Here is a 128,107-nt window from a genome sequence, read left to right on the forward strand (position 1 = left end):
AGCGCGGAGGCCTCCTTTGGGGCGACGGGGAGCTTCTCCCCGCTGCCCCAGGCGTCGCTACCGACGCTTCAGCAGCCGCGGAGGCCGTCCTGCGCTTCAGCAGGAAGCGCGGAGGCCTCCTTTGGGGCGACGGGGAGCTTCTCCCCGCTGCCCCAGGCGTCGCTACCGACGCCTCAGCAGCCGCGGAGGCCGTCCTGCGCTTCAGCAGGAAGCGCGGAGGCCTCCTTTGGGGCGACGGGGAGCTTCTCCCCGCTGCCCCAGGCGTCGCTACCGACGCCTCAGCAGCCGCGGAGGCCGTCCTGCGCTTCAGCAGGAAGCGCGGAGGCCTCCTTTGGGGCGACGGGGAGCTTCTCCCCGCTGCCCCAGGCGTCGCTGCCGCCGCCTCAGCAGCCATAGGGGCCGCTGTGCGCTTGGGCGGCAAGCGCGGAAATCTCCTGTGTGGCGCGGGGGACGCTCTCCCCGCCGCTGCCGCCGCCTCAGCAGCCATGGATCCCGGGCTGGGTGAGTATACCCCAAACTCTGTTTTTTCACATTAAAAGTTGGGGGGTCGTCTTATACGCCGAGTCGCCTTATACGCCGCGATATACGGTATATTAATAGTGAAAGACAATTAAGAAGAAGTATATTAATAGTGAAATAATTATTAAGCTCTAACTGTATGTAGGTTTTATTTTGTTTTTTTATCTTATATTTTGGAAATGTACATCCAGTTTTTTCCCCTAAGCTATAGCTTGTTTAGCTTATGCGTAAATCCGGCAGTGCATTAGGATGTAGATGGGCAGCAGAGGCCAGAAAGGGCTTTGAGGAAAAACACAAGGAGTTTCTGTAGGAATTTAGGGAGGAGTATCATGTGATCAAAGCCCTAAGAGAAGTGAGAAGTTAGAGCTGTAGATTGCTGGAGAGATGGGGACGTACTAAGCGACAGATGGACCAGAGACTACTGCAGTAGTCTAGATGAAACACGACCAGGGACATGGACCAGAGTTCTTGCCAAGGGAAGAGGGGCAAAAAAATGCTACAAAGGGGATAAGTGTTACAATGGACTGAATATGGGAATGAAGAAGTGAGGGGCATCAGTGTTAAAGCCAAAGCAAGAGAGAAAGCTACAGCTGGGTCTGGGCTATTTGTCTTCCATTCCTACCTGCTCCCAGTGTGGAGTGAGCTTTCAGTCCGGGCTTTTATATACAGAATGTATCATTATTTGCTCTCAAGAGAAAGCGGCTTTTGATCTGAGGAAAGTGATTCATCCTTGTTAGTTTTGAAGAGGGATGTGTCAATGCTTGCCTTTTGTTGACCTTTTAATTTTCTATGTGATTTCCCCCCTTTTTTTATAACCCAGACATTCCACCCAGTAGATTTTCTTTAATCATTCCTCTTTTCTGTGTACAAGAGCTGGATTCTTATTCACATACAAAAACAAAGCATCTCCCATAAGGGTTGCCTCTATTCAAGATGATCCACACTGACGATGAGAGTCAGAAAAATTCTTTCCAGGAGGGGCTTTTTCCCCACAGTTATTGTAAGAGAGAGAGAGGGAGGGAGGGAGGGAGGGAGGGAGGGAGGGGGAGTCCATGGGTCAGGTAATGTAATAAAGCAAAAGGATAGAAAACTGTTGCCAAAAAAAAAGTGTAGCCACACAATCTGTTCAGGGGGAGGGGATTAACTGCAGTGTCAGATATTCAAAGTGTTCAATTTAAAAACTCCCAAAACCTAGTGTTGACATCCAGATGTTGGAAACTGCCACATCTTAGTTAACAAAAATATTCTCTGTCCCCTCAGATCTCCCTTCCTTATTTTGATTACAAGTCAAGTTAGAAAGAAATTCTTTCCCACTACTGTCCACTGATCACATTACGAAAATATTTTCAAAGCTAAACTCCTTTCCTATAAGGAAAGAAATGGAAAGCACACCCAGAAGTATTTATAGTACTGTCACTATTTATTACTGGAAGCTTATATCTGCCTGTTTATGGAATGGCAGCAGAACCATACCATGAAATCTTGTAATACGGTTCCTTCAAGCACTCGGGCACTACAAGGCAGCCTCTCTATCACCGTACAGTGCCAGCAGCGGGGACTTTCCAGAAGCTTCTGTCTGGCATTTAGAATATCCCTTGGGCCATCTCACTGGGCTCAACCTGCCTGTGCTTCCTAAGTGTCCAGATTTTGAGAAGCATTTTGTTGGCTTTTTGGATGTTGTGCTGGCACATTGGCTGTGCCGTATCTCCACTGTTGGAGGCAGTATGCTGGGAATCACAGGTGAACTTTGAGGGTTCCCATGGGATCTGATTGACCACTGTGAGGACAGGATGCCATGCTAGATGCCAGCCCTTGGCTGGATCTGGCGGCACTATATGGTTGGAGATTGAAGGCAGTTGCTTGAAAAGCACAGGCAATGGCCAATAAATGACATTTTTTCCTCACCCCCTACCAAACTCACAGAGTTCTCCTTTGTGGATCTATAGCAGTGGAAAGTTGCATGCTAATTAGCTTGAGGGTGAGTGGAACAGAGCAGCAGTGAAGAGGCAGGAAGGAATTTTCTGTTTTGGAAATCCGGCTCCTTAATATCCTTCCAGTTTTCTGTTTCCCACAAATTTTTATTTTTATTATTATTATTATTATTATTATTATTATTATTATTATTATTATCATCATCATCATCATCATCACCCATGCTTCACAGCAAAGGTCCAACACTGGGCTACAACAGTTTAAAATACAACATTAAAAACACTTTTTAAAATCTTACAATTGAGGAGGGGGGAATGCAATCACCCAAACAGGATGAGTCCTGAATATAGACATCTCAGGTGTCCTGACACTCTTCTCATAACAGTGACAGAGTATGGGCATTAAAAATTTCAGCAGCACTCTGTGTAACACCAAAATTCAGGGAGCCCCCACTTCTTGCTTTCCGTTGCTCGTCATTGTTGTGGTGTTGGGTGCCTAGTGCGGGCAAACCGGCTGCATGCATGCCCTTAAATCTGCCTCTGCTCATAAAGAGGCAGAGAAGGGAGGTCTGGACCTTGGCTCCAGTAGAAAAGAGGTGAGTTTTCCCTGCAGGGATGCTTGTCAGTGTGAGCATTGCTGCTTGAATAACTACAATCAAAATCCAAAGGCGTGTAGGGCCTGGCTTAAGCAGGCCCCCTGCCTCAATTCAGATCAGATTCCAGAGTCCCAGCACAGCCCAGGAAACATCATCAGGCCATGTGAAGACAGGGTCCCCCACCCCATGTCTGCCACCCCCAGTCCATGTACAGAAGTGAAACTGACAGGCGGTGGGGTCACAGCTTCCTCCTTGCCTGAGGGCAACAGGCTAGTTCATAGAGGGTAGGACATGCCCTAAGGCACCCACAGCTCTGTCTACCCAGGACAGGACTGGCCAGCCGTCATCCATTGCTGTCCCACAGCATCTGCCTAACTGGAAGGCTGGTGCCATCTGGTATCTCAGTGATATACTGCTTCTGAACAGGAAGGTTCCATTTGAACAAAACCTAAGGAATCAAACTTAACTAGGGGCTTTCATGGATAAGCTGGGGTGAAGCCAGATAGAAGAGATTCGGGTGTAAGGAGAGGTGGTGGGAGAGGTTTGTGTGGGGATAGAAGAGCCCTATCTAAAGTACTGGACAGCCACTGCCAGTCACAGGGTAGGCAATGCTGAGTAAATGGATCAATGGTCTGACTCAGAATCAAGTGGCTTCCCTGTGTTCCTATGACTTGCAGCTCTCGGCGTTTTGGAGTCCCCTGGAACACCAGGGCAGATCGAGCCGCATCAGAGAACCACTCTGCCTACGGAAGGTAAACTATCCTGGCTGTCTCCAATATGCTGCTCCTGAGAAAGCAGGTTAAAAGCCTTCCCGCAGTCCCCCTAAAGGCATCCTGTTGCATCCTGGAAATCTGTGGGTTTGACTTTGACACCGGATGTCTCTCTTTTAATCCGTCTAGCTGTGCTGAAATCGGGAAGCTGGTGGGCCTTAATCATGCCAGCTGTTTGCCTTGGGGCAAATTTTTGTCTCGATTGGCTTTCCTCCAAGCACCACCTTCCTCTCTTCTTCACTATAGACAAAATGTACAAAGGCTGCCACCAAGATCTCCCAGAGAGGACTTGCCTATTGAGCATTTGTCCTGATTTGCTTACAGAACACTTACATGGAGGTTATACCATGTCTGCCCTTTACTGAGCATTCATTCTGCTTGGCTGGCAGTGAGGTTATACCACAGTGAGCATCCATCCTGACTTCCTTGTGCAGAGGTTACACATCTTTTTGCCAATCATCCCCTTATCCTCACACCTTTTTGTGCATCTCCCTTTTGCTTTCCTAAAAAAAAGGACATTGGTGGTTGTTTTTAAAGTGGATTTGTTGCACTGGAGCATTTTAATCTGCTTCCATTGTGCTAACCTAAATCTCCGGTCTGCGATTGAGTCCCTCCCATAAAATAAAGAGGCAATCGCAGCCACACATTCAGAATGCACTTTGTAAAGACGAGACTGGAAAACTACTTCGAATGCCCCCATCCTGTTGTTTTAGACGCAATCCAAGCAGAGAGGGCATAGCATAATGCGATGATGCATGCTTGGCGTACAGAATGTCTCTGGTTCGATCCCTTGCTTTTCCATTTTTAAAAAGGCTCTCTGGAGGTGAGAAAGACATGTGCATGGGACCCTGGACATGCCCCCTGCCAGCCAGCCAGAATAGACAGTACTGATCTGGTGTAATAATAATAATAATAATAATAATAATAATAATAATAATAATAATAAGTTTTTATTTATACCCCGCCCATCTGGCCGGGTCTCCCCAGCCACTCTGGGCGGCCTCCAACAAATACCAAAATACAATACAAAGTCACAAATTAAAAACTTCCCTAAACAGGGCTGCCTTCAGGTATTTTCTAAATGACAGGTAGTTGTTTATTTCTCTGACCCGATGGGAGGGCGTTCCACAGGGCGGGCGCCACTACCGAGAAGGCCACTACCGAGAAGTGTAAGCCACTTCCTGAGAAAATATCAAAACTATTAGGGTGTGATCACCTTCCTGCCTTACAGCTGAGCGAAGTTGTCCCTTCCTTGTACATTTTCCAGCTCTCTCCCCCCCCCCAGCTGTTCACATCAGCACGGCTTCAATTTGTTCCTGTCTGTGTGCATAACAGGGGTGGTTGATGTGGGGAACGAGAATGCCATTACCCTATACCAAAGTGTCCACTCCTTGGCTAGAGGTGAATTAAGAACAGCTGAAGGACACCAATTTATATGAAACTAGTTGGAGAAAAACAGCATCAAACATTAGTATTTTATAACAAAGTACGGGATATGTATGCATTTTGGTTAATGAACAAAGATTGAAAAGCCAGTGCTGGAAATGCAGTGAGGGCAGAGTAGACAGGAGCAGCAGAAATGCTAAGTGTGATGTATAATGCAGGCTACTGTGATCTCGCAATGGGAATGTATGAAATTTTAAAAGGTCACTTGTTCTGTTACCTCTCCCAACCTCGGCTGCCATTTTATTATTTATACTGTATTCTTCTTTTCTTCCAAAGGATTTGAGGAGGACATGCAAAGAGTTCCATCCAGCCTTCCATTCGGGCCTTGAGCAGCCCCAAATTTCTTTAAAAGATTAATTCAAATAGAAATGCGTACACTACTGGTGAGGAGGACACCTGTGAGCAAATAAAAATATTGTCAATCGGTTTCTGAAACCCGGTAATGTGGGAGGCAGGCACGCCTCTAAGGAGAGATCAGATGAGAGTAGCATCCAGGTGTCACATGATCCCATCTGTCCCTGTTCATAAATACAGTGGTGCCTTGGTTCTCAAACGCCTTGGTACTCAAACAACTTGGAACCCAAACACTGCAAACCCGGAAGTATGTGTTCTGATTTGCGAACTTTTTTTCAGAAGCTGAATGTGCTCCATTTTGAGTGCCACACTTCCATTTTGAGTGTTATGCTGAGGTCTGTCTGTTTTTGGTATTTAGTTTGTGTTTTTGTTTTTGTGGCACTTTTTTTGTGACTGTGTGGAACCCAGTTCAGCTATTGATTGAATGATTGATTGATTGATTGATTGATTGTGTGACTGCAGTACATTGTTTATTGCTTTCATTTTATGGATCAATGGTCTCGTTAGCTAGTAAAATTCATGTTAAATTGCTGTTTTATGGGTTGTTTTTAAAAGTCTGGAACGGATTAATCCATTTTGCATTACTTTCTATGGGAAAGCGCACTTTGGTTTGGGAACGCTTTGGTTTTGGAACGGACTTCCAGAACAGATTAAGTTTGAGAACCAAGATACCACTGTATTAGTATTTTTTCCTCTCTATGCACCTTTTTTTTGTCCAAAGGCCCTCAATGGAACATGCAAAACTTTCAAAATAATAATAATAATAATAATAATAATAATAATAATAATCATCTATTCAATTTTATTATTGTTAATTATTTTATAAGTAATAAACATGTAACCAAAATTAAACAAATCCACAAAGCAGCAACAGATTCAACAATGATTAAACCTGCAAGGCGAAAGGAAAGGGAAAAGCAAGAAAAAAGAGAGTCGCTCCCCATGTATCCACTCATCTAACCTCAAGACAATGAATCAGAGCCCTATCAGAAGGTTTTCAGTGGACAAACTGGAACATATAGGGGCAAGTGGCCCTTCAGATTAGGAAAGGGCCACAGCTCAATGGTATAGCATCTGCTTTGAATGCCAAAAGTCCCAGGTTCAATCCCTGGCATCTCCTAGGAATCTTAGGAAACCATTGTCAGTCTAGACATTACTGACTTGGTCTGACTTGGTGTAAGGAAGCAGCATCTGTTCCTAAGGCAGCAACTCATGCACAATATCTTCAGCTGACATGCAAGACAGCATTGGTTATTATCCTGTCCTGGGCAGTTCACTGAAGGCATTCAAGGGGGAGACCAAGGAGACTGGGAACCTTTTATTTCTGGAGATTTGAGTGGGCTGGCTATAGGTGGGCAGAGGATTCACACATCAGGGAAAGCCAGCTCTCCTTGGTGTCACATCCCTGCGATAATTCACATACAGAGAGGTGAATTTGATCATCCGCATTTGCCAGCCTGAATGGAGTCACTGCCTTCCCGGAGTTTCTTATCAGGAACATCCGCTGTGTTAGAGAGATACTTTGGACATGACTTTCTATTTCTTAGTAAATGGTGTTGGGAATTTCTGAGTGCAATGTCTGAGTGCAAAGAGATTAAAGTACAGAGAGCAGACGGAGCCGTCTTCTTCTTCTTCTTCTTCTTCTTCTTCTTCTTCTTCTTCTTCTTCTTCTTTCTTCTTCTTCTTCTTCTTCTTCTTCTTCTTCTTCTTCTTCTTCTTCTTCTTCTTCTTCTTCTTCTTCTTGTTACAGACACAAAACCATCCATTCCCACTGTCCCTTCACTGAGATGATTTCTTGGAGGAAGCAGGAAATGAATAAGTTCTGGGTGCAGTGTTGGAAGTATTAGAAACACGCTGCAGAAATCAAAACCCCACACTTCTTTTTTGGCAGGTTTCTACCATCTGTAAGGGAAAAAAACGCTACTGCTTATTTTTAGACAGTCTGGTTATATCATCATTATTTTTTTATTTTAAAAAGGAGCCAAAAAGAAATTTTAAAAGGTTTAAAAATGCAAAAGGTTCTGGGATTTGTCAAGCTAACAGAAAAGTGTGATTTCTCAAGGCACTGTTTCACCCACCCGCCACTCTCTTATGTTAAGAGTTTTGGGAAACTACTCAAAATGTAATTTTAAAAAGTGCATTTGGTGGGGGGCTGGGGGAAGGGGACTTTCAGCTTCTTTGGCTAATGGAATGGAATGGATTCTGCTCAACAATGCTTTTTGGCATTCTGCTCACACTCTTTTTCCAGGCCTCCATTGCTCCGTTGCCTTCTGCTTCCCAAACTCCACCCCCTTCCCCCCACAGACCCCTAGATGTTGAACAGTACTCATGCAAACTGTGCAAGTAAGAGATGTGCAGGTCTCCGTTCCTGGCTCTGGGGTCTTAAAAAGTCACACCAGGAAGCAGAATCCCCTTATTTTAAATGGTATTTCCAAATATCATAGGTAGGTTCATAAAGTGGAGCAGGTAAGGTTTGGAAAAGTGAACTCTATGATTCCATTCCTTATCAAATGTCTGAGCAGCAGGCTTGTTCCACCACAAGGACTCATCACCACCAGTTGGACTCATCACCACCATCACCCCTCATACTTGTAACACCACCTCCATCCCAACAGATCCTCGCTGGTACTAAGATTGGCAGAGGGAGGCTCTCTTGGCTGTTTCATCACCCCCAAAAGTTTGGGGGCTGGCAGCTTGGAAGTGGGCATTCTCTGTGGCAGCCCCCAAGGTTGTGGAATTCCCACAGAGGTGTGTCTGGAACCTTCATTATACAGCTTCCAGTGTATGCTGAATATGCACTACTTCGCCCTGGTCCTTGAGGTGCATATTTTCAAGGCTCACCTCATTTCCGTGAGTGTCAGTTGTTTTAAACCATTCTTATACCCTAGCCTAGGACTAAGGGTGAAGCATAGGCACCAAGTGTGAGGGGCTGTGGGTGCTCCAGCCTCCACAACATTCCCCATAAAGGGGCAGGGCACCCACAAATTTTTATGTGGGGCCTTGCACGCCGTAGGGGCATGTGTGCCCTACGTCAGCACCCCCCCCCAAGGGAGCCCACTGTGCCCAGCCCAGCTGAGGAGAAGAGCAGCAATGCTGCCATGACTTTCCTTCCTCTCTCTGCCTCTCGGGTCAAACCTTACCCAGGAGCGGAGCTGAGGCTGGGTGTGAGGGAGCTGGCTGCTCCCTTGCGCGGGCACCCCAGCACAGGAGAGGGGCAGTAATGCTGCTGCTGCTGCTCAGCAGTGGAGGAAGCCTCTCGGGCACCTGGGGCTGCGCGCCCAGGGGCGGGCGAACCACCCATGGGGCAGGGCATGTGACGTCCATAAGGGCGGGGCACACAGCGCCCTTAGGGGCGGGGCACACAGCACCCTTAGGGAGGGACAGGGTGCATGGCGCCCATAGAGATGGGGCACACCGCGGGCCTCATCCACCCTACAGCTGGGGGGAGGCAGCGGGTGGACAGCAGGAGCCTATGGCTGGTGCCCATTGGGGGTGACAGTTGCAGCAATCGGCGCCCAGGGGGCAGGGCAGCAATCCGCCCAGCAATCCCCCCTCAGAGATGACACCTGGGGCAAACCACCCCCACTGCCCCCCTTCCTACACCACTGCTGCTGCCACCGACTCTCCTCCAATCCGCTTCTGGGTCAGACTTGACCCATGAGTGGAGCTCCACCTGCATGCCAGAGCCAGGCTCCAATGAGGGAGCGGGGGGCACCTAGTCACACCCCCTCTCAAAAATGCACCTGGCCCCAGTAGGCATACTGATGTCAGACACACATGTGTACACAGCCCTGGAGACCCACTGCCCCAGGACCAAGCCAGCAGGCCATGGGGTGAAGGAAGGGTAAAAAATTAACTTCATCATCTAGGAAGGCCATGACTACTTTAGGACTACCTTGCAGAGGAAATTCCTGTTTGAAGGATGTTCAGGAGCACTGCTCTATTTGAAGGTGTCCTCTATTTTACAGGCTCTCCGGTTTCAAGGTAAAGAAGGGAGGCGGGCAGGGGCAAGAGCCCCCAGGACTTGCTTCTCTCTTCTCCATTGCGACCTGCTTGTTCACTCAGGTCTCCCTCTGGCCCAGCAGTGGTGAGAAGGAGGAGCGGCAGGTGGCATTTCTGACTTCCTCTTTGGCCATCTGCCTGGCAAGCCAGCAGGTGGTGGCAAGGATGAGGAAGAGCAGCCGCCTGCAGTGAGAATGGTGATGAAAAGGTAGATTCACTGAGGGTGGGCCCTTCAAATCTTGGAGCCATCTCTGGCGGGGCCTGTGAAGTTAAGCCTAAGAGCAATTGCTCCCTCCCATTTATTGGTGCAATTGCTTGCGGTTAAGTAAAAGAGAAAGGCAAGAGGCATGGCTGCACTTTACACATTAAGAACAGCTTGTACTGTACTTTGGCCCTCAGAGACAGTATACTTGGCTCGATAAATTATTAATTCGTCCCAATTTAACTTCCTGTGGACTTTGTGCAATAGATCACCTGGAAAATATTTATCGATAAGAGCAGATCACTGGTGGCAGCTTAACTAGGAACATGCTCAAAAATAAAATCTGTATATGGTCATTTTGGCTTGCAGGAACGTTACAAGCTCATCTAGAGCTACGGTCATTTTCAAACTGCTTAGATCACGCCCTCTGTTTCCTTGTGCTTGTGACTATTTCAGACAGGTCTAATGTTTTGCTCAGGAAGCTCAGTAAGGTGTAGTTCCCCTGCCTCCCCCCCACCCCCCAAGTCTCACTGGCTTCCCTCTCCCAAGCTTTGTGCTTTCGGTGTGAAAGTCTGAAGGGAGATTGGAACTGTTTTCCATTGAACCGTGGTTAGAATCTTTCTTGCAACCAGGAACCTGTTAAGCTGAATGCAGTTAGGTTCTTTAGGATTTTCTGCAGATTTTCATGCTCACACAGAAAAGAGAAGGCGATGGTGAGGTGAACACAGCAATGTTGGAGCACAGGTGTGTTCCCCCACCTGCCACATGTCCCTATTCAACTGGAGTCCTGAAAAGGGCTTAATTTACTATGCAGTCCTATACATATCTGCCCAGAAGGAGGTTCCATTGAATTATGAAGAGACTTAGAACACAATTCTACACATCCACTCAGAAGTCAGTCTGCTCATTTCAATGGGATATACCCCCAGGTTAAGTGTGCATATGAGAGAGAACATTATATGCCATTATACACTGCCTATGATTTATGCTATGGCAAGATTAATTGTTCTGGGAAAAGTCTTGCCATATGCTTATTTAACCTGTTGGGTTGTTTTTTTTAAGAGCCCAATAAGGGAGATTCCCCAAGCTCCCACGGGCAATTTATTTTGTTGCCTATCTGTTCCTGGTAAGGCTGTTACAGTTCCTGAGCTGTTGCCCAAGTTGTTCTTCCTATACCATAAATCCAGCTTGCCCTCTCCTAAGAGGCCAAGCAGAACAATTGTATTTTTGCATCATTTCATTCCAGATTTTTACATAACTGAAGACTGTGGCCATGTTCTCTTTCAGCTCTCTGCTCTTGAGACTAAACATTCCCATTTCTTCCAACCTTTCCTCAGAGGTTTGGCATTCTGAATCTTTTATCATCCATGTTGTCTTCAAAATTCTTTCCAGTTCATCTTCATCTTTCTCAAAAATGTGTGGAACAAAAGCACGGACAATTCTCATAAAGCTGGTAGCTTCTTATACATCATCTTTTGGTTAAGAGGATGTGTCAACATAGTAACTATTTTGTAGCAGCAGCAGCAAATGTTTAATTCCTCCCACCACCAACACAGCAGCTACATCAGATGTACCTGAGTTCTGGTCTTCATGTGGGAGCTCTAGGTGTATTATCTGCTGGCACATGTGTCAGGAGCCCTGATGTTCTCTTTCCTGAAAGTAAGTCCCATGGCGCAGCATGATATTTATTTATGTAGAAGATGCATAGACTTGGGCTGCACCTGTCTCCATCATGCCACTTGGAAGGAGCTTCAGTGTCCTCTCTAGCAGGGTAGGAGAATGTTGTTGGACTTCAGATCCCATCAACCCCAGCCAGTATGGTCAATGGTCAGCGATTATGGGAACCAATCACATTTAGTGAGCCATAGATTCCCCAACACTGTCCTAGAGTGTCCCTTCTTAAATTGGGATCTTGTTACAGTGGTACCTCTGGTTAAGAATGCTTCTGGTTATGAACGCTTCAGGATATGCACTCCGCTAACCCAGAAGTAGGGACGCAGGTGACGCTGTGGGTTAAACCACAGAGCCTAGGGCTTGCTGATCAGAAGGTTGGCGGTTCGAATCCCCATGATGGGGTGAGCTCCCGTTGTTCGGTCCCAGCTCCTGCCCACCTAGCAGTTCAAAAGCACGTTAAAAGTGAAAGTAGATAAATAGGTACTGCTCCAGCGGGAAGGTAAACGGCATTTCCGTGCACTGCTCTGGTTCGTCAGAAGCGGCTCTGTCATGCTGGCCACATGACCCGGAAGCTGTACGCCGGCTCCCTTGGCTAGTAATGCGAGATGAGCACCGCAACCCCAGAATCGGACATGACTGGACCTTATGGTCAGGGGTCCCTTTGCCTTTAACCCAGAAGTTACTGCTCCTGGTTGCGAACTTTGCCCCAAGATGCGAATGGAAATCGTGCGCCAGAGGCAGGCCCCATTAACGAAAGTGTGCCTCAGGATAAGAACAGTTTCAGCTTAAGAACGGACCTCTGGAACGAATTTAGTTCAGAACCAGAAGTACAACTGTACTTATCTTTTCTTTGAAAATTCAGATAGACTAGTTTCTCTGAAGTCTGGAAATGATCTCCAGATCCAACTTCCTATAAACTTTTAAAAGTTATGAATTGGCCTGATGCTCGTCATCTTAACACTAATTACCTTGGCTTAACCAAGTTGTAGTTCTCTGGCTAAAACTCTGATACAAAGAACTAAGGAGCTTTCTGAGTCAATGGTGAGAACTGGCTGGTGACATCTTCCTTGGTGGGTCTTCTTAGTTTTTTTTAATATAAAAACCCCAATGAATAAAGTGGTAACATAACTGAAGATCTTATTGTGCTAAAGTGTTTAAGAAAAAGCAGTGTGTAATCCCCCTATCATAGTTCCTGTGCCAACCCAATAATTGCATCCAGATTATTTGCAATTTTGCTTTGAATATTAGTGGCGCTGGAAAGCGTTAGTGATCCTAATTGCAAAACCTACCATGGCTCAGGGGGATCAGCAAATGCACTTGCCCTGCTTAAATGACAGTGTTAAGTATGCACTCAAAACACCACTAAAATAAACCTAGTCAAAAGCACACCAAACTGCTAGCCTGTTCAATATGCTTGCTCACACAACTTAAATCAACTTTACTTCCATTATTTTCCAGCCCTACAAGCTGATCCAGGGGAAAACAGCAGGTTAGATAAAGCAAAATGACCAAAGTGCCAAAGCAATGTCACAAACTGTGGCTGTTGCACTGGCACTGCAGACTATGTTATGTGTTCCACAATTTGGGTCAACGCTACCATTCTGGCAACCACAATTTTCAAAATTGGACAGTAGAAAAATAGCAGTGTTAGAAAATAGAATTCATATTTGAGTTAGGTCTCTAAAGTTCAAGTGTGCAGATTCTGATAGGGGAAACTTCATGTTCTCTTTTCTGTTATTCATTGGAGCTTCCCTCCAAGTCTATTTCTTTCCTGATGCCATTTTTAAAGCATCAGCACCATATATCAACCAATGGCATTGTAGGTCACTAGGCCAGCTTTCAGCTTAGTGACCATATAATGGATTGTTCATGTATGCACAGGCAGTTCAAGACTAACAATGTCAGCATAGCCAAGGGCCAGAGGTCAGTATGGGAAAGCAGATTGTAGGCAATTGGGAAATGGTTTGAGTGATCTGGATCCAAGGCATCAAACAGAGTCAAAATCAGTTTCACCAAACCATACTCATAGTTCAGGTGAGAAAGAAGTCATTTAGAGTTAATGGCAGGAGTAGCTGAGTTGGGAGGGGGGAGAGGCAGCATACAGTACTAAAGACCTATATACAATGGTGATTCGTATTAGTATTCTTATGACCCCTAAATTCCTGGGTCCAGTAAGTGTTAGATTCTAATCAAGGTTTGTGTGTGTTAAACTAGATTCAAAACTCCTAATCCCTGGACCCAGTTTCCCATGTTCAGGAGATTGCCTGGGAAATGGACCATTAAGAAAACAAAGGAAAGGTAATGGGCCATTAAGAAAGCAAAGGCTCTGGCCCAGACGATCAGTGGGTGGGGCCATCTCAGAGTCAGTTAGAAGACAAAGCCAGAGTCTGAAGTAGAGATGAGAGGTGGCTGTGATGTGACCTGGGGGGGGGGGGAGTTGCAGGCTGGGAAAGGCTGGAGAGAAGATCAGAACACAATGGTTTATTGATGCTTGAATCCAAGGCTGCAGCTATGGGAGAAACAAGACCCTCTTAATGCTGTGAATCCCTCCATCATGGGCTCAGGTTGTATATATGTATAAATAAACCATATATCATAAAGACACCACAGTCTCCACTGTGCCTCATTCCTGAAAGGAAACACAAACCCTGGGTAAGCATGCCTGGAATCTCACACTGCTGGGAGACTAGGGTGGCATGTAGCAATATTGATTATCTTTCTTATCCATCCACCCTCTTAAGGGCAGCTTACAAAAAAATAAAAATACAATTTTAAAATCCTGTAAAACAAATTACAGAAATGAAAAATTACAAGAACATAGAGTGAGTCCTAGTAAGAGAGAAATGATGATGAAATAGCATATCTGGAAAACACATAAGGAAGAAGGAGAGGAGGAGAAAGTGTTTCCTTGTAACCTATAAGACTGGCAGGGCAACTGACAGGCACCAGAACAGGGAGTACACATGCAGAGGATGTCGTCACAGCTGCATTGATGGTCCTCACTCTGTGCACTCTCACAGCTAAAAGTAGCTTGAGGATTTGTGTTGCCTTGCATATAAGTTCAAAAAAGTTTATAGTTTGCACGTTTACCTCTCCACCTGTCCCCATAAATCTGTATTATTATATGTGGCATAAAGGTAAAGGTAAAGGGACCACTGACCATTAGGTCCAGTTGTGTCCGACTCTGGGGTTGTGGTACTCATCTCGTGTTACTGGCCGAGGGAGCCGGTGTACAGCTTCTGGGTCATGTGGCCAGCATGACAAAGCCGCTTCTGGCGAACCAGAGCAGCGCACGGAAACGCCGTTTACCTTCCCGCCGGAACAGTACCTATTTATCTACTTGCACTTTGACGTGCTGCCGAACTGCTAGGTGGGCAGGAGCTAGGACCGAGCAACGGGAGCTCACCCCGTCATGGGGATTTGAACCACCAACCTTCTGATCAGCAAGCCCTAGGCTCTGTGGTTTAACCCACAGCACCACCCGCGTGGCATACTGACAGTCTAAATGGAAATATGAAGAAACCAGTTCTTTTTCCAATTTACAGAAGATTCCTTGCTGCTCACTTGGGGAGGATTTGTACTCACCGCTGGTGACTAGGTGGAGGGCTATTTACACACCCAATACAAAGTTAATCCTTGTGGACTTCAGCATTGGTCTGGGCATCACAGCAAAGCTAGATGTTAATGAAGCCAAGAGCGGTTCCCCCAGTGCATTCTCAATGGAGGCAGCATCCGAAATGCAAAAGTATGGAAAAGCATTTAGATATCATTTTGCTGAAAGAATTACAAGGAGCCTCTTGCCACACACACACACGGGCTCTGTTGACATGAAAGAATAGCTGACCGTTAGTCTGAATAAACTATTACATAACAGCTAAGCTATAATAAAACCCTGATTCCAAATCAAATAAGTCTCCCAGACTGCTTTCAATGAGTCACCAACAGCTTTATAAACATACAAAATACTTGACAAGGAAGTCTCTGATAATTTTTTAGCAATTATGTCTGTGAATTGTTCCTTGCTGACATCACCGTTTGAAATGGTTTCCCATAAGTTTGTGTTCCCTCTCTATGTCTGCTCATTAATCATTACAGCTTGGAATATTTCTTTTTCCTACCAACCCCCCCCCCCCCCGCAACAAAACCCATTATCAGAGCGTTTTCATGGCTCTGAAGCCAGCTGATGTGTCAGATTCTAAATTATCAGTGGCTCAGGAGAAACCATTCCCCCCCCTTAGGCTCTGTAGAAGGAGGAGGCTTTTGTCTATACAAATAAAAGGACTGCGTGGTTAGAGCAGCTCCATTGTAGTGGTTTGCAAATGTTTCACTATGAAACAGATCTTTCTGCATTGACCTGTCTTGCCGCCCACCTGTCAAAATTGCTTACACTGCATTGCAAATCTCCTGCACTCCTGTCTGAGCAAAAGTGCTCTTTGAAGCAGCTGCCCCTTTTCCTTTAAACACCACCACCACTCCACCTGCTTGCTCTAATGTTTAAAGGAGGAGGTGGCTGCTTCAAAGAACACATTTGCAAAGTCGAAACAAAATAGAAAATTCTTTCCAGTAGCACCTTAGAGACCAACTGAGTTTGTTCTTGGTATGAGCTTTTGTGTGCATGCACACTTCTTCAGATACACTGAAACAGAAGTCACCAGATCCTTCTGTTTCAGTGTATCTGAAGAAGTGTGCATGCACATGAAAGCTCATACCAAGAACAAACTCAGTTGTGCTACTGGAAAGAATTTTCTATTTTGTTTCGACTATGGCAGACCAACACGGCTACCCACCTGTAACATTTGCAAAGGGCTTTCTTCTTTGCATCTCTGATGTCAGAGGTGCAAAGCAGAATGGAGAGGATCCCACAGGGCTTTCACTTCATTCCTATGTGGCTCCTTCCCACCTCTTATGTCACAGATGCCCCCCATTCCCATCACAGAGCTACAATTCCAGGAGTTCACTGGGAAGAGGGATGGACTGCTAAACCACCATGAGAACCATAGCTTTCTGAGGGGAAATGAATCACAACTCTCAGCACCCTTAACAAACTACAGTTCCCAGGATCCTTTATAGGAAGCCGTGACTGCCTTGGCTTTGAATTCCTTTTCCCCACAGCATGTGTGTAAGTGGTAATCGTGGTTATGGAGAGAAACTCTGCATATGTCCATTAGGAAACTTCATTCCGAATACTCCACAAGGTTCTCAAGCTAAGGCCCGTGTAGCCCTAACTCCAGCTAGGCTCCAGGAGAGTGGAGCACAGCAAAACGTCATCTGATCCCTGCACAATTTATCTCCCTTATCTTGGACAAGCGGCTTGACATTTTGCAGCAACAATTAAGAAGCAAAATTGGAGCCCCCGGCCCCAAGTGTCAAATGGTGAGCTCCATAATATGGCCTGGAACAACCGGTGCAAGGGAAAGAGAATTTTAAAAAGCACACCACAATAACAACAACAACATCCAAGGCAGAGCCGGAGGAAATGGCCTCATCATGTTGAATGTGGACCAGAAAGGCCCACACGGTCCAGTCATTCCTTCAGACCTCAGCTTGGGAACTAAGAAGCGGCTGAGATCAAATGGGGGACTGAGGCACCAATCAGTGTGCAACCTCAGGCAAGACATCTGATGCTCTCTGAGCCTCGGTTAGCCCCGGATTCAACTGGAAACCAGATGTTGCCTGTGCACTGAACCAAGTAAATAAGTTGTAAGAACACCATACTTTCAAAACATACCATCACTGGGGGGTTTACTAATGGCAGGCCAAGTTGTGCACATTTCAAATGTATCTTACCGACATGTGAATGCTTAGCAATGGTTTGAGCCAGGGATGGGGAACCTGTGGCTATAGTGAAGCTGTGCTGGTCTTCAAATGGCTACCCAACTGCATTAGCATTGCCTGCTCATTCCTGTGCAAGAGACTGCTGCTAAAGTCACAATGGCAGAGGCTGGCTGATCATTTGGCAACAGTGCCCAGTTCAAAGGCTGAACCATACCACCATTCCAACCATTTTCAGTTACAACTTAAATGTACTTCATAACACAGATCTTCAACAGTCGAGGATTATAGTGCCTACCATTTTAGGTTGCAGGCTGTTTCCTGTAAGACTCATCTTTTATCACTGCACACACTCAGTAAGGCTACAAGAACATAAGAAAGATCATTACTGAATCAGACCAATGGCCTATCTAGTCCACTATCCTGTTCCCCACAGTAGCCAATCAGATGCCTCTTTGGAAGCCCAGAAGGAGTTCCAAGTCACAAGTATGCTCAAGTGTGTCCAAGGCTCCTATCTTGCCCAGCCAGTGTAGCTTTTATGGTCTTCTTCCACATTGTGGCCCTCCAGGACCTTTTGCCCAGCCAGGCTCTCACCTTTTAGGAATAAGTACAACTCTGTAAGGTCAGGAGTGGGGAAGCTGTGGGCCCTCAGATGTTGTTGGACTCCAACTCCCATCAGCCACAGCAAGCTGAGCCAATATTCAAAGATGATGGAGGTTGTAGACCATCAACATCTGCATACCCTCCAACATTTCCCCAGTGAAAAGAGGGGCGTCCCATTTCATAATGATAATTTTACATCTTACCAGCCACTCTAGGCAGCTTCTAACATATATAAAAACATAATACAACATTAAACATTTAAAAAAACTTTCTAATACAGGATTGCCTTCAGACAGCTTGGAGGTTGGATAACTCCATACCCCCCCCCCAAACATTTCTCCAGTGAAAATAGGGGAAAGTGGGACATTCTGGGGTCAAAGAAACTGGGATGGCTTTTCTAAATCAGGGACATTCCTGAAAAATAGGGACACTTATCTGGAGAGCCACACCCTAGCATAGGTGATCTCTAAGAAGAATGACTTGCTTTCTCTGAGATACTGGATTTCAACCTTCTTTCATAAGGGCAAGCTAAGAAATATTGAGTGAGAAGGAAGATTTTGACTTAAAATCTAGCCAGGGCTGTTACCAGAGGCCAAATTCAGTAGCTAATCTTAGCCCACCCTTCCTGAAAAGGTTGCCATTGATTTCAGGGGTGTTGCGACTATTTCCGAACGAATTACCATTGCTTATTGGAGAAGACCTTGAAATTCTAGCATGGCGTTGGCTTCAAAGATGCTGGAATTTTTATGGCAATGATGACTGAAAGGCCCATTTTCACAGCAGCTAAGGTCAGCTCTGCATGATGACTCACTTACACCACTGATCTACACAAATAGCATGTGCTGTGATTGTCATCTGGTATAACAATCTGCATCACAAGACTCCACATTTCCTGTTCCCCAGCGTACATCCACTTCAGGCCTGAGGGAAAAACTTAGCAAGTTTCCCAAGTATCTTTACAGAGTGAATAATGTAGCTTACATGGTGTTGGAGGAAGAGTGATGGGAAGAGAAGAGGGGGGAAATTATGAGGTAACTCCCCTTTCCTTTGTCCCTCCTCATGACGCTTGCCATTTCAGCGAAATGAAATCTATGTAATCAACATCCTACCTGAACAAAGAAACTCTAGAGTGGTGCGGAGTGACTCCTTCCTTAAACCCTGAAGGCCTGCTGCCAGTCAGTGTAGGCAGCACTGAGCTAGAAGGACCAATGGTCTGATTCAATATATGTTTCAAAATAAGGAAAATGTGCTTTGCCAAGAAGGATAAATCACAGAGTTCTGTTGGAGAGGTTCTCAGACAGTGGTCTATCCATGCAGGGGGAAATGCAGAACAGTTGAATATATATATACTTGAAAACACACTTGATTTATTTATTTGGATGACAGAGATTGAGGCAGTTCTGTCCAGGGCCAGTTTTAGCAAGCAGCATAACAACACCCAGAACTGGGGACCTGTGATACTTTCACAGTGTAACTGGGGCAGTCTACTAATTTCCTCCCCTGAAAATTATCGGCTAAAAGGCAGAACTATGGTTATCAAAATATGAGTTATGGATATAGGTTGAATTGTAGACTCCCCCCCCCCCAAAAAAAAGTTTATTAAGTGGTCCACCACAGCCCCCTGCAAGAAGGTTAGACTACAGCTCCCATCAGCCCCAGCCAGCATGGCCAAAGTGAAGGATGATGGGAACTGTAGTTTAACTACATCTGGAGGGCCATAGGTTCCCCATTCCCTGCTTTAGGGCATAAGCGCCAGCCATTGCTGCTAAGCAACCTCTGTTCATATTAGATTCTAAACAAGGAGAACATCACACAGTTTCAGGCTCTACTGAATACATGACAGAACCATGTCATTTAAAGCCAGTGTGGTGTAGACTGTTGGACAAAGACTTGGGAGATCAGGGTTCAGATCCCCACTTGGCCATGAAGCTCATTTGGGCCAGTCCCTGCCTTTCAGACTAACCTACTCCACAGGGCTGTTGTGAGGATTACCGGTAAATGAGCACAGGGGAACCATGTATGCCACCTTGGAGAAAAAGGTGGGATATAAATGAAAGAAAGAAATAGAGAAACAGAACTGAAGTCTCAGCTTGCCTGCATGATTTTTTTTTCTTTTTATAAACAAGCACAGAGAATTTCTTTTATGCTACCAAAATGCCCTCCATGGGCTCATGACCCCAAAAGACAAGAAATTCCTCCTCTGTCAAATAAAATTAAGTTAGGTACGGAATGAGGTAAATAGAAAACAAGCTGCTAAATGTCAGGAATTATGCAAACAAATGAAGATTCTGGAAACCTTGTAGGTTTCTGGCAAAGGACAGCCCTAAGCTCAAGAGGTCAATGGCGTCTTTCAGGGAACAGCTGCCAGAGCACGTTGACCCAGGGAAAAGGCCTCACTGAGATTTCATCTTTCAAGAACATTTCAATCATGCTCTGACTGAGGAAAAATGACCCTTTTAAGGCTGGCTTAAGAAAAGGCTGCCGCGTCGTCATAGGAAGTGTTGCATGTGATCCAAGAAGACAATTTAACTTTATAAAATTAGAGGTGGTGGATGTTGATTTAACATAATTAGTGTTGATTTAACCTACACTGTGCAGGTGAGGGATGCAGTGGTAGAGACTTTGCCTTGCAGTCAGAAGTTCCCATGTTCCCTGGCATCTCTTGGTAGGGCTGGAGAGACACTGCCAGAGAGACACTGCCAGTCTATGTAAAAAGACTGAACTAGATGATCCAATGGTCTGATTCGGTATAAGGCAACTTCCTGTGTTCCTGTGAAGGCCACTTTGTAGAGGTCATCTTTTCAGGATGCCCCTTCCACACAATATAGGCATTGGGCCTTCAGTGCTGTGGCACTTTTACCTCACAGTTGTCTGAAATGGCATAAAGGCTGTTTTTATTAGAAAAGCAGAGAGGAACTTGATGTATGCACCTAGACTTGGGGGGGGGCACTAAAATATATTGTGCACTTTTGAGTTGTCTCCTGAAGCATTATCCACAATGATACGCTCAAACAGAAAACAAACAGCCAGAGAGCCAACAGCACTGCCAGTTAGTCAAGCTCCTACGGCGCCCAAACCAATTTGTAACTCCATCCCCTTCTGCATCTGTCAAATTTCGTTCAAAACGGAGCAGTCCCTGTATGAAACCCTCTATTCCCACGGAGAATTACATTACAGAATGATGCTCCATGCGAGTAGTAATTTTGTTTTATTTGCCTTTCGCATATGGGAATATTTATCTTCAAAGTTTTCTCCTCTGGCTCAGAGGCTGCTTTGTAAACCAGATGGTCTTGTGTGGCCTAATTGTACGATGATTTGTTGTGTGATTCAGTAGCATTGTTTATTTGTACAGTGGTTTGATGGAATTTGTACACTGCATAATATTGTTCCACTGTGCTTTCTTTCAGGAACAAGTCCCATTTCACTCTTAACGTTTGTGGCTGCGCTTGTAATTAGATGGGGTTCTGAAGATGCTTTGATCTCGGTTCATTTGCAGTACTGAACTGGCAAAACTAAGGCAAATGAGTCCTTTGGAAAATGTTGGCATGATCTAGAAGTCGCTGACATTCAGTGTTGTTCAATGTGGAGCTGCACTTCTGGACAGTACATGCATCTCTATAGATCTTTTAGTTTGGCAGCAACTTAGGGAGCTGGGTATGTTTAGCCTGGAGAAGAGAAGGTTAAGGGGTGATATGATAGCCATGTTCAAATATATTAAAGGATGTCATATAGAGGAGGGTGAAAGGTTGTTTTCTGCTGCTCCAGAAAAGCGGACACGGGGCAATGGATTCAAACTACAAGAAAGCAGATTCCACCTAAACATTAGGAAGAACTTCCTGACAGTAAGAGCTGTTCGACAGTGGAATTTGCTGCCAACGAGTGTGGTGGAGTCTCCTTCTTTGGAGGTCTTTAAGCGGAGGCTTGACAGCCATCTGTCAGGAATGCTTTGATGGTGTTTCCTGCTTGGCAGGGGGTTGGACTGGATGGCCCTTGTGGTCTCTTCCAACTCTATGATTCTATGATTCTATGATTCTAATACTGTACTTTGAAACTGCCTGCCTATTGATATCAGGCAAGTGCCTTCCCTTCTCAAAGAAATCAGCCCTGAGTGCTCACTAGAAGGACAGATCCTGAAGTTGAGGCTCCAGTACTTTGGCCACCTCATGAGAAGAGAAGACTCCCTAGAAAAGACCCTGATGTTGGGAAAGATGGAGGGCACAAGGAGAAGGGGACGACAGAGGATGAGATGGTTAGACAGTGTTCTCGAAGCTACTAACATGAGTTTGGCCAAACTGTGGGAGGCAGTGAAGGATAGGCGTGCCTGGCGTGCTCTGGTCCATGGGGTCACGAAGAGTCGGACACAACTGAACGACTGAACAACAACAACAATCCACATTTCTAGAAGGCTGATGCATGTTTTAATCTGTTTTTGATGAAATTTTAATTTTTTATGTTTAAAATGGTTGTTCTTAACCAGAGGTCAGCAACCATTTTCAGCAGGGGGCCGGTCCACTGTCCCTCAGACCTTGTGGGGGGCTGGACTATATTTGGGGGGGGGGAAATATGAACAAATTCCTATGCCCCACAAATAACCCTGAGATGCATTTTAAATAAAAGCACACATTCTACTCATGTAAAAACACGCTGATTCCTGGACCATCCGCGGGCCAGGTTTAGAAGGTGATTGGGCTGCATCCGGCCCCCGGGCCTTAGTTTGGGGACCCCTGTTCTTAACTGTGTTTATGGATAATTTTATTCTTTTTGTAAACCACTTTGAGGTCTTTTTTCCCACTCATGTAGTATAGAAATTTCTGTAAAAAGAAAAAAAACATCCCATAATTTTATTAATCTAGATTTTCCAAGATAGCCTACAAAAGAGAACCATAAAACAAATATAAAACAGATCAGAAACATCAGAAACAAAAGTAGTTATCGTAGCAACAGTAAAAATACAAAAAGCAATAGATATTTTATGAAAGTCACCCTACTTGCCATAGGGCTGGGGGAAAATCCACCAGGATGTGGTAAAATCCGCCAGCTGCTTTGGGCAGCTGTGTGGGTGAAACCAAGCTGATGGGCAGCAGTGACTGTGTGAAGATGAGGAGCAGGCCCGACTGAGAGCTGCAGGGCCTACTGAGATCCTCTTGCCCAAGCATTCACTATAGTTGGATCCATCACTGATAACAACCTTCAGTCTCAATCCAGCAGAACTCACTTACACCAATCACCACCTGCTAAGTGCTGTGCAGTGATTAAAAAAAACAGGTCAGTCTCTCTACCTGGTGAGCTACATTCAGTCTTGCTCAGTGTTCCCCAAACATAGGTCTCCAGCTGTTTTTTTGGACTACAACTCCCATCATCTGTAGCTAGCAGGACTGGTGGTCAGGGATAATGGGAGTTGTAGTCCAACAACAGCTGGAGACCCAAATTTGGGAAACACTGAGCTAGCTGATCATCAGTAATGGCCCAACAGGGCAGCATGACCAACAGGGCTTCCCAACATGGAGGACGCGGCCGGTAACCAAGAGGCAGAGTGGGAGAGGTGAAGTGGCAGGAAGGCCAGAGAAACAGAGTGCACTGAAGAGCTGTCCCCTCACCACGCTGAGCTCCACAGCACCTTGCCCTTCTCCCTCTCAATAACTGGCAACAACCTCCACGTTCGAAAGACAGGTAGGAAACACAGTCTCACCCCTCTCTGCTCTGCCAGCCATTACCACTAGTCATAAATGTTGCATGGACGTCTTTTAGAGGCATAAGAATTGCAGCCTCTTTTACAGGCCAAGAAAACTTTTGAGAAATTGGAGAACAGGGTTTCGGCACAGCGCTAGGTGTCTGGTGGGCTCAACAGGGGTCCTGGCAGCTGCCCTAGGATACCAGGAGCTGATTCTTATAAAAAGGTCCTGAAAGAATCTGGCTGACCCCCCCCCCCCACTTTTCCTTGAGATATATACACTGTCGTTGTTTTTTCAGCTCAGTCTACAAGCCGGTACCATGAGGAGTTATCATTGCCAATTGGCAGTCTTTCAAAGGAGTCCATCAAGCTGAAGGGACAGGACTGGATTATAAAAGAGGTGAGAGGAACTCCAAGCCAGGCTGCATTTGCTCCATGAACTTCCCACCCTGATGGGAGGCTGTCATGTCATCATTTCATATGATACAAGTAAAAGAAGAAGTGGAGAAATGTGTACTAAACTGTTGACGAATTCTTGAGAAGATTTCTTTTCTTTTTCTTTTTCTTTTTAAAAAGCAAACTGATGTTGAAATGGTAAGAGCGGAATTCAGGATTAAAAGAGTGAGAAACTGAAACCACAATTGACAGCATCATCCATCCCTTCACGCAATCCACAGCCACCTCTCAACAATAAGGTACCGGTAATTCTTCACGCAGAAATTCTTCAAATACAGATCATTCTTCAGCTTTTCTGCTATGGAGGAGTCATCCAGCTAACACGTTTCCCTACTGTTGGTCTTGAGCTGAGATACTGACTACACGGAGTTCATTCCAAGGCCTCTGTCAGGCTACCTACTGGGTCAAGTTTTGATATCAGTCTTTTGGGCACTTACACACCCAGAGCAGCCCATGCAGGAGGCAGGGGGAGGCAGCTGCCATGGGTGGCACTCCATAAGGGGCAGCACCCCCCCTCCCATTCTGCTGTCCAGCTTTGCCGCTGGTCTCCCAAGTCTCTAGGGGCAGAGAGAGACCAGTGACAAAGCTCAACCCTCCTGCTGAGTCAGTGAAAGGGGAGGAATTCCGCCACCCAGCTGTACCACGGGGTGGGGTGGGGGGAGATCCCACCACCACCTAGCAGGAAGGGAACAGCCAATGCAAAACCCCACCACCAGGCGGAAAGGTCTGGAAAGGATCTCCCACACACACCTCATGGAGAAGCCCTTGCGGAGTTTGCTTCCCCCATCGTGGGGGCAGAAGTGGGGCAAAACACCTCAGGCTGCCCCTGTCCACACCACAGATGTAAACTGGTTTAGCACTGTACTATTTGGGGGGGACAGGAGGCGGGTAGGTGTGGAGGACTCCCTGGTCCTGAATGGGATAACTGCCCCTGAAGGACCAGGTGCACAGCCTGGGAGTCATTTTGGACTCTCTGCTGTCCATGGAGGCGCAGGTTAATTCTGTATCAGGGGCAGCTTTCTACCAGCTCCATCTGGTATGCAGGCTGAGACCCTACCTGGCCGCGGACTGTCTCACCAGAGTGGTGCATGCTCTAGTTATCTCTCGCTTGGATTACTGCAATGTGCTCTATGTGGGGCTACCTTTGAAGGTGACCTGGAAACTACAACTAATCCAGAATGCGGCAGCTAGACTGGTGACTGGGAGCAGCCGCCGAGACCACATAACACTGGTCTTGAAAGACCTACATTGGCTCCCAGTAGGTTTCCGAGCACAATTCAAAGTGTTGGTGCTGACCTTTAAAGCCCTAAACAGCCTCGGTCCAGTATACCTGAAGGAGCATCTCCACCCCCATTGTTCTGCCCGGACACTGAGGTCCAGTGCTGAGGACCTTCTTGAGGTTCCCTCACTATGAGATTCCAAGTTACAGGGAACCAGGCAGAGGACCTTCTCGGTAGTGGCGCCTGTAACCTCACTTCTCGCAGTGAGGGAACCGCCAGAAGACCCTTGGAGGTGGAGATGCTCCTTCAGGTATACTGGGCCGAAGCTGTTTAGGGCTTTAAAGGTCAGCACCAACACAAATAAAGGGAAATAAAATAATGTTGCAGTATTGGATGAAATTGTCCAAGGCAATATAATTATGGCATACAGAGAAGTGGCTGAGGACATTGATACTACTCAAGAGAAAAGCAAATCATATACCTATTTAGCTTGGAATAAATCCAGTTGAACTTCTGAGTAGGGATAGATTGTGCTGTAAGAGATTAATATTCATGGCTGGTTGATGGTATCATAGACCAGTGAGGTTGGTCTAGCTCAGCCACCACATCCAGTCACATGTAGCACTTTTACAGCCCACTAGTTTCAGTAGGAGGTCTAAGCATAGGCTCACATGAAATAAATGACTTTGGTTATTTGAATTCTGGCTGAATCATGCCTCAAAATGAGAGAGCTCCCTTTGAGAACTGGAACACTGAGACCTTGGCACGTTCTTCTTCTTCAGTAGCATCCTCACAGTGCCAACTTTGTACATGTTGGATTTGCAGTTTCCTAACAGCCATGTAGTTTGTTCATGGATAAATTATAGAATCCTAATGGATGGGGGGGGGAACATTACTCTATTTTCTTCTTCAACTGGGACTTTGAAGCAGCCAGTTCTAAACGTGATCAATATTTCACAAGGGAGAGAATTGTAAATAATGATTAATAGTAACTTAATATGATCTGGGATTGGGTACCAGCATTTACATGTCCACCATCTCCTCCCGAAAAAAATCCTTCTACTGATTTATGAATGCCTGGATTCTTACACAACCACTGGATTTATTTTCCAGGTTGTGCTTAATCTTCCATATACAGAAAGTAGTTGAGTAATTCTTCTCTGAATAGTAATGTATTAATAATCTGAATGCTTTTATTCCTTTTCACAGAATTACATGTTTTGTAATATTCTAGGCTGCATCAACAGAAGTATAGTGCCCCGATCAAGGGAAGTCATAGTCATTGTTCTGCTCTATTCTCCCTTGGTTAGGCCACACTTGAAGTACTATGTCCACAATTTGAGAATATTATTGACAAGCTGGAACGTGTGCACAGGAGGGCAACCAAGATGATCAAGGGTCTGGAAACCAAGTCTTATGAGGAATGGTTGAGGGAGTTAGGTTTGTATAGCCTGGTAAAAAGGAGATTGAGAGGAGATATGATAGCCACCTGGTGTTGGTGCTGACCTTTAAAGCCCTAAATGGCCTCGGTCCTGTATACCTGAAGGAGCGTCTCCACCCCCATCATTCAGCCCGGACACTGAGATCCAGCACTGAGGGCCTTCTGTCGGTTCCCTCACTGCGAGAAGCAAAACTACAGGGAACCAGGCAGAGGGCCTTCTCGGTAGTGGTGCCTGCCCTGTGGAACGCCCTCCCATCAGAGGTCAAGGGAATAAACAACTACCTGACATTCAGAAAATACCTGAAGGCAGCCCTGTTTAGGGAAGTTTTTAAACTGTGATATTTTAAATGTATTTTAATAATTGATGGAAGCCGCCCAGAGTGGCTGGGGAGACCCAGCCAGATGGGCGGGGTACAAATAATAAATTATTATAATTATTATTATCTTCACATATCTCAAGGGCTGTTACATTGAAGATGGAGCAAGTTTGTTTTCTTCTGCTCCAGAGGCTAGGACCTGAACCAATGGATTCAAGGTACAAGAAAGGAGCTTCTGACTAAACATCAGAAAGAACTTTCTAACGGTAAGGGTTGTTTGCAAGTGGAACGAACACCCTCAGAACGGTGCTGGACTCTCCTTCATTGGAGGTTCTTAAACAGAGGTTGGATGGCCATCTGTCATGGATGCTTAACTGAGATTCCTGCATTGCAGGGCATTGAGTAGATGACCCTTGGGGTCCTTTCCAACTCTACAATTCTATGATTGTATGTGAGTCTTCCTAGACTGATCCAGGCAACTGATCTAGCACAGAAGGTATCTGAATACAATGTCAGTTTATCAAACAGTTCTATAGAGTTTCCATATTTACATTTTTCTAAGTCTGAGAAGTAAATTGTTATCATGTAATTAATTATGTGTACTTGCATCAGTGTGGGATTTTTGGCAATAGGGTTTCTCTGTCTTCCAAGTAGTGCCGCGGGACCTAAAGTACAACACCATATTTCAAATCAGTGTATTGGAAGGAAGTTACATCTACAAAATTGTCAGGTTATTTTCAGAGAAGAAGCCAGGCCAAAATGGATGCCTAACAGAACAACAACTTTATTGCTAAAAAATAGTCTAGAACAGCAGCAATTCAGATACAGCACCACCTGTGGTTGGCATAGCAGCATAACAGTTAAGCTCGCCGTTACATCTCCACTCCTTCAGTTACATTTAACCCCTTGCTATATAATCATGTCCTACTTTAGTAATTCAAAATGTGTCAGATTAGTAATTAATAGTCCTCAAAATGAACCAATGTCCTGAAATCTCTGGTCACCAGCTTTTAAGACTGCAGATATGAACTGAGAAGTATTGTCTGCTACAAGCTTTTTCAGAAAGTCCACAATGTGCAAATATGCTCTGTAGCCTGCCTGTTACATAATTGACATGCTTCTCAGACATACTATTTCTATGTAGTTTGTGAAATAGTCCACCATCACCAAGTACCAATTGCTATTTACATTCACATATACCATCTGCTAGCCTCCCCATTACAAGAATGATGTTCTTAATTTGGTAAGAATAAGGGTGTAGAATACCAAGGACCACCCCATACATTTTACCCACCCCTCGTTCTGTATTGTGTAAGCACTCCAAACCCTAATATTTAGTTGGCATGTGGCTAGTTTAAATAATAGCAACCAATCTCACAGCTTTAAGACACAAAAGATGAATTACTTAAACACTGTAAAAAGGGGGGGGGGGCTCTGGATGCCGAATCTACTTTATAAATAGTAAGCATTGCTGAAGTATGTGCAAGCAGAACAAAAACCCAGGAAATAGTGGTCACTGGACCTTTCTTGCCAACTTTTTGGTTTGGCATTACAGTAAATGGTTCATTCAAAGGCAAGATTAGATTGTTGGACCAACACAGCGTGGTTTCTTTTATTCCCCTGAGACTCACTCTTGGATTCCAGCAGGTTACTTCATTAAACTAGCATATCAAATTTGATTGGGAGTTCTCATAGTTTTCTGTTCCGTTTTATTTTATTTTATATACAGATGAAGAAATTACTGTTACACCCATACCCAGTGACAAGCCAACTACATGACTTCACATCTACTTTATAACCACATATAATTACATAACCTTGCAGTTTATTTTCTCCCAGAACTCATGGCTCCTGATAGACTTTGTTCTGTCTGATCTAAGAGGCAGATTCTGGACTTCTTCTTCTTCTTCTTCTTCTTCTTCTTCTTCTTTGGAAAAAGAAAGTTTTCAAGACACTTATGCAATTAGGTTCTCCTCCCCCAACCTCCGTATCAAATATTTTACTTTTATTAACGACATATTGACTCAACCAATATAGAAGGAGTGTAGGGAAAGTGAAAAGACAAGCGCTGCTAGCAGAAAAATTGGCACATGCACCCACCTTTTAATAACACATAGCTGCTTTTTCACATTGATGGGACAGTTCTCGTATTTCCAATCCTACATCATAAACGCTTTTCAGAGTACATTCTGTTCCCTTTATGGAAGTCCCTTCCCCCACTTATATGTATTGCATGTTTTTTGTAGTGTATACAGTTTTGGACATGATCTTAACCTGTAGTGGCAAATTCACAGTGCTATTTTTCTAAAAAAAAAAAAAAAACTCACCATGAATGCCTCCCTTGTTCTCTTATAATGGCAATGGCCCCCACCTGAGAAGTGCCGAAACTGAGTTCTGGCGAGTTCCAGCTGAAAAAAAAGCCCTGCAAATTCAGAAGTGGAGGATCCCTTCGTGGTAGTCACGGCCACACCCCTTCTTTTTTAAGAATATTTTTTTATTAGTTTTCCAATATACCGGTACTCCCAATAACAGCCAAATTACAACAAAAACAATTAATTCCCAAATTATACAATTATCAAAGTGCTAATCAACTTCCAATTAATACATTTTAGTTAAAGTGGCTCCCGCATGATGGTTTGGGGGTATTTTCTGATCTTATATCACTGCGTTCTGTAATCTTAATGAATGTCAGTTACATTTCATTTATAATAATAATCCCTTAGTCCAACAGCTACATAATTAATGATTTCTATTCGTGATGTTACAATATATACATTTATAAAGCTTCAAGTGAGGAACTCGAACTATTATCTTTATTCTGTCCTGCACGTGAAAACTGTTACACCCATGGAGATTCCTTCTGTCCATACATGGTGTTGTCTCTTTCACTTCCTAGCTGTTGTTTTCTCTCATCGTGACTTGGGGCGGAACTGAATATAGAAGTTTCTCAGAGGTCTTATCTCTCCGTCCCTTGTTTCAATGTCTCGGAACAGGCGACGGTCTGCTATATATACTATATATACAATCTTCTAAGATTAGGAAATGCATTGCAAAATCAATGCAGATCTCCCTGTGCTTCAATGGGATCGATTATTTTCTGTGGTCATACATGAGCAAATGATTTGGAGTGCTCCGGTATCTTCTTTCAGAGTGAATTAAGTTGTGTTTCCCATGTAGTTCCGTTGTACATAATGGAACTTGCATGTCATTGTCTTGAAAATGAAGCACCTCGTGTTTTCAGTGTTACTATATGCTAAGTTTTTGAGTATAAAGCTCCTCTTTAAATGCTGATTGGATGCCTCTAGAATGCTGGTGAGAGGGTCCCTCCTGGAGAAATAGTAAGGAATCGTGACCTCACGTAACCAATGACCACTACATCACTGATCCCAACACAATTATTATTATTATTAAACATATTTTTGATTAAATATTTCTTGGTTTACAGAAATATGTGCAATGCCTCTTTTTTCAAGTTACATTTTCTACCTATCAGTTTCATTTGTTGAGACATTAGTGTTACATTAGGCAGAAAAGGGGGAAAGAGGCATGGTGAATGGGGTTGGGGGTGGGTGGCAATGTTTCTATTCTTGATGTATGTGTGGGGTTTTGTGTCAGCGTCGCTTGTGCGGATTCTTTTTACTATTCACTTGTGTTCCTTTGGTGGTGAGAGAGGTTGGGGTTGGCCTAGGGCGTGGTTGTTTGTTTGTGATTGGCTGTGGTGAACTTCGTTTTCATGTGTGAGTGGGGTGGGTTGGTGTTTTTGAATCTCTCTCAAAATAATGTGGTTTATGAGAAGGTGGAAAATACTTTTATTATTCTGCTCTGTAGCTGACCCCAGCAGTAAGTATAGAGTTGTGGAATAATGTAGGGTAACTGAAACATGCCTTATTTATTTATTGCATTTACATCCCACAAGTGCAACTTGTTTAAACTTTTCTTTAATGGCATAGGAGCCAAGATTCCATTCTCTCCATGTCAACAGAGCAGGAGGGGGTGGAGCTATCCTGTGACCCTCCAGATATTACTGGACTACAACTCCCAATACCCTTCACCACTGGCAGTGCTGACTGGAGCTGATGGGAGTTGAAGCCCTCAGAAATGGTTGCAGGGCCTCAGCTGTAGGGGGAAAATCTCTCAAATTTAAAAGGATCCAAATGGTTTTGATTACATACAGTGGTACCTTGGTTTTCTAACGTAATCTGTTCCGAAAGACCATTTGAGTTCTGGAACGTTCGAAAACTGAGGCGCAAAGGGCAGTCTGCAAATTTAATAGAAAAAAATTTGAAAAAAATACAGTGGTACCTCAGTGGAAGCCGTTCGACTTCTGAAGCGCATTCAAAAACGGAAGCATTTACTTCTGGGTTTACAGCGTTCGTGTTCCGAAACGTTCGTCAACGGAGATGTTTGAAAACTGAGGTACCACTGTACCATAGCTGTCAACTTTTCCCTTTTTTAAAGGGAAATTCCCTTATTCCGAATAGGATTCCTCGCAAGAAAAGGGAAAAGTTGACAGCTATGCACTGTAGGCCTACTTCTGTGCCAGTCCTTGAAAATAAAGCATTACAGAATCTAGCAGACCTCTTTTATATGGAGAACATCCAAGACAGAACAACCAAGCTACCTCAAATACCTGTTATATCCACTGATATAATGCGACAATCCAATATCTGTGGTAATAAACCATTTTTTGTGGAATTTAACCCTGTTGCTAGAAACAGGCTTCATATGAAACTGAGCTATTAGATACCTATTCCAGGTAACCTGCACTGACTTCAGTAAGAGTTACTGCCAAGACTAGAGTTGGAATAGAAATGTCTGTCTGGTCTTCTCTTGGGGATTTTGTACTTAGACCTCCAGCTCCATGTGGAGAGTGTGGGAATCCACATGGCAGCCATCACAGTTGGAAACCGCTTTTCAAAAGGTTGTCCTGAGGAATGTGAAGAGCTTCCACATCAGCCTCTGAGGCTGCCAACTCGCACAGTGTTGATTCTGAGCATTTACACATTATTTGGTTGAACCATGAGGAAAGCAGCTTTCAAAACATCACAGCCGGCATGGAGTGCAACTGAGCCATGTTTTGGCAGTCTCCACACGAGAGCTGTAACATTTGATCCAAAGCTTATGAGCCTCCGGAGAACGAGAGTGTGGCCATTATTCTGGAAAACTTGTTTCAGTTTCCAGTCATTCCTATTGCAACAACAGCCCTCCTCACAAGAACTACCCACACATTGAATCAATGTGCGAGTGGAGTCATGCCAAGTGACTCCTCCCCGATTTCCCGGTGCTCATGCTGTACTAGGGATGCCAAGAGCAGTCAAGTCAGCATGCAGGATGCTGGGGGCAGGGCTGGTTGGTGTGGCTTCAGCATGCGAACATGGCTTCGTGTGAGTGGTTCTTGGGGAAAGGGCTCATTTGTACCTCTGTTTCAGTGTTTCATGAACTGATTCAGCATATATCATGATTTGGCCCAGTGCAAATAATCCTCTTATGTGAGAAAGTTAGAGTATGGCTAATGTACCCACTTAATATATCACACAAGACCCAACCAAATCCCCATTTCCAAATAAAATATTTGGAAGTCCTATTTCTGGACTGTTTTCTTAGAGGGAAATGACATCTTCATTTCATTATCATATTCCTATAGACACTAAAGCAGAACCATTCATATCATTAACGTAATAGTGAATGTCTGAAAGTTGGTTGATGTTGACAATGCCTAAAAAAAGAATGTAGTTTTATGCATGTCTTTTAAGAGGTAAATTCCATTTTGTTCAATTGGGCTTACTCCCAAGTAAGCACGGACTAGGCCAGGGGTCCCCGGATGCGGCCCAATCGCCTTTTAAATCCGGCCTGCGTACGGTCCGGGAATCAGTGTGTTTTTACGTGAGTAGAATGTGTCCTTTTATTTAAAATGCATCTCTGGGTTATTTGTGGGACCTGCCTGGTGTTTTTACATGAGTAGAATGTGTGCTTTTATTTAGAATGCATCTCTGGGTTATTTGTGGGGCATAGGAATTCGTTCATTTCCCCCCCCCCAAAAATATAGTCAGACACCCCCCCCACAAGGTCTGAGGGACAGTGGACCGGCCCCCTGCTGAAAATGTTTGCTGACCCCTGGCTAAGCACACTAACCTGAGAGCAAGCCTGACTGAATGCAGTGTGACTTGTTTCTGAGTAAACATGCACAGGATTGTACTGTGAAGATAGATTTTGGACACTGACTGAATCCATTTGGAATGGTCAGAAAACACATATGAAAACACATTTGTTCACGTGTCTTCCGAAAAGAAGGAACGGAATGTATTTGATGAAAGCCAATGTACTACTTTCAAAATAGTATAAAATAATTTGAACAAAAAGGAGCTTTTGTGTGGTTCCTTTTGCACTTTAATGAAGAAAAAGAGGAAGGCGTTATCAGGGGAAGCAATGAATAAATTATGTAAGACAAAATAAAAATGCAGAGATGGAAGGCCTGATCCTATAAATCATTTGAGAAACTGGTCATTTGCAGACAACAACTTTGAAAACAAATGTTCATCATCTCCAGATAAGATAGGCAAAGCTGAACAATAATAACCCTGGGTTCAAATGACTGTCCTACAGGTAGATTTTGTCCTTTTGCAGGGACAGAGTCTGTAGCCCTCAAGTCAAAATGTAATATATGTAGGCTTGGGGAAAAGCACTTTAGCAGTTTGGCACCTGGGTCAGATAAAAGGCTGTCAGAATAAGGCTGTGTTCCCACTGTGGCTGTGTAGGCGCCACAAAACACAGTGGGACTTACTCCCAAGAAACATATGTAGGATTGCACTACTGGTGACAGTTTAAACAAATTTAATGTTATTTACTTAAATTCAGAGTTAAAATGATGTGATTTTAACATGGATTATTTTAATAGTATACAAGTATACAACTAATGCACCCTGTGGCTGAATTTATTTACCTCATTGTGAGCTCCAATATGCATGGCTTGTGTTCCTCTGAAACTCAAACCTTCCTGAAAGTATGAATCAAACCTCAATCTTGAAACCTAACACACCCTTGACTGTATCAATTTAAAGGCCCTATTTTAAACGCACCCTGGATTATTTAGGACTAAAGATTTGGGCATGTGATGCGCAAATCTAGCTGATGCTGTATGTGCAGGGAAGCAGGTTTGGGCTATGTGGGGAGGTGTGAGCACAACTGTGCAGCACAATACCATTCCCCCATTTGAACAAGCTGCAAACCTTTTCTTTAAAAACAAACCTGAAATCTTCGCAGGCAAGCTAGATGTTTCTCCTTCCCCATCTAGCAGCTAAGTTGGTCACTTACACATCACAAAAAAGACAAGAGATTTGCATGGACTTTGCATGTGTTAATTTATGTCGCGATGCAAATTTTGGAAATAATTTCTAATTTAAATAGATAAACAATACATATCGCCAACGTGCAGGGTTATTGGGCATCTTTATGGCTCAGAGTCTTCCTTCCTGTTTCTCTCTTTAAGCCAAGCTTGGCCTGGACAAGCGCAACAGAGGACTCCTTCAAATAGAAGCCTATTCCAGCAGCCCTTCAAATACAGGACTGTCTGGGATTGCAAAGCGGAATGCTTTTTCCTCCCAGGAGCTCAAGGCGGCACACATGCCTGTTATATCCTTGCAACCACCCTGTGAGGTAGGCTAGGCTGAGAAAAGGCGACTAGCACAAGGTCACCCAGTGGGTGCTACGGCAGAGCCAAGATTCAAACCGCTATATCAGAATGGGGGTGTAGTGTGTGACTTTGCTCTTTTCATTTTGACTGGCTGAACTGACTCCAATAACCCGTTATGGAATTAAACAGAACAGAAACTAATCAATCCCCCTAAGTGGAAGAAGTGAGGCTGCACGTGTAAGTGGCCTTTCCCCTGTATATTACTGATGCATATACACGGTCTCATGCAGACCCCCAGCACCACCGCAACGCTAATCTGAAGTGGCTGGATGTGCCCTTTGACAAACTACGGGTGACTACAACTTGATAAGACCAATGAATGGCTTATACAAGCAGATCAATGAGAAGTCCAGAAGTGCAGAAGTCTTTGCTTCTGTGTTGTCCCTGCCATCTGCGGAAAAACAGAAAATTGCCTTCTGTTCCAGCACCCAAATAGAGATTTTAAACTTCAGCATTTTGAAGCCTTCCGTATGACTACAGGGGTGGGGTGGGGTGGTTGCTTTGCCTTTTGTTTGCTTTGTTTTTACTCTACCTTTTTTTCTTCTTCTGAAACAGAATGAAATTGGAGTCGGGTAGCTTATATCGTCAGGATGAAAAACAACATACAAAGCTCATGTATAGCAATTATTACAAAACATGTATTTGTAGTGCAATTTGGAGGGGGGGGGGAACCAAAACAAAACAAAACAAAAAAACAGGGGCTTTACTCATACTGGCCAGCTAGAGGGAAACACACAATTCCAAGTGATCAACAAGAGCCCCTAAGTTCAAACTCTTCAGAGTTGACAGTATTAACAGAGTACAAAAATATGGTGAAAATTTACACGTTACACATAAAGTACTTAATTTTTTAATAGTTTACAATAGAGATCTACAGATATGTTTCCAATTAAGCTGGCTTCTTACTACCCACCTATTGTAATACTATAGGTACGGTTACATATACGAAACAAAGAAGAAGAAAAAGAAACCTGCGCACACACAAACAAAACAAAACAAAACAATCCCAAAGCAATAGCTATACAGCAACATATTAGGGTCTGAAGATTAGACCAGTACAAGTTAAATAATTCACTGGTTTACTAAACTGATGGTTTAGTTCATTTACAGTCATTGGTGGTGGTATGTTTGCAAGTTTAAAAGAATCTTAATAGACTTGTCTTTGAGACTGAAACAAAAATGTCCTTTATTGTTAAGCTTTTCAGTATAAAAACAAATGGTGCGAGGCTTTGTATCAAGCCTTCCTAGGCTCTTGGCAAGAAAAACAACGGTGTATTTGGCTTTTTCTTTTTACGGCAGACTTCCTTAAAAATAGCGAACTACTGTTGAACTGAGCTAAACAAATCAGTTTGCAGGATTTTTAAAAAAATCTCTTTTTTTTCTTTTTGAGCTCAGGTTCCTAAGGGATTAAACCAGATTTCTTGCAGTTTATTTGGTCTGTCCGTTTTTTTGTTTGTTCTTTTGCTCCCTCGTCTCTCCCCCCTCCCCCAATGGCAATGACATGCTCCCTCATTTGATCATATAACACAAAAATAAATAATGCGCTGTTGATTTCTAAGAACTACAGGGAATGGGTAGAGCATCTATGGCGTAACACGGAGGTCAAGTAAGCCACAGAACAGATACAGCAACTCCACGGAATGGGATATTTTTCCTGTTTTTTTCCTTTCACATAAGAACTCTATCAAATTCTTCCAGTGTTTATTTTTTTAAAAAGGTTTTTATTTTATTTTATTTTATTTTGCTTTTTTTTATTAAAGAAAATTCCTTCTTCTCTATCTCACTAACCAAGTAGTTGAAATGTAGGATAAGGCCTTCACGGTTTTTGCTTCAGATGATGGTTGTGTTGTTTTTTTTTGAAAACAAAACGCAAAACAATGAAACAAACTCTCAAACGATTTGGACTAGTACCGCTTTTTTCTCTCTCTCTCTTTTTTTTTAAAAATCACTGCTTGACCCTATGTATTCTTTACATTTCTTCTCCTTATGTTTTGTTTTCTTCCTTTCTTTTCCAAGGGGGGAAAATGCACTTGCTGTGCTGCTTCGGAATATCCCTTAGCTGCATTTGCAAGACTTTACGATCATGTTAGAAAGTTGTTCGATTTTGGGCGTTTTTCCAATGTAATACAAGATGGTGAGGGGCTCCAGATCTTGGGATACACAGCATGGAGATGCAGAGGCTTCTGGGTTGATAGTGTTATACAAGCTGAGTACCTGGAAAGAGAGGAAAGAGAGATGAAGGCATTTCCTCCAGATGCTCAGCAGCACAGCATCACATTTCATCGGTTCCATGGATTTCAGCTTGGCTTTACAAACGTTAAGAACTGGGACGCTGGATGAGACCAAAGGCTTATCAGCCCAGGATCCTGTTTCTATAGTGGACCATAATTAATCGATTCATTCATTCATAGCAGACAACCAGTTGCTTCTGGGAAGACCACAGGCAAGACACGGGGCCAACCATCCTCTCCCATAGCTGCCATCCAAAAGCTTTTTATGCAAGAGTATACTAAAAGCAGCATACAGTGGTACCTCTGGTTACGTACTTAATTCGTTCTGCAGGTCCGTTCTTAACCTGAAACTGTTCTTAACCTGAAGAAGCACCACTTTAGCTAATGGGGCCTCCCGCTGCCGCTGCACCGCCAGAGCACGATTTCTGTTCTTATCCTGAAGCAAAATTCTTAACTTGAAGCGTCATTTCTGGGTTAGCGGAATATGTAACCTGAAGCGTATTTAACCCGAGGTACCACTGTATAGCCATTGTGACGCGTAGCCACTGAGAGTTCTAACTTCCGTTAACAGTGAATTCCACAATCATTTATACCCACTTTCATTTTAGAAAGGGGCATAGCTCAGAGACAGAGCATGTGCTTTGCAGAAGGTGCCAGGTTCCATCACCCAGAGATAAGGATCTGGCCATAAAAGGTTCCCCACTCTGAGATAGATGGACCAACGGTCTGACTCTGGATGAGGCAGCTTCCTGTGAGCATTTTGCTCTTTTGAAACCTGGGCTTACAATGAATTAGAACTGTTTCCATTTAAAAAGGAGACTAGGATGGCAATGGAATAGGACGGAGAGAAAGGGCTGAGGTGGCACTGGGACAGAGCAGAGAAAAAATGGCAATGGGGTTTGAGGTTATAGGTGTAGAATTGGGGACAGAGGAATTACAAAGGGCACACAAAGAGCCACCCTTCCCAACCTTTCCTTAGCTCCTCAAATAAGCAGGCGCTGCCCCAAATCTTTCAAGCTTTCTCTCTGCAACCAAGAAAAGCTGGCTTTTTGTGTTAGCAACAAAAGCCAGGATTTTCAGAATGCCAAAGTGTGTGCCAGACCCTAGATTCTGTGCTGGGTTTTCACAAGCCAGCACATGGAACGCACCCAATCCTGATCACAGCCGCCCAGGAGAATTTCTTTCCCTAGAACAGGCCTGCGCAACATAGAAGTCCCATGTGTTGTGCAGGCCTGCCCTAGAATGACTTCCATGGGTGGAGTCAGTGCATTAGGGCCGTGTGGAAGATCAAAACCTGGCCTACAGAAGAGCCTAAACTGATTTTAGAACAGGACAGGCCCAGGAAACTGTTGCCGCTACTCCTCAGGCATCTGCTTCAGCAGGGAGAAGGCACTGAGGTCGGAATGAAATCGCCCTGGCCCTGCTTGGGCACTGACTGTTTCAGGGCATGGATGGGGAACCTGTGGCCCTCCAGATGTTGCCAGACTATAACTCCCATAATCCCTGGCCACGTGATGGGAGATGGAGGATATTCTGCCAGAGAGTGTGCTATGCAACTGGACTTAAAAATACAAGCTGTTAAGGCAGACCTGTGTTTGAAATATGTTCAGTTGATGTGCAGACTAGACATGTTGCACCAGTTATTTTTAAAAGACTTTGGCAGCGCCAAATTTTATTGCATTGGAAATGTATTATGTCAATAATACAGTAGTATAATACACTTAGCTGTCAGGGGGGTTGTTTGCAGGGGGAGGACAACTTGTTTTTATTATCAAAAATCCTGCTTTTCTGCAGCCACCCCCACCCAATATAGCGTTAATATTCTATCAGGAAACAAATCTAACCCCCCCCCCCCCCGCAAAGGAAGAGACTTACTCTACTATGCTGAGTATCTGAGCTCCATAAATAAGGACAAGCTCCTGCGCAGAAATTTGCATGGTATCCTTTAGGTTCATGTATCCATTTCCATCCCAGATCTCTCTTGAAGTCAATATAAAATGGGCGCAGGCAGCAGTTGTCTTGCACGTTCCTGAAAATGCAATTGCAGACAAGCATATTATTACTGTCACAGCCACCAAAACTGGGCTGGGGAGCTAGAAGCTCAGCTCAATGCAACTCTAAACAGAGATTCTTTGTAAGCCCCATGCAGTGTTCCATCAAACTTGGATGGCCATGTGCCACGGATGCTTTCGTTGAGATTCCTGCATTGCAGGGGGTTAGAACAGATGACCCTTGGGATCCCTTCCAACTCTAAAATACTATGATTCTCAGAGTGGATGCCTTTTTTCTGAATTAGGGGTACACTTCATATTGAGATAAAAAAAACATTTACTTTCAAAATAGTAAGAAACATACAGGCATAGCCAATGTAGAGCTTTCCAGATCTTGTTGGACCAAGCCTGTCCAGTGGTCAGGGATGATGGGAGCTAGAGTACAACAACATCTGAGGGTGCCCTGTTTGCTATCCCTGCGGTAATAATAATAACCCCCTTGCATATTTTAAACACTTTTATTAGTATCTGTTAACAAATATTTTATATTGTCCAGTGTAAGTCACTTCCAGGTCTTCTGTTGGGGAAGTGGTATATAAATTTTGTTAATGAAATAGATAAAAGCATGAGCAAAGGGAGTATGTGGGCCATCCCTGTAACCTCCAGTTGGCTACCTGTTCAGTAAATGAAAGAAAAGGCCCCCACAGAACTCCTACATGAAACCAGAGGGCTGGGAGAGGACTCTGGACCAACCAGGATCCTCTCCTTGGTTGAATGAGTTCTATATCTGTCTGGGCCAGTAATCAATCCAGTGAATAATTATTTACATAATTAATTTCATAAAGTCCCACCATGGCAAGCAGAGAGATGACTTCACATCAGAAACTGAACTGCAGGAGAACAGAAACAGTGCTGTGTGCAATGAACATGGGTTGGAATGGAAATCAATGCCTTCTTCAATCCCTACTCTTTCCACCAGGAGTGAATGGATTATTCAAACAAACGCAATGCAGAAACGTGACAGCTTATTTGTCTCCAATGGAGGCTGATTGGTGGGAAGCAAGACTAGAACAGCAAATCATTCAGAGATGCAGTGGGCCACCTGCTCTGCAGAGGGACTTACAGGACTTTCATTTTTTTATTCACTTAAGTTTTGGGAGCACACCAGGGGTTCTCTCTTGGCATACTGCAGCGCCTTCCTGTGCACTGTATTAAAAAATAAAATCTCACAAGCTCAGTGGGACTTTCTAAGCAGGTGTGCATAGGATGTGGGCTAGCTTAGCTTGTTTCCCATGACACCAGAACTCAGGGAACTATGGTTTATTTAACTTATGGTTAGTGACGATATACCAGGTTCAAACTGTTGTTTCAGACTCTGGGTTCTTCAGAAGTGTGGGTGAGCTATTAGAGCAAACCAGCTTCCTTATGAGTTAAGGCAGTGTTTCCCAAACTTGGGTCTCCAGCTGTTGTTGGACTACAACTCCCACAAACCCTAGCTAGCAGGACCAGTGTTCCGGGATGATGGGAATTGTAGTCCAAAAACAGTTAGAGGACCAAGTTTGGGAAACACTGAGTTAAGGAGTAGGAGAGAGATACAAATGTACAGTACTATGCAAGCCCAAAGCTCATCACAGGTTGTTCCATATTGCCAGAAAATACAGTTTCCTGCTACATCTAAACTTGGCCACAATGTCTATGCAGTTTTTTTGTTTTCTGCGCGGGGGTGGGGGTAGTGGGAAGTAAATGTGGTCCCTTCATTACAACGAAGGCCAGTAGGAGATAAAGGAATTTACTGGGAACAAAATTCAGATTTTGATACATTAAATCAGTTGTAGTAAGACTATAAGAACCCAGGTGTTCAACTACTGCTCTTCGTTCATACCCAGCAAGAGGCATTATCGTTTTTTATGGAATCAATGAATTATGGGGCTGTATTTATATTCTATGAATGTTAACCTATTTCTATGCATGCAGGCAGACAGGCAGAGACAACGCCTCAATCCATAATTACCTAAAACAATAGGCAGCATCTAGAGCACGCTTCCTCCGCCGACTGGACTGTTGCGACTCAAGTCTGTAGGAGGGCAATAACATTAGCAGAAGATGTGGGGTCTTCCCACTGTTTTTTTTCCTACTGGGCTTTAAAGATTTCTCACCACTGGGATATGTGTAGTAGTCATCAATACCTTTAAAAAATACATTTTGGTAATAAATATTGTGCTGCTCTTCTGGAACAAATTATATAAACCAACTTTTTACAAGAAACTCGAACCACAGGAAAAAAAATCAGGGGGCACTGGCATTGGGTGGGAGCATTTATCGCATGCTGATGTGCATATGTAAATTTCATAAGAAGTTCTCATTATGTTGATCGCTGTGGCTCCTTTGAGACAACCTTCCAAACCTTTGTTTGGAGGGTTCTACAGCACTGCCTTCCTTCATCACACACCAACACTCATCTTTATTTTACTATAGTATGACGTCTGAGTTGTAGAAACTATGGTTAATGCTGCACACCAAACCATGATCTGAAATGTGTTTGTAAACCATGCTTTGTAAGGTAGCACTAATCATGGTTCGGCATAGGATATCATGGCAAACTATGGTTAGAACAACCCAGAAATGGAAGTTGGAACTGGTGTACAACAGAAGATGGAGGCTGTGTGAACCCATGGCACGTTCCTAATCTGTAAAGCTGTGGTTTGGAGAAGTATCCAAACTGAACACGTATTCTGCCCTCAATCAGATAAAATAAAATAAAATGCAATTTCAGCACATAACAATGCCAGGAGATGAACTATATCATAAACTTCATCTGTATTCATGATTAGTCATTTAGTCAGTTGTAATACAATATATTAAAGTTTTTTTCTTTCGCAGTTATTTCAGTACAACATGCATTTAGATATTTATTTAACTCAAATATTAACTCTACACTTCTGATACCTTCTACTCATCTAAGCTAAAAATGCTGCGCAGTCCAATCCTAAGCATGCTTACTTAGAAGCAAGTCCCACTGAGCACAATAGGACTTACACCCTAATATGTATGCTTAGGACTGCAGTCTAAGGCTGAAAACAATAGTCTCAATACTATTGAGTATTACAATAGACGCATTGATTTGTATGGGGTTAGATTGCACTAGAAGATAACAGGAAATAAATTTCGACAGGATACTGAAACCCACCCAAGTATAATCCCTAAAGAAAAAACAACAACCCCATCTCTGTACACAAACACACACTCATTCTTCCAGATCCCATTATTTGAGACCCCACAAATTAAACCACACGCAAAAGCAGCAAACTCAGGGACAATGGAATGGGGACCTTTCATCTTGATTTCTTGATTTCTCGGGCAATTTAAATTATCACTGAGTTTGATTCCTCTCAATTTTGTTGTAATTTTTTGTTAAATCGATTTATGGGTTCCTTTATTGTTGAAAGATGGATTTTTAATTCCAAATTAGTCCACCCTGAAACCATCTTGTGGATTTTTTTTTAAAAAAATCTATCCACAAATGTTTCCTTTGTTCTCATTTGCTAGTACTCAATAAATAACCATGACCCACTTGCTCCCACTTGATTCAGTTGACAAATCCACTTGGATTTTGGTGTGGAGCCAGTCAGGGATTTGCATCATGCTTCTGGGGAATCCCAGTTATCATCCAAACAGTATTTGGCTTCAATAAACTTTGGTGTTACCATGAGCATTCCCTATTAGCTGCACTAGAGAAACTGGTGAGCTTTCTTTCAGGAAGGAGACCAAGATCACTCTTTCTACACACAAACACAAAAACACACAGACACACATGCACAAAATACACAGAGTTCAATCTTTTCAATGAACTGGGTTTTTGAATTTTCCATGTACTGTAAAAACTCCTCTTACTTATCACATAGCAATTTTAATTTTTATGCTTTGTCATTACCTGCAAATCTTGCCTCTAGCTCTTCACTTTTATTTGGGATGATATAATTATTTGAAGGCACGAACGTGCAACATGGACAGTGTAAACTTATCTTAAATCCAAGATTCCTGTCTGCAAAACACAAGGGAAGGAAGGGGAAATCGCCTTTAGATCCAGTGCAGACCTGAAACTATTTAGATTTAGCATAGGCAGGCTCTAAATGATCAAAGTCTTAGAATCCAGTCACCTCGGTGGTGGAGCCACTCGTGTACTGCATCAGTTACATCGAAAGATAGCCACTCGCCTTCAGCTCTGGTTTTAACTACCTTGCTATCAATGTAGCGCTGCATAGGTGATGTTAGATCTTTGGTTTTCAGAACCTGCAAACGAGAAAAGACAACGTGCATTCTGTTGGTTATGGGCTTTCAGGATTTCACTGAGAAGAAAAACTAGCTCAAAACTAGTTCAAAACAAGATGGCAATGGTACAGAATGGTACAGAAAATAATTGCAGCACCCAACAGGTTACAAACAATCACATACAGTAGATATGGATATAAATATATAGAACGAAATTTCCAACACTGTTGCAACCAGACCTGGTGGCATCCTGCTTTTCATCTGGGCTGCTGTGTGTGTTCCTGTATTGCAAATGAATATGGCAGGATGGTTAGGGTTTTAAAGATCAGAGTAGCTTTAACTCATGGCTCCAAGATTCTTTGCTCATCCCAGAACTGTTTCCCCCCTGGCTCGATCTCTCTGTGCATTACAAAGAGGTAACAGAACTGAGATCCAGGCTTTCAAGGCCAGAAGTTACTACAAACCACAGCAAAGTGGGTTAGAATTTCATCATTGCCGGGACACTGGAGGAAAATAAAAGCACATTTCAAACCCAGACTACATCCTCTTTTACTTGAGTTGACCTGCTTTACGTATTTCTGATATAACCCAGAGTGTGTTAGCTTTTCAAAAAAGCATATAAAATTCTCCACAGGACAATGTGATTCATTGAATTCAATAAGATCTTGGAAAATAAAAATGCTAGTCTTGCTTTCCATCATTAAGACATGACCTGCTTAGCTTTAACAGTGTACCAGCATCTGTGCCCAGAGCCAGATTTAGTGGCAAGTGCCCCAGGTGACTGCCAAGGTGCCAGGCTTGCATTGCACAGGGCTTGGGAAATGCCTTTCATGGGCTAGATACTCTCCTGTCCAGTGATCAGCTGAGGCTGATAGTACTAACAGTTTAAACCATGGTTCATTCATTTACATCCCATCTTTCTCTCCAAGGAACTCAAGGCATATACATGGTTCCCCACCTTCTCATTTAATCCCTACAACAAACCTGCAAGGTAGGCTAGGTTGACAGGAAGTGACTACCCCAAGGTCACCAAGTGGGGATTTAGACTCTAGTCTCTCAAACTGTAGCTAACCATTACAGCACACTGATGGGAAAGAGACAAAGTGAGTCGGGGTCTCTAACTTTCATTTTTTTAAAATTAACCACACTTTCGTGTGCTATCCAAATCCTAATTGTAACCATGGTTTGTTAAAACAAGCCAATTTCAAACCACAGTTTGTCAGATTCAGGCAAAATGAAAACTAAAAAGGAAACAAGACCTTCCCACCTCCGCCTCATGACTGCATTGGAAGAGGAGGTGGGGAACAGAACACACCAACCCAGGGCCCACAGCTGCTCGCTCTTGTCAAGATAAACCATGGTTTGTTGTGACATCCCAACTTGCCCAGTGCTTTTGCTTGTAAAAGTGGCAATCCTGACCTGCGCTGCCAGTGTCGCATTGACATGTTTTAACTTACAGGAAAAAGTGCAACATCCCATCTTATGCATGCAAATTCCCATCTTATGTTGCAAGTCAAGTACAATGAGCTACAATTGCAATACGATAAATACCAAAATAAGATACTTTAAAGCTGAATAAAGGAAGGGCGACAAATTGGTACTGCACCAAGTACCTATGTGGGTAAAGCTGGGTTAGATCAGTTCCATCCAGATCTCAGTAATACATGCCACGTCGCCTCCTTCATCTACAATCAAAAGGTGGGTGTGTGAGACTTCATTGTGAACCAATAGAATACTAGCAGGCCAGAGGGCACAGCAGCGATTCCACAAAGTACCTGCCTAATGGGATGGCCTGTAGGCACCTGAGTCTCCCCACATAGTGTCCCCACCTTAGTGCCCTATCCCCCTACCCACAACCACCATTATGGGTACCACCACCCCTCCCTCTGTTTCACACCCAAAGTACAAAATGATGACCTCATGCAAACCTCCGAAACCTATACTGTAAGGTGATGCTTACTTGGTTATATAACCGACTATCTGTGAGCAGTGTATGATGAGAATACAGAGTTCAGCTGTACATTCTTTAAGGTCACCAAGTTGAGAAAACATCCCCAGGAATGCTCTTCTGAACCCAGCGCCATCAATAAACAGACATGAATGCAACTTTAAACTACAAGTCGACTTCTAAGTTACATCAGGCACACCATAAACACAGACTCATGCACACCCACAGAGCTGATGGCACTAGGGAACTCTTGATTCTATCAATTTAGTAAACTTTCCAATAAGGTACATCGAGGACAAACTAGACAGCATCTGCTGTGTGGCTGCATTTCTAGATTTTATCCCTGTCAGGATCATGGTGCCAAAAGAGGAGGAGTTTCACCTCTCTCCCCCCCCCCCAATTCTGTGGTGCAAATGAAATCCAGAACTATTATCAGCTTTAAAACGAAATAAAAAATAAAAAATCCCTTCCAGTAGCACCTTAGAGTCCAACTAAGTTTGTTCTTGGTATGAGCTTTCGTGTGCATGCACACTTCTTCAGATACACTGAAACAGAAGTCACCAGACCCTTATATATAGTGAGACAGTGGGGAGGGGTATTACTCAGAAGCGTGGTGGGAATGGGTGATAGGCTGATAGGTGTGGAAAACCTGTTGACGACTGTTAACGGCTGCAATTGGTCTTACAGGAAAAAGCAAGGGGTGAGATGGCTAAAGATAGCTTTGTCATGTATAATGAGATAATGTCTTTGTTCAGACCAGGTCTCTCCATGGTTTGGTAATGAGTTGCAATTCAGCAACTTCTCTTTCCAGTCTAATTCTGAAATTCCTTTGTAGTAAGACAGCTACTTTGAGATCTTGTATAGAATGTCCTGGGAGACTGAAGTGTTCTCCTACTGGTTTCTCTGTCTTGTGATTCCTGATACCCGATTTATGTCCATTTATCCTTTGGCGTAGGGTTTGGCCTGTTTGTCCAATATAGAGAGCTGAAGGGCCAGTCTCTATCACTCAGCCTAACCTGCCTCAGAAGGTTAGAATCATGGAAGTGTGGAGTTGGAAGGGACCATCTAGTGCAGGGGTAGGCAACCTAAGGCCCGGGGGCCGGATGCGGCCCAATCGCCTTCTCAATCTGGCCTGCGGACGGTCCGGGAATCAGCGTGTTTTTACATGAGTAGAATGTCTGCTTTTATTTAAAATGCATCTCTGGGTTATTTGTGGGGCATAAGAATTTGTTCATAATTTTTTTTTCAAAATAGAGTCCGGCCCACCACATGGTCTGAGGGACGGTGGACCGGCCCACGGCTGAAAAAGGTTGCTGACTCCTGATCTAGTGCAACCCCCTGCAATGCAGGAATCCTTTGTCCAACGTGGGACATGAACCATGACCCTAAGATCAAGATTCTCATGCTCTACCACCTAAGCTATCCCAGCTGTTGTGAAGATAAAGCAGGGATGGGAGAGAGCCATTTATGTTACGTGGAAGGAAGGGGAAAAACTTGAGTTTTCAGCTCTGGTGTCAACTAATCCTATGTATTTGTTTCTCTCTTCTGGGAAAGTGACTCAGGTTGTCCATCACTTGCTGCAAAGCCACTCCAGCACATTTTGCACGGATGTCATTCAACAGGGGTTCAAGCAGGCCTTTTTAGGCAACCGGGCCTACCTGCCAAACCATCCACGTCCTGCTCTTCTGTCGGCCAGCCTTGCGTAATGGTGTGCGATTGCAAAGGGGAATGGCATTGCAGCCACAGAAGCCAACAGGGGTCTTTCCCTTGGCTTCAATGAGGTTTGGATCTGGCAATAATTGAGAGCAGAATGTGGTCCTTATAAACTATTGTACGAGGTGCAGAGTTCTTGCCAAAATACAAAAGGTACATATGACTTGCCAAATGTTTTAAAGCCTATAGTTCTGTGATCCGCTTCCTGAGAAATTGCCAAGCACGTTCATCATGCAAGTTTGCAAATAAAGAATACATACTGCAGACACAGCCCAAACCCAATTACGGCTTGGGTGGATGTAGCAGCCACATTAGTTCACACAGTCACAACAGGGTTGCTTCCATCCTCTGCACCCTTGTTGAACAATAGTAAAAATCAGACACTTTTTAAAAAATTGAATGTTACTAGCCCTCATGACTATGGATTTCAATGTGTGCAGATCTGCTGACAAACTACAATGGGCTGGTGGGTTTCCTGTCCCCATCCACAGTTCGTTTCTTTCTTTGGGTGCCCCATCTTTTCACTTCAGGGCCTGCTATCTGCAAGGGTAACACTAGGTATACAGAACTGCTCTGTGTCAGTCTTTTTCCTGGAGCGGACAGTCTGATCAAAGAGCCACATTTGCCAACAACATCCCATTTTCATTGCCGGCTACAACACTACACTTGTCTAATTTTAGCCTACGTTGGAAACAATTACTCTCGATTTGCCAGAGAGTGTGTTTAAGGGGCAGGTATATGGAAAGTGTGGAGAGCAATAAAGAATGAGGAGGGGTCGCAACTGCAAGGCTGTATCCTTACACATGACAACTACCTGTGTGGCAGAAAATGTAGGAAGTGGTACTTCAACAACCATAGCACAACAGTAACATAATCATATGGACTGCTCATATGCTACCAGGCCAAGTTCAAGGTAAAATCTTGGGTCCAGGACATCATAAGGCCTGTTTGGTGCCTTATATCCCTGCCTGATCACTGAGATATTCAGGGGCGTCACTGTTAGTAGTCTCTCATGGGTCAGACGCACAGCTCACATCCACTAGAAACTGCGTATTCGGATTTGTGGGCCTAATTCTCTGGATTTCTCTCCCTACTGAGATCAGAGCTTTCCAAACTTTTCAAGTTGGTGACATACTTTTTTGGACAGGCATCATTTCATGACACAGTAATTCAGTTTTACTAGCAAACCGGAAGTTAAACGAACCCTTTCCAACTCCAGGAAGAGTGTGAGGAGCATTTGTGCGACATACCTACACAATGCAGCCGACATACTAACATGTCGCGCGACACACATTTTGAAAAGCTCTACTGTAAGTGCTAGTTCCTGTTACAGGTGGGTAGCCGTGTTGGTCTGCCATTGTCAAAACAAAATCGAAAATTCTTTCTAGTAGCACCTTAGAGACCAACTGAGTTTGTTCCTGGTATGAGCTTTCGTGTGCATGCACACTTCTTCAGATACACTGAAACAGAAGTCACCAGATCCTTAAATATAGTGGGGGAGTGGGGAGGGGTATTACTCAGAAGGGTGGTGGGAATGGGTGATAGGCTGATAAGTGTGGAAAACCTGTTGACGACTCTAAACGGCTGCAATTAGTCTAGCAGGGAAAGGCAAGGGGTGAGATGGCTAAAGATGGCTTTGTTATGTATAATAAGAATCCAATGTCTTTGTTCAAACCAGGTTTCTCCATGGTTTTAAGTTTGGTGATTAGTTGCAATTCAGCCACTTCTCTTTCCAGTCTATTTCTGAAATTTCTTTGTATTAAGACAGCTACTTTGAGATCTTTTATAGAATGTCCTGGGAGATTGAAGTGTTCTCCTACTGGTTTCTCTGTCTTGTGATTCCTGATATCAGATTTATGTCCATTTATCCTTTGGCGTAGGGTTTGGCCTGTTTGTCCAATATAGAGAGCTGAAGGGCACTGTTGGCATTTGATTGCATACACAATGTTGGAAGATGAGCAATTAAATAGTCCTGAGATGGTGTGTTTGATGTTGTTGGGACCAGTAATGGTGTTATCCGGGTTTATGTGGCAGCAAAGTTGGCATCTGGGTTTACTGCAGGTTGAGGCACTTTGGGCCCCACATTGTTCAGAAGGCATTTGGTTCCACCCCCTGCCTCCACGTGTGATATCGGGGCCCCCTCAGTCATCCTGAGAAGCTGGTGTCTGATGAAGACTTTTAAAGATTTCAACAGACATTTTAAGTAAGCTTTTGTGGTGTAACAGTAAAAAGGTAAAGGTAAAGGACCCCTGACAGTTAAGTCCGGTCGCAAACGACTCTGGGATTGCGGCACTCATTTCGCTTTACTGGCCGAGGGAGTCAACGTTTTTCTGGGTCGTGGCCAGCATGACTAAGCTGCTTCTGGTGAAACCAGAGCAGTGCACGGAAACGCCGTTTACCTTCCCGCCGGAGCTGTACCTACTTGTACTTCCACGTGCTTTTGAACTGCTAGGTTGGCAGGAGCTGGGACTGAGCAATGGGACCTCACCCTGCCGCGGGGATTCAAACCGCCAACCTTCCGATTGGCAAGCCCTAGGCTCAGTTGTTTAGACCACAGCGCCACCCGCGTCCCTGGTTTAACAGTTGTTGTTGTTCAGTCGTTCAGTCGTGTCCGACTCTTTGTGACCCCATGGACCAGAGCACGCCAGGCACGCCTATCCTTCACTGCCTCCCGCAGTACATTTTAACAAATTTTATCCTTTGCATCTCTTTTGTATCTTCATTGTACACCGCTTAGAAACTACTGTATAAATTTACTGAAACTGATAATTAATCAAATAAATACCAATTGACATCAGTATTCTTCCATGTGGACTAGGTTATTTCTCACTAACCTCCATAATCTGGTACCACCCACACACCCCAACAAATGGAGACCCATGCAAAACATTTTCCTTAATCATGTCGCAGGATAATCTCATGGTAATGGAATGAGTTATTGACTGTGGGAATACACTGCAAAGAAGTCACTAACCATCTGGCTCTGGAGTAGGCAATATTATGCCCTCCAGATGTTGTTGCTGGACTCCAACTCCCATCAGTCTTTGCCAGCATGGCCCATGGTCAGGGATGATGGGAGATGTAGTTCAGTAACATCTGGAGGCCAACACATTGGTTGGCTGCTACCTCTGATCTAGATAGTGGAGCAAAATAATGTCTACAAAGCTGGGAAGGCTTCCCAACAACTCGCCCTTGTTTCTGTGTTGTTCACTTTACACTTCAGCACAAAGCGGTCTCAGTACCATCAAGCAAAAAAACAGACAAACAAAGTTTCACCCCAGGAAAATGCTAAAATGCTCGGTGCAATTTCCTGAAGTTTAGGGAGATGTCGAGATTGTCAGGAACGAAGATGTCATGCAAAGCAAAACAAATAAACCTCAGAAAAAAGGCATGAGCATTTAGCTGTAGCTCGCCTGAGGCGTGGTAGGTTTTATTAAAACATCAAGCCATAGAAGGCAAAGCCATTAAACCAGAGCAAGCCCTCCTTTTTGTTTTGTTTTTAGGGATGCTGATTGACACACCTCTTCCATATTTGGAGGTCACCATTCTGTGCCATCGCATCCCAACATGAGAATTAATAAATAAACTAGGATGATAATTTGATGCTAGATTTTATGCCCAATATAAAGCCTGGTGTGGAATGGCTCTTGCACAATCCTGTCTTGGCTTTCCTCTAAGTCACATACATTTCCTGTAGGAAGATTGAATGAAGCCAGGAGACAGAGCTTAGTCATCAGCATTTTGGTGACAAACAAGTGAGGCTACACAAGAGGAATCCTGTGGACAGCTGCTAAGTTTCACAGCTGCATTAACACCAATATCCTAAGGAGCAATAGTAGCAAACACTTAGATGATCAGTGGGTGCAACCGGCAATCTTGATATCTAGACAGATGTCAATAAACAAGGCCCATGTATAGCCTGTCTAATTTCAGCTGGTAACTTATTCCAGAGGGCTTATTCTTCAGCAGCCTGCATCATCTCTGCCTCTTGGCTGCCCTCCTCTCCAGCCTGCACTTCTGCCTGATTCTGGATTGCCCTCTGCCACAGCCTCTTCCTGCTCACTAAGCCCTGTTGCCTCTTCAGATTCTGGCCACTCATCATCGACCCATCACCGATCCCCTGGCTCTGAGCCTACTTCTTTGTGGGTTCCCCAGCTGGTGCCCCCCCACCAGCGGGTGGCACTGTTGTCTAAACCACTGAGTCTCTTGGGCTTGCTGATTGGAAGGTTGTCAGTTCGAATCCCCACCACGGGGTGAGCTCCCATTGCTCTGTCCCAGCTCTTACCAACCTAGCAGTTCGAAAGCACACCAGTAAACAGGTATCACTGTGGCAGGAAGGTAAATGGTGTTTCCCTGCACTCTGGTTTCCGTCACGGTGTACTGCTGAGGTTTAGTCATGCTAGCCACATGACCTGGAAAGCTGTCTGTGGACAAACGCCAGTGCTGCAACCTCATAGTCACCTTTGACTGACTTAACCATCCAAGGGTCCTTTACCTTTACCTTTTACCTCTCACCACTCCTCTGCATCCAGCCAGTCCATTCCCTGCTGGTGCAGGGGAGAATTAAAAAAAAAAAAAAAGATGGCCCCCACCCACTTCCAACATGAAGTGGTACAGTCCATTCTACAAAACACACACCAAACTATTCCACCTTATTCTGCTCTTTGTGGAGCCCATCATGCAATCAGGCTCCTCCTGAGCGATCTCTTACCGTCTTTATTTCAGCAGGATCTGAAGGAATCGTACTGGTGATCCAAAACCCACACCAGTGTAACTGAGAGCAGAAAAATGCCTTAAACCTTTTGCCTCCTCAAGTCCTTCCTTGTAATATAATGTCCCCCCTGGGGTCCGAGCTGCCGCTGGAAGCCCAGTGCAGCTCAATGCGTCCCCCCCTCCTCCTTCCCTGTATCATATCATTGCATTCCTCCCTTCCAGCAGCCTATAGGTACCTAAGCAGGCTAAAGCCTCAGATAACAGTAGTAATAAAACCCAGAATTTCAGCTCCATTCCTCATGATGCTTTATGATGTGTTACCAAAACATGGCACTGTTTCCATAGGAAGTCATTTGAACACGTTATTGTTTTATAGTCTGTAGCTAATAAACTGCCATAAAAACAATCTCGCTGCAACCACTCCAAACAACGGATAGGATTTGTGCCCCGCTCTGCTTCCTCCCCCCCCCCGCTTGTCCTACTCTGCCTGGGTGCCTTTTCAGGATGCCTATTCATAAAAAGAGAAAGAAAAATGGGAGCAGCGGTTTATTTCTAAATACAGAAGCACCTTAATAAAATAAAGATGTGGTGAAGGCTACCAAAGGGGCCGCCAAGTCGATGGGTTCAAAGACATTCCCACAACATTCAAATTTTTATCTGATCAAATTCCAATAAATCCTGCATTTGGCATCAGTCTTTCAAAACATAGCAAGGGACACTGGTGGATGCTTGAGCTTGTTTGTTTGATCGTTTTATTTCCCTCCCCCTTCCCCCTTTTAAAGGACTTTTATCCGTCTTATATTACCAAAAGTCTTGGTCTTTTGTTAGAACTTATGTTGAGGACAGTCTCTTATGTAAGCTCCCATTAATGGGAAGAGACAAACACAGGAGCGGGGGCAGGGAAGGCTCTTTAATACGTTTCGGTGTTCACAGGACCCTTTACTATTATGAGGGACAGGGGAATTCTGTGCACCCTGCCTGGCTGGAGCAAGCTTGTTTTCTCCTGCTCTGGAGGGTAGGACTCGGAGCAATGGCTTCACGTTACAAGAAAGGAACTAAACATCCAGAATAACATTCCGTCAGTAAGAGCTGTTCGACAATGGAATGGACTTCCTTGGAAGGTGGTGGACTTTCCTTCACTGGAGGTTTTTAAGCAGAGGTTGGGTGGCCACCTATCTGTCTTGGATGCTTTAGTTGATTCTTGCATCATGGAGGCCGGACTAGATGACCCTTGGGTCCCTTATGATTCCTTAACAACAATGCTGTGTAGCTTTGAGGTTAGGATGACATATTGGGACTGAAATATGGCTGCCAACAAAACACTCTCCTGCTCAACCTGTTTTATTGGCTGATGATTGTGAAACACATTGGTGATGATGTCATGGCATGGCATGATGGTGTCATGACAGGCATGTTTCTCAAGACGCGTTCTCCTATATCATCCATCCCAGGCCCTTGTCTCACTGCTAAGCTTGCCCCACTGGGTTGTGCCATGTGCAACAGCTACCTCTGTTGTGGGTCCCTACCTATGGAACACCCTACTGCCAAAAGAGCAGACTACAGACCCTGATGGATTTCCACCATCAAGGGAAAACATTCCTATTCTACCAGGCATAAACCAGCGAGGCCGCTTTCTGTTTTCAGTAATTTTAGGATGCTCTGGGGTGGTTTTTTTTATTAGTTTTAAGGGGTGCGCATAATAAAATTGCAAATAATACACAGCTAAAATCCACAAAAACTATTAGAAAACCAAATATGCATAAAATAATCATCGTTAAAACAATTAACATTAAAACAAAAATAAAATTGGTAAGATGTTGAGAATGAATACAGGTAACTAATTCATATGTCTGGGTAGGCTTTAAAAAAGTTTTAGGTGCTGCCACACTCTAAAGATTGATTCCTTGAAAATGTGGAAGGAACATAATTTGGCACTTGTAAAAGGGCAAGTTCTGCAGGCTGAAATTGGTTGAGAAGGCATGTCTTTATATACCAATAGTAAAACACTCAACTTGGCCCTGTAACAAAACAGCAGCCAGTGAAGATTTTTGAACAAAGGTGTAATATGCTGACAGAATCTTATTCCTATCAGCAATTGGGCTGCAGCATTCAGCATTAACTGCAATTTTAATGATAGTTTTAACTGGTGTGTGTGTGTGTGTGTATGTGTGTGTAGTAAATGATGTTTATTTTATGATATTCTGGAAACTGCCCTGAGATCATTATAAGTGATGAAGGGTGGTCTACAACTGTAGATAAGGAATAAATAATATAAATTACTAAACATTACTGGAGGGAAAAGGAGGCATAGCCACTGTTTTTGGTGATTGTCATAACATCCCGCTGCAGCCTGATGATGTATGTACAGTAGTCAATGGGACTGTACACAAACGGTCCCAATTTGGAAGGACTAGTATTCACACATCTGCATTGTAGGATTACTTTCCATCCATAGAATTGCCGTTTCTCCAGTCTCAAATAAATGTGGAAGTGGTAAAATAAATCAGCTGAGCACATTTATCACGGGCCGAGATGGCAACTGCAAGTGGCTTTTTTGCAGACAGTATTAGAGTCCATGAATAAACCATGAGATGATCTCTTTCTGGATCACTTCCATATTCAGTTCAGGCTATGATCGTATTGACTGAAACATTTGCTAATTGTTAACACTTGTCATTACTGCGAGTCACTCAACACTTTGTTGGAAAAGTTGAATGCAAATATTAAATCAAGTTTATTATATCAAACTAAAATGCCACTGACTCTTTCACACACACCAGGGGCTGTACCCCTGCTTTCTTTGCCTGCCAACCCTGCCAGACCCCCTACCTCCCCAAAGCCACCCTCCCCAGCCCCAGAGCTTACCAAAGTCACCCCCTGCCCACCCCATTTCCCGAAGCCAAGATAACCCAATATGTTTTTGTGTCTGAGACAAAAAAATATATAAATGGTATCTCACATGGTGGTGAATTATAACAACACAGCACATAATCAGCAGTTTGTATTCTTTTAATGGCACCTTGTACTCTGAAGCCTGCCAGCCAAAATGGTAAAGGAAACAGAAAACACAAGCAGAAAACAGGCTTCGAAACAAAGGGCTTAAATTACATGAATTAGCTCAGGAGTGGTGGTGTTAATATTATTTGGTTGAAGGTGTAAGAATGTAACAGGCTCCTAATTTCAATTAGTCATTTCACAGACATCGTTTGAGGGATATGGCTCAAACGCATGAAAAATCACAGTGAAGTTAAGCTGGAAATGCCATGTCCCTGTTGCTGGTTTCAGGGGGACTAAAAAAAAAAGGTAAAGGACCCCTGACAGTTAAGTCCAGTGACAGACAACTCTGGGGTTGCGGCGCTCATCTCGCTTTACAGGCCGAGGGCGTCAGCCTTTGTCCGCAAACAGTTTTTCCGGGTCATGTGGCCAGCATGACTAAGCCGCTTCTGGCGCAACAGAACACCGAAACCAGAGCAGCACACGGAAACGCCGTTTACCTTCCCGCCGGAGCGGTACCTATTTATCTACTTGCACTTTTTGGCGTGCTTTTGAATTGCTAGGTTGGCAGGAGCAGGGACCGAGCAATGGGAGCTCACCCCATCGCGGGGATTCGAACTGCTGACCTTCCGATCGGCAAGCCCTAGGCTCTGTGGTTTAACCCACAGCGCCACCCACGTCTCAAATCTCAGCATTAATCCGTCTCAAATCTCAGCACTCTGATTTAACTGAATTGCATATGAAGCTGCAAGTTCACTGTATATGAAGCGTCACAGGCATCGGCAAGAGAGGAAGGGTAACTCCATCAAACTCCCACGAGGGAGGACTCTAAATACCATCACAATAGCTGTCTGAGGCAAGAAATGTATGGCAGGAACTGCCCTCCTGGCCTGGACACTGTCACCGACTCTGCTCCTGGAACAGAAGAGGGGGCAGTAAGAGTGCATCCAGGGAGGGACTGTGCTTTATCACGGGAAAGACAACCACTGACACTGGCAAGGAGCTGCTACTTTAGATGGCCAAAATCTGCTTGAAAAGAACTATATAACTGTGTTTGAAGCACTTGTTCTGGAGCTTGCTTTTTCCTCCTCCCACCCACTCCTTTTTCCTTATGTGCCATGTCTTTTTAGATTGTGAGCCTGAGAGGGCAGGGATTAATTTAGTACTGATTTTTGTAAGCTGCTCTAAGAGTCTTTCTTATTTTTATTTTTGCTAAAGGGTGGGGTATAAATGAGTGAGTCAATGCTTCTTCTTCTTCTTCTTTTAAAGTCAGTTAAGTGACAGAATGGTTAGAAACAAAAATAAAACAACCTCCCAGGAATGTATTGCAGCATCAATAATCAAAGACGACAAAATGGGGTCAGATGGGTTGAGGATGAGATAAAGACTCCACCCAGCTCAGCTCTGATTTTTAACAAACTAAAGCTGCAATCCTGAGCACAAGTCCTTGGGAATAAGAACTGGACTGGCTTCTGAGTAAATGTTTATAAGACACAGCTGTAAAGCTGGGATCCCATCCTTGCTTAACTGTAGAAATCAATGGGGCATAGTTCTGAGTATAATATAAATGCATGACATTATTTATATGTAGTTATATTATTATACATGGATGCAGCCCTCATTAATACTATGTTTGATATTAGTTCAGGATTCTTATGACGTGCTCACCCTAAACCTCACTGTTCAGGGTTGCTGTGCTATCACCATGCCAACAGGAGCAAGACACAAGTGAAGCATTACTCAAGCAGAGGAATATAGGAGCTGCCCTATACTATTATTGGTATATCTAGCTCAGCATTGTCTACGTTGGGTGTCAGCACCTCTCCAGGGTTTGAGGAAGGGTTCTCTTCCAGCCATACTTGAGGATGCCGGGGTTTGAACCTGGGGCCTTCTGCATGCATTGGGTTGACAAGACTCCACCATTTCTCTGTTAAGGGCATCTCTTCAGTAACATAGTGCTGTGTTCAGGGGCGTCGCAGGGTGGGGGCGGGGGGGCGGGCCGCCCCTAGGTCAAGGGGAGGTGGGGTGACACTTTGGCCGGCCCCTCTCACCCCGCCCCGCCGAAAGGAAGCAGAACAGGCGCATTGAAGGGCTTGCTCTGCTTCTTTTTGCCCTTTCCTCCGCTTTTTTCCGGCGGGGGGGGGCCGACCAGCGGGGGGGGGTCAAACCTGTCACCCCTTCCTCGCTAGCCACCACCCCCCACCGAAAAAAAACGCTGGGGGGCAGGAAAAGGAAGCAGAACAGGCGCATTCAAGCGCTTGCTCTGCTTCTTTTTGCCCTTTCCGCCGCTTTTTTTCGGCGGGGGGGGCCGACCAGCGAGGGGGGGGTCAAACCTCTCACCCCTTCCTCGCTAGCCACCACCCCCCACCGAAAAAAACGCTGGGGGGCAGGAAAAGGAAGCAGAACAGGCGCATTCAAGCGCTTGCTCTGCTTCTTTTTGCCCTTTCCGCCGCTTTTTTCCGGCGGGGGGGGGCCGACCAGCGAGGAGGGGGTGTCACGCTTGCCACCCCCTCCTAGCTGGCCACCACCCCCCGCCGAAAAAAAGCCTCGGAAAGGGGGAAATTTCCCCTTTCTGCATACACGTGCATCGTGACGTCATGATGACGTCACGACGCACGCGTTGTGCCCCTCCCCCAGGGGGGGTGCCTCTGCGCTGCCGCCGCCCCCAGCAGCACTGAGGCTAGCTACGCCACTGGCTGTGTTCCTTAATAAAATATCCAGTGCAAAATACTCACACAGCTACTTAGTTTCAGCCCACCTAATATCACTTGTTTAATTCTACTGTAAAGGCGTCTGAAGGAGAAACCCTTCTTTTCCAGCTCCCAAGAACATAAGACAATCCCTTCTGGATCAAACCAAAGACCCATCTAGCCCAGCAAGAGGGAGACCATGAGCTCCAATCAAAATAATTCAACAGACTATGGTTGTTTTCACACCTGAGGCTTAAACTGTGGTTTCTAAAATAAGTGTGAAACTGAATTGGCTGGGATACATGTTCAAATTGTGCTTCCCACTTCTCTCATATCTGACAGAAAATGTGCAAGAGAGGCTTGAATATGTTAATACATACACTACAAACTTAGATCTGCTTTATACTATTTTTATTGGTCTGGCATCTCCCAAAGGATCCTGGGAATTGTAGTTTGGTGAGGATTCTGTTGTGGATCCCCAGACCTGCCTCACATGAACTACATTGCTCACAGTTCCCTGTTAACAGAGAGAGACATTAAAAACCAGCCGAACTCTAACATTGCGCAGAAAGGGTCACACGGGTAACAGTCATGAGATAGCAATGATCACCACGGTTTTACCTGATACAGTTCTATCCGTTGTTCCGAGACACGAGCCTTTGGATTCTGCAATCGAAAGACTCTAAATTCTGCCTTCACCAGGTTGGAAGCGTTTTTTTCCATCGCCGAGACATCAAATCTCACTCGTCTAAAATAGGGGATGGGGTGGTTTGTTGAGATGAGATCTGCAAGAAGTTAGTGTAATGGTTTAAAATTATGAATATATTGTTCTTTTACAGGCCACAACACAAGGCAGACTCAAGAAACAGCGACGGAAATGTCTGCTGGATGATTCAGCTTCCAGCAGCCAATTTCGATATCATTAACAATTTAACCAGATAAACAAACACATGTGTTTGATTATAGAAACAGCAGATTAATAGAGATCAGCAAGCCATTTCCAACTCTCTTTCGGGGCATGCATTTAACCCTGTTCTTTGAAAGCAACGTGGAAAATCCTGGATGATTATAAATTGGAACAAACTCATGACAGCTGATGTTTCACAAATGACTCCAGACTTGCATACACTTAATAGCAACTGCCAAGAAAATAGAATTTAATGACAAGCAGTTTGCTGTGGGTAGCTTTATGAAAGAAAGAAAGAAAAAAGTCTGGAGGAAAAAAAATATCTAAACTCTTGACAATATGTTTTGTCTTTTAAATATTTCGACTGAATCTCAAAGAAGAGGAAAGGAAACAGACAATTGTATAACAAATCTAAGACTTTACACAAAGCAATAAAGTCGCTCTCCTCTAAAGAAGGGGGGATAACCAGTTGCATTTCATGAAACTGAAAAAATCATTTTTGCACGCTGATGGGTACCAGAGCAATAATGTAGACTCCTTCTTTTAACTATTTGTGTAGCTATACTTAAGTATTAATTGCTGGTTTAAAATGTTAAGTGTTTTAATGTTCAAGTGAGCCTCACTTTAGATTAAGAGCCATTGTCATATTAGATGGTAGTGAGCCATATTGTCTCCATGGCAATTTCTAAAACAGGAAGTGCTCCTTGAGGAGAGGTGATTAGGATTGCAGAAGTGGCAAGTGAAGGAAGATTTAGCCCTTTCTCTGCACAAAATTTCCCTGCTCCAAACTGCCCTGCCCTACCCCATGGCATTCCAGAATGTTTCAAATGTCCCCCAAAAAACAGATCTGGAACTCCATAGGGAGGAAAGCTGCTCTCTGAAGGATCTCTCTGAATTAAATACTAGTAAAGGAGAATGCGCAACATGATCAAAAGAGACTGGCCACAAAAATACCTAGCGATTACTACGAGCTCCTCAGTCAAGGATTCAGAATTAATTATATTTATTTAAAATGTTTCTTGGACTCCTTTAAAGCAGGGGAAACTATCTCAAGTTTTTGTTGTTGTTGTTTTTAAAAAAAGTATACGAAAACACAGTTAGAACAAAACCATGATCAAGAATGCAGTAACAACACACATCCCTAAAAATCTGAAAGACAAAAGTTATCAATAACCAAAATTAGCATTAGGAGAACAGAGCAATTTAGGGGAAAGACTACAAAACAAGTGATTCTGCAGGGGTCTCCTAAATAGTTGTAGGGATAAAACCTGTCCAGGTGCAGTTGGTAATGTGACTCAGAGATGTGGGGCTACCATAGAAAAGGCCTTCTCTTTGTCTCTCATACCCACAAACTCAGCGACACTTTGAGGCCTCTGTTGCTATCTTCATGTGCTGGCAGGCTGACAGAAGTGAAAGTGGCCCATCAAATAGAGAGCAATGGTGCAAAGTCCCCTCCCCCCCGAAAACCAAGAATCCCCACGACTGAACTGCAAAATACAAAGCCCACTGATAGATCTGATTTCAGAGGATATGGAACTTACCCCAACCCTCCCTTGTGCCCCTCAAATAAATGACTATGTCCCCTAGGAATAGACCTCTGGATCAAATTGTAGATCCAAAAGCTTCGATTGTATATTACTTCAAGAAACCTGGTTAGTGGCTGAGGTAAACATTGCTGGGTTCTGTTCATACAATCTACCCGCTCATAGACAATTCTCCAAAGGTCGCCACAAAGCTGGCTTATTGATCTTAACCAGATCTGGCCTGCCATTCAATACAACTCCTTTCGGCACTTATCCTCCATTAGCCCAAGCTTACCTAATAACTATGAATAATCAACTGGTAATTTTGGCAAATTTCTACCTCCCTCCCTCAGGAGATGAGATGTTTCTAACTGCTAATTGGGACAAGCCAATTGGGCTTTGAAGGAATAGATATAATACCTACTCCACTGTCTGTTTCCTGCTCCTCTAAGGATAGATTAACTAATAGAGCAGGGTTAAAATTTATGAATTTTTGTATTGCCCATAATGCAGTTATCTTAAATGGACCGAATAACTTACCTGGTGACGATGAGTTTATTTTCATCTCGACAAGGGGTCATAGTGTAGTTGACTATGCTATCTATTCTCTAAACCAGGCATGGCCAAACTTGGCCCTCCACATGTTTTGGGACTAAAACTCCCATCATCCCTAGCTAACAGGACCAGTGGTCAGGGATGGTGGAAACTGTAGTCCCAAAACAGCTGGAGGGCCAAGTTTGGCCATGCCTGCTCTAAACCTATATTCTGATGTCAACTTATTTTCTACTGGAGTCCAAACAGAAAGTGAACACACACCCCTTACTCCTGACTATACAATGCGGCCCAGCTAATAAGATCTTGAAGCCAGATCAGGCCTCTCATAGTATTCTGAAAAGGATTAGATGGTCCCTGCAATTTGAAGGGGTGATAGCCAAATTCCTGGAATACGGACAAAATGTTACAAAATTGTGGTTACCGTAACTTCTGTAATAATCCCAATTTATTTTTTTTAAAAAAGGCGATCCTGGGCACCCATGTAATTATTGCCCTATTAGTCTTCTGTCCACTATAAGTATAAAGGTAAAGGTAAAGGGACCCCTGACCACTAGGTCCAGTCGCGTCCGACTCTGGGGTTGCAGTGCTCATCTCGCCTTAATTACCTTTATAATTTAGATACTCCATTGCATCGCAAAGCTTTTAAACTAGCTCATCTAAATGCATTCCCCTCATCTGTTTTGTTTGGAAGGTTTAAAAAAAAAAAAAAACCAGAACAGATTCTGCTCCTGTAATAAGAAGACACCAGATACAATACATCACAAAACCCTTCGCAGAGATCTCCTAGTGACTCCCTTACAGCTTAAAATATTGATTTACAAAGAGTCTATAATCCAATTATTTGTTGAAGGATGATACTCCCCAAACTACCAAGATTGCTTCGGGGTATTTAGCTGAGATCTTTAAAGCTGAATCTGAAGTTGCAATGGTGGCTATCTAGTCTTTTAAATATAGTGTGTGTTTGGATTATTAATGTATTTGGATGCCTTTATATGATTTTATTGTTTAAACTTATGCCAATAAAGGCCAATAACCAAATAACTTAAACCCAAATCATTTACATACAGCAGCAATAGGTAAGGTCAAAGGTTTGGCCTTCCAAATGTTATTGGAGTCCCATCAGTTCTAGCAGCTCTGGTGAATTATGAGGTTAAAAGCAGTCACTTTAATTTAGGCTTGGAAGTACAGCAGTGCAACTCATACGGAATTAGTGTTGCATGACTAACATGCGTGATTTGGTGCTGACTGAGGAAGCCAATACCAAAAAGCAACCTCTGCATATTAATTTTGTCTCTCTTTTTTGCTTCATGTGCAAAAGTGCATAAAAGTCAACTCTGATTTTACAGCTGCTTTATGTCATGGGCAGTATCCAGGATGTGGCTCCACTAGTGCAAGGTCTTTTGACAGGGCAATGGAACTTCCTCTCCTCTCCCTGATCCACCTTAAATATGTTCTGTGGGTTCCTCAAGCAGATTTGGAGCAGATTTGGAGCAGGTACGGAAGTCAAGAGGTACGCGGGTGGCGCTGTGGGTTAAACCACTGAGCCTAGGGCTTGCTGATCAGAAGGTCGGCGGTTCGAATCCCCGCGACGGGGTGAGCTCCCGTTGCTCGGTCCCAGCTCCTGCCCACCTAGCAGTTCGAAAGCACGTCAAAGTGCAAGTAGATAAATAGGTACCGCTCCGGCGGGCTGTACGCTGGCTCCCTCGGCCAGTAACGCGAGATGAGCGCAGCAACCCCAGAGTGGGACACGACTGGACCTAACGGTCAAGGGTCCCTTTACCTTTACCTTACGGAAGTCATGAGGGGAGAGGAGAGGGAGGGGAAGTTTGATTGCACAGGGGAAATCCTCGCACTAGCAGAACTACTTGAATGGATACCACCTCAAGTATTATTTTCTCTTCCAATCTACCAGTTTATCCATTTCCCCCCCTCCCTTTTCAACATTGCTGCTTACAGTGATTGGCTCATGGACAGGTATCTCTTGCACCAGCCATCTGTCTGTCCCAGGGTATGGTCTGAATGCATATGGAGCTGCTAGCTTGCTGAATCTAAGCAGTTATGGGTTTGGTCAGTGTGTGGATGGATGACTGCTTGGGAACCACATGTACCCAACCTTGGGCTCCATCTCAGGAAAGGTGGACTATGAATATAAGGGGGAAATGACTATCTACCTGTTCATCTGTCCATCTGGCTTGGGAGGTTCTAAAGATCCTGGGACAGTCAACAGCAGATTACTAAGAAAATGGTTACATCTCACAGATAGATAGATAGATAGATAGACAGACAGACAGACAGACACATACACTAATTCATAAAGAAAACATCAAAGCGGTTCACAACAAATATACATAAAATGGTACCATAAAAACAATATTTAAAAGTTAAAATGAGAAATCGGATATCTGTTGTGGAAATATGTATCTGTTATGTTCATGGTTCCATCTCAACAAGTGATACTGACTGGGGTAAAAACACCTCAAGTAAGAAGTCAAAGCCCCGGACAGCTACGATTCTGGCTCAGTATTTGAAGTGGAAGCTCCCAAATCACACTAAACGGGAGTTATAAAGTTTGCAAAGTCACCGCAACCGAAGTTCACCAAAACTTGGGAAAACTCCACAGAACAACACTTTCAGATGCAATGGCAGACAAGAAAAAAAAAAAGATTTATTATTATTTTTTACTACTGTTTTAAAGGGATGGTGGGTGCCCCATCTACATGTACACATGAATTAAATTCTGACAGTTTCCATCTCAAAACATAATAGCTCAAACTGCTTCATATTTAAAAGCAGCTAATTGATGCTGGTGTGAACACTACCTGTACTTATATTCACAGTCTGAAACTGTGAGGGGACAGCAACGCAATTTCCTAAGCATGCGCAACTTGTTCTGTCACCACCCCTGAAGCAGAAATCCAGCTGGTGGCCTACCTTGGTCCCTTCCCCTCCAATGCATGCTAATCTGGCACAATCTGCCAGAAACTTTTCCTGTGCACAAAACAACAACAACCCTGCGAATGGAACAAGAGCTGTGCAGGAGCACGACACTGCGCTGGTGTTCCAGTTGTCCACTGGGCTTTGTCTCGTACTTTCCGACAGAGTACACCAAGTTCTTTCTCTGTCTCCTAGTTTGTCATTGGTGGCACCCATATGGAGCAACCACTTCAATTTGTCTCCTGGTACAGTCACCTCCAGTGACAATTTGAAGCTGCTTAGGCCCACTGGACTGCAACAAAGTGCCACGGTGCTGGGCCACACAAGGGTTCTACGTGAACAACAATGGCGAAACAAATTATTATTGTTATTATGCCCTTTGGAAATCTTTCAGATTTGATGAGAATCCCTGCTGATGTGCGTCTGGTCCATTTCAACTACAAGTGCAGCTTTTCCTGCTAGAGAGCAGACACATCAGCTACTCTTTGATAGACTATCCTAAGTGAGTGGAACTAATTCAATATGTTTCCTGTTTTGGGGAGACATAAACAACTTTCTCTTTGTTATTTGGGGGGGGGGGAGAGGGCAGGGAGTCAGACCATCCGGGTTGATTTTTTTTACTATTTTGCAATCTCGCATCCACACACACAGAGGGAAAGCTGAGAGACCCAACCCAAGCCTTCCAACGAAAGGGGGCAATAAATGTTCCAGAGATTTATTTTTATTTATTTTCGTGTTTGTTAAAACTTTGGCGGGCTCCCCTCTTCCTCCGCACGTCTGCTGTCTCCTGGTGCTCTGCCCATCCTTAATCCAAGCAGCCACAAGCCACGGCGGTCCTGTTGCTTCCCCCTTTCTCTTTCATGACTGAATCACATGAACGTACGAGGCTTTGATGCGGCATATATGCAAATATTTATAAGAGTCACTTGATTGTGATTAAAAGTGGTTTGCAAAGCTCTCTTTGCTCTGGCTGGCTTCCCTAGACCTCTGCCTTGTGGGGCTCTTTCAGTTGTTTAAGTTTCAGCCGATAACACACACACACACACACAAAGTTTCAAAAACAAAGCAGAACTTCTGTTCAAGGTGGAAGAGCTGCTTCCCACCCTCTGTTTTTAAAGCCTGCTCCCTGATCTGCATATGGGATTCCATCCAGAAACATCTCCTCCTTCCATAACAATGAAACAACGGTAACTGATACTGCTTGCATGGAAGGCAAATCCAAAGGAAGAGGTTATTAGGCCGTCACCACATGTCTTTCCGGCAAGATCCTCTCCTCGCTGTGAGGCATGTGAGGGTCACCAACCTTCTCCCCTCTTTCATAGGAGGCTTCTCCAAGAAACGAGAATTGTGTGTAGCGCAGCTGGACTTCAAAAACTGCTAATTACCACTGTTCACCTCCTTGTGACCCTGATGTTAATAAAGGGGCATGCACAGGGCTATTTTTCTAGAAAAAGAGGTGCCAGAACTCACCAGGAACACCTCCCTCGTTCTCTTGGAGTGGCAATGACGCCCACCTGAGAGAGGTGCTGGAACTGAGTTCCACCAAGTTCTGGAACTTTTTAGCGCCCCGGGCATGCATCATATATGAAAGTAAGTACAAAGGGGCCAAAAAACCCAACCCCCACAAAAATTCTGATTTTTCACATATATCTTCAGGGCCAAATCACACAAATAGATGCCTGTGATGCCATCCCCGTGGTCCTTTCTGAATAAGAAGGGCCACTTCTGAAGGGGCAATTGAGATTGGACAAGCAGCGGGGAGGTGAGTATTTTAAATTCCCCCCCCCAGCCTGCCATTTTCAAGTCGTCTCCCCTACAGGGTTCACCGCTTCAAATGAGTTCCAATAGGATGTTTGCATCAGCGAACCTTGTAGTGGAGAGCTACTCTGAAGTGTGTGTGTATGTGGGGGGAACCAAAGCAGGTTTCCCTGTTTAGAAAGGGTGCAATGCAGGGATGGGCAGCCTGTGCTCCTCCAGATGTTGCTGGACTCGAACTTGCATCAGTCTCATCCTGTAAGGCCAATGGTCAGGGATGATGGGACTTGTAGTCCAGCAGAATCTGAAGGGTCACAGGTTCCCCATACCTGATGCAATAATACATGTGTCTGAGGGTAACATCTAGTCTGGATGTGTATATAGGAAAGAGATACTGGGGTTGGGTTGGGTATAGAATCATAGAGTTGGAAGAGACCACAAGGGCCATCCAGTCCAACCCCCTGCCAAGCAGGAAACACCATCAAAGCATTCCTGACAGATGGCTGTCAAGCCTCTGCTTAAAGACCTCCAAAGAAGGAGACTCCACCACACTCCTTGGTAGCAAATTCCACTGCCGAACAGCTCTCACTGTCAGGAAGTTCTTCCTAATGTTTAGGTGGAATCTTCTTTCTTGTAGTTTGAATCCATTGCCCCGTGTCCACTTCTCTGGAGCAGCAGAAAACAACCTTTCACCCTCCTCTATATGACATCCTTTAATGTAGTTCTATGAAACTGACTGGTACTGGGTGCAGGCTGTTCTTCTTTTGCAGGCACCTGCCAGGGAGAATGCAGGTACCTGAATGTTTTCAGGGCATGCACACATATTCGTGATGGAAGGCAAACAACTAATTTAGGGCGAAGGGTTTCATTTGCCAATCCTCAGCTTGGCTTTGTTTGAAACCTGCAAAACCGATTCGGCCAGAGGTGACAGTGGGGCAAAAGAAATGACTGTGTGAGTACCGAGAAACAATGACAACCTCCTCCACGTATCTTAAAACCTATTGTCACGTGCCAGCCTATGTGTTTCAACTGTCTTCCAATGGGGGGGGCAGGCAGAGACCACATCTCCCAAGAGGACGGGATGTTTTTATTTCTCTCTGGCGAAATCTGTGATTGGCAACTGAAGAGATGCATCCCTAATCTGTTTACAGTGGCAGCAAAGCATCTGCCCACCAGATCATTCAAATTTAATAACCACATTTCCAGGGACTGTTGTTTTGAGCTAAAAATAGCTGCTCCCTACTTTACACGGCACATTCACCATATTCACAAGCTGCTGTTATTTTAGCAAAAGAGCTTTTTTTATATAAAAAGGGGCTTCTGTGTACATCCCAGTGGTTGCTTTGAGTAGGCGTCTTCAGAATTAGCAAACACCCAGGAATTGATGATGTTCTAAATTACAGCTGGGGACAAGTGGTCCTCCATACGTTGTTTTTTCCAATTCTCTTTGGCCTCAGCCAGTACCAAAGGACGATAGGGTCCCCCATCCCGGTTAAAAGTCACCTCTCTCTCACTGAACAATAAATGCTTCTTAAGCGGGTAATAAATTTTCACACAGTGTTCCTGGCCATGTACAGACAAAACACAGCACTAGAAAACACTGCTCCTACTCAGGTGCCTTTGCACCTAGTCACATGGAAATATTTACTCATTAGTAGATTTGCTTCCCCAAAATGTACACTGATTGGCTCACCGACAACTTCTTCCCAAGCAATTATTCCCCTTGCGACTGGAATTTGCTTGGTCGGGATGGGTCAGGGGAGAGGATGGCATTGCTTTCAGGGATCTTACACTGAAGATTCCCTGCCTGTCTCATCAAGCTGCAGGCTGGCGCTCGTCTCACCCATGGACCTCACACAAGCATGTGCCCCAGGCTGCCACCTGACAAGGCAGACTTACAAGTCATTCAGGGCTGCCAAGTGCAACAACAAAGAAATCTGCAGGAACCTACAGGGAAAACGTTTGCTCTTCCTTGACCTAGAAATCATTTCGCAAGGGAAAGCAGGTGTGTGGACCCAGCCCTAAGAGTAGAGGGCTTTCAGGAAAGGGACACCACTATGGTTCTGTCTCAGTCCTGAGATGCAGACAGACCTACATCTTGACTCTTTGAGCCCTGTGTATCTTCTAAGCACTAGTTGCCAAATATTTGCAATCCACTGATGGAACTGATAATCCATTGATGCATTCACACAATGTAGTTGACTAGTTTTTGTACACACACACACACACACAGAGAGAGAGAGAGAGAGAGAGAGAGAGAGAGAGAGAGAGAAATATGAGAAAGTGTGGAAAGAAAACAGGAAGTAAGGATTTTCCCATTTGGAAAGTTAAACAGGCAAATGATTTGATCTTCCAAAGGTACAACAGATCATACTACAGGCACTTTACATTAAACTTGGCAACAGTTGTCTTTTCTGTAGCTGGCTTTCCTCACTAGATTATAATGTACAGCAGAAGTGTTTGAAGACTGTTTCCAATTCTCTGTCCAGTAGCTGGAAATTCAGGGTGGTCTGACAAAAGCTTCTATTTGGACCTCCATTAGCACACTACAGCATGCAGAGTTATATATTGATCAGCAAGTTTTCACCTCTCTCCTGCAGTTCTTCTGAGCTTTATGTGGGCTGTGCTCATTCCCAGCAAGCGCCGTGATTTTGCGTTCTTTGATTTCCACCGCAGAAAGCAACAGCAGTGGTCTCAAAGAGAGTAAGAGGGGTAAAACACAGTAGTAGAATGGAAGTGAGATAAATCTGGAGCTTTTATTGTTTGCTGAAATCTGTCTTGGCCCATTGGCTTTATGCCTGAGTTATATGGCAAGTTGCGCTAAGTCAACTTAGATTGCAATGCTAAGCCAGTGTGGTGTAGTGGTTAAGAGCGGTAGACTCATAATCTGGGGAACCGGGTTCGTGTCTCCACTCCTCCACATGCAGTGCTGGGTGACCTTGGGCTAGTCACACTTCTTTGAAGTCTCTCTGCCTCTCTCACCTCACAGAGTGTTTGTTGTGGGGGAGGAAGGGAAAGGAGAATGTTAGCCGCTTTGAGACTCCTTCGGGTAGTGAAAAGCGGGATATCAAATCCAAACTCCTCTTCTTCTTCTTCTTCTTCTTCTTCTTCTTCTTCTTCTTCTACTGGGCAGTAAACCCTATCTAACATAGTGTCTGTTTAAGCTACTTAAGATCAAACCCTGTTCAACCGAGTGTGACTTGCTTCTGTGTTAACATGTATGAGATTGTGTCATCGGTGGATTAAAATGGACCACTTTGGCTGGGGCTGAAGCTCCCTTCAGCCCCAGCCAAAATGGTCAATGGTTAAGGATGGGAGTTGGAGTTCAGTAACATTTGGAAGGTGCCAGATTGACGAAGGATCATTTAGTAGATAATTTCAGATCTAGATTTTCAACTGAGAATAAATCAACTTGGCAATTGTCAAGGAAGCCCAACACAGTCACTCCAGAAGAATGAACTCTCCCAAAATGAGGAGATCGGTAAAAAGGAGGGTGAAAGGGAAAATGAAGGTGGCCAAATCTCGCCAGATAGCCTGGGTGTTGTTCAAAACCACAATAATAGAAGCTCAGCTGCAGTGTACGCTGCAGATCAGGAAATGAACCACTGGGACCGAGGAGATACCTGCAGGGCTAACAAGCAGAGGCAAGGAAGCTATTAAAGGCAAGAAGCCCTTCCTTCAGAAAATGTCTAAGTCTTCTCCAAATGGGGAAAACAAAAAGGAACGCAAACTTTGGCTGAAGAGATGCAAGCAGGCAATAAGGGATGCAAAAGAAGAAGGAAGGAACACATTGTGTGTGTGTGTGTGTGAGAGAGAGAGAGAGAGAGAGAGAGAGAGAGAGAGAGAGAAAGGAGGCCAGCAAAGGAGCCAAAGGTGAGCTAAAAAAGGAAGGAGATTGCAGACAGCTATGGTGTGGGCTGCACTTGGAATACTGTGCATGGTTCTGCTTGCCTCAACTGAGAAACGATACTGTCGAGATTCAAAAGGAAAATGATCACGGGGCTGGAGCAACTCCCCTAGAAGGAAAGGTTACAACATTTGGGGCTTTGTAGAACAAGGAGGTTAAACCAGGTTACACAATGTAGGGCATTACTGTTCAAGTAATGCTACAATTGAGTAGAGAATTGGCATTGAACATAACGAGTAACTGGTACAACTGGTGCTATTTTAAAAAATTACCCAAGTGCCTTAGCAGCAGACATGTGTTTCTGTTACTGGAGAGGTGGAAGATGCAGTGCATTACCTTTTGCACTGTCCCTTGAATAGAGATCTCAGGACTCATGGGGGGGGAGGCTTTTTTTGAAAGCAAGAGGTGATTGGGCCTTGACTGATATCATTTGTGATCTGTTGGCAGAACACAACAAAACAATAACAAACAAGGTGGCCACCTTTGCAGTAGTAGCTCAAAAATTCACTGTCTATTAGCCTGAAGTCTGTCATTTCTAAACAGCAAAAAGATGCTTTATCTTCCCTTCATAAGTCTGAGCTGCATTTTCCAGTAAAGATTTCAGTTTCTGGTGGTGGGTGGGGAGCAACTAAACAAACATTCTTTGCTTTAGCAATATAAAGTTGATTTCTACTAGGGCCAGAAACGTACATTTAAGAGGACAGATTCGTTATAAAGCAAAACATTTACAGCTATTGAAAAACAAAGCAAAACCCTGAGTTCTGGATGGTTACGAGTAGAACTCTTAATCAATATTATGTATCCAAACATTTCTAGAATGCCAGGTCTGTGGATTTTCTCATTTTTGAACTGTGAGCGGGAAGCTGTCTGCAGTCTCCTCCAGAAAAACTATGTTTCTTTCCCCAAGTTATCCATCTTCTAGGTCTCATCTTTCTTCACCACTGTGCTAGACTATTATATTTGCCATGTGAGTGATGGATAATGTTACATCTTAGGGATTACAGAATGATTAATGAAGTTCTATATCCCTGCCCAGTGAACAGGGAATGCATCTGGGACTAAGCAATCACTGCTGGTGGCGCAGTGACAGATTGGAGAGTTGGCTTGGCGTGGCCAGTGGTGAATGTGGAGCGTTTCCCAGGTTATGAATCTCCCCCACTACATTACACTTTCCATGCAGAGCAGGACAGGGAAAACATTCATTGGAGGGCTTAATAATTATGTTATTTCCCACACCTGCCCCTTCTCACCCCCTTTGCAAAACCAGAAGGGTCCATTGGTGGCCGCTGTGTAAAGGCTTGAAAATTTATTGACAACCAAACATGGATTTTTCCTTCTTACATCTGCCAACATGGTGTGTCCTCCAAATGTTGTTGGACTACAACTCTCATCATCGGCTGTGCTGACTGGGGAGGATGGGAGTCGAAATCCAACAAAAGCCAGAGGGCACCACATTCACCACCCCCATTCCACACATTCTGCCACTGTCTCCAAAACAGTTTGGTAATAATAAGAATCTTGAGGGCCTGTTGCCTGGATCAAAGTGGCCTAGCGTGAATGTGGGTGGAGTAGATCTGTGCTGAAATGTCCTCAAGGAAAACTTAGCTTTGGGGCAATTGCTTTGCCAACTGCAGAGTTTGCAAGTGAACCCAACTCACCACATAGCTCAATTTAGGTAGCTTTCACCCTGAAGCAGCTATCCAAGTCACCATGGGCTTTGGTGGTGAAGGCATGGCAGGAAATAAACAAATAAAACATTGAAGAACATGTTCTCAGAAAGGTTAATACTTCTAGGGCTGTAATCCTAAGCATAAGTAAAGAATCTGTGTGATGCAGTGGAGGTAAAAGCAAAAGAAACAAGACAAGTCCCGTTGGATCAGACCAAAGCTTCAACGTAGTCCAATATCATGTTCTCACAGTGGCCAACCAGATACTTATGGGGAGCCTGTCAGCAGAACCTTCCCTTGTAGAGGGGTTGCTCCAATCTCTAGATCATTTTGGTTGCCCTTGTCTGGACCTTTTCAAACACCCCACCCCACCTGTTGCACTGAGTTAGAGGGTTGTAAATATTTACTTCTGATTGGCTTGCCAGGTAGAAATTAATTGATCACACGTTGGATGGTGAAAGTGGTCTAATGAGGGGGGAGAATTCTATGACACTCAAATCTGATTGGTTGAATGGTAGGCGGGCTGGATAGTTCTGACTCTGTTCAGGGGGAGTGTGTGACTGTCTGGCACTATGGACCACAAGCAGCAGCTAGGAGAGAAGGCTGGAGTTGAAGCAGGTGGAAGATAAGAAAGCAACTATTGAAGAGGCTATGAACAGCCTGGTAAAATAGCCTGCCCTCCCCGCAAAAGAGCTGAATCACCATCTTAAGCTGAAAATTGTCAGAGAAGTCATCAAAGGGCTATGAGCAGCAAGGAAGAGTTCAGCAAGGACCAGAGAGAGAACTGCCTGCAAGCTTGGCTCATAGAAAACCAGCAGAAGGCCTCTGTGAAACTGACTGCTGGCAAGACTGACTGTCCTGAGAAAAAGGGCCAAGGGACACCCCCAATTTAGAGAAGCCATCCCGGTTTCTGATTTGATCCCGAAATGTCCCACTTTTCCTTAGGATGTCCCTGTTTTCATTGGAGAAATGTTGGAGGGTATGGAATTATCCACCCCTGAGCCATCTGAAGGCAATCCTGTATAGGGAAGGTTTTTTTAAAAAAATGTTTAATGTGTTATTATGTCTTTATATATGTTGGAAGCTGCCCAGAGTGGCTGGGGCAACCCAGTAAGATGTGTGGGGTACAAATAGTAAAATTATCATTATGTATTGGGTTGTCCCTATTTTCATCAGATAAATTTTGGAGGGTATGTACTTAGCATACAGGATTTAATAGGAAAATAAACTAAGATTTTAACAGCAAGCCACATGCAAGCTTTTGTATTTGCAAGCAGCTGCCATTTATAACAGTAACCTTACAAGTGCAAGTCTTAAAAGAAATTGTAACCAATTTATGTATAGTATTTACATTCCCCCCCTCTCTTTATAGTTAATAATAATGAAAGAGAAACTTCTTCCTTTGATTTACTTATAACTTGAGTTGGGCTGGTTTTGTACCATGTCTACTGGGTTATAGATTAAGGCTTTGGCAAACACCACAGTTTAGATACATGGCGGCAGCAATTAGGTGGTTTTGAAATTCAACTAAAGTGGTGGGAGTTGGCATAAAATAACAGCTCGAACCTCCAGACCCCCCCCCCGACTTATCAGCAGTGACAAATAGAAGCTGGTCCATCACATACAAAGTGTGTCCACAATGATTGACGCTACACCTCTCCTAATGAACAGCAGTTGATTAATAAGGGATGTTAGGATGTTAATAACCCGAGAGTTAGGCTCTCTGGAAATGTTCTACAGCTCAGTGACGGAACATCTACTTTGTAAGTACAGTGGGTGCTTGGGTTGCGAACGTGATGCGTGCAGGAAGCACGGTCGCAACCCGCAGCATTCGCAACCTGCAGCGCAGCGTCTGCACGGGTCACGACTTGTCGCTTCTGCGCATGCGCAAAGCGCGATTTAGCACTTCTGTGCCTGTGCCGAAACCTGGAAGTAACCTGTTCCGGTACTTTCGGGTTTGGCACGGTGCACAACCCGAAAAGGCACAACCTGAAGCGTCTGTAACCCGAGGTATGATTGTAGTAGTTCCAAGGTTCAATCGACGTCATCTCTTATGTAGTGCTGTGAATGTCTCTTGTCTAAAAATCTGGAGAGCCACAGCCAGTCAGTGTGGAAAGATAGTAAGCTAGATGACCCAAAGTATAAGGCAGCTTCTCTTGCACCTAAGTCAAGTTCTTGGCAACTGAGGCTGGCAGAGGCATTTCTAGCACAGTCTAGGCTGTCCATGTTCTCCTCTGCTATTTCAGACGAGCAACAAAAAGTCCTTCACATTTTGCCAGAACATCTGAGAAAGGCAAAGCTCCTTCCAAATCACCATCAGACTCGCATCCTTGGCCTACAATATCCCAGGCTCTCATGTATCGCTGCCGAAATCAAATATGCAAGTCAATGTGTGTTGTGTTTGGAAAATTCTCAGGTATGCACTTTGCTATTCTGCTTATGCTGGAATCTTTCTTTTTTTCCTAAATCAAATAAAAATATATATCCAGAACACTTTCATCTTCTTCCATGAAGCGCTGCTCCTTTTCCAGCTTGGATTAATGTGTGTGAGTCACAACCCTGCCTCCTATCTGCTCCTAGGAAACAGGAGGAGGAGGAGGATGCAAGCTGACCCTCCTTTTGCAGGCAAAAGGTAGATCTTCTAGCTTGCTTGTGCAAAGTTGGTTGAGCTGGCCATTGAGCTAGTGTAGTGTAATGGCTGAGAAACTGAGTTATGAACCTGTAATGCCCATTGTCTGCAAGTATGGATGAGCATATATTGGCTCAGAAACTGAGATATGATTGATCCTTATGACCTGGACTCTTTGCTCAAGCCAGCCAACCAGGATTTCTTCTTCCATTATTTAAAGTCCCCCAGTTTGTTTGAACTACTGCTGTGGCTTACAGCTTCAGAACAAGCCAGGAAGGCTACTACCCAACTTCAAACCATGAGTTTGAATATTCAGACTTGCTCCAAACAGTTAACAATGGTTTACTGATTCATATGAAATGGCAAACTACAGTTAATGGAAGAATCCCTGCCTAGTTTGCTTCTCTGCACAAAGGGGCTGCAAGGACTGCAATAGGCTTTATATCTTGGCTTTTTAAACCGAGATATAACCATCCAAATGCAGTTCCACTCTCCCCCTCCGCAATGTAGGGAAATAATAATACTGGCTTACTTTACACTGTGGATAAATCTAATAATATTTGACATCTACACAGTGCTTTCGGGTGTTCAAAGTGGTTCGTGTGCATTATCTAGTTGTGATCCTAAACTTGACAGGGTTGTTAAGGATTACAACTACATAATGCACTCCAAAGTGCTAAACATATGTTAAGTATTATTATTATTAGATTCACCCACTGCCATATTTGCAAGGAGGAGAAATGTTCTAAAATAAAAGCCTTTTCTTAGTGGCTTGATGGCATGGCATCTAAAACGACATTTTCAAGGGTTCTCTTTCTCCGCTGGAAAACAGGAACAAAGAAAGCTGTCTTATAACAGGTCAGACTACAATTTGTCCATCTGTCCGTGTGTTATCTATGCTGACCGATTCTGGCTTCATTTGCACATTATGAGAAACCACACTTAGGGCTTCACCACAACTGCACCTTTCAGGTCCTTCTTACTCAACTGTGCTCTTGTATAGGTGGAACAAACCATGATCCTTGTCTTAGTATTCTACACAAACCAAAGACAGTGGTTGGTTTTGCTCCAACAAACCACAGTTAGTTAGATCAGAACGAGACTGTGGTTTGTTGGGAGCATCCCTGGTTCAGATGGTAAAACAAGCAGCAATGAAGTCTCAACGAAGCCCCAAATTTGTGTGCTCCTCCTTCTCCTCCTGCCATGTGCCCAAGAGAAGGCCTGTGTTCACATTTAGTGTCACCTTCCATTAATTTTGGTTTGTCATTATGTACGCACAAAAGATTGCAACTTAAACTGTAGGGAGTTTAACAAGACAGTTTCTTGAACGGTAGGTTGACGTACGCCTGCTTGTTTCAAACCATCGTCTCTAATTTGTGCACCGCAACAAGCCAAGATTCATGGAAAGTGAAGCTAACAGCAAACAAACTCCTTCTCCGGCCAGTGTGGAAAGAGAAAAGGCTTGGGCCTTTTCCAGCTTGTGCACATAGCACTAAATCATAGTTCAGCATTACCTGTGAACTAGCCCACTTACAGAGCTAGTAATGGGCCTACCCTCTTTGGTAGCTTATATAAAACCATCAATTTGCTTTTTGCTGGCTCCTTCCTGCCCATTTGCTTATATGTTCTACATATAAGGGGTCATGAAGCAGAGAAAAGGAACATGGCATTGGGATTTGCTTTTAGAACTAGCCGAAATCTACACAAACATTCTCAGTTCAGTATGTAGGTCATAATATTTGAGGATTCTGGGGGCCATCCAGCAGGTTGGGAGGGAACTTCCTAAAGTCTCCAGAAACTGCACCACTCCTCTCGGCTACAAAAGTGAACACATGCCTCAGCCCCGACTTCAAACGTTAGAGGAGGAGATGAGTGAGGAACTTGGGTTTTTTTTAAAAAAAAAGAAAATAATGAATTAAAACCAGAAGCCCACTTTATTCTTTCACCTGAACATTTTTTCTTTTAGAATATACAGGAGTAAAAAAACACCCACCCTCAAAGGAAGCTGGGCCCAGCAGTGCTCTGGACTTGCCCTCATTCCAATCAAGGAATCATGGCACAGTGGTAGAACATATACTTTCAATGCAGACGGTCCCAGGTCCAATTTGTAGCATCTCTAGTTAAAAGGCTTGCATGGTGTCAGGGACTGGCTGGACAAAGAGGAGTGGGGTGGCACCAGCTGGAGAACCCCCAAGGGAAGGGGGCTAGTGGTGGGATGGGGATGGAGTGGTCAGAGAGAGAAGAGGGAGCAGGCTGGGAGAAGGAGGTGTCAGAAAGTGTAGAGGCAACAGGGTTTAGTGAGCAGGAAGAGTGTTGCAGAGAGCAGTCCAGATTCAGAGGCAGCGCCAGATGGAGGTAAAGAGGCAGAGTGGAGGCAGACTGCTGAATAAGCCAGGGAGGTTCCCCCTCCTCTGAAACCAGCTTCCTTTACCTGTGGTCTCCCAGAACATGGAGAGGAATGAAGAGGGCAGAGCAAAGAGAGGCAAGACGAAGCTGCCTCAGGTTGCTGGAGAAGGATCCGAGGGAGGAGTCTTAGAGAGTGGTTGGAAGGCGGAGACCTTCAGTCCTTGCAACTGCCTTCTTGGGGCAACACCTACTGTGATCACTAGGCCTGAGCTGTTTTGGATTCTTTGAATAAAGAATTAACTTTACCAACACTGGGTGTTTTATTGCTGTCTTGCCCTTGACTCTGGCCCCTGACAGCTGATGCAAAAGATCTCTGCCAGAGTCTGCAGCGTTGCTACCAGTCAAAATGGCAAATATTGGGGAGATGGAAAAAATAAGTCTGGCCTGGCACAGTGCAAGTTCCTAGGTAGTGCAGGTGCAAAGCTGTGAACCCTGGAGAAATTTATCTGTGGGTGGCTACTCTGGGCTCACAGGAGTTCTTTATTCCTATACACTTCCCAGAGGTAAGTCACATTAAGTTCAATGGGGCTTACTCCCAGGTATAGGGTCACAGCCTGCATAAATTTATTTTCAGTCAGTTAATTGCCGGGCACTGACAGGTATCTTGAAAGCACAAAGTTAACTGGACTGAATCATGATTCCACCACAGATGAATTCCACCATGGTGTGAGTGTGACCCAAGTCTTACAAATAAGGCATGAGAGTAGGGTCCAGGCACCTTACTCTTTATGCCACCAGGACAGCACTGAGGCTCGGGGAGTTAGAATCATAGTATCATAGAGTTGGAAGAGACCACAAGGGCCATCCAGTCCAACCCCCTGCCAAGCAGGAAACACCATCAAAGCATTCCTGACAGATGGCTGTCAAGCCTCCGCTTAAAGACCTCCAAAGAAGGAGACTCCACCACACTCCTTGGCAGCAAATTCCACTGTCGAACAGCTCTTATTGTCAGGAAGTTCTTCCTAATGTTTAGGTGGAATCTTCTTTCTTGTAGTTTGAATCCATTGCCCCGTGTCCACTTCTCTGGAGCAGCAGAAAACAACCTTTCTCCCTCCTCTATATGAACATGGCTATCATATCACCCCCTTAAGCTTCTCTTCTCCAGGCTAAACATACCCAGCTCCCTAAGCCATTCCTCATAAGGCATTGTTTCCAGGCCTTTGACCATTTTGGTTGCCCTCCTCTGGACACGTTCCAGCTTGTCAGTATCCTTCTTGAACTGTGGTGCCCAGAACTGGACACAGTATTCCAGGTGAGGTCTGACCAGAGCGGAATACAGTGGTATTAATGGCCACTGAGTTAATGGCCTGATGTTTGCTGAGGAACAGCGTCACCTATATAATGCCCAAAAGGGGCAGTGTGTCTCATCAGCCCAGCCAGACCATGTGACATTGGGATTCAAGAGTGGAGTGACTGACTATATAGATACTGTACTTCTTCAAGGTTACTTCCAGAATTTGGACACCAGCTCATTTTAGACCACATCTGTCTTTAGCCCTTGGGATCCTTGTCTGTCCACTCTAAAACCTGACCTCTGACCTGTCCTCAACCATGTTGCTTGTCTGTGGCCCTGCCAGGCCATGACCCAAGATCAGGCAACCTGACTTATTTCATAGAGCTGAGTTTTTCTTATGTAGGACAGTGGGCTCCCTCTTTGAACAAACACTCACAACTTCATTATTATAGCTGCCTGTGTCAAAGGACTTGTAGCTACAAGTGTGGTTCCACATCCAAGAAAATGCTTTGAACACCACTCTCTCCCACATCACTCCTGGGAAACCAAACCAAAACCGGAGGTAATAAGAAGAGGACAGATAGTTACTCTTCTTACATTGTATGAAATATAAGGCATAGTTGAAGCACGCTGTGCTGGGGGAAAGACAAATTGAAAACATTTTGAATTATTTAGAGAGCTAAATAAACTTTCTCCAAATCCAATTTTCTCCAGCAGTGTCACAAGAACCACAAAGCCGTCATCCATGACAAACTTGGTAGTGTTGAAATCAAGGAAATGGCAGTAAAACGACATTCTCAAGCTATTTCACAATTCAGCTGGGCTCATTATACTGTTGTGTTTATGTGTCTCCACCTTAGCGCAGGGGAGTCCACCCCAAATCTGCTTCTTTCAACCCTCACAATGTTCTTGCTTTTGTAAAATGTTTTTAAACAATAAAACCCTAGAAACATTTTAACTGTTTCTTGATTAACCTCCAGGGACATCTGGATAACTGGAAATAAATGTGTGTGGGATGGATAGATGAATAAAATCATGATGAACAGCATGATGGTGATAGTAATTATTGTTACTTATGTAATAATTTACATTTACAGAAAACTCAAGCCTTTAGCTATATAGCCAAATGCACTTCAGTTTGAGGGTTCTCCTGAAAACTAATAAACTGAATAAATTATTTTTATAACTTTTTTAAAACCAAGGCCCATGGCTGATAGGAGTGGGGGTAGAATATAGCTTTAGTGATTAAAAAAAACAACTGCTGGACTGCATCCTCTATTTGTCCATAATGCAAAGCTGTATGTAATACTATCCTGCCAACACCCTCCAATAGTGTACTGCAATACTACTCCACAGAGCAGAGAAAGACACTCTGCCAGCATGCCATTTAACCTGTCTACTCTAATTCACGGTTTCTTATCCTTCTTCCATGGTCATTATTTCTTGATCCCTTTCCCGTAATCCAGTCACAGTATCCAAATCCTTCAGTATCCATATCCTTCTAACAACGGCACGAAGGGGCATGCATAGGAAGCTTCCTTAATAAAGGACTCAGGCCAGTGGTCCGTCTAGGTCTTTACAATGACTAGCTACAGAGCTCTCTATGGTTTCAGATTATTTTGCAGGCCTAGATGTGAACCTGTGGCGATTTGCATGCACTGCACTACACAGTCCTCCAGTGCTTCCTTACCGACATCATCAAGCAGGCATAACCACTGGGCTTGACCATGTTTGTTATTTTCGTAGTGCCCACACCCAAGGCAATAGAAGCAGGGACGTGAGAGATAAAGGGATGGAAGAGGGGGAGATCAAAAGATGGTAAAGGAGAATCCAAAGAAAAATGGGAGTCTGAGTCACAAGGGGCCTAGAGATAGAATGAATGATGTGCTGTTGATAGGAAGCAAACAGATAAGCAGGAGAGCTGTGGATCTCTTCATACTGTGGGCCCTCATTAGAGCTGAAAGTGGACCAAATCAAATCAGTCAAACTTAATTGTCTACCTACCTGAATGCATAAACATAGAACAGTGGAAAGTGTTAGCTCTAACATAGTAGTTTCTGTAAATAATTCTTACTCCAGAGCTTGGTTTAACTGTAAACCCTATGAATACAAGATTTTTAACTTTAACATGTGCATTTCTAATTTCTTATGTAGCGGTGTACATTACGATACATTTACTAGAGGAAAAGGAAGCCTGGGTGTGTGGTAGGTACCTGGACCTCCTGAAACAAAGAATTTGCTTTCGATCTGTAGCCTGGATGCTGCTTTGTTTGGAACGCGAGACAAAAAATAGCCTGGTCAGGTAACCTCCAGGTGACATTACTGCAATGTGTTGTACGTGGGGCTGCCTTTGAATCGACTTGGGGGTGGGGGATCAGTAATGCAAATGAATGTCTACATCCACCTGCTGGTGCACTTCACATCATCTGCAGAGGTCCTTTCCTGGAAAAAACCCCCCACCCCCCGGTCTCAGGTAAGGCTGGCAATAACTAGGAAAGGGTCTTCTCATCTTCTCATATTGGGTTCCTGTCTTCTGGGTTGTTCAACCCAAGGAGACGCCTGCATTTTCAGGAGGCTGGAGAGGAGGGGCGCCAAAAGGCAGAGCTGAGGAAGGCTGCTGAAGACAAGGTGGCGAAGTATCAGATTGCTTGGGAAGGAACTGGAGGAAGGAGGAGAATTAGGAAATTGTGGGGAGACAAGGAACTTCAGTCCCCACATTGGGGCAAGATCTACTGGGAAGAGTTGTTGTGCTCACTGGGCCTGGCCTCCTGAGCTGTCTTGCTTCTTTGAATAAAGAGTTAACTTCACTGGCGCCATGTGAGTCATTGCTGACATGCTCCTGACAGTTGTTTTGGTTTCTAACCAAAAGCTTTTATTGTTTTTTGTTTGTAAATGATGGTGATGATGTTACTTTGTTAGTCATGCTGGAAACACATGCATTGAATGGCAAGATATAAATGTATGAATTAATTTAAAATATTTACTAGTCAACAATATAATATAGACTAACTTCACTGCTTGTTGGGCTGCCTGAGCAGGGCCATCTTGCCATAGGGGCTGGGTGGCGCGCTGGGCCCCCCAGGGGCGCCCCCGCGAGCCCGCTGGCATACCGGGCGCCCCCTCCCCAACCCGTCCCCACAGGCGTGCGGGTGGGCGCTCGTGCGCCGGCGGGCGGGCTACAAGCCGGCTGCCCTCCGGAGCCCCAGCTGGAGCGCTGGGAAGGGCGTGCAAAGCCCCGTGCTGCTCCAGCGCCAAGGGGCGGCCAGCGCGGGAGGGAGGCGGGCGGAGAGGCGGCACGCCGGGTGCGCCGAGGGATCGCCGCGCCATGGCGTCCGATCCCTCTAAGACGGCCCTGTGCCTGAGTCCATATAACGGAAAAGATTACTTCCGTCCTTGAAAGCAAATCAAAGAACTTAACAATACGCTTTTAGTTTTGAAGCAGAGTTGGACCTCTTTTTCTACCTTTTCCGAAACAGCGTATGTTTCTGGGTTTAAAATGCCATGGTAAACCTACATCAGCAAAACTGGACATCTTCATCTGCTCCACCTGCAATAAAACAAGTCTCTCCCGTATCTCCTGGTCTCTACAGCCACAGCAGGAGCTGTAACTCTCCAACGGTTTGACTTCACTCCCAAAATGTGTGCTCTTCCATTGCCTCCTGAGACAGACGGATGCCAACCAACATGCAAATATCAATAGTACCCAGTGGGCTTCTATTTCCCCATGTAAGGTTTCTTCTTAAAGAGACTTGAACTCTACTCTGACTTTTGGCACAGGTTAGGTTTCCAGGTATATATCTAAAAACGTAGCAGGTAAAAGAAACACGTGGATCCACGTTTGCCTCTGTACAATGGCAGCTTTCCACAGTTGTCTGCACTGCTATTAAAGCAGGAGCGTGAATCTCTGTTGAGAAGTTCTCCTGCACTGGCTCTATTTCAACTAAGAAGTTTTTGACCTCTGGGGTAGGGTAGTCGTAGTCATTAGAGTGGTATGGTCAATTTATGCTCAATTTCAGTGTGCAGTTATTCCACTTGACCAGTGGTTCGACTGAGTTATGAACCCATTCTCCCATGGAAAAGCCTTATTCCCAGAATATGGTCTGAAGGCACATGAGGCCACCACCTTGTTGAAGCTAAGCAGATCTGGATCTGGTCAGTGTCTGGATGGGCAGCCACCTGGAAACCACATGTGTGCCAGCTTGGAAAAATGGATGGTCTATAACGGCAAGAAAATAAATAAATAAATAAATAAATACATAACTAAATGTTCCTCCCTCTGAGCACTGAGTCACTTCCCTCCTTAATTAATTCCTTACAATAAAAACATCCCTTGTTCTTTGATTTAAGAGTTATTTTTCAATAAAACTTTTTATTTTTTATTTTTTTGCAGCACCTTCCACAAACTGCAGTCTTGAAAAAACTAATATGTTTGTCTTGTCTGGAAATAACTGGCAACTTGCTCCAATTCCTTTCAGTTCTAAAGCCTGGGAAATGGCCATATTTCTTCTTTTAGAACTGCAAAGATGGTCAAACACAATGCAAGATTCGTGACATCGGACTGTCACAAACAAAATCAGCTCATGGCAGCCATTTCTAGTTGTTGTGATTCTAATTACTAAGCAAATGAACGGAAAATGACTTGGGCTCATTATTCATTTGCTGATCCTACTTTTGAACGCAAATGTTCCAGCGATGATCAAAGAACTACCTTCCCCATTTCCATCCTTGGAAAGTATTCTAGCTAGATGCGCTATGTGCAAATGTATGCTTTCACATACAAGGTTATTTCCTGCAGAATTTTAAACCAGCATAATAGAGATTTTGATTTTAATTGTTTGATCCAATAAATTTATTCCACCGTCAGCAGGGAGAGATGCATTTTAAATAAAAAGACACATTCTACTCATGTAAAAACACGCTGATTCCTGGACCGTCCGTGGGCCGGATTGAGAAGGGGATTGGGCCGCATCCTGCCCCCGGGCCTTAGTTTGGGGACCCCTGCCCTAAGTGAATGCTCCCTTTCCACTCCTCCTTTACGAAAGGAAAAAGCAACTGGAGGCTGTAAATGAGAGGTAAGCATTGTAACCCAAGAAAACAACACAACACCAATTTGACAAAACCACCAACTCCATCTATATCAGAGCCACTCTTTTGTTCTCTCCCTGTTCTTCTCCTCCCCCTCCCCGCCCCAAACGGTCTTTCTGCATTCCCAGCTGAAGTGAAACCTGGTAAATATTACACTTGCAAGAAAACAGGTTTGGAATTTAAAGCATCCAGGCAGAGTCTCTTCTTGGCATCTAACTGCACAGACACGGTTGCCTGGTGCCAGACTGTATTGAAGCGGCTGCACAGAATTCAGATAAAAACATTGAACCTGTGGCCATAAAAGCAGCTTCTGTGCTCGGTGATGCAAAAGTTACTTCCTAGTGTCTTTACACAGCAATCCCAGTTTGTGCACAAACTACTTTTGCTGTTGCCTAGAAGAATACATGTTTAGGGAGAAGAAGAAAAACCTTGAAATGGAAGACCAGACATCTTTCTACATGTACCTACCTGGAACCTGAAATCCATATTCAAAGTTCTTCTTTGGGTACCTCTTTTACAAGCTAAAGGGGATTTTCCAGTGGTGGAACCCTGGTTGTGGAATATACTTCCCAGGAAAGCTCACCTGGCACCCTCTTTAGACTGCAATTCTATATCACTACCCAGGAGTGCAAGCAAAGTCTTGTGGCTCCATGCCTGAAAATAATTCTAAGTGACACGTCTCAGTAGACATGTCTAGGATCATACTGCTATTGTCTTTTCAGGACCAAGTGAAACTCTTCTCTTCCTAGACTTTCAAAAGCTAGCTGCAACTTTTTCTTAGCTGTTTTATTCCCTGCTCTTTCATCTTGCTCTGTATTTTAGCTTGGAGCTGTTTTAATGCTGCAATCTGCCTACTGCGCTGCATATTTTTATAGCTGTCTTTATTTTGTGAGCTGCCCAGAAACTAGCCCTGGTGTATGAAAGGGCAATGCAACCAGTACAGTACACTCCCAGCAAGTAGCCCCAATCAGAGTCCCCCGAGGGAGCGCAGCCTTTGACAGGAGAAATAAAACCCCACCTCTACTGTTCAGGTTACTAAACAGCTCTGGAGAAAAGCTTACACCAGTGTTTTTCAACCTTTTTTGGGCAAAGGCACACTTGTTTCATGAAAAAAATCACGAGGCACACCACCATTAGAAAATGTTAAAAAAATTAACTCTGTGCCTATATTGACTATATATAAAGTAATTCTCTTGAATAGGAATCAAATAAACACAAAGAAAGTATTTTATAATTACTTTATTATGAAATAGTAAGTAAACAGAAATATGAAAAATTATAAAATACTTTATTCAGTGCGCAACCAGGGCCTGTTTGGCTGAACACAAAGCTGATATTCTGGCTGGAATTTTTCCCACGGCACACCAGGCAACATCTCGCGGCACACTAGTGTGCCGCGGAACAGTGGTTGAAAAACACTGGCTTACACTGTCTGAAGTGAGGAGGGATACACTGAAATATAAAGGGCATCGTTCAGTCAGCTAGGCTGGGAAGCATGAAACTGTGCTAGAGGTTGGATAACGGATGAGCTATGCCAACATATGAGCAAGGAGCCCCTGACTGCAGTGCTCTGAAAATTCACATGATGCTGTCATGAAATCCATCTTATGCATCATGAATATTTACAACGACGTATGTTTCAGGAGTCCCTTTTCTGGTATCAAATAGAGGCCTGTGTATTTTATGTCCCGGACCTGGAAAAATGCTGTCTAATTCAGCTACATCTGGAGAGAATTAATCTCCACCACCGGCACTCAGTAGGTCAGAGAAACCTAGTGTGCCTGAAGAAATATAGAGGGAAGTCCTGGTTTGCACACTGGTGTCCATAGCAAAGCTCCCACTGGGCTGGAAAGTTAGGAGAAGGGAGACCCCGGTGTTTGACTCAAGGGGGCTAAAGGAAACAGAAGAGGAAAGCAAACAACCAAAAGACAAGGTGGCAAACTGAATGTGGATGCTGAATGTTTTGTGCTGTGGAGCGCAGGGCAGTCGACACTGGGCTTTATTCGGGAATCCTTGAAATTAAGTCAAACTCCTGCTCCCCCCCAAAAAAGTAACGGTCTTCCTTCAAAGCCAAGAAGTTATTCAGATGCAGAGCTAAAGGAAACCTGAGCAGGAGAAAGCTCAGGAAGCACTCCATAGTGCAGCAGGTGAGTTACCTGTAAAATGTCTTAGGCTAAGAACCTGACTGCTAGGGTAGGGAAAGGAAACATCCCTATGTTGTCAAACTCCAGCTGCAATCAGTCCCTGCCAGCATGGCCAACGGTCAGGGATGATATGAGTTGTAGTTTGGCATCTAGAGGGTTGCAGTTTCTCCATCTCTCTGCTAGGGAGACATTAAATGCCATTATACTGGTGATTTAGAAACTCTTTGTGGGGAGGAGTTTTGAGGCCTTGGAAAACCTCAGTGATCATGGACCCTATCAAGGAAGGGTTGCCCAAACTAGATAAAAGTAGACGACCACCTCAGTGAGCCAACTCTGGCTGGTGGGCGGGATGCCAGCTGACATCCCATCTCCAGCTACCATAGTGTGCCATTAGTTTAAGGCAGCAGTTCTCAAACTTTCTTCTCTGGACCACACTTTTTTGATATTTCATATATGTTGGAGTTGAAAATCCCTGTTCGCAACAATATATTGTGGAGAACTGCACAAGAATAGCCAGTGCTCTTGGAGTCATGGGTACTGTTTTTGGTTGTAAATCCAGATGTTTTTTATTTATTTTGATACTATACTACAAGCAGAGAGTCCCATGGACTGCAAGAAGATCAAACCTATCCATTCTCAAAGAAATCAGCCCTGAGTGCTCACTAGAAGGACAGATCCTGAAGTTGAGGCTCCAGTACTTTGGCCACCTCATGAGAAGAGAAGACTCCCTAGAAAAGACCCTGATGTTGGGAAAGATGGAGGGCACAAGGAGAAGGGGACGACAGAGGATGAGATGGTTAGACAGTGTTCTCGAAGCTACTAACATGAGTTTGGCCAAACTACGAGAGGCAGTGAAGGATAGGCGTGCCTGGCATGCTCTGGTCCATGGGGTCACGAAGAGTCGGACACGACTGAACGACTGAACAACAACAAATACTACAAGCAACTCCCAATTTATGTGGGGTTACATTCCAAGGCACCTCACGTTTAAATGAAATCATGTATATTTGAAACAGCATTGAAAAAGCCTGCAAACACCCCGTGCCTCCCCTTTTCGTGACATTTTCCGGTCACTTCCAGATTTGCTGCAATGCGCATGTGCGCAGTCAGGCACATATTGGATGCGCCTAAACCGGTCACTGCCTGTATACTATGCTATATTACAGCCAATGTAATAAATCAATTCCAAACTCGCTTGTCAGGATAAACCATAGTTAAAACTAGCCACATTTCCAAGTTTTGACATGATGACAAACCATTTTTAGTTGAAGAAAGGAGCAGATGCTTCATTTCTCTTCCTCATGGTGGCCATTCCAGAAGTGGGACAGTAGGTTCATGCATCTAACACCAAACTATGGTTTACTAATATGTTCAAATGGAAACACTGAATAAAGAGGGGAATATACTGGTTTTACTTTCTTATTTCTGCAACTTGACTTGTATATATATTTCCACAGAAATTCTATTCTGCTGAATATGCACGTTCGAACAAGCCTACCCACTAAAAACCACTGGAGCCCACTGGGTAAAAAAACAACAACAACCAGCCAACCAAAAACAAACCCTAAATGGCCTCTTTTCATTATTTATCTATAAATCTCAATTGCCACCTCGAGTTGCACTTTGCCCATTCAAACCGATCAATTCAATGCACATTTTGTCAAAGCTACCCAAATACCTCCTTTCGGCATGTTCCTCGACCCTAAAAGAATTACGCACAGAACACTGCTGATTTGACAAGAAGAACTATGTGTCCTTTGTGAAGAAAGATGGCGACCACAGCAGTGGAGACAGAAAAAGAAAACAAAAACCTTCCCTTGAAGTGAACGGGTGAAGGCAAAGTAGTGCAGGCCCCAAACAAGGCTGAAGGGATATGTTCACAGAAAGTGAATACCTCCCTTAGCCCAGCCCCCCTTTCCCTCAAGTGGATGAAAAGTTAATATTTCAGGCAAAGGCTCCAGGGATCTTGGTTAGCTGAAGGTCAGGCATGATATTCTGCGAGACTACTGGGTCAGCAGCTGGAAACTTAAACAGCTGCTGAATTCATTCAGTATGCAACTATCAAAACAGCACCATTTATGCTTCTATCAGGGTAGATTCATCCCTTGGATAGCCCCGCACACCCTTGAGATCTGCTTCAAAAATGGAATTTCCATCCTAAAGAAAGTTCTGGTGTGCCAAAGGTTTTCTTCGTTCTTAATGGGGACAGAATGTCAGAACATTTCCATTTAAAAAATAATAAATCACAGGCCAAGCGCATAAGAAATGGAGAGGTAGGGTTTCTCTTCCCACACTGCTTGACTAAAAGCATTCTGAAGTAACTGACGGCTGCTTCTGATCCAGTGTGCTAATAAAAACACCCAACGCTGGATAAACAACTGCAAATAGATTTCCTTATGTTCTCTCTCCCAATTTTCTCTTCTACTTGGCAGTAGTGCAGTGACCCCCAGGTTAGAGGACACCCCACAGATAGTGGAGTTAAAACTCTCGTACACCGAAAATTTATAAAGGTGCTCCCTGAACCCACACAAAGACATCATACAACAACCTTTAATAATCAAGAGTACTTCTGTCTTTAATTTATTTCCCAGGTACATAGTGTCATGAGATATTTGTCTGAGATAACCTGAACACCTCCATTTTGACAAGGTTTCTAAATCTAAACATGTTTTGGTGCCCAGCTAAAAGAGTTCTGCGGGCTAACTGAACGTGATAGGGACTTAATTCAACATAGTTCTATGGTCCATCCCACAGCTGGGGGTAACACAACATATTTTTTGAAAGTTTCTCCATCACAGATAGGGTTCTGGTACCAACACATATTGGGGGGTGAACCACTTTATCCTGTCAGCTAAACATACATGCAATTCAGACTCTCATGCAGATTCATCTTCAACACAACTCGAGCAACAAACAACTAGTAGGTGTAGCTGATCAAATACTTGGTTGGTTAACAGGTGGTTGAGTCTCGGTCACACAAAAGAGATAGTGTGGATGAGGAGAAAAGAGGTATTCCAAGCTGCAGCTCAAGCGACTGAGAACAAGGCCATTGGGAGGCTGTTCTGAGGAGAACTGAACTGATCTAGATATTCTCCACAGAAACAGCTAATCAATGCAGGGCACTACATAAGAGTACAGTGGTTCCTTGGTTTACAACCATAATCCATTCCGGAGGTGCAGTTGTAAACCAAAACAGGTTGTAACCCAAGGTGCGCTTTCACCAATGCCCCCCCCCCAAATGGGTTGTAATCCCCCCAAAATGGCTTATAATCCCAAAAAAGGGACATGCACTTCTGGGTTTGATGTGGTTGTAATCCAAAATGGTTGCAAACCAAGGTACCACTGTAGATCCACAGGACGCTAACAGATCCAGAGGGGAAATGAAAGAAGTTCTAAATACAGAGACTGAGGGGGCAGCATAACAAATAAGAATGCTAAGCAGGGGCACAACATTTGCACATTTCATTCATTTATTCACCTTGCCTCATCCGAAGTTCTTTAAGGCAGCTTACAAGTACAGTCGTACCTCTACGTACGTATCCCTCTGGATACGGAATCATTGGGTTGCGTCCACAGCAAACCCGGAAGTGTATACCTCTGGGTTTCGCCACGCGCACATACGCAGAAGCGCTCAATCGTGTCGTGTGCATGCAAAGCACACCTCTATTTACGTAATTTTCGGGGTGCGAACGGACCCCCAGAACGAATTAAGTTCGTATCCGGAGGGTCCACTGTATAAAAATGAAGCAGAAAGAAGAAAAAGGCCTTTTAAAAAAGCATAGCAGTCACAAGACAAACCACTCAAAGCAGTACAGGATTAGATGTAGAGTCCAAAAGGTGTTTTGAGCTCAGATCACCTGCTATGGATGCAAAGGCAAGCCAATCCTCTTCACAGCTCTGAGCTGTGGGGTGCAGTGCTTTGTTTCCCCTGGAATCTCCAGCGGAAACTGAGGAAGACCCATGTCCGAAACTCTAGGAAAGCATTGTTGGAGTAGAGAATACTGAGCTAGATGGACCAGTGGTTGACATGGTATGAGGCAGGTTATTAAATCAAAGTGACTGGATTTAATCTTACTTAGTCCTGCTGACATCCCTCACCACAATCCAGGGAAATAGCTCCAGGTCTTCAAGTAGCAATGGCGTTGTGCAAGAGAACACAGACAGCCGATCAGAAGGTTGGTGGTTCGAATCCCCATGACGGGGTGAGCTCCCGTTGCTCGGTCCAAGCTCCTGCCCACCTAGCAGCTTGAAAGCACGTCAAGTGCAAGTAGATAAATAGGTACTGCTCCGGTGGGAAGGTAAACGGTGGTTTCACGTGCTGCTCTGGTTCGCCAGAAGTGGCTTTGTCATGCTGGCCACATGACCCGAAAGCTGCCTGCAGACAAACGCCAGCTCCCTCGGCCTATAGAGCGAGATGAGCGCACAACCCCAGAGTCATCCGTGACTGAAGGTCAGGGGTACCTTTACCTTTAAGTGCTGCTAGCATGAGCTTCACTCCTCTTCCTCCCTCTCCCCAGTATACTGGGGACTAGAAAGAGCAAGACCGAGGGACAAAATTCTAGAAACCACATCTGGTAAGTATGCTATTTGGTACTGGCTGAATCCCAGCTCACCTGTGGACTCAGTGGGTCAAGATACCATGCCTCAGCCTCATCTGTAAAATGGGTACAATAATTATGGTCTGTGATACCCCAGTCCTCAATGCACTGGCCTCCATCAGCAGGTGCCTTTCTGTGAAAGGACTTAAGTTGCTGAATTTTAATCCCCAGGGTTGCTCTGACATCCATTATAGTCCCACCAATTTCAGTGGAGCATATTTCTGTGTAAATATATTTAAGAGCATGGATCCAGACTGCAGTTTTGCACTGCAATCCTATACACGTCTACACAGAAGTTCAACAAACTCAGATCAATGGGCCTTATTTCCAGATAAGGCTTGCAGCCTTAAGGCTACTTGGAAGTGAAACTGAAGTCCGACTTTCCTGATAGAAGGGAGTTGGTTTAAGGAAAGCTAAATTATCTGCTAATGGCTGCTTACTTCCCTTGCAGGTGAGTGGCGGTTGCGGCCCGAAGCAGCGCCTCCTCCCTCGGCCCGGATGCACCGCACCATTCTGTCTATGCACGTCCACCTGTGAGGCTCACAGGTTCTCGCCAGCCCCCATTTCAAATTGGGCCAATCCATGGCAGCCTTGGGGTGTGTTGCCTGGCGAGCGGACCTGAGTCAGGCAGGCTTCACTCAAGTCCATCTGCCTACTATATATCCCGGCTGACACTGTGCACTTATACAGGAGCCAGGAGCATCACCTGCCCTTTCCCTCCCTACTTTAATTCCTTGCCGATTTAACCATTTTCTTTTCAGCTAGGAGGGCTTTGCTTTGGTCTGATTTGGGACTGGGAAGGAATTGTCCCTGTGTTGCAGGTTTCGCCTTTCCCATATCACTAGTCACAACTTGGCGGTTTAGGCCTTGGGAGGAATCCTATAGTCTTTCATCCAATCGGGGTGTGGTGAAGTGGTAACTCACACACCCCCTGTTGTCTGCAACGGCGATAACAGGGTACCCTGTTAAAGGGGTTTGGAGGGAAGCCTCTGTCCAAAGAACCAGTTGCATAGGGCCACTGGGCCATAGAGTCGCCATCTGCATAAACCTGGGTCTTGCGATGGATCCATTCCTGAATAGTCCCTATCATGCCTCAGTCCCCCCTACCCCAGTGTGGAGGGGCTGAGAGGGATATACGCCCAATGCCTATGCCAAGGCTTCCTATATCTAAAGTCAATAAAGTTGTGGCCATTTTAAATCCCAGACTGTTGTGTCCATTCATTTCCCCACTTTAGCAGTTCGGCGCGCCAGGAGGGGCGACTCTGCGGCTTGGCACGCAAAAACATGCATTTGTCAGGCTTAGCTTATCACATTTAGCTTGGCAATCTTTGCACAAGAGGACATCTCAAAGGACTCCTACAGTGAGCGGGTCAGTAGCTTACCAGCATCCGACGAAGCACTCTCAATTCACAAGGTTTGAAAAACCCACGCAGAGGAGATTATGGACGTTGCAGCAGCTACTTTTGTGATACTTTGGTGTCATGAAAGCAGATGCTTAAACGCAAAATGTACTTTAGTCTACCAGAGGCATGCACGACTTGCAAAGCCAAAGAGCAAACCACTAGCCATGCCATGTAGCCTGCCAGGTGCTTGGCAAAACGTTTGCCATTTCTGCAGACCAGTCAGGCGACGAAGCCAAGCACTTCATCGAGCTTCTGGTGTGCCGCCATGGCTGACGGGCTATGTTAAGTATGGCACCGTGCTCTCTAGGTCTCCTGCTATCATGGTCCCACCCACTATGATCCCCAATAAGCTTACCTGGAAGTAAACAGAGGTGGTCCTACAGCTGCCATTTAATTCTTCTAGAACACCCTGAACACAGTATCTTCCAGAGCACTGTAGAAAATTTAGCCAGACCTCAAAAGATCCTGGGAGAGATCCCCCCCCCCAAAAAAAACCTCCTCAGCAATTAATACTGCCGTGTGGTTTCCTGAAACCCACAACTGCTATAGTCTTGCCTGCTCACATCCAGACCAGGGGCTACATTTGCATGTTCAAATTTTTCCTTGCAGCCATGAAAGCAAGCTAGGAGCATGCCCTCTTGTGCTTGCCCCCACTGAAATGTGGCTTCCCCAGAAGACCCCTCCCAACAGGGGCCATTGCTCCCATGTTCTTTTATTCCCATAATAAAAAAGAAGTTGCGATTTTAGCCATTTCAGCACCAGGTCTTTGAAACACAAGCATGAAACACAAACTGAACTTACTTGCAGTGCAGTTATGACAACTGGCAGCATGATAGGAAAAAGTGATTCTGAATTCAGGGGCTTTTTGCCTGCCTTGAAATGTACTTATATACTTGGTTGCTGTTTGTTCTGAGCGACTTTGATTAGCATGGCATTTTAAAGAGTTAAAGTAACGCAATAAAAGAGAGAGAGGCAGAGAGATGTGCAAACTATACCATTGTCCCTACTATCAGCGAGACATTTTGAGAAGAGCCAGTTCATGCAAGGTGATACTGATGGTACTTCACAGCGACTTGGCATAGCATATTTTCCCTTAACGAGTCCTCAAAATCACACTCAGGATGGAGAAATTCACTCTTAAGCTGGATGCCTGCCCCTTTGGCACAGGCTAACAACATTTTTACTCAATTACTATTTATAAAAGGGGGGGGGGGAGAGAACCAAATAGCTTTCCCTTTCCCTTTTCAAAACGGGACCTCGGTTGTCTAGTAATTTGTGAACAGAAAACGTTAAAGTCATCAGCGAAAGCGTAGCATCCTTATGGAGAAAGAGATAGAATGATGCAAGAGGTTTCTGTTGCACAGATAAATTCTGTTCATCAAACCTCCGCTCCCCGAGCTCTCTCTGCCAGGAAGAACTCCTGTTCTCTTTGGCACGCTGCAGTAATGCTGGCTTTGGAGAGTTCTCCAGGGCTCCAAAGAACAGAATTTCCAAACCATTCCCTGGCTACAGAAGGAAATGAAAGTCAGTCATTTTCAAGAAAAGCAGGTTGGACTGTCCAAGGTTGGACTATTCTGCGCCATTAAAACCAACGCGAAGTTTGCCACCAATGTCTATAGGTGGTAGGACCGCACCCCAAGCAAACTTTAGAGGAAGTTTAGTATGTCAACCAAAGAACCAAATTCGAAAAAGTTCTAGGAAACTGAAAAACAAACGTAGGTGATGGCTAACTAAACGCTGAATAAACCCAAGCCAAGTCAGACAACAACAACAAAAATTGCAAATATTTTAACAGCAGTAAAAGCCTGCTTTTAATTTCTTTCCAAAAGCCACCAAAGAAACCAATGTACACTATAAATAGAAATTGGATTTATCTGTTTAAAGGGGGGGGGGGACTTGTTTGTAAATTTCGCCGTGAATTTTCCAAATGAACTATACCTCAGGCATTACCTTTCATGACAATACAGAGAACAAATTTATAAGCCATGCAAATTCAAGTAAAAACAAGGGCAGGATTCACCTAATGCAGGCTTCCTCAAACTCGGTCCTCCAGATGTTTTTGGCCTACAACTCCCATGATCCCTAGCTAGCAAGACCAGTGGGCAGAGATGGTGGGAATTGTAGTCTCAAAACACCCGGGACCTAATGGGTCTCATCAGTAGAAGCCCTTTGAAGGACTTCCGCTTGCAGCTTGCTCAACAGGGTTCCCCCCCCGATCCCTGCATGCCCCCCACCATCAGGAGAAGCCCAAGAACAGCACAAGGAGTGGGGAAACGGAAAATCATTCCATCTGCACTGATGGAAGGATCAGAATAGCACGACACTGGATTCCTCCCCAAGTCTATTTAACTATTTGGATCTGCCAGCAAAACAGGGTTGTAGCCCATCCAAGGCTAGTCCCTACTCAGAGTAGAGTCATTGAAATGAATGGACATGACTAATTTAAGTCCATTAACTTCAAGGGGTCTACGCTGAGTAGGATGAGCAATGGCTAAAACCCAGTGTTACTGGTTAGTTACAATACAGTGTTGTATCCAGTTACAAACTGTGCATAAATAAAACTTTCCGTTCACACACAAGAGGGGGAACAAGGTGTTCAGTGGCCCCACCCACTGCATCACCCTGGAAAACTGTTCTGGGAGGAATCAGTAACAAGAACCATTTCTGTCAGTGCAAAGCCAACCATGGTTTCAGTGCACATTCAAATGAAGTGTGTCAAATTACTTAAGTGTAAAAGCAGGCATTGTTTTCAATGGGAGAAAACTGAGCCACCCTTTGCATCATTATTGGGTTTGTATGGAGCTAGCCATTGCCAGCATTTGAAACCCAATTTCAAAGTGTCAAAATTGCTAATGAATTCCAATTCAACGGCTTCAGTTCAACATGTCCTTTGAAATTTTTAAATTTTTTTTTTTAATGTGGCTGGCGCACAGTAGCTGCAGAATCTCCTGGAAGATCGAAATGCTCCCCAGCGGTGTTTTTCATGTTACTGGTTTGTGTCCATGTATAACGAGTGACCTGTTTGGCCTGTGTATAAATGGCAGGATGACATGGTTGGCAGGCAGTGCCTTGTATCAATGCAAATCCCAGATCATTTCAGAGTTGCAATGTATTTGTTACTGTTTTGGAGACTCCCAGGTTGTGCGCTTGGCTGATGTACGCACATGCACAAAATATTTTCTTCCATTCTGAAACAGGAATGATGTCAGTTAATTAGCAGCTATAGAAATGGTTGCTTTGAAAGTGTTTTGAGCAAAGGCTGTTCTCTGCAGTCATAAGTAGATTAGTTAAACCCCCAATGTGCTAGTCAGTTTTCCACTAGAACAGGAAACTATAGGGTCCTTTCCCATTTATACTCAGCATCCCCACATCAATTCAGATACATGGGACATCATATTTAGACTTTAAAAATCCTGCGCCCCGCCAAAAGAGTAACCATGAAAGTGTCATTCATATATCTATATACACCAGCATGACTTTTTTTTCAGATGGAAATGCAAATGGAATCATAGAGTTGGAAGGGACCCCAAGGGCCTTCTAGTCCAACTCCCTGCAGTGCAAGAATCTTTTGCCCAATGTGGGGCTCAAACCCACAAACCTGAGATTAAGAGTCTCGCGCTCTACCAAATGAGCTGGGTTGGGGCAAATGTCTACCAAGAAGGATCAGTTCCTGACTTAGAAATGCTCCCTCACCCATCCCTCATTGACGACCACTGGAAGTCATTAAATCAATGGTAACAGAGAAATACTCTAAGAGTTTCTTTATTAACACTATACCTTAGAGGACTGATCCCTGACACTGCATCCAGGGTTTAGGGTTAAATCCCTGTATGTCACTGGGATTGAATCACAGTATGCCCAGAAGTCCTGCTTTGCGGCAGCCCAGGAAGCTCTGATAGGTCATTCATAAAAGGTACCGATGGCAACCAAGCTGCTTGGTTTGTTTGTACCCGTAACAAATCTGACGCTATGGACTTGGTTGGACTGGATGATCCCTTGGTAGGATTCAATATGCAAGATTATGACCTGGATGGAAGACCCACAAATCCAACCCAATGGCCCAAAGTGCACTACAATTTCCATTGCATCAGATTACTTCCCAAGCAACTTCCTTGATATTATATAGACCACGTCATGCAACTATCATCACGATTATCATCTGTTTACCCCATATAAAGCCAAACAACACATTTCTCCTTGGCACACATGCCTCGTTCTGAAATCATATTGCTTCTAAGATGCCTGGCGAGGTTCGTACTTCTGTTGCCAGCTGACTCCATTTCTCTCAGTCAAAAGTGGCTGACGGATGTTATCCTTGCTTTTCTTTCTAATCATAGTTGCCTGTTTGTAGTTCTTGGAAGATTTAGTGCTTATGCACGTTAAAAAGGTGCGAGTTTGCATTTGTTCCTGGAGAGCCTTTCAGATATACAGCCCACTTTGACTCTTAGATGAGTAACAGCTTTGGGAGAAGGAATGATGGAAAGACATTAAAACATGTTTATTTGGAAGGTCTTCACGGTCAGATTATCATTTATTATGGGAAGGAGTGTGCGTGTAGAATACCAGAAAGGTACAGTGCATAAACTTGTGCTTATTTCCCTGAATTCTGAAACCACACGCTATTCCCATCTTGCTGCCATATGTTGCTACCAGATGACAACTGCTATCAAATGCTGCTACCAGTAACCTGCCACTCTGTTTATTTTTCCTTTATTTTTTTTACAGCTCATGTAGAACTACAGCTCTGATGGTAATTCATCAAAGGCAAAGAACCACATTTCAAAAAGGTGTTCCAAAATACCTTGCAACTGGGGCTCTTTCTTGAAAGGGTGACTAGAAATGCACAGTGCCATTTCTTCAACAGGAGCACAACCAGGCCCAGATGGCACTCATTTTACTCTCTTTTGCCTGGCCAGATTTTATCATTGAACTGTGACATGGCCTCTCCCCTGCCTTGATGCAGAGATTTTTTTGAGGATGGCGGGTAGAAACTTCTGGATTTTGCTTGGCTAGAATGTCACCTGTTGTACAAAGGTAAACATTGCATGCATTGCCCCGCCCACCACTGGGCTTGCAGCTCCCGAAAGTCATGTGGCCTTCAGACTGAAAGAGAATCCCCATCCCAGCTCAAGTGACACAATGAAGGACTCACATGAAGCCACCTTATACAAGTTCAGACCATTGCTCAGTGCAACAGAGCTCTATATTGTCTACGCTAACTGGCGGCAGCTTCCTAGGGTTTCAAAAAAGGATCTCTTCCAGACCAGCATGGAGATGCTAGAGATTGAATCTAGGTTCTCCTGCATGCACAACACAAGCTTTTCCACTGAGCTACTGCCAGGAGGCAAATGGCCACACCATTGCAAATGCATCATGCCTCTGAATGGCAGTTTAGAAGACGCCTGCTTCTTGGGAGAAAAGCAATGACAAACCTAGACAGCATCTTAAAAAGCAAAGACATCACCTTGCAAACAAAGGTCCGTATAGTTAAAGCTATGGTTTTCCCAGTAGTAGTACGGAAGTGAGAGCTGGACCATAAAGAAGGCTCATCGCCGAAGAATTGATGCTTTTGAATTATGGTGCTGTAGGAGAATCTTCAGAGTCCCATGGGCTGCAAGAATATCGAACCTATCCATTCTTAAAGAAATCAGCCCTGAGTGCTCACTAGAAGGACAGATCCTGAAGTTGAGTACTTTGGCCACCTCATGAGAAGAGAAGACTCCCTAGAAAAGACCCTGATGTTGGGAAAGATGGAGGGCACAAGGAGAAGGGGACGAGAGAGGACGAGATGGTTGGACAGTGTTCTTGAAGCTACTAACATGAGTTTGGCCAAACTGCGAGAGGCAGTGAAGGATAGGCGTGCCTGGCGTGCTCTGGTCCATGGGGTCATGAAGAGTCGGACACGACTGAACGACTGAACAACAACAAGGAATCGCAGGTGGGCAGCAAGCAGGCATCAGGTTGGCCACAATGAGAACAGGATGCTGGACTAGATGGGACATTGGGCTGAGCCAGCAGAATGGTCTTATGTTCTTATGCTCAAAAATCCAGGGGGAGGAGAGGACATGGCAAATGCTTTTCTCGCCATGAGATCTACAACCAACCAGGACTTTGTGCAGTCAGAAGTGCCATGTGGCTGTTTGGAACTATTCTGAGAACAGCAGGTGCAGATGGTGCTATAAGTATTCAAAGGAGTTGTGTGAGGGTTCAAATTGTGTAGGGGTGTGAGTGCCCACCCGCTCCTTTTCCCCTCCCTGTGACCAGGAACCCTGTGCAATTGGGATTCCAAATTGTGGGAGAGATTCTAACCATGTTCAGCTTGAAAGTGCGTTGTCTCTCCCTGCTGAGCTTCATTTTCAGTAAGCAAAAGGCCAGGGGAAGGAGGGGTTGGAGCAGTGCACACAGGGATGGGGACGGGGGACGGGGGAACTGCACCACAGTTAGAGAGTTAGAGCTCTCACACACTTCCTTTTGGTTCTGCATGACAATAAAGGGTCAACTCTGATATCTGAAAACAGCAGGAGGAAAGGAGATAGACATAGCTTTGAACGTCTATAGAGCCTTGCTTTCTCCTCCTCTCTGCATGGGCACTGCCATAAATGAATGAGGGCAAAGACAGACAATACCATTGACGGAAAACTGACACAGAAGAACTTGCTGCCTTTTACTGGATCCAATACCCCCTAGAAGAGGCATTCTCAACCTGTTTGAGTTTGGGGGTTATAAATTGAAGCCAAATGTACTGTATAACAGTCCCTGATAATGCATGAATCAGACTTAGCGGTCATGGATAAGAAGAATATCTACTTTTAAGATAGCAACTCAAGACTTTCTGGCCTAGTGGAGATGTTCTTGTGTGCTTCTTCTTCTTTTTTTAAAGGGGGGGATTAGGGCGTTTTCTGGCAAGATATATGTAAGTGCAGAGACCCCACATTTTTCGTCTGCTATTCTCCTTTCACCATAAATCTGCTTTTCCTGTTCTATCCTCTGTCCGCTGTCTTGTGTAACGCAAACCATAGCTCAGTGCTACGTAGGCAAGCCTGCGTGAGGAGTCGGGCTCACAAACTACCCCACATGGCAGGGAGGAATTCAGCAAGTATTTAGTTTCACTTTTTTAAGGATCTCGGTTGAGCATTAGTAATGGTTAGTTGCTAAACAACATGACTTCAAACCATGAGTTATGATGCCGTTTTATTAAACTAACCATTGTTTGTTTTAAACCAGGATCCCTAGGTTTGAACATAAGGCTAAGCTGGGATCCTTTCAAAAGTGAATTTTTATCTGCCAAACCCCTTCTCTTGGCCATGTGACAGGTAGAAAGCCAAGCACTTTCCTTGTTCTCATTCAGGCTCATCCATGCTAAACCATGGTTAAACATTACATGGTTAAAAGGCATACGGATACGCCTTAGGTGTTCCAGTGGTCCCTCGCTTTTTGAACGTCTCCATTTTCAAACATTTTGGTTTTTGAACGCCGTAAACCCGGAAGCAAATGCTTCGGTTTTTGAACACACCTCAGAAGTCAAACATGCCACGTGGCTTCTGTATTGAGTTTTCCGTCTTGAGTTTTCGGTTTGCAAACGTTTTGAAACTCGAACGGTCTTCCTGAACAGATTACGTTCGAAAACCAAGATACCACTTTATCTCTTTTTCTTTCCTTTGGCACCTCCCCATCGCTTTTGTGCATATTAAAATGTGCTAGTTAGATGTCTCAATTCTCTCAGTTGCTTCGAGTCAGTTCGCAAACTTTTTATAATGTTGTTACTGGGGTGGGAATATTTACTGCTTCCCTCTGAAGGTTTTTAAGGCTGGACAGAAATGCAAGTTTTGATCGCATTCCACTTGCTATAACCTCTTTGCCTCACAGACCATGTTGCTTTTCGTGGTGCATCCATTCACATGTTTGTCCTGTGAATCTTTCAACTGTGCACATGCTCACAACGATTTCTCCTCTTTTGGGGCTTCCTGTTTTAAAATGAAGTAGCTGGCATCCTCACACACACACACACACACACACACCCCAGATACCAGTCACCTAGGGATCTGCTCAAACCCACTTTGGCACTCGGCCCTTGTGTGTGCCTGACATTCCTAGTGCCTCTATTGGTATCCCTAGTGTTTCTAATGATAATGGTGCAAATCATTTCTGTGGATCTCTGTGTTAAGTATCAGAAGCCCGTCACACTTTGGAACATGGCACCAGTGTTTTCCATTCCTCATAGACCAGATACCATCCTCATATTTGTGAAGAGGTGTAGACTGTTGTGATTCCCTACCTTCCAGGCAAGGCAGTGTGACAGATGCTCTGTTTTTTACCCACAAAACTCTATCTGAGCCGACCAAGCTGCTGACTTGCAAATGCTAAATGTAAACAAAAAACAGAATCAGAAAAAACCAAAACGCCTCCAGCAGCAGTTGGGCTGCCTTTTAAAATTCAGGGCAGAGTTCTGAATGAGAGCATGCCAGTGTAAACACCCTGACACTGGCCAAACAAGGAAAATATCATGGATTTCTATGAGATGGAGAAAGGGAGTTTGAAAGAATGAGAGATTTACTGCTACATTTTGCTGCGTGTGTACAATCACCACCGGCAGACTCTCCCCAGGAAGTGTCGAAATTCCCATCCATCGCTGACACTGATCCAACCCCTAAAAATTAAATTATCTTTCCCAGAACATTCCAATTTGGGCTTTGGCAACAACATATGTTTTGATGCTGTTAAACAGATATACACGTACTATCTAAAACATATATAATACAGTGCTCTCTCCCAGGCAAGACTTCCCTCTTGGATTTTTTTTGCAACATTTTTTTTTAAAAGAATCAATTGGACATGAAAAATCGAGTGGAGATTCGTATCATGAGATCTGGATCCAGCCCCAAAAGATGCAATCCAAAATTGTGAAAGGAAGTAACGAATGGATCCTTATGAGAACCTGAGGTTATGAATGAATGGCTGCAGATGTGGCAGGGCAGATGTGGCATTTGTCAGTACAGTGTGAATTTGACAGTGAGGCAAAGAGCCAAACAAACGTGGCCAAGGTCAAATTCACAGCATTTTTCCTCCCCTCACTTTCCTCTTGCATTTGACTTAGAATAATGTTACCGGGGTTACTGAAATGCAATGTGCAAGCCAGTATTTCTTTTTACTATCAACGACAGGATTTTATTTTCAATCTTTTAACTTTAAAATAAGCGCCATTCAGACAGCATATGGAAATTTAAAGAGGGAAGGTACCTCAAAGGACATCTAGCCTCACCCCCCCCCCCTCAGTGCAGGAATCTGCAACATTCCTGACAGGTGGCCATCTAGCATTTGCTTAAATACCTCCAGGGAAAGAAGTACAGTGGTACCTTGGTTTAAGAACAGTTTAGTTTATGAACAATTTGTTTTGATTTGTGAACTTTGCCTTGGAATAAGAACACGTTTCGCTTCCTGTTGAGTGTGTTCCATTTGTAAATTGAGTCCCCTGCTGCTATGGGAAAGCATGTCTTGGTTTAAGAACGCTTTGGTTTAAGAACGGACTTCTGGAACACATTAAGTTCGTAAACCAAGGTACTACTGTCCTTGACCTTAATGCAAAATAATATACAATGAGAGTAGAGCTCTAGACTGCTACTCTGGAGTTGACCACAGGAACAAATTGCCAAGGTAGAAGAGAGTTAAGCATACTAAAATTTCCTTTGGAATGACTTCCTCAAGGCCTGACTGACCTTGTACATAAATGATTATGTACTGGAATCTTCCTCTCAAGTCACATTGGCTACAGATGATCAGAACCCTGTGCTTTCCTCTACAGCAGGTGAAATCCAGATGTGGTTAGACTACAGCTGCTGGTTCAGGCTGATGCGAGGTTGAGTCCCAACAACATCTGGAGAGCCAGAGGTTCCCCATGTCTGCCATATACCATGCTTGAAGTACCTCAAACTATTTGCTCTGCAATTCCCTCTCAGGTTCCTATAGCACACATGCGAGGAACCTTTGGCCTTCCAGATGCTGCTGAACCATAACTTCTTATCATCCCAAGTCATTGGTCGTGTTTGCAAGGGCTGCTGGGAATTGTAGTTCAGCAACACCTGGAAGGCCAAAGGTTCCCTGCTCTTGTTGTGGAAGGGTTCAAGCCCTGTAGGGCTATGCATGCCCCTTGCTGTTTGAGCTGCTAGAGGGCTGAAAGGAACAATGGTCCTGCCTTATTACAATGGTTGACCTTGCCATTATTGAGACCAGGAGCCCAGGATTCCGAGGATTGGGGAAATCTGTGAACGCTTCCCACCAATTGCCTTTCACGTAGGACAAATGTCCACTGAAAACTCCAAGGTTTTATCCTCTAATGTAGTGCCATTATTTAGAGATCACCTGAAACAGCAAATTCTCTTTTTAAAAGACACCAAGCTACTTGAACAATGACAGAATACTGGCTAGAAGTTGGGGAATTGGCTACAGAATTAGTCCCAGACCCCGTGTTTACATGAATGCAGTATTTTAAGAAGATACCAACACTCATCACACACCAGAGATCATCATACAAAGATGCTGTGGCCACCATAAAATATTTAGCTACCGACGCCCATCTGCCTTGCCCCTCAAAACTCTAAGTCTTCAAGAGGCAGTTCCCTTACTGCAAGAATTGAAGCTACAGGGAACTATGCAGTGGGCCTTCTCGGTAGTGGCGCCCACCCTGTGGAATGCCCTCCCATCAGATGTCAAGGAAATAAACAACTATCTGACTTTTAGAAGACATCTGAAGGCAGCCCTGTTTAGGGAAAGTTTTAATGTTTTATCACATTATTATTATTATTATTATTATTATTATTATTATTCTGTTGGGAGCTGCCCAGAGTGGCTAGGGAAACCCAGCCAGATGGGTGGGGTATAAATAATAAATTATTATTAATTGTTATTATTCTTTGGTGGGGGCACCCAGAGAAATGCCCACAAATGGTAAGTTAAGCAACTGCTGGCATACAGCAATTGTGGGTGGTAATAAGTAGATAAATCACCTTGTTTTTCCCACAGACTCTTACTCAAGGATAGTTTATGCAATACATTGACTTCACTTCTGCCTTTGCAAAGTTATACATATATGCATTTACAAAGTGCCCCAATCCACCTTTCCACGTGTTCTTGTGTGTGTGCAGAGCTTCCCATTTCAAAAGGGAGATCCTATCCACAGGCAGAACAATGAGCTCCCTCCGCTGAAAGCGTTGCTCCTTTCCGACAGAGTAACCTTCTGCAAGTATCAGAGCTCTCCTGACTTTTAGCAATTGATGACTCTGCAGATATGTATTCAATGTTGGTCACTGGCATGAAAAGCCCAGCAGTTCTTAAAATGCATGGCATGGCACTCTGGTGCAGGGGTGGCTAACGTGGTGACTCCTTTCAGATGTTCTTGGGACTCTAAACTCCCATCATCCCTGGCAACTGGCTAGGCTGACGGGAACTGTAGTCGAATTTGAAGGGCACCACTTTAGCTACCCCTGCTCTAGTGAATCACAACAGGGATGGAAGCATTGCTTAAAAAGTTAAGCATCCATCACCCTAGGCTCATTCAGTCCCGCCACTTCTCAATATACGAATAGTGGCATTTGTCCTGAGGCTCCTGCCAGGATTCACTGACAGTTCTTTCTATACCTGGTAGGTGCAGGGAATCCCAGGAGCAACACGACTGTATTCAAAGAGTATACCTGAACCTTGACTGACCAGGCAAAGGGAGACACAGAACACCAAGAGACAATTTTAACCAGTTTATTCAGCAGTTGCAAAGAGGATGGGTACCAACTTGCTGGGAGCTGATTAAGGAAATGCAGGTGTATCTTTTTGAATTTACAGTAGTAAGTGAAGTGCTATTCCAGTTACAACCTAGGATAAAGAAATACGCTGCAGATATGAAGTTTAGGGAACCAGCTCAGCTCAGTTCATGTTACATGAATGAATCATGGATTCCCACACTCCCTTCCTTCTTGACCTGCAAAAAGACATCTGTCAGAGACGCTGTGGGCTTATATGTTCATTGTAGATTCTGTACTGAGCAGGAAGTTAGGTGGTTCGACTCCCAAGTTCTTTTTCAATGCCATAATTCTTTGATTCTATGTAACCACAGGCTAACTATAGATGGGTGGTCTGTATTATTTTATTAATACTATTGCTACAAGTTTGTCATGGCCTTTGGCTAGAACAATAAATTTATGAACTTGATTGTAACCGCAGTTTGCCATTACGTTAAGCTGAGCAAACTATGGTTTGCTTGTGTACAAGTCAGTACTGGAAATCACACTGTGTCCATTTCTGATTTACAGATGCACTTTAGTTTGTAATTACTGGCGGTAATTAGGATTTGCCAGGACAGAGTCAAGGGTGCAATGAGAGAGGGAGGAAGCATGTAAGTCCAGAACTTCTTCCTGTAACACTAAACCACGGTTTAGTGTTTGCATCCAAATTGAGCCAAGGTTCCCATCATACACATTCACTAAATGGCACCCTTCCTATAATCTCTTCGTCCACTGAAGACGCTGCATTCTTAGCCATTAAATCAAAATAATGTGGGAAATTTTGATTTTGTCAACAAAGATAAACAACTATTAGAAACTGAACCATGCTGAAAAGTACAGTGATAGAATTCATGCCATTAAGCACTCGACTCATGGATAGCATCTTTGCAAGAAGAAGAAGAAGAAGAAAATAGCCAGCCCACAGTTACAATTGGGAAGCAAACATACTCTAAACAAAAGAGCAAAGAAATGTGTTTGGTCTAAACAATGCTGTTGATGCACTTATTAAATTAAAATAATACCTGGGGAACATATTATTCCCATGCTGAAAAATGTCTTGGGGGGGGGGGGGTAAGAGAGAACAATGTATAGCATATGGTTTTGCAACGGGAGTGGAAACATTTGTGTATTCTCACTAATGACTTGTTTTGTCAAAGATGCACTGGGAACTTCCACTGAATCTGTAGCAGAGAAAAACTCCGAGGCGAGAGACACTGTACAGGCCAAGGCAGCAGTGGGCCAACTGGAAGGGGCTCCTTAGCCGTTCCCAACCTGACCCCCTTCAGATGGCAACAGCTGTCAGCCCCAGAAGGCACGGTCGTTGTAGTCCAAAACATCTGGAGGGCACCAGGTTGGGCAAGCCTGCTCTTGGATCATGCTGTCCCTGAAAGCAGAAAAACTAAAAACTGAAGACCTAGTATTTAATTTCCTATGATGTTGATGGTTAGCAGCCCATTTCGGTAACTGTTCGCTCCTCAGAATGGAAGTGGAGTTCTGCTATTAGATTCATCGTGCATAAAAAGTTCCTGGGTTCTCTGTCTACACTCTAGAGCAGAGGTGAAAATTAAGATCCAGCCGGCGCTTGACATCACAGTGGCACCAAGTGGCCCAAAGTTGTTGGTTTTTTTTACCACTTTGAGCAGCAGATTCCATTGGGGCTTGCTATACAAGAAGTCCTGCTATGGGCAGGGGTTGGGGGCACTGTGGAGTCCCATGATTCTCACCATCAATCAGCTTAGAGCGGGCAAGAAAGAGAACCGAGCACCAGGGTAGCAAATTCAGGTCTTCGTGGGTTTTCATAAAATTGAATGGGACGGCTTTAAGTGGGTGTCCCCTCAGCAAGGCTGATGGGTGGGGGGAACCCTATTCTCTCCCCTGCCCCATGGATCTGCCAGGGACAAGGGTAACCCCAACCACAAATGGAGCCCCTCTAGGCACAGACTTTTACTTTCTTCAGTATCAGGGAATGGCTACCATCCACTCCAGTGATAAAAAGGAAAGTGTTGCATTCCATCGCGGTACAGGCAAAACTTGTCCCCTTCCCTGTTGCGAGGTTGCCCTGGCTCTGCCAAAAGTGTTCCCTGGGGAATGCAGTGCATGTGACAGACACTGCAATACTTTAAGTCCCCTATATAATACACCCACCCGATGTAGATGGGCATATTGTTAATGTTTATTTACACAAATCGTTGTGACAAATGCTCTTAAACTGTGTACTTTAATCTTCCCCTCCCTCAAGCATTTGTCATTTCATAAATATTTTTTGTCAGATACTGAGGTAAGGATGGAATACAGTTGTGTCCAATGAATTTCTTGGCTATCGGGTGGCCCTCTCTTAATGCTTTTGCAGAAACTGCAAGGTTTTTATTCTGTTATTCTGTCTTCATGAGCACTAGAAACTTTACAACACACACATGGCATTGATGGGCATTTTGCCAATATTCTTCTCAGAAATGAGTTAAAACTCAAACAGTCTTGTGATTCTTTATGAAATGCCAGGTTCTTATGAGCTACAAAGGTTACTTCAGGTCATGCAGATTCTGACACTCCTTGCTCCCACTCCACACAAAAAAAACCATTCTGAAGTCCCATAAAAGTCAATGGGGAAAGTTTGGCGAATCATGACTAAATCCTAATGATGTCAATGAACAGCTCCGATTCCATACACATCTACCTGGGAGTAAGTCTCAGTGGACTCAACAGACATGTCATCTGTCATGGATGCTTTAGCTGAGATTCCTGCATTGCAGGGGGTTGGACTAGATGACCCTTAGGAACATATTCTATGCACATATTTAAGCACACCTAGCTTTAAGCACATATATTTAAGCCAGGCATAGGCAAACTTGGCCCTCCAGATGTTTTTGGACTACAATTCCCATCATCCCTGACCACTGGTCCTGTTAGCTGGGGATCATGGGAGTTGTAGTCCCAAAACATCTGGAGGGTCGAGTTTGCCTATGCCTGATTTAAGCACACCTAGGCTATGCAGAATAGCCATGGTTATCAGGGTAAAGGAGAAAGTCCATCAACCCCCAACAGTAAGAAGAGCAGACCCCAAGTCCATTTAGTCTGGCATCCCTTTTCCAACAGTGGCAATAGCCCTTCAGGTGAAAACAACAACTACTTCACCCAGAGACAGCTCATACATTTGACGGCTGAGGTCTTGGAAAACCGCAATAGGGAACCTGTGACCCACCAGATGTTACCATTTCTATTAAGACATTCTTTATTGGAGATCCAATTACTCTTTTCATAATTTAATAAGGAGCAGTGAAGAACCCTGACCCTCTTCCTCTAAAAGCCTAAGCCAACTTAATGTGAAGGCACTTTACCTCTCGGTAGATCACTGTCCCTGGTGACTATGGTTTTCACTTTTTACACTAGAGGGTTTTGGTACAAATTGTACTTACAGCCTATAAACCTTTCCCAGATATGACTCATTTTCAAGTGTCTGTATTTAAGTCTCTGTTCCAAAATGAGAGAAGCTCATCTGAAGCCAATTCCCCCAATAGGCTCAGAATTAAAGACATGTTCTACCATTGGCACGTGTGATGGTGTCCCGTGAAAATGTCATAATGCATGTTTTGCGTAGCAGTGCCAACTGCAGACAACGGGGAGAAGATGCACTTCATTTTTCAAGTATCTGCATTTAAGTCTCCACTCCAAAATGAGACAAACTTAACTCCAGACAACTTCGCAGGAGGGTCAGAATCCAGGTCCCAGCATTGGTTACCTTCTTTGCTTGCAAGCCACCTTAGATATTTTATTTTAAAAGGTATAGTATAAATGCTAACAATGAATAGTAAACTGCCATGCATGGTGATCTCCTATGATAATATTATAATGATAATGTATGGGCAGCATTGCCAGCTGCAGAGAATGGTGCAAAAGGACTAATCAAGTATAGTCACCTGATGAAGATGCTTTAAGAAGTGGTGGCTGGTGCCCTTTGGGAAGAAGGCAAGGAGACCAACAGTAAGTGGACCAGCCTCCAATGGTTGAGGTACCATATCTAACAATGTTGCATAGTGATAAAATACATTGCATAGGTAACCAACATGGAGTACCACTATATTCTGCTCTGGTCAGACCTCACCTGGAATACTGTGTCCAGTTCTGGGCACCACAGTTCAAGAAGGATACTGACAAGCTGGAACGTGTCCAGAAGAGGGCAACCAAAATGGTCAAAGGCCTGGAAACGATGCCTTATGAGGAACGGCTTAGGGAACTGGGTATGTTTAGCCTGGAGAAGAGAAGGTTAAGGGGAATGATGGGAGTGTAACTTCTGCAGGGTCTCACACTGGATGCCCCTTATACAGAGACTTGAAAGACCTGAAGGCAGTGCTATGCATAGGCGTATCAAAATGGACTTGCCTTGCACCACCTGTGTCATATCTTGTGGGACGTGGGTGGCACTCTGGTCTAAACCACTGAGCCTCTAGGGCTTGCCAATCTTAAGATTGGCAGTTCAAATCCGTGCGACAGAGTGAGCTCCCATTGTTCGGTCCCAGCTCCTGCCAGCTTAGCAGTTCGAAAGCATACCAGTGCAAGTAGATAAATAGGTACTGCTGCAGCAGGAAGGTAAATGGCGTTTCCGTACACTCTGATTTCCGTCACGGAAAGTCCACAAGGATTAACTTTGTATTGGGTGTGTAAATAGCCCTCCACCTAGTCACCAGCGGTGAGTACAAATCCTCCCCAAGTGAGCAGCAAGGAATCTTCTGTAAATTGGAAAAAGAACTGGTTTCTTCATATTTCCATTTAGACTGTCAGTATGCCACGCGGGTTGTGCTGTGGGTTAAACCACAGAGCCTAGGGCTTGCTGATCAGAAGGTCGGTGGTTCGAATCCCCACGACGGAGTGAGCTCCCATTGTTCGGTCCCAGCTCCTGCCAGCTTAGCAGTTCGAAAGCATACCAGTGCAAGTAGATAAATAGGTACTGCTGCAGCAGGAAGGTAAATGGCGTTTCCGTACACTCTGATTTCCGTCACGGTGTCCAATTCCACCAGAAGCAGTTTAGTCATGCTGGCCACAGCTGTATGTGGACAAACGCCAGCTCCCTCGGCCTGAAAGCCGAGATGAGCACCACACCTCATAGTCAATTTCAACTGGACTTAACCATCCAGGGGTCCTTTACCTTTACCATATCCTGCAGCACAAGTGGGATGTATGGCACCCCCAAGAGCCAGCTACGTCACTATATGTAAAGGATTCACTCATGAGCTTTATTGGCAAGTGCATGAAGTCTCTATTTATCTCAAAATATGATTCAACAACTAGTGGGCTCTGGGCAAAGTTTAGCTCTCTCGAGTGATACCACCTCAGAAAGAGTGGAGGAGTAGCATCTGAGGCAATGGGGTGACACAGCAGGCCACTGTGGGGCCCACCATGCTTCACTCACTTGTCAAGGTGACCTCTCTGTCTCACAGGGTGTTCAAAAGTTTCAGAGAAGATGATCCCACAACTTTCCTAAGCAACATATTAATACAAACGTAACCAGTTTGGTGACCTTCAGATGTTGGTGGACCACAGCTCCCATCAGTTACAGCCAGCATGGCCACCAGAGAGGGATGGTAGAGCTTGTTGTCCATACACCAACACTTTGGCTACCGTGTATTAATGATTCGAAATCTGTTTTGGCAAGGCTTGAGAACTCATTGCACCTTACCCATCTCCTTCAAAATGTGCTGATCAAAACTTTTGTCCTCAAATTCCAGCAGATTCCTGACTAGACTAGCCTCTGCGTCTTAGTTACATTCTAGAATTCACTCCCGCAAGAAGTAGTGCTGGCCACCAACTTGGATGCATTTAAAATAAATTCAGACATGTTCGTGGAAGATAACACCTATCAACGGCTACTAGCCACGATGGCTATGTTCTAGCTCCACTGTCAGAGGCAGTATGCCCCTCAAGGAAAGTTTCTGAATCATAAATTGGGAGAACGCTCTCAGGCCTCGCTTGCAGGCTTCCCATGCTTCTGGTTGGACATTGTGAGAACAGGATGCTTGACTAGGTGGGCCACTGGCCTAATCCATCAGGCTCTTCTTATGTTCTTTGCTATGCATCTGTCCACCTGTCTGGCGCCTGTTACAAGAAGCACTTAAATCTCACTTCCACATGAAGAAGAGGAATGTCACTCCACACTAATATGTCCCTCCTCCAAACACCAGAGCAGCAGCACATTTTCTGAAGCTGTGATACTCTCAGTATCTCCTATTCCCTTCAGCCACTTCTCATTCCCATGACCCAAATTCCCCACAGCCCAAATCCTTACTGGAAGTGAGTTCCACAGAATTCAGTTACTTCCCAGTAAGTGTGATTAGGGCTGATATCTTAATTCCCCCATTATCCATTCCACCCTGGTGGGGCTGTGTAACCCTCTGGAAAACAAAAGCCCACAGCTACATCTGTACTGTACTAGTAACCCAATTCCTCTGATGACAAGAAACCTACACACATATAAACACTAGTAAATCAATTCCTTGTTGATAAAGTAGAAGCATGCCATTGTATGTAGCTGGTTTATAATGTTTTCTTTCATTAGGTAAAATACTCAGCAAAGGGGGTGGAGAGACTACGTGAAGCAAATATTCATGCAACAGAGCTAATGGAAGGATAAATCACACCAGTGGCTCTCATAAAATTGAGGTGTAGAATAGAGATTCAATTTAAGGAGTACGGTTGTGCAGGGGGTGAACTGTTCTGCATTAAATTAGTTAACTTTCATGTGGAACTGCTGCGATAAGTATAAACAGTTGCAGTTTTTCAGAACTCTGTAAATTTATATCCCAACGTCCAAACTTCAAAGGGGTAAGTTACTCTCTAAACTTAAACCCAGCTCTTACTCAAGCAAAATTCTCATTACAGAAAGCAAAGTTTTTCCTCGGTGAAAAGAGAAAGAAAAGTCATAATTGGTCCTTTTATAGCTATTAGAAACAAGGTGTACAACTCAGGCTCTGGAAAGGTACATTACTAATTCTCTGGAGGAGGAACTAAATTCCCATGTTATGCTAATTTGCCTTCCAGTGTTTGATACTAACACAGAAACCATGAATGTGGTCCTGGTTAACCTCAGGGCTAAAAGAAATTATGAAAAAGATGCAGTCCCATAATTTAAAGGACTCTAATGGATCAGAAGATCTGGAATGTTTTTACGCGGCTACATGGTGGGAATTTTTTTCTTACACTTTTGGAACCAATACACAAAAATCTGCCCCAAATGAGGAAAATCTGGTTGTCCTGATGGACTCATATCCTCAACCCCCTGTGTATGATATGAAATTTGCTTTTATATTCCCCTCCTGTAATCCTGTTATTTTTTAAATAGTTTATTAAAGGAAGAAGAAGAGGAAGATGAGGGAGAGGAGAAATGATACTATAACTAATGCCAAAAGAGAGAGAAGATGCAATTCACATCCACTAAAAGCTAGAGAGGCTTTGTTGCTGCATTCAAATGGATGACTGGTGTTTGGAACCAAAATACTGCACCAGATTTTGCTTCATCAGCACTTAAACTACCAAGACCAGCCCTATCCCACACAGTTCTGCTTGTGATTCATGCATCCACGTTGATGGACTGCTTATCAAATGATGACCTGCATGTGTTAATAGCCATCAAAGATGTAATAACCCACATTTTGTCCTTCCAATATCATGTTTTATATCCTCTTATATCATTTCAAACACAATACTTTCAATAGAGTCGATCCGCACACTCGGGGGCAAGTAATCAAGTGTGCATTTATTTCTTACTCATTTAAAAGCTGCTTGGGGTCATCCTACAGGACAGCAAAGGGGAACCGGTGGACCTCTAGATGTTAGTGGGCTACAATAATTCCCATCATCCCCAACCATTTGCTCTGCTGTCTGGGGCTGATGGCAGTTGGGAGTCAAATTACAGCAGAGTAGCCCCAGGTTGCCCATCCTCACTATACAGGACAGCTTACTCTCTGGACATCTTACCAAATCACCAGCCATGAAGGCATATTCTGCTTGCAAGATGCCCATAGCATCTGGTTAGCCACTGTGCCAACAGGATGCTGCACCAAATGGACCTTTGGCCCGATCCAACAAGATCTCTTCTTATGTTCTTAACATTATAATTCCACACACAATCAACACAGGTTTTGCAGCCAGAGAGCAACAAGTCCTTCAGAGCTAAGGAGAAACACAGGTACAGTGCAGTGGGACTGCAGGGACACATGTTAAGCCTCTCCCCCAAGGCTTCACAACTGTTGTATCTATGGAGGCTCCAGGGGGATTGAGAAGGCCTGGGAGATCAGGGTTCTTAATCATGATTCCTGGGGTCCCTTCCAACTCTACAATTCTATGATTCCTAGATAAAGAGAACTGCTATTTATGTTTGTGGTGTTTATCTAGAGCAGGTGTGGCAACCTTTGGCCTTGTAGATGTTCTTGAACTACAAATACCATCTACCTCAGGAAACATGGCCAGTGCTTTTCTTTAAAAAAATGTTTAGGGGTACTCTCATTTTCCTACTCATATTGAAATACTGCCTCTCAATGAGGGCAAACTTAGATTCACAAAACGTTTAGGGGTATATGTACCCCTGCATCCCCCCCCCAGAAAAAAGCACTGAACATGACCATTGGCCAGGGATTATGGGAGTTGGTCAGTAACATCTGGAGGAACAAAGGTTCCCCACCCTTGATCCACAGCTATTGTACCCATTAAAGTCCATTAAGCTTTTTCCATTGACCTCCACGCAAGGAGGGACACAGGTGGCGCTGTGGTCTAAACCGCAGAGCCTAGGGCTTGCTGATCAGAAGGTTGGCGGTTCAAATCCCCACGACGGGGTGAGCTCCCATTGCTCAGTCCCAGCTCCTGCTAACCTAGCAGTTCGAAAGGATGTCAAAGTCTGGCGGGAAGGTAAACGGCGCTTCCGTGTGCTGCTCTGGTTTGCCAGAAGCGGCTTAGTCATGCTGGCCACATGACCCGGAAGCTGTCTGCGGACAAACGCCTAATCCTTTGGCCATTAAAGCGAGATGAGTGCAGCAACCCCAGAGTCATCCACAACTGGACTTAGCTGTCAGGGGTCCCTTTACCTTACCATGCAATGTACATTATAGATGTGAACTTTGTGTAACCTCAATTGCAGCAAATTTGAGACTTGTAAGGGAGATACAGAGCACAGCTAATGAAAGGATGGCCCAAGCCACTCAGGGATATTTCGTTGCCTGTATCTTAGAAATCTAGGCCTGTTAATTCCTGATACACACTGATTTCCATGCCCAACCCAAGTCACTGTCTCCTTTTGTGCTCCCACAGACCATCATGCAAAAAAGCCCAGTACCCTTTGATTCCCTTGGTGCAAACTATCGACAAAACCTTAACACAACTTCGCTTTGAGCCTTAAACTAACAGCACGTGAAAAGATTAATACGAATAAATTCTGAGCTAATCAGATCCCTTCTTTAAATGTTGACACAGTATTATTTATATCCCATAAATACCTTCTTGACTAAAATTCATCCCAGGAGATTGGCAACGTGCCAAGGCTATTCATATTTACTGTATTTATATAGTACAGTTGGCCAAGGATAATATTTAAGACAAAATATGCCCTGGGATATATACAATATCTCTTTGCCTTTTCCTTTTAAATCTCTCCATTGCTAAAAATATTTAGACTGAATGTTACAAATGTCCCACAAAGACCTATAAGGGATCTGCTTAGTGATATATAGCCGACTGTGAGTATAATTAGAGCATATTTGCAATACTTGGGCCATAGTCAGTTACCAAATGCTAACATCTCTGCGGTAAAAAAAAAGGGGGGGGGAGTTTTTAAAAAAGAACTCTGAATGATGGCTCTTTCCCATGCCTTTCACTCTATGACCTCAGTGTGTTTGCAGAGATCTCCTTTCTCTTCCCGCATCACTGCCTTCTCAACTAATGCAGGAACTGGAGAGTTAAAAAGGAAAGAAAGACCCACCACCCTGTAAGTCTGAAGGAAAGTGTACAAAGCAGTCCAGCCCTGCATTTTCAATTCACTCATTCAGATTATATATTTCTTCTTGGCTGTATATTTTTTCTTCCTTAGAATGGCTTGTCCAGCCCAGCGTATATAACTAGACAGTGGAAAAACAGTTAACCCACTTACTGTGATCTTCCCAACCAAGCATTTCCACAGCAAGGCTGGCTGAAGCTCGAGAAGGGGCCTCAGCTCTTAAACTCATGATGCTCTCTATTGGCGGGTACCTGCAATATCCACACTTGTCCTCCAAAAGGCTGTTTTGCCTACAGCCCCAGCTCTGGAGGAGAATCTCACAGGGTTTTTAATTATTCCCGGGATCTCAGCTAGGATCGTTTACATTCTCCAGAAGGCAATGTTTAGCCAGGCTAGTGTTGCCTTTTTAATGGGGAGGAGAATTGTGGTTAGAAAGATGTCGAAACAAAACAAAAACAAAAATCTCCAGCTAAAAGGTGATAAGCCCAAATCAAGATGCTGCTAGGATTATAGATTGGCTGGTAAACATTCTCAGAGTACAGACTCCTGTGGAACAAACAAAGAGATCTCCAATGAGCCAGCGGAAGATCAGTGTGGGTGGGTGAAACGTCTATTTAAAAAGAAGGGGGGGGGGAACCAGCCTTGCCGTTCTCTTCTGTGTCTCAATGTTGTTGCTACAAATTACGATAGAGAGCTTGCGCATACCCACTTGGCTCCAGCAAACTTGACAAAGTCTTCCTTCCCTCGGGGCAACAAGGGTGGAGCACATTTATCACAGACGTTCTGGATGGTGCCTTAATTGCAATAATAAAACCCTTTGATTGCCAGCGGTGTCCTCTTCCAGAGATTGTCATTTTTAACAAATAAAAAAGGGGGAGGCAGCAGCACAAGGAGAATTGGGGGGGGGGGGGTTTCCTGAGATCTCTGGCTGGCATCCTGGGACTCTCGCTAGCAAGCCCCAGCAAGCCTCAAAAAGGCTTGGTTGCCTTCAAAATAAATAGAAGAGGCTACAATTAGAAAGTCTAGGCTAAAGCTGCCAGGGTGGCTGCATTACGCATTTCGGAAAGAGGTATGCACTTTTCAGAGACAGACCAAGTATATGAGTATCAAATAAAGTTATGGGGGGGAGGGGGAAGACTGGAAAACAAATCAGGGAAAAGAAACACTTAGCCTAGGCATGTAGTAAAGCTGCCTCATTTTTTTTCCTCATAAGAATGTTTCCTAACATTGGGGTTTGATTTTCTATGTATTCTTCCCTTCCCTTCCTACCCACCCACCCCAGCTGGCAAAAAAAGGTGTACCGACTACAGTGGAATGTGAATGGGTCCATTTTACAGCTGAAGAGACTAAGGCTGCTATCCTATGTGTAAGTCTCGTTGAACGCAGTGGAACTTACATCTGAGTAAGCCTGTAAATTACTGCAATCCTATGCGAGGCTGCAATCCTATGCACACTTACTCGGCTACATGTCCCGCTGGGCTTAATATTCTGAGTAAATGCACAGAATTCCTCAGAACGGCAGCTAGACAAGAGTCGGCCGGCCAAAGCCAAACCAGCAAGTCCAAGTCAGAGGTGGGATTTGAATTCACGTCTCCCACCTCCAAACACTAAGTCTCTGGACCACAGTGGCTCTGGCCCAATGCACAGAGCCAGCTCTTTCAAGCTCTAATTTATTTTTCAGAAAAGAGTGCACATAATCAGTTCCAGCTGAAGCCTTCACAGACGGTGTCCAGGAAGCTGGACTTTAAAAAAAAATATTAAGGGAGTATCATTTTGTACCTGGAAATAAGGTCACCACAAATGGGAACGACTAAATTGAAAATAGGATCGAAAGAGGCACTTCCTGGAGGATCTGTCCCTTTTTGCTTGTACCAATTGCAGCAGCCAGCTTTAAAAGAAACTTGGTTTTGGGGTGGATACACTACTGAGCTAAGCTTGCTCCCCTCTCTCCAAGGTACATTGAAATGGACCGCTGCCCATATCAGACACAAACCAGCAGTGGGAAGTGAAGTGATCAGCTTTGGAAGCTACCAACTGAACTGAAGGGGGGTGGGGTGGGGGTTAGGCAGGTGATAAGAAAAGAGCTGAGAGAATTCGGGGGGGGGGGCTTTAACAAAGTAAACTAATACTATTAAGGGGAAAGTTTGTTGACCCAGGTGTTGGCCAAATACTAAGGGGAAACATACACTGAATGCTGGCTGGCTAAGGGCAGGCAAAGACTTAGGATGGAGAGCATCCAGGGAGAACAGATTGAGAAGCCACTGTTCCCACCCAAAGTGGGGGCGGAGGGGAGGGCTTTGAAAAATAAACAGAGGGAATTTGAGGATGAGAACAGATAAGGAGGCTTATTAATGTATCTGGCATCGAAAGGCACCAGGCACTGCCAAAAAAACGATGGGAGTGAGGCACGAGCATTGCCAGATGTCCCCTTCTTTTCGAAGGGTGATCCCCGGGTGCTTAGATTCCAAAACGAGAGGTGCCAGAGACAAAGCTTAGGTGGGAGTCGCGCAGTGTTCCCAGGAAGCCCTTAACTCTGGATTTCAGATTTGCTGTCCAGTAGAGAGGCAAAGGGAAAGCACTCTGCACATGCTCTGGAGAATGCCCTTCTAGAGACTATCCCCCACAGAAAAAAACAAGGGGGAGGGTGTGATCCCCAAGACACAGGAGCCTGATCTCAACATAAACCCCAACGAAGATCCCAGGTTTCAGTTCGTTAGACCTCCCTCTGGTGCTTCATTCACCTGCCCTCTCCGTATCTCATCTCCACCCCAGCATCACAGAACCAGATCTGGAAAAAAATATTTAAAATGCAGAAATATTTAAAATTGGGATGGGCCCCGGTTTTCTTAGACGCAACCCCAAATTTTATTTCATTCTTGAGTAGCTGTACCCCTGAGCTGCGTTTAAACAGTCAGGACAGCCTATATCATTTTCTAGAGATTTTGATCCGGCAGCAACACTTAGCAAGGCTCGCTCTGACCGCGTGCGCGTTTTAATGCCCCCAAACAGCCGCAGGCGCGCGCATTCGCACTTACTTGCGGAGTGGAAAGTATGCTGCATGTCTACTTTGTAAACCTCTTTGGCGTAATACTCCTCGTCGCTTCTCTCCTTCTCGCAAGAAGCTGCCCTGTGGTTCGCCTTCTCCTGCAACAGGTCCCTGGTGCTGTTGTAGATCGAGATGACCTCCGGAGGAACCTCCTCGGGCTCCGGGTACTCTTCCGGAGGGCTGTTGAGTTTTAGTTTGCTCAGGATCTGCCCCCGGATCGCTTCGATCCTCTTGCGCATAAACTGATCCATGTCGAGGGTGCTGCACGTCGACAGGGCGAAGGCCACCGCGGCCAGATCCAAGGTGAGGAAGACGCTCCACAGGTAGCAGTGCATTTTTAGGAAGGTTTAGAGAGAAAGCACCAAAAAGCACGCTTTTTCACTCTTCACCTTCTCACCTACCAAAAAAAAAAAAAAAGTGGCCGGTTTCCCCCCCTCCCCCCTTCTTGCTTATGTGAGAATTAGGCTGAGGTTTTATATATAATAGATTTTGGAGAGAGGGGAGGAATGCAACAGATCGCTAGTCCAAACAGTAGCTTGCACCGGATTTCTGGCCTCCCAAATTCTGGGATTTGGGTCGCAAGATTGCGAGCAGCCGTGGCGTTGCAGCAGAAGCAGTAAGTTCAACCCGACAGTCGCTTCTTATTAAAAACTGCAACAGGTTGATGAGCGGTTTTCCTTTTTTCGAAAATAGCTGCAACAGGTTGCAAGGGTTTTCTTTTAAGCAGGTTGTTACCACCACAGCAAAAAGATTGCAAATCAGTAACGGTGGCTGCGCTTCCGCCAGGAAAGAAAAAAAAAAAGAGGGGCGATACTGATAATAAAACCCCCCGAAAAAATAATAATGATGATGATGATCACGTCAATAGTTTCTTAGAGAGCTGAAGGGGTTTGGGCGGGTGGAGAGAAAAAGAGATGCAACTGGCCACCAATTCAACTGCGGGCTTCCGAGACGCGGATCTCCGGCTTCCCACGAGCTCTCGCGCTCCTCAACTGAGATGGCACCGGCTGGTAGTCGGAGGGAAGCCCGTCCAGGGGGGATGCCGCCCCCCGGTCCTCCTCCTCCTCCTCCTCCTCCTCCTCCTCCTCCTGCCAGAGACAGTCCGCAGCTCCCCCTTTGGCCGAGGGGCCGGCGCCCCACCGCGCTGAGAGGCGGCAAGCGCCCACGTGCGTGCGTGTTTGTATGGATGCGTGTGCGCGCACGCCGGGGGAGCAGCCGAGCCGTGCCAGGGGCGCGCGGCCGGGCGCCTTAAGGTGGCTGCGCCGGGTTCCCCGCCGTCTCCCGCGGGCTGCTCCTCTCGCTACTCCTGCTGCTGTTTGCGCTCCCCAAGCAGTCAGCTAGTCTCCCTCCTCTCTTCTGGCTACTTCTGGCTGCCCGACTTTTCCAGGAGCTCCCTCCTCTTCCTCGTCCTCCACAATTAAAAAACAAAAGGAAAGAAGAAGAAAAACTCAAGACACAGTCAACCGAGCTGAGCTGCTCCTTCCCCAACCTTTTTCTTTTTCTTTTTCCTTTCTAGTGGACTGCAAGAGTTGGAGTCTTCCAGGCAGCCTCTCTCCTCCTCCTCCTTCGCTTGGCACCTTCCTCCCCCGAGTAGGTGCTTTCTTGCTGCTGCCCAGGACTTCTTCCTCCCCGGCTTGAAGCGCAGCCCCAGGTCCGCCCCTCTCGCCGCTCCTGCCCTAGCGAGAGAGAGACCCTTTCGCCGGCCGAGAGCAACATCGCGGGCTTGGGCCGGCAGAGGGAGAATTTATAAGGGCTGCCCGCACCGCGTGTGCGCGCGTGTGTTTGGCCTCCCCGACGAGGTGACGCGCGGGGGTTGCCGGCGGAGGCGGCGGAAGATTCCTCCGCCGTCGCTTTCTGTCACTGGTGGGGCCAATGCGCCCCTGGACCCCGGGGCCTGGGAAGGAGACGGGGAGCCCCGTCCACCGCCAAGGGAAGAAGTTTCCTTGGGCCAAGCGAGCTCTCAACTTAAAGATTTCCTCCTTTATGGAGAGAAAGGGCACCCTATTTCACGCGTCTTGTCCCCCCCCCCAACTTTATGAAATAAAGGCATCCGGTGAGATTTAAGGAGCCCCTACTTTTAAAGCCAGCTTCGAAAAGATAAGAGAGGCTATGCAAAAAGTTGGTTTCCACCAGGGGTGCCAACTTGAATAATATTGGGGGGGGGGGTTCAGGTAAGCCCCGCCCTGCATAATTGGACAAGTGCGTGCACACTATTTGAATGGCAAAGCCCATCAACTTTAGAGGGGGGTAGCCCTCTCAAATATTTTATTGGGGGGCCAAAGGGACCTCGGCTCCTGGGAGTTGGTTCCTATGGTTCCCACCTCTTTTGCTATCCGAAGGAGCCATATATATAACATAAAATATGTCTCTCTCACGGCTGTCTTTAGAGCCACTGAAGGTGCTGCAACCTTCCAACAAATTGACCTCACCTCTCCATTGCCTCCCAGGCAGAGATGCCAATGAGGAACAACTAGCTGTTTATTCGGAATTACCAACACACACACACACACACACACACACACACAGAGTACTTGGGTAGTTATTGTGCAGTAGGATCCCAATAAATGTCTTCCCTGAACTGGTGTTCTGCAAATGTTTTTGCCTGCATCTCCCATTAGCTCTAGCCAGCACAGCTGTTCTGACAGGATGGTATGGTGGGTTGTCCACAACATCTGGAGGGCACCAGGTATGGGAAGGCTGGCATGGCATGTAAACCCTGTTTTCACTTCTTCATAGTCAAGACTGTGGAGCTCACTCCCCCAGCAGGCAGTGATGGCCACCAGCTTGAATGGGTTGAAAAGAGGTGGACAAATTCATGGAGGAGAGGACTATCAATGGCCAGTAGCCAGGATGACTACATTCTACCTCTACAGCTAGAGGCAGCAATGTTACAGCTTACCCCAAGTATAAATGCAATAAGGTCCATCAGTTATTGAATGCTTACAAACTTCCTAATGTCACGGGAGATCACTTCACATGAGCAATGTCTGCAAATGGTTGCTACGTGGAATGATATAGATTTATCGTCCAACAACATCTGATGGATCGATCACAGCTTTCCCTTACCAGACATATGTCCTGATCATCACATACAGACCACTTGAGGGCACACAAGGAAGAATTTAAATGCAATATAGGATAGAGAATCACATGGAAACATTCCAGCTTAAACCACCTCACTGCACTTTATGGTTCAAAGTAGGGAATTCAAGTCCCCGTCAAACCGAGGGATAAAGAGCAAGCAAATCATCCATGCAGAGACAAAAAGCTGGCATATTGTGGCTGTAAACCATTCATGAATCCCCCACTCCTACTACAGCCATCAAGGGTCTGTGCATGAATTAGGCCTGTGAATCAGCATGGCTGTTGACCTCTTCCTAAACATAGAATCCAGAGCAATTATTTGTTATCTTTGGCAGAATCCTAAATATCTCAGCACTCAGAAATAGCAGCCGAGGTTTAGTCATACGGCCATACTTCTTGCATGACAAAAATTCCGCAATAGCTTGATTTGGTAAGATAACGTCAAGCCATAGGTGAGCTCTTGTAGACTTAAGTGAACCCTAAAAAATAAAGACCTTTCAGAAAGGGAGGACAGCACAAAGGCATACACATGAACACACACAGGTATATACTCTACATATTATATCACAAACATTATGGGCGGCAAGCCTATGTGTCCAATCCTGTACTATGTGTATAACAACAATGAATCCTGAGGTACATCTCAAGACTAGCAAATTTACAGTCAGGGGTGCCAACTTGAATAAAATATTGGGTGGGGGGGCAAGTAAGCCCTGCCCTGCATCACATAACATGGAGCACAGACATCATTTGAATGGCAATACCCATCAACTTGGGGGGGCAGCCCCCTCAAATATTTTATTGGGGTCCCCAAAGACCCCTCGGCCCCTAGGAGTTGACCGCTAGAATGAGTTTCACTCGCTTCTACATTTCTATCAGGAAATTATATGCAAAGATCTCGTTCCTCTGTAACTAGTATGAGTTTGACAAACGAGGAAAGAACTCTTGACAAGAAGGCTAACATGGCGTTTTTCAGTTTGGATGATGCCTGAATGCAGGCTTTGATGTCCTGAAAGCAAATGCCTCCCAGGACAGCATATGTATCCTCAAACTAAAGCCCACCATTGCATTGCAATATGTTCCCCAATTAAGCAGTTAGCGGCAAAGCATTTGCTTTCCTTTAATTTCACTTTCCTTTCGCTTGTTTTGGGGCCCCAAAAGAAGTCTGTGGCTTGACTTTAATACATTTCTGAACTCTTGTTGTTTGACTGCCTGGTTGAAATTACACCCACTACCCTTAAAATGCTGTGTCCTCCCTCTCCATCAGTTTCTCTTCCCTTGAGAGCGTAAGACAGTCTTCCTGTTAAGGCACTTGTTCCCTCAGCTGATCATCCGTCTAGGGGACCAGCTCTTGCATTTGAAGTCATTAGTATAAATTGTACTGTAAACCCTTTCCAAGCACAGCTCCATGCTCATTTTCACTCTGCATTCTGAAAAGAGATGTACTTTTCTAATGTCAACTTCCTAGCATACATATTCCACCACTGGCACGTGAATACAATGGTGTCCTTTTCCACATACTTAATATTACTGTATTATTCTCTCGCTCTCTCATGTCAAAAATAGGGACACCTGGAAAGTTACTTTATTGAGCATAAGGATCTTCTGTTTCCTGTTAACTTAAAAATTAAGTGATCTAGATTTTTTAAAACAACCTTGTGGTTTCTTTTTACATTGTTAAGTGCAAATGCACTATGTAAAATGTAAAGGTAAGACTCTTTCTGCATCTGCTGATGACCAAGTCATTACATAAGAAGGCTGGCTATGTTTCTTACACTAAAGACCATTGTTGGAGGAAAAATATGTTTTGGAATTTAAGAGGTAATTTTCATGAGCTGCACAATGACAACAAGCGTCAGAGAATTGCACAATTTCCCTTCTCTGTGGCAAGGTAGTTACAGTCCTAAGGCAGATTTGAAGTCTTTATTAAAAAAACTTTAATTTGTGTTCTTTCTTTCTCTCTCTCTCTCTCTCTCTCTCTCTCTCTCTCTCCAAGTTTTATGCTGGGACTAAGATGGTTCTTGTAAACATTTGAAAGAAGGCTCTCCCCAACAAATACAATTTTAGAACACAAAACCCGCATTGTAATGAGACAAGATGAAATTTGGCAGTAACGTGGAAGCCTTCCCAATCATCGCCTGCGATGCTGTGTTGTTATCCTTGTGACCATTCTAACCGCTTAATTCTAAACAATGGACTATCCGCCAACAGCTTCAAATGAAAGCTTCAAATGAGGTGAAAGTTTGTCTAGGAAAAGCTTCAGACTGCCTTTAGAAAGGTAGGTATGGAAACTGAATACGTAGTGGAAAGCCTCACAAGGAAGAAATCCTCTTTGCCAGTCTTAAAAGGCAGAAGATCCTCTTGGCAGGGACTGTGAGAGATTATCTGCTGCCCCAGGGCAAAGGATAAACTGGGATTCCACATCCTGCATACAGAAACTGACAAAACTGGGAGTGAAATCTTTCTTGGAACACTGGTTATGGGGCAACATAGCTGAGGGGACCAGGCTAGCTTTGTCCTACAGGGCAGACCATATGGCATGGGGTACGTTTGGCAGTTCGGGTGCTGCTAAACTAGAGCCCCCATAATTCCCAGCCGTTGACCGTTCTGCAAGTTGTAGTCCAGCAACATCTGGAGAAGCAAAGCTCCTACACCTGGTACAAACAAAACTGTCCACACCTGCCACAAGCAGAGATGTGCTCTGCTCCACACTGCTGCCTGAGGAGGCTGCCTCACTCTGCCTAATGATAGGGCCAGCTCTAGGCAATTTAAGAGCACAGTGTGGTTCAGGAGACAGCAGAGAAGAAGAGACATGACAGAGGCCAGGCCGATTCAGATATGCTGCCTCAGCAGCTTACAGCAAGCTGGCATAGTAAGCAGTGGAACCAGCATTTCTCTCATTTCATGACAATAATAGCTTTGCCTTCTCAGTAGCACATCTCTCATCTAAAAAGAGGCACAGGAAGGACCTCTTTTATATGTACTTTAAAAAAAACAAAAACAAAAAAACCCAAAACCAAACCTGTCATATAAATCAGTATTTTCACTTTCATTCAGCTGTTCCACTTATTCGGTTTAGAATCCTGGGAGATTGTTCTATAGCATTCCCAAATTAATCCACCTTTAAAATAAAGTGGCAAACAGCTGCAAAGGCCACCCAAGCTTATAGTTGGCTCTCAGCTGTCCCTTGTTCAAACCTCACATTTACTCCAGGCTCCATGACTTTGCTAGAGCTACTTTTACGGCCTGCAAACCACTTTGCATGTGGAGCACAAGAGCCAAGGAACGAAAGCAAGAAATTGCACTTTGAGCAGGTGCAGAGTCACCAGATTTTGCTAAACGTGGAAAATGGCTTGTAATCTGGGGTTTTCGTAGCCCCCCTAGTGCCAATATTTCAGAATAAATCGATGCGACTTTAGAAACCATTGACCACCTTCATCTACACAGCCTACAGCAGGTCACTTCACCCAGTGGCCTAGCATGCCTTGGGCTTGAAGAAAGTGCCCCAAAACAGCTATAAACAGACTCAAGCTCCTGATCCATGTACTTCTCAGAAACTCAGATGCTGCTAGAGGGGCCAAACCTCTTCATTTATTTAAAAACCTGGGACCAATGTCGAGACAAATGAAGCCCAGGTACCTACCTCCCCATGAACAGTAGTTGAAAGAAGTATTTTGTTTTTAGATGGTAGCCTGGGAGACTTCAACTGTGAAAAACGAAGGGTGGGTTCCTATGAAGGAGTTCATTTCATAAAAGGGTGTCGGGCTGCACAATGGAATATCCCTACCTTTCCCACACACTGCTGTATATATATTCTGGGAGTCCCCCCAGCCCTTGAGAGCTGATGGCAGGGATGTAAGGAGAGGGAAGGGATCATTGTTCTAATGAATCTGCTTCATTGGATACTACTCTTTAAGTATTTGGAAATGTAGGCAAGTTGGTAGTTCGCACATACTGTTATCTCCCGTCCTCAAAAAAACTATCCTACCTTAACTTATTGACCTCTTGCCTCCCTTTCCTTTGTGCCAAATTTTAGACTGTAAGCTTCTCAGAACAGGGACCTGCACTTTTCTGGTTCATAACATGAGAACATTATTGTATCCTTATTTACTAAATGTTTGTGGCCAACATTTAGTTCTCTGGGCAGCTCACAGAACACGGCCTATTAAATGCTAATTCAACAGTTACAGCAGGCACAATAAAATAGGGGGGGGGGGGAGAGAGAGAATATTGTCATGCAACATATTTAGTTTCCCGCAAATAGATCTCACATTAATGAGCGTTTTCTCAGGTGATATTGAACAGTGTAAGGAAGGCAGGATTTATTTTTTTTACAGTACAACATATAATTTGCTGTTTTTAAATATTTATTTAATTTATATCCCACCCTTTATCTGAAGATCTCATGGCAGTGTACAACATTTAAAACATTTAATTTACAAAGCATAATAATAATACTAAAAATTAAAACAATCATGGGGAAAAATCGCAACAGCCTTTTTAAAGGCCATAGATTGTTGGGTAAAGAGGAATGTTTTCGCCTGACACCTAAAGACATGTAATGATGTCGCTAGGCGAGCCTCTTTGGGGAGAGCATTCTACAAATGAGGAGCCACCACATAAAATGCCCTTCCTCATGATGTCATTCTCCGAAAGGCTTGGGGGGAGGGGACGACACACCCAGATAAGGGCCTCAGATGACAAGTGCAGGGTCTGGGAAGTTCATATGGGAAGAGGCAGTCCTTAAGGTATTGTGGTCCTGGCACATTTAGAAGTGTCAAGATGTGGTTGAAATTTATGATGATTAAAAATATCTTCCATCATGTCCATTCTTCTGAGAGCACAACATAAAATTGTGGTGTCATCGTAATATGACTAGGGTTAAATAATAAAAACTTTAAAATAAATAAATAAATAAACCTGAGATTTAAATGGTGGAAATGCAAAGCAGATTTAAACAAAAAAAAAAATTCATTTATAGTGTAGGTGCAACCACGTTCAAGCTTACTTAGTTTCACATATTAGAGGTTCCCCATTACATTACTGGTAAGATTTTAAGAAGCTTGTAATTTCCACTTTGACTTCCATCATAGAAGAAACGCAGTTCTATAGATGTAATTACTGTACATTAAAAATAAATACCATAGGTTGAACTGGCGTATTTCCCTAGCTTCAAATGCAGAAAGGACAAAATGATTAAAGGTATCATTACTGGCAGAATGATTTGATTAATCAAGGAAGTAGAATAATTTGGCAGAGGAAACTGCTGGGCCAGGTTTGCACAAATGCAACCTCAGTATCAGGAACTATTTTAACCAGTCACTCCAAATGCAACATAAATATATTGCTTTTTTTTACATCTCAACGGCGTTTTAGATTTTCCCCGAACCTACTTTCAGGGGCAAACAAAGTACTCCCACCTGAGGCATCCCTGCCACCCACGTGGATGCAGTCAAAAATAATATGCAGCCTGGCACATCCAGGCAGTTTAGTCTCCTGATGGCAACTCTTGTGGTTGCAATGCATTGTAAAAGTTCTCCTAGGACCGCAGGCATCATTGCCGGGCCACATACTGGGAGAGTTCAGATTATCATCTCCCATTTTAACAAGCCAAGATATGAACAAACATTTTGGCCAGCCTTGCAGCCCTTTCGCTCCTCCCTTTATGATGGGAGCAGACAAACCAGGACTGTCTTCCATTAACTAGAGTTTCCCGTTTCACTCAAACTGGGGAGCCGCGGTTAACAGCTCTGGAACAAGCCAGGATGTTAAGCCAACTTCAAATCACAGCTTAATTTCCTGGCATATTCCAGTGATGTTAACCATAGTTAACAAAATGGGAAACTATAGTTAATGGGAGACTTGGTTGGTTGGTGGTTCAGAAACCGCATGCATAGCCAAAAGGATCATTACTATCTTGGCTTAGTAAAGTGAAATAAGGTCATCTCCCATGGCTCAACGCCTTGGGAAAGTTACACTGGACCACAGGCATCATTGCCGGGTCACAGAATACAATTGTAAGTCTGGGCAAAACTGATGACAAACCACATTGCATTGTATGGAAATGCTTTTGACCCTGTGCTCTGGCCCCAAAACATCCTTCATTGTTCTTTTAAATTAGCCGGCATTTATGCAAATATCAAGTGAATTATTCCCCGATTAACCTCTAGTCTTGCACAAGCAGCCAAGTATTTAGGTTTTTTTTCCCCAACAGGTCTACATGTGGGAAACAGTGAAGAGACCAAAAGTTTATCCTTATCTGTGTTTCATCAAAATCCAAATGGCCAACAATCCCCAACTGGGTCAATTCTATACATGTCTTCTAAAGAAAATGTTCAGATCCGCTCGTTGCGCTCAGTTCCTGACCCAAATGATCTTCATTTGGCTTTCTTTAATTCTTCTGCTCCCTGCTGTTGACATAACATTCACATTTACTGTCACCAACCATGCATGCTATCTGGCTGGAAAATCTAACTACTTGAATAACATGACTTGCAGGGAGAAGCAAATTAATCTAAATTACACTTTGCCATTTGGATAACTTTATTAGGATGATGAAAGCAGGTTAATTAGGAGGAGGAATGGCCTGGAATTCAGATGATTGCATCATGGCTGAAAGATTCTTAAAAAACAAAACAAAAAAACCCCAAAATGAATGGCTGAAAGGAGTAAAATAATTAAATTTATTCACAGCCTTTTAGGAGCTGAAAAACTGTCAATTACTGGTCTCAAGCTGGCTCAATACAGGAACACCAGGACTGATTTCATGATGTGTCAGGGCAACAGGCAAACATAAGATGAAAAAGGAAGTGGCCCCCACATCCCATCAGATGTTGGACACAGACATGGGACGTCTGGGTCTAAATCAGGGATGGGGAACGTTTTCCAGTCAGAGGCGGCAGTCAGCCATGGGCAGCCATCAAGGGGCAAAAATGGGCTGGGACAGCAGATGCTACCACTCTCTTTGTACAATTCGCTGCATCCCAGTCACACAGGAGCCAGAGGTTCACAGACACACATCCCTCTCTATCTTCATTTTCTACCCTGGTCCAAATCCTTCGTCAGCCGTAGCCTTATTTGTAATGGTTTCAGCACCTTGTCAACATTAAGTTATTCCCATTTTACAGATGAGAAACTATTTTAGGTGGTTACTGCAAGGCTCACTGGTGGCTGAATTACTCACTACAGACCTTGGGTTGCATTCAGCATAGCAATAAGTAAATCATTGCGTTAGCAGAATGAGTTTTTCTGGCCCAACAGACTTCCCCCTTCCACTGTATGCTTCTTAAATTTTGTTTTTTTGGGTCCCCGCCCCCCAAGTCTCCAGAGCAAATTTGGGTGTGGTGCAATATGGAGGCAGGGGTAAGGGGGGAGGAAGCAAAGCGAGGTTGTTCCACTTGCACAAGGATCTGGTTCAATGGAAACCCCTTGCTTCCATTTACAGAACCCAAATTGAGCACCTGAGGAATGCACTTGCCCACCCAAGGATGGAAATCACAGGAGAGCAACAAAGAGGACAAATACTATTTGGGCATGCTGAACGAAGCAAGGAATGCTTCACAAACCATCCCAAAGAAGAATTAGCAGTATTAGCCACACATATTTCAGTAAAACTAGATAAGCATGTATTAGAAGTCAAACTGCGTAAGAATCAACCATCCCTTTGACATATATGGTATCCAGTTTCAAATCACTGCCACCATGAGGACAACCCTACCCTTTCATTATACAAAGACCATCTCCTAGGAAATCAAGTTCTGTTCCAGAATCTATGCTCTACAGTGCAGGTGCAGACATGCAGTTTTTAAAACTACGCCTTTTGGGGAAATGTATTATTCTAAATATGTTTAACTTTGGTTTTTTTTTACAGATTGTATTCCTCTTTATTTTATTGCTTTGGTGATTGCTCCAAAGCAAAGTACTATTTGTTGCTAAGCAGCCTATCTGTGAAGAGATCTCATTCATGATCTGTTCCAGAGCCACTATACTATCAGCAAGAAAGGAAACAAATGAAACTCACAACTTGAAACTGGATTTTAAATCCCAGCACCTTTTATACATGCCTCGCAAATGCATAAGCTAAGCTAATGTTGGTTCGATATCAAAAGAACTTGGCCCTAGCCCAACTTTTCAAAAACTGATTACCGGTATTTTAGATCAATATGTAAAGGAACAAAGAGTCCTGTGGCACCTTCAACTACAAGTATATTTATTTAAAAGCGTTTCTAAACTGCTTAATATTTGAGAATCTTTAAGCAGTATGCAAAAATACCAACATAGAATGTTAAGAGTTGGATTTTGGAGAACTATAATTCGGGTGAACTATAACATGCAGTTGATTAAGATATTTAAAGGACCCATGGAGGGGAGGAGGGGAGGCCTAAGATTCGGAAGAATCTTGTTTGATTTTTTAAATTTTAATTGTGTTAATTGTGTGATTTATTTTGTAAAACCAATAAAAATTATATCAAAAAAGAAGAAAAAAGAATCTTAGGAGTTGGAAGGCACCCAAGTGTCATCTAGGCCAACCCCAACAGTATTGGGGGGGGGGGGGAAATTGTAATAACAAACTCCAAACTTATAGGTCAGAGCAAAACCATAAAAGTAGCACAGTTCACTAAAATTAGTAGGGTAATCCTAGATGGATCATGGAGGCTTGGGAGGAAAGGGCCACACAAAGTGGCTCTCTCTATTCTAGAAATTTCACAAAGTATAATTTCAATGCACTGCATGTATATGTGTGACTGCTTATACTCAAACTCGTAATTACTTTCCCCACATTGCTAGAGGGCTGCCTTGCTTTGACCACACCATCCATGCATCAAGCCAACAAAGCAAGGGTGCACAAAGGGTGTTTTTGATGTGTCCCCCCCCCCTTTCCATCTTTTGAATGTTCACACAGAAATCGTCCCTTGAAGAAGTGCTACAAAATGGAATCTGGGTTGCCCTAGGGTTGGTCAAAAGCTGAAGCTGGTGTTGGGAATTCTGGTATTGACATTGTCTGGGGTTTTACTCTGATGTTTTATATTTCAGCTGTTTCTGTTTAATCGTTTTGCTTGTAAGAACAGTTGTAACCTGCCCTAAGCCCTTAGTTAAAAAATATATATATCACGAATTAAAGAGCGCTTGCATCTGCTGCTATAGGAGACGTATACTGCAATACCTGGCAATTTACCATCCCATCCAGATGCTCAAATGTAATTTTCCTTCGGTGCCCTACTAAAGAGGAAGATTAACCTCACCTCTCCATGCATTAGGAACATCAAACAAGGATTTCACTAGGTATAATTGGTGCCTTTCTACTGAATTCAAAAGCAGGCTTGTTTATTGAGAGCAAGTTTCTTGCGGTTTAAATCAGTAGCGCCATATTGGCACTAAACGATTAAAGATGCAGGAGGCTGTTTTCAAGCTCATATAAAAAAGCACACCTAGAAACAGAATCTTGTTTCAAATAGGTTACAGTAGGAAAACTGTAGAAAATTTGTCCATCCAAAACTCCCAGCTATCAAGCATGAAGGCCTATTATTATAACAAACATTCCCATCCATCTACTTCGTTATCTTGTGATCCGCAAGTGCGTTTTGAAGCCTGTGCACATGGGAGCCACAGGCTCTAGATTTAAATCCAAAATAACTGTTGCTTTTAATCCTTAACTGGTACAATAGATCGCCCCTGGTACATATGCAACAGCACAACTGGACACCTTCACCTCCCCCAGTTGCAACAAAGCAGGTCTCTCCCGCATCAGTCTGCCTCTACAGCCACAGCAGGAGCTGCCACCGCCCAACGGCTTGACCTCACCCCCCAAGGCACACTCCTTCATTGTCTCCAGAGACAGACGGGTGCCGAGAAAAAACGTGTTACAATCTCAACCGTATTGGTCTATCATAAAGCTGCATTGACGCGGGTAGCCAAACTTGGGAGACGCGTGAGTCTCATTTTAACAACGGGGTAACAGCTCTCTGGTGGTAGAGTTGTTTCGAGTGACTGTTGCAGCTTACCTCTGAGGTGAACCACAATCGTCACTCATAATAACTCCATGTACAAGCACCTTGTGGTAAAGTGTCACCAGTGCTTTTTCCCGCTACAAAAATAGGTACTGGCAATGACCATGACCACACATTTTAACAACGAAAAAGAGTACCCCCTGGAAAAGAAAAAAGCACCGAGTGTCACCACATCTGCCACCTGTGGGTGGGTGGGTGGGGAGGTGGGAATCACCGAATAGTTTGGGATGGACACCTGCAGGGCTGAATGAAAGTGGCCAGCTGCTTCC

The 128,107-nt window shown here is 44.3% G+C and overlaps 1 protein-coding gene across 2 annotated transcripts; it reads right to left on the minus strand.

Moving 5' to 3' along the window:
* Positions 1–36,692: 36,692 nt before the first annotated feature.
* On the minus strand, positions 36,693–115,164 carry TGFB2 (transforming growth factor beta 2). Of its 2 annotated transcripts, XM_033144764.1 has the most exons (7): positions 114,737–115,163; positions 57,835–57,998; positions 43,044–43,176; positions 42,818–42,928; positions 40,898–41,072; positions 38,771–38,924; positions 36,693–36,878 (listed from the first exon to the last, which is right to left on the minus strand). In XM_033144764.1, exons 1-7 carry the CDS (start codon positions 115,080–115,082, stop codon positions 36,720–36,722), a joined length of 1,242 nt encoding a protein of 413 aa, XP_033000655.1. In that variant the 5' UTR covers positions 115,083–115,163; the 3' UTR covers positions 36,693–36,719. The 2 variants fall into 2 exon arrangements, with proteins under 2 accessions (XP_033000655.1, XP_033000656.1); XM_033144765.1 differs by lacking the exon at positions 36,693–36,878 and having other exon boundaries at positions 38,811–38,924; positions 40,898–40,960; positions 114,737–115,164.
* Positions 115,165–128,107: the final 12,943 nt, after the last annotated feature.

Source organism: Lacerta agilis, chromosome 3, assembly GCF_009819535.1.
Source record: "Lacerta agilis isolate rLacAgi1 chromosome 3, rLacAgi1.pri, whole genome shotgun sequence".
Taxonomy (NCBI): Eukaryota; Metazoa; Chordata; class Lepidosauria; order Squamata; family Lacertidae; genus Lacerta; species Lacerta agilis.

What these genes read in the sequence shown, in the direction of transcription:
- TGFB2 (XM_033144764.1), bottom strand. Translation starts at nt 115,082, where the DNA reads ATGCACTGCTACCTGTGGAGCGTCTTCCTCACCTTGGATCTGGCCGCG. An exon ending in GCTAGAGGCAAGATTTGCAG is followed by an intron (nt 41,073 to 42,817) that starts GTAATGACAAAG and finishes TATTTTTTAAAG; the next exon opens with GTATTGATGACTACTACACA. An exon ending in CAGATACTCAGCATAGTAGA is followed by an intron (nt 36,879 to 38,770) that starts GTAAGTCTCTTC and finishes CTCTCTTTCCAG; the next exon opens with GTACTCAGCTTGTATAACAC.